The sequence below is a fragment of the Bos indicus x Bos taurus genome, chromosome 13 (genome assembly GCF_003369695.1).
Source record: "Bos indicus x Bos taurus breed Angus x Brahman F1 hybrid chromosome 13, Bos_hybrid_MaternalHap_v2.0, whole genome shotgun sequence".
Classification (NCBI taxonomy): Eukaryota; Metazoa; Chordata; class Mammalia; order Artiodactyla; family Bovidae; genus Bos; species Bos indicus x Bos taurus.
In genome coordinates, this window is record NC_040088.1 from 1,931,079 (window position 1) to 2,074,875 (window position 143,797).

A 143,797-nucleotide genomic window follows, 5' to 3' on the forward strand; every position below is an offset into this window, starting at 1 on the left:
GTGAATGATCCCATTTGGCTCCAGCAACAAGTCTATGGCGTGGGTGCTGCCAATACCCCCATTTCACAGACGGTAAAACTGAAGCACAGAAAGGGCAGGCCACCTCCTCAAGGTCGCACAGCTAGTCAGCCACTAACGCAGGATTCTTTTTCAGACTGCATGGCTCTAGAGCCTGGGTTTCTCTGCAAGACTGGGCCCTGGGTTTTGCCTTTTGCTATCTCCAGAATCAGTCCATGGTTTAATTTGGAGCAAGACGTGTGTCTTCTTTGAAACTCTGTTTCCTCCTTACCCAAGTGGGCACTTCTTCTTGTGTCGTGGGATTTTACGAAGGAGCGTATCAGGTACCGTGGGCTTCCCAGGTGGCACTGGTAGTAAAGAACCTGCCTGCCAGCGCAGGAGGCGTTAAGAGACACAGGTTCGGCCCCTGGGTCAGGGAGATCCCCTGGAGGAGGAAACGACACCCCACTCCAGCATTCCTGCCTGGAGAATCCCATGGACAGAGGAGCCTGGCGGGCTACAGTCCATGGGGTCGCAAAAAGTCAGACACGACTGAGGCAACTCAGCACACACACACACATATATCAGGTAGAGGAAAGTGACCTGAAAATGCCAAGCAAGAGTGGACACAGAACGGCAGGGTTAGATTTACTCTCAGCCCAAGCAGGACGGGGCACGCGTGACTACACCGTGATGTCTGGGTCAGTCCCCCTCTCCGGGGCAGTGATCAAAAGCATGACTGAAATTGACTCGGAGTGAGTCGGGAGAGGTCTTCGTGTAGAAAGAAGTGTCTGCCACTCTGGCCCAGGGACGCCTGGAAAAAGTGTCAGAGACTTCAGATTTCCAGTGACTCTTCAACACGGGGACCACCCCCTGTCCACATTCCAGGGAAGCAGTCTGATAAGAGGAGCTGACAGCTTCATGAGTGTGTCAATATTTGAGGAGGGGTGGAGAACGTAAAGAAAGAAGATTAGGAGGAGAAACCGGGTCATGAGATGTGACGATGAGCGCCAGCTGAAGCATGCGTGACCGGGAGCGGCTCCCGCCAGGTGGACAGTCAGAAGCAGACTCTTCCCCCAGAAGTCTGTGGACTTGCTGCCGCCTCCAGCCAGGGCCCTGAGCTTGGTTTAACGCTCTGCAGTCACCCTCTTGAGCTCACTAACCGTTTTATCATTGAACTTGTGTTGTGGCCGCAAAACAGCCTATAAGAAAAGTCAAGTCAGAGCACTGACGACATCAAATGCTGGGGAGCGCTCACAGGTGGTCGCGGGGACGGCCGCGGGGACGGAAGACGTTATGACCACTTTGGAAGACTGTCTGGCGGTTTCGTATAAAATGAAACATGCTCATACCATGTGATGCAACAGTCACACACCTTGGCATTTTCCCAAAGGAATGGAAAACTTATGTTCATACAAATACCTGCATGTGGATGTTTACAGCAGTTTTATCCATAATGGCCAAAACCTGAAAGTCGCTAAGATGTTCTTCAGAAGCTGAATGGATAAATAAACTGGCGTATCCAGACAATGGAATATTATCCAGAGCTAAAAAGAAATGAGCTAGCAAGCCATGAAAAGACATGGAGGAAACTTACATGCGTATTTCAAAGGGAAGGAAGCCCGTCTGAAAAAGGCTGCAAACTGTACGATCCAACCACGTGACGTCCTGGGAAAAGGAAAACTGTGGCGATGTTAAAAAGATGAACAACTTCCCAAGGTTTAGGGGGAAGGAAGGATGAAGAGGCGGAACACAGAAGACCTTTAGGACAGTGACCTCATCCCGTGTGACACTTCAGTGGCAGACATGTATCACTGTGCACTTGCCAAACCCGTAGAGTATATACCATCATGAGTGGACTGTAACATGGAGAGAGGGCCTGTGGACACAGCAGGGGAGGGAGAGGGTGGAGGGACTGAGAGAGTGGCCTTGACATATACGCCACCGTGTGTAAAGTAGACAGCTAGTGGGAAGCTGCTCCGTAAGGCAGGGAGCCCAGCCCGGCTCTCTGTGATGACTTAGAGGGTGGGATGGGGCTGGGTGGGAGGGAGGCTCTCCACGGAGGGGAGAGGAGATGTATGCGTAGATATATAGAGAGAGATCTGTTTATGACTGGTGCATGCTGTTGTACAGAGGAGATCAGCACAACACTGTAAAGCAATTGTCCTCTAGTTTTAAAAAATTAGTTAATTTAAAAAAAATTCTAGAAGAGAGTGAACACAGAAGATCTTTAGGACAGTGACCTTATCCTGTATGATACTATCATTATCCCATATGATACGTCAATTCATCAAAACTGTGGATTTTAAGTAATTATAATGTAGGTTCATTGACTGTAAAAAATGTCCCGTTCTGGAGTGGGCCGCTGATAGTGGGGTAGAGCGTACACGTGTGGAAGCAGCTGGTGTACAGGGAATCCCCATACCTCCCTCTCAGTTTTGCTGTGAAGCTAAAAAATAAGAGTCTTTTAAAAAACCTGATGGAAAGGGGTGGGTGTGTGAACACAGGAAGGACACGCCATCACACGTCCACTGTCTGTTGCTGCCCGTTCACGGGTCTCCATGGTGCCCACAGGCAGGAAACCCTGTGGACCCTGGTGGGCGGGTGTCTAGCAAGCCTCAAGGCGAGTAGAAGTGAAGTGTGGTACAGCTACAAGCGAGTTTGTAGGGGCACTGGCAGCCCTGAGCAGCCTCGGTTTCCACTCATAATCAGAAATGGGCTCAGAGCAGAAAGAAGGCCACGCATTCTAAGCACAGACAGCAGAAGGACCCGCGGTACCTCTTCCCCTTCATGCCTGCTCCCTGCAGGGATGGCTAAGAGGAGGAAAGATGCAGCAGCCAGTGGCTTCTTTCCCCTCAACCTGCGCTTCCTCCTCAGTCAGCTGAAGGCAGACAGTGCGGGCCCAACGCGTGAGCGCCTCGAAGCAACGTCTACAATCGAGCCAGTGTGTGTGGCACTTACTCTGTTTTAGTAAAAGAGGGAATATAAGTTGTGTGAGTTGGGGTATTCCAAGAAGGAGTTCATTGCATTTAAAACCGATATTGCATGCTAGAAAATTGAATGGTAAAACTCATGCTAATAACTGAAATTTTCAATTTTTCTTTACTTAGAATGACTTAGAATAGTAAGTAAAATATATAACACGTAGTGAGAGGCTGTGGAAGAAAGGAAAATGCTTTCTGTTTTAGAACCTCTGCATGTGTGCTTATTCGTGCTCTGCTGCTGCTGCTGCTGCTAAGTCGCTTCTCTGTGCGACCCCATAGACAGCAGCCAACCAGGCTCCCCCGTCCCTGGGATTCTCCAGGTAAGAACACTGGAGTGTGTTGCCATTTCCTTCTCCAATGCCTGAAAGTGAAAATTGAAAGTCAAGTTGCTTAGTCATGTCCGACTCTTTGCGACCCCATGGACTACAGCCTACCAGGCTCCTCCGTCCATGGGATTCCCCAGACAAGAATACTGGAGTGGCTTGACATTTCGTCCTCCAGGTGATCTCTCCAGGGACCCAGGGATGAAGCCCTAGTCTCTTGTGTCTCCTGCACCGGCAGGTGGATCCGTTACCACCGCACTATCTGGGAAGCCCTCCAGGACCTCTCCCAGCACTATTTCCTGCTTTCAGAACAAGGGTCTCTGGATTTCCCTCTTGCACGAGGTCCTGCCCATCACTGAGCAAGCCCTGCCCATGGGACCACTCCTCAGTAACACTCGGGGAGGGTCTGTGATAGACCAGACAAGCTCCCTGCCCAGACGATGTTTCTTCATGCTAAGACGCCATCCAAGGGTACCTCCTGTCACACATACTGACGGGGGAGCCGGTGCATTCAGGGAGGGCTTGCTGAGCCCTCCTCTACAGCAGGGAGAGGCCTTCCTGCTCTGCAGGGTGCTGGGCTTCAGAGACACAAAACCCAGCACACAAAAAACACAGAAGCCCCCGCAGCCAAGAGGGGCGACAGAGACTGAGGGCTGGGGAGAGCGAACCGCTGGCTCCCACTCAGCAGCTGGTCAGCCATGGGGTGAGCCTGGGGTCCGCTGTGAGCCTGGGGTCCTCTGTGAGCCTGGGGTCCGGGAGCCTGGGGTCGGCTGTGAGCCTGGGGTCCGGGAGCCTGGGGTCCTCAGTGAGCCTGTGGTCCTCTGTGAGCCTGGGGTCCAGGAGCCTGGGGTCTGCTGTGAACCTAGGGTCCGCTGTGGGCCTGGGGTCTGCTGTGGGCCTGGAGTCGTCTGTGAGCCTGGGGTCCACTGTGAGCCTGGGGTCCGGGAGCCTGGGGTCGGCTGTGAGCCTGAGGTCCGGGAGCCTGGGGTCCTCTGGGAGCCTGGGGTCCGCTGTGGGCCTGGGGTCCGCTGAGGGCCGGGGTCTACTGAGGGCCGGGGTCCGGGCGCCCAGGCCCTCTTCCTGCTGGCCGCCTGACCCCGTGCCTGTGTCTGTGTTGGCACGCTGTGCACGCCTGACGGGTGGAGTCCAGCTTATGGACCTAATTGCGGTGCATCCAGTTGTGAGTTGAGTGTTTATTTCAGCAGCACGTCTGCTCCTCACATAGGCCTTTCTCAAAGGGGCCTCTCTAGCTCCCCCTGCTTCTCCCTCCTAGCAGCCTCAGCTTTTGTTTCATAATGAGGATCCCACTCTGTGACTCTGTTTATCTTCAGTACTCTGTGTTTAATTGTAGTGAGCCTGGGCAGGGTGGGGCAGGGCCTCTAAGCACAGGCCTGTATACAGCTGGTGCTTGACAAGTATTCATGACGGTGCTGGGATGCATATATTAATGAACAAAGCCACGTAATTACTAGTTTTATTTCTCTGGAGTGTTTTCTCAAGAACACTGAACAACATAACTCACCATGTTTCCCTTTTTGCACTGGCTGTTAGGAAGCTCAAAGCCACATCTGAGCAAGTTTATAAGCCCAGACATACACTCGCCAGTGCTCTTACTCCCATTCAACGTACCCACTCTCATGTTTCTATCTTCTTTTGTTCAGTTCAGTTCAGTTCAGTTGCTCAGTTGTGTCTGACTCTTTGAGACCCCACGGACTGCAGCACGCCAGGCTTCCCTGTCCATCACCAACTCCTGGAGCTTGCTCAAACTCATGTCTATTGAGTTGGTGATGCCTTCTTTGGTTATCTTTTTAAAAAATTTAAAAATTGACTTATAACTTACATACCATACAATTCACTTGCCTTACTTGCATAATTCAGTGATTTTTGGTATATTTACAGAGTTGTGTAACTATCAGCTTAGCGTTTTGTTTTTGTTTGGCCATGTGGCCTATGGGATCTTAGTTCCTGGACCAGGGATCAAACCTGTGCCCCTTCCTTGGGAGTGTGGAGTCCTAACCACTGGACCGCCGAGGAAGTCCCTGGTTATCTTTCTGTTTATGCTCTCCTATTGTAGTGCATGTGTCTTTCCAAGATGTTGTAGTAAATATCCTTGCTGGAATTAAGTACATCGAATGGCCTGTCTTGAATTTCTAGCTTGCAGAAAAGAAGAATGCCCTTTCCAGTGCCAGGCCTTGTCTCCAGAGCAGTAAACCACCCTTATGTTACCTGCTTTCCAGTACCCACAGGCCTTTGGGAGGGATGTTTACATGACTGGAGGCTGTGGGGGGTGAGATGGTGTTTCCTCCCCCTTCCGTGGTGTCCCAGAAAGAATGAAGGTGAAAGGCAAGCAGAGCAGCAAAACCTCACAGGACGTGTTTTCCCGGCTTTCCCCAGGCCCCGTGGTCACTGGGGAAGGGAGCCAGCTGCCCGGGTCAGCCTGAGTGGACGCGGCCGGTGAGGACAGGACTCGTGGGGCCAGGCAGGCGTCAGCACAAGAGCAATCGGGGGCTCAGGTTCTCTGGGAGAGGCGAGGCCAGCCCCCGAGCCAGGAAGAGAACCTGCTCCTGCAGGGCGGTCCGGGAGAGGCGAGCTCCACCCAGGCTTGTGTTTGCCCTGCTCTGTGTATTCAGCCAGCAGGCTCCGGACGAGGAAGCAAAGGGCAAGGAGCTGGGCTCAGCTGACAGCCTGGCACTGGGCAGCACCAGCGGGACACACAGCACTCCACGCAGAAGCAGCTCCAGGAGATACCCGAGGACAGAAGACACTCCCACCGGGGGCTTGCAGGTAACTGCTTCCAGATCTTTTCAGCGTGGCCGGAGAGTTTGTTCTTTTTGTTATTTGCAGGCGATGAATTGTGGAAGCCAGAGGCCAGAGAGGGTTGAGCTTGACCCTGGCTCTGCCAGTAAGTCACTGTGTGGTGTTGGGTCTGCGAGGGCCTCAGTTTCACCATCTGTGAAATGGACCCAAAGATAGCCCTTTCTAAAAGGATACAAGGACTACATGATAATGTGGGTAGTGTTGAGTTCAAAACAGCAGGAATAACTCCTATTTGCATGGACCCATTGCGTGTCATTTCAAGTGTAAACCTTAGGGGGAGAGTCAAGTGGATGGAGGGGCATGCTGTGTGCTTGGGGGACCGCCATCAGAACTACAGTCCCCCAGTGCAGAGCCAACTTTGAGTCTGTGTCTAGGGGAAGTCTAAGGAGGTGAAGGAGACGGGGAGAAGGACTTCCCCAGGGACTTTTGTGAATCTGGCTCTTGACATAAATTCTTATTTGACATTCAAGACCTCCCCTGGAGGCACCTGCAGGATTCAGATCCCAACAGCAGACTCCGGAAATCTGCACTGCCTTCAGAAACTCCATTTACTGCCTTGAACAGCCATGGTGATGAGAGAGCAGGTGGTCTGGAGCCCGAATGATGCCCAATCCAGTCTCAATCCCACCACTGACCGGCTGGGTGCCCTGGGGTGGGTGACTTCATTCTCTGAGCTTTAGTGTCTTCATCTGTAAAACAGGAAGTTAATAGTCTCGAGATCTAAGTGACGTCCACGAGGGCTGAGGGACCAAGGCAGGGAACACCTACCGATGTGCTTAATGAGCATTAACTGTTATTTTTATTATTGTCATCATCTCCATGTGATATTAGGAAAATGAGGTTGCGGAGGGGTGGGCAGGGACTCCTAGATCTCACGGAAGGGAAGCTGTGAAACTGAGCTCCCGTCAGAGCCGACTTCAGTGAGATGAGTTGCCGGGGTCCAGCCCCGGCTGATCCAGGGTATTCGAAGCGGGGATGGCGTCGGCGACCTATTTATTTAAATATTTTATCAAAGATATAAAGAGTAATAGAATGAGGATAGCTCAGTAGGAAAATTCAGTGGAGAAAAGAGGCTGAGTAGCTTGGTTTACGCGGGAGACCAATAAAACTTCAAGACAAGAAGTTTGCACCACTTACGTAGGCCGCAGGTGTCCTTCCGTTCTCCCGAAGGAGAGGAGACACTGAGGCCTCCTCGGTCGGATCTTAGAAGCCCAGGCAAAATTAGTAAGCATGGCGGGTTCCGTGCTCCAGATGGAGACTCAACCAGAGTGAGAGAGAGAGTGACATGGGGAGACCAGTATTTTGAGAAACTGATCCCAATTCTTTATTTTCCATGGTCTACTTTTATACACTGAGATGTTATGCAAAAGTCACGCGGGGTCAGCAGTCCTGACTTTTATCAAAGTCAGGTGCTTCATACAAATGTATACAGAGGTCTTAGGGGTGTTACATCATCTTCTGGCCAGGGGGCCTGCTGACAATTTATGACCCTCTCCTTGTGACAGTGGTCAGTCAACCAGGACACTTATTTCTCCAGGGGTGATTATTCTTAAAACAGACGCCACCCAAATAAAGTTACATTCCTATAGGATGAGGGTGTAGTGGGTTTTAGTTAAGGAAAGAATTTACTTAGCCTAAGGTCTAACGTGATTAATATCAAAGGTTAATACTTATTTCTTCTATATATTCATTAATGTGTGTAAGGGCAGGGGATATGGAGATTTAGCAACAAACATTGGCTCAACAAATGAAAAACCCTTCATCAACACAATTTCTAATCAGCCCATTATACTTATACTAATAGTTTTCTAACTTTTCTAAGGAACCTGTTTTTAGAAGGTTTAAAGCATCTCGTGCCTCTCACGGTTGGGAGGCTGTGAGCAATCACATGTGGCCGGACAAGCCTGTCAGGCAGGCCAGAGAACCTTCAGAGGAGTTTGTAGGTTAAAACACTCTTATCACGCCCAGGAGTTTTTATTAACTGGAGCTCTAGGTTAACTCCTTCTCCGAAAGAGGTGGTGGGGGACAGCCCCCCGTAAAGTCAGAGGTGTAGGTGAGAGCACAAAGTAGTAAAGTAGGCAGGCTCTGGTTATGGGGGTAGATGCTCGAGGATTTCCAGGGGGACTCCTGAGGCTCGATCCCGCCTTTGCGTATGTCGAGCCTCCTTCCTCATGACCTTTGCCATGGGCGGAGTACCTCACTCTGGCCCCCAACAATGAGTGAGGCTCTGTCCTCTCCTTGGGGGCAGAATTTAAGAGACACCAAAAAACTCCATCTTTGAGATAAATTATATTTTAAAGCAATATTTTTAAATTTCTCAATGAATGTGAAAACATCCACAATGAACCAAGTAACCACACATTTTGTAAAGAACCACTCCCAGCATTAATTCTGTTTTTTTAAGATAATATATTATTGAAATGTATATATGTACTATTTAATCTTGATGGCCGAGTTTTCTGGAACCCCCTTAAATTTTTCACCAGGAGGCATCTGACCCCACTCTCATCATGCCCTGCTAGAGCTGAGCTGCCTTAGAGGCCAGGAGTGTATAGATCCTGGGGCAGGGGGGTGTGTGTGTGTGCGCATGTGCACACGCATGCTCCATCACTCAGTCCTGTCCGACTCTTTGTGACCCCATGGACTGTACCCCTCCAGGCTCCTCTGTCCATGAGATTTCCCAGGCAAGAATACTGGAGTGGGTTGCCATTTCCTTCTCCAGGGGAATCTCTCAGACCCAGGGATTGAACCTGTGTCTCCTGCGTTGGTAAGCAGATTCTTTACCAATGAGCCACCTGGGAAGCCATATAGATCCTTGCTCTGCCCCTAAATTAAAACCAAGGGAGGGCCCTGCCAACATGGATTTCAACTGAAGGAGTCCCAAATCAGGGTGGCTGTTTTTTCCCAAAGGGTTCTGAAACTCGGGAAGGGTTGTCTTTGTAGGGAAAGGCATGTGCTTCAGGAGAGAACCGGGCCTGGCTGAACCCATCCTGTCTGGCTTCTGGTGGCGACGGGGATGCACAGGGAGGTTTGGGAAAGGCCCGGGAGGGCGGGCCCGCTCCTGCAGGCCTGCCCGAGCCGCTGGCGGCTCAAACATTGGTGGAGAGTCACCGTGTCAGCAGCCTCTCCTGCTGCCCAGAGCTGGGCTGGGCAGCCTGAAGGGTCTGAATGCCTTAGTCCTGTGGAACCAGGTTCAACCTTAGCTCTGCCTCACCAGAGCTTCCTATCTGATCAGGGTTACTTTACTCTCCTTTATCCATTAAATCAGCAGATATAACTTGAGGGCACACTCGTGCAAGCAGGATAAGTGGGGTACCTGCCCCCACGGAGTTTACATTCTCAGGGTGAGGGGCTTGCATCATTAAGCCTCAGTCTCTTCATCTGTGTAATGGGGGGATAACGGGCTGCTGTAAGAGAAAACGCAAACAGTGGAAGTCAAGTGCCCGGTGCTGGGCTCCTTGCAGGGCAACGCGGGGAGGCACTCACTCTGAGGTGCCCACGGTACCTGCCCAACCTTGAAGGGGTCGCCTCCTTGCATTTTGCGCCCTGACGCCTCTCCTGCCCCACCCTACTCCTGACCCTGCCAAGCTCATAGTAAGGCTGCGGCTAATGTTACCTGCCATCACTATTAGCCTAAAGATGTTTGGGGCAACACCCGGGATAAGATACTGAGCTCCGAGGCTTCTAGGAACCGCGATGGGTAAAGGGATGCGAACACAAGAAAGCATTCCAGTAGCAGGATCTCAATTCCCAGGTCTCCTCAAACACTCAGCAGCGCTTTGATAAGGAGGCCCTCGCCCTGAACCCACACGTACCAGGGCTCTGGGCGCAGGGCTGGGGGCGCAGAGAGGAACGGCTTTCAGCCCTGTCTGCACACAGCAGCCCGCGTCACGGTGCAGGACCACGGGGCCCTGCACATCTGTTCTCGTCACTCACCTTGAGGCTGTCTTTGGAGCTGGGGGCAGAGGGCTTGTTCTGCTGGGCATGCCAGCCTGCTCCTGTTGGCACCGCCCTCAGTGGGTGGTGAGAAGGGTCGCCAGTTTACCTACGTTCCACTGCACTGATCAAAGGTGTTCCCGTTCACCCAGTGACTAACTCTGTCACCAGCGCACCCTTTGAGGACTTCCTCCTCCATCTGACAGTGGCCGCTGCAGAAACGCTCTTTCTCTAGGGCAGCTGGTACCATGTTTGGTGTTTGATCTGTTTGGAGAAGGAGGACATATCATTAACTTGTAACTCAATGAAGAGTCAGTGGTGGGAGGGGTGGGCGGGGATAAGAGGAAGGGTGTTTAAGGGAAGGAACTTGTAAGGAGTAGTAGAGACTGAAGGCACAGGAAATGAATATAGACATTTAATTGCATCATATGGTTAATATCATTGCATTGGCAACCATATTACAATATATAAATGTATCAAAGTAAAACATGTTGCGCCTTAAACTTATAAATGTTACTTGTCAAAGTCATTCAGTTAAAACCCTCTAAAATTGATTAATTGATTAAGTACATTAAAGAAGGCCCCATGAACACCAATCCCTGGAGTAAAGGAGGAGAGATGCAAAAGAAACTTCCCTGAATGGCCAATTCACTTGTGGGTCAAAACAGAGCTAGAGGGATTACAACACTAATAAGTGAAATAAACAGCAAGAACTGTTTTCTCATCCGACTGCTGCCAAGCCCTTGGGCTAAATCTTTCCAAAGATTATTGATGACTTTTCAATTTTTTATTCACTTTAGGTCTGGCTTGACTATTTATGTTTTTGATTTCTCATTGTAAAAACAGATATGCAATAAATATTTTATAGTCTATGCTGTATTACATTATATGCAAATACTTAATAAAATTTAGCATAACTTACATGGTAGAGGAGATAGTAAGAGTAAGAAAAAGTTTAGAGCATGAACTGTGGAGCCAGGCTGCTAAGGGTTAAGTCCTGATGCTCCCTCTTACTAGGTGATGATCTGTATTAGTCAACTAAGCAGTGTAACAAAAAAAACAAGCAAGCAACCCACAGACTGGGTGACTTGAACAACAGATATTTGTTTCCCCGAAACCCTAGAGGCTAATAAATCCAAGATGAAGATCCTAACTAATTCTGGTTTTGGTGGAAGTTCTTTTCCTCACTTGCAGCCCTCACACCTCTGACCTCTTGTGGGGTCCTCACGTGGTAGAGAGAGAAAACAAGCTCTTGGGTGTTTTCTCTAATAAGGCTGCTAATCCTTAGGATTAGAGCCCCACCCTTATAACTTCCTCTAGTCTGTCTCTAAATACAGTCATGCTGGGTTAGGGTTTCTACATGTGAATTTGGAGGGGAACATAATTCAGCTCATAGCCTGGTCTTAGGCAAGGAAGTCAGGCTCTCTGGACCCACGTGATGCATCCGTAAAGTGGGGACAACAAGAACACCCAGCTCAGGAGTTCCCTGCTGGCCTAGTGCTTGGGATATGTCACCATCGCTGCCGCGGCCTGGCTCAGATCCTTGGTCAGGAAACTGAAATCCTGCATGCCACGTGGACAGTTTGGCCAAAAAAAAAAAAAAGTGCTTTGAAAGGGTTGCAAACATCTTCAGACTTGCTGAGATGGCTGTGATTTGTGGACGTTGAAAGCCAGTGCCCTTCCTCTCTCTGAGAATCCGGTCCTTGGTTCTATGTACCAGGGGAGCCAGCATCTGGGGGAGTCCCTGGCCCAAAATGTCCAGGATGGCACCTCTCAGCCCTCGCCATCATGGAAGTCACCCGGAGATCCTGAAAATATTCTGATGCCCGGGCCCCAGCCAGGGGTTCCGACGGGATGGGTCTGGCGGGGCCTGGACACAGGGACTGAAATCTCCCATGAGGTTGGAATGTGTAACAGTGTGAAGACTGGCCTCAGTAACAGAGCTGGGAAATGGAGAAGTAGGGAGACTTTCTCATCTGAATGACCCCCAGCCAAAGACCTAGCCCACGTTCTCCAAATGCTAGGTCTTTGAGTCTAATTTCAAAAACAAGCCTCTCTGCCATATGGAGACTCGTGCTTAATATCAGATTAAAGAACATTCATAAGAACAAAACTATGCACACCATCAGGTCATTAAAGGGCGTTTTGATACCACCTTCAATTTTTTTTTTCCAAAATAAAAACTGAGCTCTTTCAAAGAATATGTTTTTCTTGATGGATAAAACTCATCATCTGATTTATTCTTCTCCTCTGTTGGAGACTGGAGGAAGCTTCATCACAGACAGGAATGGTCCAGTCTGGACCACCTGCACCTCAGCTTTGCCATCTGCTAAATGGGGATAAAAAGGGTTCCTGCCACACAGAGTCCCTGACACGGCTTTCAGGGTAATCGACTCATCCTGGCTTGCCTAGGACTTCCCTGGCTGTAACAGGAAAGGCCCGCCTCCCCAGAATGTCCTCATCCCCAGGACATCCTGGGGGCTGCTCTCTGTCACAGCCCCCATGCCTGTGTGCACTTGCTGAAAATACAGATCCAGGATGCCGGCCTGACCGTGAGGTGATCACGGGAATCAGAAGTGCTGCCCAGTTCTTTAGTTGCTTGTGTCAGACAACTCTGGGAGTATCAGTGATGATCAAGGTGATACTTCTAATCATGAAGAACCTTCAGGGCGCCCCTTCACCACGTGCCACACCCTGTTTGCGGCACCTTCTATGTATTAGTGCCTTGAACTCTCACAGCGACCTCTAGAGTGTGTGCCCTGATGATCCCCATTTTACAGAAGAGGAAGCTGAGGCCCCGGGAGGCCCGGTAACTTGCCGGTGTCACTCATTCAGTAGGTGGCTGAGTGGGGACTCGCACCTGGGTGTTTAGTCCCCAGAGCCCACGAGCCCACAGCCTTATTTGACAGCACTGCTCTCCACCTAGAGGTCTCAGCACTGGCACATCCCCAGTCAGCTGTGATCAACGTTACGACCTTATTAGTTGTACCGTCTTTGGGGTGGGTGTCCCTGGTGGCTCAGCCGGTAAAGAATCTGCCTGCAGTGTGGGAGACGCAGGTTCGATCCCTGGATCAGGAAGATCCCCTGGAGGAGGGCATGGCAGCCCACTCCAGTATCTTGCCTGGAGAATCCCATGGACAGAGGAGCCTGGTGGGCTACAGTCCATGGGGTCGCAAGAGTCGGACACGACTGAGCGACTGAAAACAGCAGCAACATCTTTGGGGTACAAAAGGACTTGCCGTGCTCGTGCAAACCTTGAACGAAAGGTTTAATTGCTGAACGTGAAAGCATTTCCTTTGATGTCCCCAGACATTTTGGCCTTACTGGCGGGCTGCGGCCGATGGGGTCGCGGAGTCCGACAGGACTGAGCGCATGCACCGCAGGCCCAAAGCGTTTGCTTCGGCCAATACTGACGTTGACCGATAGGTGGCAGTCACCGCCTGTTTTCGTCTCATGGAAATCGGGCCCCTTGCAAAATTTGAAAGGCAGAAGCAAGTTCACAACACATATTCTGTAACTGCTGGCGGAAACCAATGTTATCTGAGTCCAAGTTGTCCCTGCAAAAGACGTGCAAATGGATTTTCCTTCTTTCAGGCCATTTGGCCTCGACACTGCCGGAGAGGCGCCTTAAAACCTGCAACGGCTGGGATATGGAACTCAGACGCTTTCGGGTTGAAAGTTTCTGTCCTGTCTGCACACACCTCTCTCAGGGCAAAGATTTTTCATAATCTCAAACATTTTAATTGAAGTTACCTCTCAAGTTGGATTAAATGTAAATTGAATAATAGAGCTTTGAAAGTTTATAAGCCCATTAGTAAATTATTTTTACTTTTGAAAAAGCTAGATTTAGATGGAGACATCATCTACTGTGTATCCATTTTTGCAAATGGCCTTGGTCAGCTGAGGCGTTTCACCTGCGAGTTCCAGTTTTCTCATCTGTAAAACTGGAGCGATGATGCCTCTGCCTTGTGGGTTTGTTGTGAGGAGTAAATTCATTTACGGCACGTGGAGCTCTCAGGACAGTTTCCCAGCAGGTGATGAGCACTCACCAAATTTGTTGTTATTATTATATCAGGGCATCCTTGGTGGCTCAGAAGTAAAGGATCCGCCTGCCAAAGCAGAAGACACAGGTTCGATCCCTGGGTCGGGAAGATCCCCTGGAGAAGGGCATGGCACCCCACTCCAGTATCTTGCCTGGAGAATCCCAGGGACAGAGGAGCCTGGCGGGCTACAGTCCATGGGGTTACAAAGAGTCAGACATGACTGAGCGACTAACACATGACTTAGCAACTAAACTACATTATTTTTATTAATATTACTATCGTTCAAACGTAACATTATTTATTGAAGCTGTGCCAGGTGTCTCTTGCTGTGCGAAGCTTTTCTCAGGTTGCCTGAGGGGCCTGCTCTCCAGATGCGGCGCAGGCGCTTCTCGCAGCGGAGGCTCTCGGGGTGAGGGCTCCAGTCGCTGCAGCTCATGGGCCCAGGAGTTGCTGCTCCCCGGCTCTAAAGCCCACGCCGCAGCAGCGGTGGCGCACAGGCTTAACTGCTCCGAAGCACGTGGGATCTTCCTGGACCAGGGATCAGATCCGTGTCTCCTGTACCGGCAGGCGGGTTCTTTACCACTGAGCCACCAGAGAAGCCCCTACTATTACTGTCTCATCATTACTATGGTTGTTAGAGTTGTCATTATTTTTATACACGGTGGGTTCAGTTCCTGGTCAGTCTTAATTTGGGCAACACTTAATCTCTCAGCTGCTTCAATCTCATTATTTGCAAAATGAGTATATGTTACCGAGGCTGATGTTGAGCAAAACCTATAAAGTTTCTAGAAAAGGCCAGGCAGTAAATATCTTAGGCTTTGCAGCCATATGGTCTCTGTTGAAATGCCTCAACTCTGCCTCAGTACATGAAGCAGCTGTAGGTAGACTATAGATAAATGACATGGCTGTCTTCCAATAGAATTTTATTTATGGATACCACAATTTGAATTTCATATAATTCTCATGTGTCACAATCTATGATTCTTCTGATTTTTTCCCCCAACCCTTTATAAGTGTAAAACCCATTCTCAGCACACAGGCCAGCCTAAAACAGGCGGTGAACTGGATTTGTTCCCCAGCTGTCATTTGCTGACCCTGGCCTTGAATATTCAATATTATTTTCGTAGTATCCCATTTATAGATGAAGCGATGGCCTATTGGGAGTATGGATATCTTGGATTTTATAAACAGAAAATATTGCAACATAACTGGGGTCCTGTACGTTTTAGCACTGTCCAGCTTTATTACCTGTTGTAATGATCTGTGGTTAATACATAAAATCCCGATTCTGATATCTACCAGGCAGGTTCCCCCAAGAAAGCCCTTTTATGGCCCCCCAAATTTCTGATTACTCAAGTCTCCTCCCATGGAAATCCTTGGAGATGCATTGGCTGCGTTTGGCCAGGAATTAAAATCCCTGGCTGTTATTCCAAAAGCCAGCAGGCTGATGAGTCGGCAGCCAGGTCTTTGGAGAAGGGCTACGTTGGAATCACTGTGGGCGTGAAAAAGCGGCTTTCACTAGTCAGGCAGCAGAGGGACTGGAAGAGCCCCGCCTCCGGAAGAGACGTCCTCCGGGTCAAGACCTCACGCGGCCCTTCTCTGGATGTGCGTCCTGGGCGCGTTCGGGAGCCTCAGTGCCCTCCTTTCCAGGGGAAGGGAATTCTGCAGGGAACATCCCAGAGGCTGGAGCAGAGGCAGCCTGTGCAGGAATCTCCCTCTGCCGTCTTTAACCAGCTGATCTTTGGAAGGCGATTTCACCTCCTCGTGACTCAGCTTCCTCTCGGCTAGAGTGACCTGACGGTGACACCTGTTCACGCGGGCATGCAGGGCCACGCGAGACGCCGCGGGATGCGCTCTGGGAAAGCAGCGCTTGGAGCTGAGGACGTGTGAGCAGTTGTGAACTCTCGTCGTTAGTGTTGTCGTGAGGCTCTTGAAGGGCTTAGGGATAACGTGGGTTAGGGCCTAGTTCAGTGCTTCGGGGTGAGAGATTGTTACTAATAATTATTCCCTCCACTCAACTAATAAGTTATAATTTGACACCTGATCAGTGCAGACGCACTGCTGAGCTATAATGGTGGGTAACGAGAGACAGTCCCTGCCCTCTCGGTGCTTACAGCTACTGGGGACGGGGGATGGAAGTCAAGTGTTCTGTATTGCCCTCAGAGTTAAGTCTGGATCAGTTGTACTTCATTCAGAACCATCCTACCCAGTGTTGCCGCTTCCTGCCCTCTTCTGTGCCCCCGTTAATGTTCATATATAATAATAGATATGTTACCTATTACCTTCTTGTTCATAGCATTGAACCATAGGTGTTTGGATTAGCAAACACTTCTATATTGCTTACAAAGAACCATGCATTGTTCTAACCACCTTACAAGCATTAACTCATTGTGTACTTGTAGCAGCCCTGTGAGGCACAGAGAGGCTAATTAACTCATCCAAGGACACGCAGCAGCAAGGGGCAGGGAGAGCGTTCAAGCCCAGGTTGTCCTGTTCCTGGTCTGTGCTCACCACCACTGCACGTCCTGCCTTGAGCTATCAGATGTGGCCTGATGTGTGGATTTACTGTCTGTTACTGACTGTCCACCCAACAGATTTCAACTCCATGAAGTCAAAGGGGCTCATCTGTTTAATTCACAGCTGCAACCCTGGTGTCTGCTTCAGCATATGGTGCAAAGCTGGTGCTCAGCGTACATTTGGTGAATCAGTAAATGAATGAAAATATAGCCAAATAGATATATATAAATATAGATATCTATCATATATGATAGATACATATGTAACACGTAGTGCTAAGTGCCATGAAAAAATGCCTGTGCTCAAGAGGTTTTAACAGAGGACTTAATTTAGTTTGAGGATCAGAGAATATTAAAAATTAGAAGTATCATTTTAACTGTCTGCATTCTAAAATCTCCTTGATCTAATAGCTGTGACTGGCTAAGGAGGACGAAAATGATACCTATGTGGAATATGTTTTTCATGATGATAATAATCCCCCAGAAATGAAACACAGTTGAAAATTGGGACTGCATTTTAAAGAAATCTTAGGGATCTTCCCTAGTGGCTCAGTGGTAAAGAACCCGCCTGCCAATGCAGGAAACATAAGTTCCATCCCTGGTCCAGGAAGGTCCCACACGCTCCAGAGCAGCCGAGCCCGTGAGCCCCAACTACTGAGCCCGGGCCCCAGAGACAGGGAGCTGAAAGTGCCGAGCCCGTGAGCCCCAACTACTGAGCCCGGGCCCCAGAGACAGGGAGCTGAAAGTGCCGAGCCCGTGAGCCCCAACTACTGAGCCCGGGCCCCAGAGACAGGGAGCTGAAAGTGCCGAGCCCGTGAGCCCCAACTACTGAGCCCGGGCCCCAGAGACAGGGAGCTGAAAGTGCCGAGCCCGTGTGCCCCAACTACTGAGCCCGGGCCCCAGAGACAGGGAGCTGAAAGTGCCGAGCCCGTGTGCCCCAACTACTGAGCCCGGGCCCCAGAGACAGGGAGCTGAAAGTGCCGAGCCCGTGAGCCCCAACTACTGAGCCCGGGCCCCAGAGACAGGGAGCTGAAAGTGCCGAGCCCGTGAGCCCCAACTACTGAGCCCGGGCCCCAGAGACAGGGAGCTGAAAGTGCCGAGCCCGTGTGCCCCAACTACTGAGCCCGGGCCCCAGAGACAGGGAGCTGAAAGTGCCGAGCCCGTGTGCCCCAACTACTGAGCCCGGGCCCCAGAGACAGGGAGCTGAAAGTGCCGAGCCCGTGTGCCCCAACTACTGAGCCCGGGCCCCAGAGACAGGGAGCTGAAAGTGCCGAGCCCGTGTGCCCCAACTACTGAGCCCGGGCCCCAGAGACAGGGAGCTGAAAGTGCCGAGCCCGTGTGCCCCAACTACTGAGCCCGGGCCCCAGAGACAGGGAGCTGAAAGTGCCGAGCCCATGAGCCACAGCTGCCGAAGCCTGCATGCCCCAGAGCCCACGCTTTGCCCCAGAGAAGTCACTGCAGGGAGAAGCCACAACTAGAGGAAAGCCTGTGCAGCAACAGAGACCCAGCACAGCCAAAAACAAATCGATTTTGAGAAAATTTATGGGCGTATAGTGGGTTTACAATGTTGCGTTACCTCCTGCTGTACAGCCAAGTGAATCAGTTATACATACACATGTATCCACTCTTTATTAGGTTCCCAAACTCTATTCTGGAGAAGGAAATGGCAACCCACTCCAATATTCTTGCCTGGAGAATCCCATGGACAGAGGAGCCTGGCGGGCTACAGTCCATAAGGTCACAAGAGTCAGACACGACTTAGCGACTAAACCACCAAACTCTTTATTACACTTTTTTTTTTTTAGCCACGCCACACAGCTTGTGGGATCTTAGTTCCCCGACCAGGGACAGAACCTGTGCTCCCTGCAGCTCAAGTGTGGAGTTCTAACTGCTGCACCAACAGTGAAGCTCCTGCATTTGACTTTAATTCTGTTGAATTCACGAGCCCCAAATCTTCCCTCATTCCTCAAAACAGACATGAGCAATTGGTCTCCCTGCACTTGTGATAATACGCCCACAGTGACTGGGCAGGTCTCTGCATCTTAGTTTTGTATGCAGAAGTGAGGCTCCCGTTTCTCTTGGGTTTTAATTTTCTGAGTCTCTCTTTTTCTCTGTTGCAGGAACAATGGGTAACCAAATGAGTGTTCCCCAAAGAGTGGAAGACCAAGAGAATGACCCGGAAGCAGACACTCACAAGGTGGTGTTGTTACGCTCTCTGCATCGTTAGCTATTGGTCGGGAGGGTCGGGGTGACGGCAGAAGGAGGAGCCTGCCCAAGGCTCTCGGGGCGAGCGGTGCGGCGGTTGCTGCTCTCGGGGGTTGCTCAGTGGGACGCAAACCTCGAGAACCCATCGAGGAGCTGTTAAAAGTGCAGGCTCTTAGGGCCCCACTCAAGGCCCAGGGATCCAGAAATCGCAGGGAAGGGGCCCATGGAACCTGAGTCTCCGTGGTGACTGATTCCCATCCATCGGTGCACAGGTGCAAGTGGGTCTGGACCAGTGGTTCTCAACTGTGGGTGGTTCTGCCTCGCCACTGGCAGTGTCTGGAGACGTTTCTTGGTTGTCACAACTCTAGTATCCAGGAAACTTCCAAACACAAGCTTCTTTTAAACAAAACTGCTACAAAAATATAAAGTCTTCCAAAAGATGCATATTTCGTCTTTTAGCTTTTTTTCCCTCTCTACACTTATTAACATATATTACACTATTAATAGTGTTAGCAAAATAAGACAATATATGCAAAGTACTTAGCATATAATCAATATTCAGTTAATGCCAACTATGAGTGAGATCATTTATTACGAAAATGACATCGGGTAACAAATATTTTTTTTGCAATCTTTTTTTCTTTCCATGTGAGTATATATGTGTATATATGTGTAACCTTTTTAAATGTCAGCAATAAATAACAGAAGAGAAAAAAATAATTCAGCAGTGACCTAAAATTGGAAAGGGGTTGCAACAGCTCGATGAAGGGAGTGGGCATGGAGCAGAAAAGTAGCAACGGGCGACTTCCTGAATCTGAGGAGAGTGTGGCCTGGAGGCTGTGCTTGTGTGCGGGACCCTGGGGTGTGGTTAACCTCCCGGCCCGTCCTGCTCTTGTCCCCTCACCAGGCGCACCAGCGCCCCCCTTTGCCCGGGAGTCCCATCTGTACGGAGGGGTCTGTCCTGCCTGGGCTCACGGGGCTTGCTGAGAACAGGCATAGACTGTGCAAAGCTCTTGTCAACCCGGGCATCCTGTCCTTTAGATCGGGGTATTGGTTTCTCTGAGGCGTCACAGAAATCAGGGTGGTTTCTAGAAGTGGAGACTTTAATTTGTGAGGCGCCCTTGTAGCCTTGAGTTTCTTTCCTGAGTTTTTCTGATTTTTCTCATCCAAGACTTGGCTAATACTGCCACACATTCTGTTCCAGGTCACGTCTGGGGACGCGTGTGGTCAAAACGGCCTGCCGGTCATCACGTCCGCCCGCACTGTTCAACTCTACGATGAAGGTGAGTGTCCCGGCGGGCTGCTCGTCCTGAGGGTGGGGATGAGGATGGGGAAGGGCTGCTGGCCCTGCTCACGGTGAGGCAGATGCCGGGGCTGAAGCCGCGCGGAAGGCACGCGTGTCGCTCCTGGGGCTGCAAACACAGCGCCACACAGTGGACGGCTCAAGCAACAGCAGTGTATTGTCTCTGCTGGGGCTGGAAGGGAATTCAGGGCGTGGGCAAGGTCAGGATCTTCTGAGAGACCTGTGTGTGAAAAAATCTGTTCCCTGGGGACTTCCCTGGTGGTCCAGCAGTTAAGACTTCGCCTTCCAACGCAGGCGTGGCAGGTTCAATCCCTGGTCAGGGAGCTAAGACTCCCCCATGCCTCATGACCAAAAAACCAAAACAAAAAACAGAAGCAATACTGTAACAAATTCAATAAAGACTTAAAAAATTGGTCCACATCAAACAAACAAGAAATAGTCTTGAAAAAAAGGACTGTCCCCTGCCTCTGCTTTGACTCCCAGGGGCCTCAGACTCTTTGGCTTCGACACAGTCCCCCTCTTTGGTTTTCCCAGCATCTTCCTTCTATGAGCATCTGTCTCTGGGTCCAAGCCTCTCTCTTCTGTACAGACACAGGCACTTGGGGCTGTGCACAGCCCCGGCCTCTTCTTGACTTGATCCTCAGCAGAGACCCTACTTCCAAATGGGGCCGTAGGAACTGGGGTTAGGACTCCGTCATCTCAGCAATTCAACTCTTAACAGCAGTCTCTGGGGTGTGTATGATGTCTGCAAGAGTCTGAGGATTTACAGCAATAAGTGAAAACCAACAGAATAGAAACACTGGGAGGTTGGGTTCTTTGGAGTCCAACAGACCAAAGTTAAAACCCCTGCCCTGGAACTTACTGGCTGTGGGACCTGGAGTGAGCCACGTGGCTTTCTAAGCCTCAGTTTTCTCATCTGTAAAGTGGGGATAATGATACCTATCTCGTAGAATTGATGAGAGAACTCGAGGAGATCAAGCGTCTTACTTATTACCCAGCACTTAGGAATTCCAAACAGACAAGTGAAATACAGAAGACAGCGGAGGGCGGTGTTGAAACTGGACAATGTGCTTATCTATTTGATTTTATTCTGGAGTATAAGGCTATAACGGGGGAGCCTGGTGGGCTGCCGTCTATGGGGTCACACAGAGTCGGACACGACTGAAGTGACTTAGCAGCAGCAGCAGCATAAGGCTATAAGGGCTTCCCTGGTGACTCAGTGGTAAAGAATCTGCCAATGCAGGAGAGGCAGGAGATGCAGGTTTGATCCCTGGGTCAGGAAGATCCCTGGAGAAGGAAATGGCAATCCACTCCAATATTCTTGCCTGGGAAATTCTATAGACAGGAGGCTGGTAGGCTACAGTCCATAGGGTCACAAAGACTTGGACACAACTTAGCACCTAAACAACAGCAAGGCTATAAATTCCAAGCATCAAAATTGACTGAGTTCTACTATGTGAAAATTATCAGTAAATCATATGAGAGCAGGGTGTCCCAGTGGTTGAGGGTAAGAACTCTGGAATCAGACTGCTGGTTTTGCCACCTGCCAGCTGTGTGACCTTGAGCCAGTTACTTAACCTCTCTGAACCTCAGCCTCCTTGTCAATGAAGTGGGATAATAACAGTACCTAAGCATAAGTATCAGATGTAATAAAAGCACACGTTTCAGGGCACGTAGTAAGTGCCCTGTGCGTGTTGGCTGTGTGACTGTATGATGGTTACGGTCCCTGTCACTTGCACGAGAGTTTCTGGGCTTCAGTGCCCTTCCCTGCACAGTGAGGAGATGAATCACAGCACTGGTCCAGAAGCTCTAGAATTTCCCAGTGTAAGAGAAGACGCTGCTCTCTGTTTCCCCCGTCTACGCTCTGCTGCTCACAGCACATCTGACAGCAGTTATGTGGGTTTTCCATACCAAGGGGATCTGTGACACCAGCTGGGTGTCCCACAGTTCAGTTCAGTTCTGACACCGTTTACCAAGAGTTAGCATCGGCTCGCACTGCTTATGGGCTCGGTATCATAAGACTACCTCCCACTAAAGTTGCCAGTGGCAAGTGGGGAGTCCCCGGCTTACCCACAACTTCTCTCCTGCTCGGCTACAGAGCAGAGGTTCCCACGACTTCCCCCTCAGGTTCAGTCATTTGCCAGAACAGCTCACAGAGCATAGGAGAGCTGTATGCTTGCTAGATAGTTGCTGTTCAGTCACTCAGTCATGTCCAATCCTTCTGCGACCCCCTGGACTGTAGCCCCCAGGCTCCTCTGTCCATGGCATTTCCCAGGCAAAAATACTGGACTGGGTTGCCAGTCTCTTCTCCAGGGGATCTTCCTGACCCAGGGATTGCACCCATGTCTTCTGCATTGGCAGGCAGATTCTTTATGCTCAGGTACCAGGGAAGCCCCTTAGCAGGTCACCAGTTCATTCTAAGCAGATACAACTCGGCGATGACGGCCGATGGAGGAGGTGATGGGAGAGGTGATGGGAGGGACCCTGGGGTGGGGAGCGTCCATGCTTTCTCTGGACAAGCCACCCGTCCAGAACCTCCACGTGCTTATCAACCCAGAAGCAATCTGAACCCTGTCTTCACAGACGTTTGTAAAGGTTTCACTACGTAGGCATGATTGATTAGATCGCTGGCTATTGATGGTAGACCTCAATTTTCAGCTGCTCTCCCCTCCTGGAAGATTGGCCGGGGTGGTGAAGCTGAAATCCTAGCCCTCTGATCACATGTCTTGTTTCTCTGGCAACCGGGAACCCCATCCTTAGAGGGGCTTTTCCAAAATCACCTCATTAACATAAACTCAAATGTGGTTAAAAGGGGCTGGCTTGTTATCAATAACAAAGGTCATCTTCTTGACTCTTAAAGGTAAGTTTTAGGAGCTCTGTGCCAGGAACAGGGATGAAGACCAAGCATATATTTCTTATTATATGATGTCCCAGGATCTTACCTTGGTTGCTTATTAAAAGCGTAGATGCCCAGGTCCCATCTTTCCAGAATACCCTCCAGTTGAGCCCTGGGGGTCTGAACTGCTGAACGTTTTCTAGAGGGTTCAGAGGCACAGGCAGGATTGGCAACCACAGGATGAGATTAAAGTCGCAAGTCTCTTCCTGCCTTTCAACCTGTGAGTCAGATTTCTGCTCTGATGTGCGTGGAATGGACTGAATTGGCGGCAGCAGCTTTGGTGAGAGCGGCGTAAAGCTGGCGGCTGAGACGCACCCACTTGGACAGGAGCTCGTGTCGTTTTTATCATTTGCAAACTGTCGACATTCTCGACTGATCTAGAGGCCCTGACAACCTAATGTGTCCTTCAGAAGTGGTTCTTTGTCGTCTTTCCATCACTGTTGTTGCTGAGGTTATGCCCCTATTTTTAATACGGGGCACAGGGTGAGGAGAGCGTCGGAAGCAGAACATGGGAGCAGAACGGTGGAAATCGAGACGGCCCCTCGTCTTCTCCCTCTCCTTGTTTCTCCCCCTTTCCGTACTTTCCTCTCTGCTCCCAGCAATTATATATATAGTATATACATACGTAATGTGTGTATATATTACATGGAATGTGTGTGTGTATATATGTAATTGGCAGGTCTTCCTGTAAAGAGGAAAACAGGTAACGAAATACAGGGTGACAATCTGGGACAGTTTGTTGCTGTGGGTACCTACATACCGAGGGGAAAAAAAATCTCGTTTGAGTGACCCGTGCTTGGTTGTACCAGCTTATGTGCGACGCAGCCTTGCGTCAGCACCGCTGAAGGATCTGTAGCAAGTTTAAGTTAATCCTCTGAGGCCAAAACCTCCGCCTGCGTCCACTGACACTGTGCCCTCTGCAACTCTCTTTGGACTAATGATCCCTTTGAATGGGGAAAGCAGCTTATCATCCTTGAGCTGTTTTCTCCAGGTTATTTATCACTTTCAGTACAGTTTTTAGAGGGCTACACAAGTGGGATCCTGGGTGATTTTTTTTTTTTAATCCTTTGGACAGAATTCTTTGGCCATGTCTTTTGGTGCATGTTTGGTTCATTTGGTGTATGCGTGTGTGTATGCACAGAGAGAAAGTCAGGCTTCCCTGCTGGCTCAGTGGTAAAGAATCCGCTTGCCAATGCAAGAGACACAGCTTCGATCCCTGGGTCGGGAAGATCCCCTGGAGGAGGGCATGGCATCCCGCCCAGTGCTCTTCCCTGAAAAATCCCGTGGACAGAGAGCCTGGTGGGCTACAGTCCACAGGGTCACAAAGAGCTGGGCATGACTGAGTGACTGAACAAAAACAGAGAAAAGTGACTAGAAAAATAGATATATGGGCCCTTGGGTGACTGTTTTCCTTCTTTTTATCTATACTTTTCCTCTCCTTTTTTCTACTATTGAAGACGTTCACTGCCAGGCGGGAACATCTCCCATGAAGACCTACTGAGAAGCAGCGCCTGAGCACACAGCCTAGGGAGCAGGGTCCTAAACTCACGTCGTGGCTTCGCTGTGTGACCTTAGGCCAGTTGCTGAGCCTCTCTGGTCTCACATCTGTAAAATGGGAATCGTAGTAACAGTAGGACAAAGCTTTGAAGATTGTTGGGAAGCTTAAGTGAGTTGATACACCTGCAGTACTTGGAAGAGTATCTAACATGTGGTCAACATGTGAGGAAAGTTTATTTTTCTGTTTTGGATTTAATGTTAATAAAGGCCATCATTCGGGTATGAAGTTAACTGATTAGCTCATCTAGATAGCTCTTGCAAATTTAAAATATAACCTTGAAAGTTTTTCCCCCCTGCATCCCTTATACTTTTTCAGTGTTTTATTTTTTGTCTTCCGGACACACTGTGGGAGAGATCAATCAGGCACAACCCTTCTTTACAATCGATCCATGAAATTACATTCTATTTCCTTGTAGAAATAAATTTATCTTTCATAGTATTTTTTCTTGGTGAGGGTAAGAGACCAGGGATCTTGATATCAAACCAACATCTAGTAGTACAACTCATGTAGATGAGGGCTTTCTCGCCAAAGCTTAGCATTATACTTCATCTTCAAAAACAATATCTCAGAAAATCAAAATGTCTGATGTTTATTTCCATATTATATTTCTAACTTCAGTTGCCAATTTCAGATGCCGTTTGAAAGTCTTGTTTCAGGGAAGCTGGTAATGGTGCCAACGCCACGGGCAGTGTGACTTACTGCTGTGCACAACCCCATTTCTTGCACCTTTGGGTCAGAGGCTAATGTGTTTGCTCTGTCAAAAGGTGGTTGTTTAAATTCGTTTCTTCAGTTCCTCCCTTTCTTTTTCCAATACATGTTGATTTGAAATCCAGAGTAGCCGGGGAAGTACTTCCCAAAGAGCTACATGTCCATCAGGAGGGTGGCTGCATCAGTTAGAGCAGATTCACACGATGCTATACCCCTGTGCAGAGATAGGAATGAACCACCCCCGACTACAAAACTATCATGCCAGAACAGGAGGCCAGATGTCCACGTCCGAATCTCCAGGGCCTGGGAATGTCACTTCACATGTCAAAAGCAGGTTTTGTGATGGGATTAGATTAAGGATCTTGAGGTGGGGAGCTGAGCCTGGATTATTCAGGTAGACCCAATAAAAGGACCATAGGGTCCTTTTAAGAGGGGTATTACCAAATTGGTTGTAGGCAAAGAGATGTATAGTCATCATTTTGTGGACAAAGGTCCATCTAGTCAAGGCTATGGTTTTTCCAGTAGTCACATATGGATGTGAGAGTTGAACCATAAAGAAGGCTGAGTGCTGAAAAATTGCTGCTTTTGAACTGTGGTATTGGAGAAGACTCTTGAGAGTCCCTTGGACAGCAAGGAGATCCAACCCGTCCATCCTAAAGGAAATCAGTCCTGAATATTCATTGGAAGGACTGATGCTGAAGCTGAAACTCCAATAGTTTGGCCACCTGATGCAAAGAAAAGACCCCGATGCTGGGAAAGATTGAAGGCAGGAGGAGAAGGGGACGACAGAGGATGAAATGGTTGGATGTCATCACCGACTCAATGGACATGAATTAGAGCAAACTCTGGAAGACAGTGAAGGACAGAGGAGCCTGCGGTTCTTGGGGTTACAAAAAGTCAGACACGACTTAGCAACTGAGCAGCAGCATCTCCACTTAGGTCCTAGCCAGACTGAAGCCCTCTTCCTCGGTGGGGAAGGTTCTTTTTTCATTCAGATTCACACAATCAGAAAAGAAACTGATGCTGAGCCTAAAACAGCACAAGCTTTACTCAACGGCCAGAGAATGGAAAAGCGGGGACTTAGTTCGAAAATCAACTTCTCACCCTGACTTGGCCTGGGACACAATGTATATACGGAAGGTCAAGGCAAAAGGGGGGGCGCTGAGTGAAGAGAGGGAGGGGTATTCATGACTCACCTGAGCACAGGGCTATGCTACGCCCGGGGCTGGGCGAGCACCCCTTTTCAGTCCTTGTAGACAGTCTTTCAGCTGTTGCCATGGCAGTTGTCAACGGTCACAGCGCTGGTGGTTGTGATATAAGATACTTGTGTTGTTTTAAGGCACAAAAGTGGGGGTAGTTTGTTAGAATGGCAACAAGAAACTAATACGAGTGCCCTGAAGACCCGGAGGCTCGCAGACCGCGTGCTGGCTCTGTCACGCGTGCGCGCTAAGCCGCTTCCGTCCTGTCTGACTCTGTGTGACCCCGTGGACCATAGCCTGCCAGGCTCCTCTGTGCATGGGACTCTCCAGGCAAGGATACTGGAGTGGGTTGCTCTGCCCTCCTCCGAGGGATCTTCCCAACCCAGGGATGGAACCTACGTCTCTTACGTCCCCTGCATTTACAGGCACATCCTTTATCGCTTGTGCCTCCTGGGAATCCCGGCTCTGTCACTCAGTAGCTATGTAACCTTGGCTAGAAATGTGTCCTCTCAGAGACTCTCCTGGAAAGTGGAAATAATAATAACACGAGCTGTATAGAGCGACTGGCACAGGATAAGTGAAGAAATAAACACGACAGGGGAAAACCACACCAGGGTCCACAGTGACGAGTGTCCTTTACCAATGGCCTCTCCCCTGCTGCATGGCCTGACCAAGCTTTCCACCTGTGTATACACCTAAAACCTCACCAGTTTTTAGGGAAATAAAAGCACCTCGTTTTCCTCCTTCTTTGATTTCTATCAAATTTATCACAATTGTTCACCCTTTTAAGAAAGCTGTTCTCACTGCTAATGAATGGCAGAGACTAAAGCATGATTTATCTGTCAGAAAACATCATTTTTCAGAAACAGAAGACTTGTTTCTGTTTCACCTGGATAAGAAGTTTCTAAAAAAATTTGTCTTTCATTTTTGTTTGTAGTCAATTTTTTCCTAAAAAGAAAAACTGCCTAATTTTGATTTTTTTAAAAAAGAAGTAAGTGGAATAATTTTTGGACTGAAAATCCTGACTTGCATAAACGATCCGCCTGCCAATGCTGTGCCATAACGAGTGAGAAGAGAAGCCAGTCAGGATGCCTGGGCAAAGTGTGCTGGGAGACCCAACCCGAAACTCAGCCGCCTGATAGAGGGACAACCTGGGACCAGCATCGCTGGCTGGGAAGGGGCAAATAGGTCTGTGCGCTTGGCACTCACGGTCTTCCCCCAGTTGGCTGGCTTTTAAAATGTTTCCCCTACTTGGATAAAAGTTCCTGAGAACAAAACATTTCGTTTGTTGTTGCAGTAACCCCAGAGTTTAGCACAGGCTCCGAGATGCACAGAAAGCTTGCTGAGGACGGATAGATTAATGAGCCGGGACACACCAGACCAGCGGCAGTAGAGGGGCAAGAGAAGCAGCTGAAGAGCAAGTCCTAGATCCTGATGGATCCTCTGCAAGTAATGCAGCCCTAAGTGAAGGCACTTTTAGTTATGAAAAGGAGTGTGGGGGTTAGCCCTTCCAAGTGCGGTGCGGCGGCTCGCCAGCATTGTCAGATACCAGGTGCGTGTTGTAAATACGCACCGCGGCTCCAAGCTGGCCCTACCCACGCGTCCCGTCCTCGGGCGATGGGACCCAAGAGCAGGAAAGGCCACCGTGCGCCGCTGTTTTTTCTCCCTTTATTGGGAACGAAAGGAGGGTCCTCGCCGGAAGCCCATGCCCCAAGCAGGCGTCCGCTTAAACCTCACGGGCCAGCAGGAGGGCACGAGCCCACGCTAGTTGCGGGGCTTCTGGGAGGTCGGGGGCCGCTCTGGGCGAAGAGGAGGCGCGGGCCGGGCCCTGGACTGGCCTGGTGTCCGCCAGCGCGGGCTCCCAAGGACGCAGCTGGACCGCAGAGAGCAGCGCGCGTTTCCCCGGGCGCTGGCGCCTCTCCTGGGCGCCGCCCTCTCTGCCCTTCCGCGCTCCCTGGATACACCTCCTTCAGTAGACAGTCTCCTGACCCTCAGCTCTGCGCCCGCGGCCCCGCTGGACACGCCACCCACACAGACCCTGCGGCTCCAGCCCTCTGCTTCAAGCTGTTACAGACGGTTCTGAAAACGGGCCGCCAGATGGCCCAGCTCCGTGCCCCTCCTTGCGGCAGGCACGTCCTCTGTGAAATCTCATACTTCTCCACCTCTTAGCGCTTTTTCTCGTTAGAAATTCTCCTGGAGAATTTCCGTTTGATAGACGTAGCCCATCCATTTCTTCTCGTTGGCTTGAAAGTCACCTGCCTTGACTGTGAATCCTCTGTTCATCCTCAGCGTTCACGCGCCGCCCCAGAGCTGCGCTGGTTTGTTAGCACAGGGTCTTCATTTTGAAAACTGAGCTATAACTCACATACCGTATAATTCGCCCTTTTCAAGTGTATTATGCGATGTAGTCCTCTTTACTATATTCACAAGGTACTACAGCCGTCTCCTCTGTCTGATTCCACATTTCATCAAAGAAATTTCATCAAACAAATCCCTTGAGCAGTTAATCTCTACTCCCCTCCCCCACCCAGGCCACCGTGAACGTGCTCCCTGCCTTTGGATTCGCCTGCCCTGGACAGTTTATACACAGAGAGTCATACCATAGGTGGCATTTTGTATTTGGATCCTTTCACCGAGCGTACCGTTTTCAAGGTTCACCTGGGTTGGAGTGTCTTTGATTATGGTTATCTTGGTGGGTGTGAGGTGGTCACACGGTGTGGTTTTGATTGCCTTTCCCTGATGACTGAGCATAATGAACATCTTCTATCATGCTCATTGATCATTTGCATCTCCCACTCTGGAGAATACGTCGTCTTTTTTAAAGAATTTATTCATGTACTTGGCTGTGCTGGATCTTACCTGTGCCACGAGGGATCTGGGTTGCATCGTGTGGGATCCTTCCGTGCAGCCTCCGGACCCTCTAGTTGGGGCGCTCAGGCTCAGTGGTTGCAGCAGATGGGCTCAGTGGTTGTGGCACGTGGGCTCAGTGGCTCCACGTGTGTGGGATCTTAGCTCCCCAACCAGGGATCGAACCCATGGCCTCTGCATTGCAAGGTGGATTCTTTACCGCTGGGCCACCGGAGAAGCCCCTGTAGCGTCTTCCCGACCTGGCTCTTTTCCCCGCCCTTTTCCTCTGAGCCCCTTGTCTCCTATTGCTTTCTGGCTGGCTGTTCTCAGTGTCCACACGAGTACTTGCCGCTGTTCAGCAGTGTTCAGCGTGGGCTGAATTCAACCTGCTCCCACCTGCCATCTCCAGAGTTTAGCCTTCCTGTCCTGACAGCTGAGAGCATCAAGGGAACGCTGTGTGATTTTCGCTGGTAAGTCTCTTTCTTTTCGCATTTAAAGGTGTTTAATACTGTGTGCGTGATCCGCGTTCCTGCTACGTATCTTCCCTGCCACCCTTGGGGGTGAGAGACACTTACCATATTGCTGTCGGAAATGTGAATCTCTGGAGCCTCTTTTCGGGAATTAATCTGGCAGTGTCTATTTTTAAAAATTAAATGCACATTAATTTGGGTGCAGCGATTCTACATCTGTAACTCTATTCTATAGAAATAAAGCACTAGCTTAGGACCTTCGATCATAGAAGTTTTCCCCAGCACTGTTTGTAATGAACGTGGAAAAAAAATTATTTGGAAACTATCATAATGTTCATTGATCAGCCAGTGACATAAATCTCTTTTGGTATATTCATATTAAGGAATGTTTTACAGCTATTTTTAAAAGATAAGATAGATTCGGGATGTATTGATTGAGGAAGGGGAGAACTGAGGTTATCTCAGTCCATTTGGGCAGCTATCCAACCAGTCCATTCTGACGGAGATCATCCCTGGGATTTCTTTAGAAGGAATGATGCTAAAGCTGACACTCCAGTACTTTGGCCACCTCATGCGAAGAGTTGACTCATTGGAAAAGACTCTGATGCTGGGAGGGATTGTGGGCAGGAGGAGAAGGGGACAACAGAGGATGAGATAGCTGGATGGCATCACTGACTCGATGGACGTGAGTCTGAGTGAACTCCGGGAGTTGGTGATGGACAGGGAGGCCTGGCGTGCTGTGATTCATGGGGTCACAAAGAGTTGGACATGACTGAGTGACTGAACTGAACTGAACTGAACAAAAATACCAGAGACCTGGAGGCTTAAACAATACCCGTTTATTTCTCATGATTCTAGAGGCTGAGAAGTCCAAGCTCAAGGTGCCAGTGGACTCCTTGCCTGGGGAGGGACCAGGTCCTGGTTCACAGTCAGTCATCTCTTCACTGTATCCTCACATGGTGGAGGCGGGACCTCCTTTATAAGGACACTAATCCTATTGATGAGGGCTCCATCCTCATAACCTAGTTCAGTTCAGTTCAGTCACTCAGTCATGTCCGACTCTTTGCAATGCCATGAATCACAGCACGCCAGGCCTCCCTGTCCATCACCAACTCCCAGAGTTTACTCAGACTCATGTCCATCGAGTCAGTGATGCCATCCAGCCATCTCATCCTCTGTTGTCCCCTTCTCCTCCTGCCCACAATCCCTCCCAGCATCAGAGTCTTTTCCAATGAGTCAACTCTTCGCATGAGGTGGCCAAAGTACTGGAGTTTTAGCTTTAGCATCATTCCTTCCAAAGAAATCCCAGGGCTGATGTCCTTCAGAATGGACTGGTTGGATCTCTTTGCAGTCCAAGGGACTCTCAAGAGTCTTCTCCAACACCACAGTTTAAAAGCATCAATTCTTCAGCGCTCAGCCTTCTTCACAGTCCAATTCTCACATCCATACATGACCACAGGAAAAACCATAGCCTTGAGTAGACAGACCTTTGTTGGCAAAGTAATGTCTCTGCTTTTGAATATGTTATCTAGGTTGGTCATAACTTTCCTTCCAACGAGTAAGTGTCTTTTAATTTCATGGCTGCAGTCACTATCTGCAGTGATTTTGGAGCCCCAAAAAATAAAGTCTGACACTGCTTCCACTGTTTCCCCATCTATTTCCCATGAAGTGATGGGACCAGATGCCATGATCTTAGTTTTCTGAATGTTGAGCTTTAAGCCAACTTTTTCACTCTCCACTTTCACTTTCATCAAGAGGCTTTTTAGTTCCTCTTCACTTTCTGCCATAACGGTGGTGTCATCTGCATATCTGAGGTTATTGATATTTCTCCCGGCAGTCTTGATTCCAGCTTGTGGTTCTTCCAGCCCAGCATTTCTCATGATGTACTCTACATATAAGTTAAATAAGCAGGGTGACAATATACAGCCTTGACGTACTCCTTTTCCTATTTGGAACCAGTCTGTTGTTCCATGTCCAGTTCTAACTGTTGCTTCCTGACCTGCATACAGATTTCTCAAGAGGCAGGTCAGGTGGTCTGGTATTCCCATCTCTTTCAGAATTGTCCACAGTTTATTGTGATCCACACAGTCAAAGGCTTTGGCATAGTCAATAAAGCAGAAATAGATGTTTTTCTGGAACTCTCTTGCTGTTTCCATGATTCAGCGGATGTTGGCAATTTGATCTCTGGTTCCTCTGCCTTTTACTAAAACCAGCTTGAACATCTGGAAGTTCACGGTTCACGTATTGCTGAAGTCTGGCTTGGAGAATTTTGAGCCTTACTTTACTAGCATGTGAGATGAGTGCAATTGTGTGGTAGTTTGAGCATTCTTTGGCATTGCCTTTCTTTGGGATTGGAATGAAAACTGACCTTTTCCAGTCCTGTGGCCACTGCTGAGTTTTCCAACTTTGCTGGCATATTGAGTGCAGCACTTTCACAGCATCATCTTTCAGGATTTGAAACCTAATCCCCTCCCAAAAGCTCCACCTCCTAATACCATCACAGTGGAAGTTAGGATTTCAGCATATGAACTGTGGGGGACACAAACATTCAATCCATAACAATGATACATAAAAGCAATTAAAAATGATATCTAATATCAGTCTATTTTTGTAAAAACCAACAAGGACAAATACAGCCTCCTAGAACTTGTATCTGGGATGCTTGTATATATTTGTCTGAGCATGAACGACGTCTGATAAGGTACACCAGGCTGAAAGACTCGTTCTACTGCGGTGAAGGTGAGGGACAGCGGCGGGGAAAGGGAAGCACTGGGAGGCTGACCATACGGGAGGTAAGACGTGTTACGCGCGTGCTACTAGTAAATTGAGAGACAATGAAACATCTGTCTTTGAGTGACAGTATCTGCTCATGTTGGAGCAAAGACTGGTTCTGCAATAGGTAATCTTTGCATGTTCCAGACTTTTATAAGCGTATGACTGACAGGAGATGCATGCAAAGGCGGGAGGGAGGCTCCCCTGGTGGGACAGTGGTGAAGAATCCGCCTGCCAGTGCAGGAGACACGGGTTTGATCTGCGATCCAGGAATATCCCACATGCCTCGGGACGACTAAGCCCGTGCCCCGCAATTGCTCTGGAGCGCAGGCTCCGCAATGAGAGAAGCTCGGGTGCTGCAAGTAGGGAGTCGCCCCCGCTCAGCACAACTGCAGAAAAGCCCACACGGCAATGGAGACCCAACAGCCAAAAATAAACAAAAGAATAGAGGGGAGGGAAAATTCTGAGAGTCGCTGGTGCAGTCTGGCCCCTACAGCGACTAACAGAGATGGCTGGCTTCAGAGGATGCTTTCGAGAGAGAGTGTGGGGTAAGTCAGCTTTTGCCCACGTAACGCTGAACCCAGCATTTTTGTCACCAAATGTTCAGACACATCGTATTCAGCTGAGAGTTCAGAGTTCTTCCCTCCTGCCCCCCAAACCTATCCCTTTCTTTTACTTTTGCTGCACTCTTGGAGAGGACATCCTGCCCTGTTAATATGGAGATGGAAAGCATGAAATCTGATCATTCGGTGAAGGTTTCAAATCTAACATCTTCCTTCAAGCCACAAGCAGCTGACCCGTGAATCCTTATTTCAAGATCTTTAAAACAACAAACGCATTTATACAACACATAAAGCCTCGGTTGTTTGAAGTGTCATTTGACTCCCGCAGCCTGACCGCAGAGGGGTCATTTTTGCAAAACTGAGGTCTTCATCCGTCTGCCCCAGGGTCCGTGGTAATCCTTTGATATTCGACTAGAGTTCGCCTTTGAAGACTTAGTGTGCCATCATCTACTTTTCCTTCTCCTTTGGTGAGCTATTCCAACTCCCTCGGGTCCTCATCCAACAATAACCATGTGTGTGATCTTTACACGGCTCTGTGAACTCCACCATCATTTGCAATTTCCCTTTGCGATTCGTGTGCGTTGTATTTCCTCTTAGCTTTTGTCCTGACTGGTCACCGTAGTGACGCATATGACCGTGTAGGAGTGGGGAGTTGTAAGTGGACGCTTCGTTCATGAATAAAATTATGACGACAGTTTCTAGTTCCCTCTTTAACCTTCAGCCCTAGAAATGTTTGGATATTGAGTTCTTAAGAGAAAAGAATTCTAGGGACTGCCCTGGTGGCCCAGTGGCAAATAACTCGGGCTCCCAACGCAGGGCCCTGGGTTCAACCCCTGCTCGGGGAACCAGACCCACACGCTCCAACCAAGACCTGGTGCAGCCAAACGTTTTTTAAAAAGTGACTTTATTCTCAGAGCTGCAGTTTCTACGCCTGTAAAATGGGAGGGACCGTGGTACCTGGCATGGATTGCTGTAATACAGAAACAAAACATTTCTTGTCACATTCAGCATTTCCTTTACCGCCTGACATGCAGGAAGCATTCAGTGAATATCAGCTATTGTGTTTACAGCTGTATCAAGTGAAGATTGTAGCCTTGGCTCACGAAAAAGGCAAATAAAAGGTAGCCCTTACTCAGAGATTCTGAATAGTGCCATATGAGCTTGTACGTGTGTGTGTTAAATAGGTAACAGATTGCTGACGAAGCAGCTTGTCTTGACTAAGAATACTTGGTGCTTGGAAAAAGCATCCTTGAACCTTCCACAGCCCAGGTTCTCAGATTTCTGAAGATCAGTGAATTCGTATCATTGCCCTTTAAAGTGCATTTATTGGTTTGGGCTGTGCGGGGTCTTCACTGCTGCTCAGGCTTTTCCCTGGCTGCCGCCCACGGGGCTGCCGTCCAGCTGGGGTGTGTGGGCCCCCAGTGCCGCGGCTCCTCTTGTTGCGGAGCCTGGGCTGGAGGGCGCTCAGGCTTCAGTGGCCGTGGCTCCCGGGCTCCAGAGCACAGGCTCAGTAGTTGTGACAGGCGGGCTTCGTTGCCGCTCAGCATGTGGGATCTTCCTGAATCGGGGACCGAACCCATGTCTCCTCCACTGGTAGGCGGATTCTTCACCATTGAGCCACCAGGGAAGCCCATATCGTTACTCTTTTAAAGTCTTTCCAGACCCCCCAAGTGTATAGGTTAAATCATTGGAATAATTCCTTTCCTTAGGCTTCTATTTAGGAAATGACACGGTCATTAGATTAATAACATATAAATGTCACAAAACAACTAATGTTTATCCAGTACCCACCTGTGTTAAGTACCTTGTAGGAAGCATTTTGCTTAGTCCTCACAATTACCTTTTGAAGAGGACAATTATTTTCCTGTCCATTTTTTTTTTAATTGAAGAAAATTGAGGAAACATGATATAAAGGAACTTATCCAGGTCACATATTTCATTTTTAGAGTTAATCAGGTTCCTCTGATCCACAATCTAAGTACTTTTCAGTGACACTAAGGTGCCACCAGAAGTGAGTTCTGCATCACGTGTCTAGATAAAATGACTTTCTTAAGTAAGACACACACACATACACACACACACAATACAAAATGTCTTTTCTGCACTAAAGAGATCAACATTTTCGGCTCTCCTAAATAGTTGGGAGCCACCATTTGCAGTCTTACTTGATTTCTTCTTGTTTTCCTTAAACTCTTACGCATTTATTGCAGGGGAAGTAAAAGCTCTTTGCTATGTCATCTGTCTGCTTTGTGAGAAAACTTTTTATTGAAACCAGATTCCAGATGGACTTTTCCCAAGGTTTTCATAGGAATGAAAAGCTTCGTTCCGGTCACCCAGAAGGAACTTTTTATTCTTTCCATAATAATGTGAGGAAGGCGTGGAGGTCATCCCCATGTTTGCAAGACTATAAACCCTGGAACTCAAGTGGGTTTTCTTCCTAGTCGTTCACAAAGATTGTGCATGTGTAAGTTACTGTTTCAGAATATAATTTATTTGCTTTTTAATGCTTATCCAAGGTCTCAAGTGACTGTAGTATTTTTCCCCACGTGAATTTTTTCCTTCCTTTTTAGTGAGAAAGCAAAGTGTTGGTGGGTTTGTTTTGTTTTTCTGTTTGTATCTATCCAGCTCCTTATGACTCACTTTTTCTTGCATTTCATTTTCTTTCCTCTCCTTCATCCTGTATTAAATGCCTCCTAGATATATTTGAAGAGCCTGGAGACAACTTCTCAAGGAGAAGGTTGATTGCTATTAATTAACAAGTGAAATAGGAACTGACTAAGTCGCTGAAATTCTCTCCAAGTCACAGAGTATGTACTTAATTTAAAACTGGCATAAGTGGAAAAACAAAACAAAAAAACGAAGCTCTACTGGCTGTGGAATGGTAAACCAGCTTCAGGGACAGCTGGATCCAGGTGTCCAAATGCGACCACAGATCTCGTAGGGCTTTTACCTGTGTTGATTCTCAGGCAAGCGCTCTCGAATGTGATAGCCGAGGCCACCAACTCCAGATGTACCCCTTACTGGCTTGACTACTGCAGCACAAAGATCACAACTCTGTTCTGGTAGGCTCAGCAAAAATCATAAGATTTACTTTTGTTAGTCCAGCTTAGGTCATGTGGCCACCTGAGAGGTGAGCATCTTAGCAAGAGAAGTAGAAGCTGCAAGTGATGGGACTGGACACGTGCTCACCCCAGTTTGGGGGGTGGGCGGAGCTTCGTAGTTACGGGCTGCCCTGTCTAAGAAGCCCTCGGTCCCACAAGTCACCGAAACACTCAGCCCACCCTCTGATACCAGCACTTGTGGCTGGCGTCTGCTGTAGCCCTCGGTGCGTTGAAGTTCACTCTAGGTTCTTGGTGTAAGGATGGATCCTTTGTCAAAGCAATGCACTGGCACTTTTTAAAAGTCTGTCCCGGCAAAGGTTTTTTCCAAAACACTTTTTCTCCGACCAAAATGCTCTTACTTAGCACTAGCTCCTTGGGTTCCCGGCCAGAGAGTAAGGAAGACAGGCAAAAGACTCAGAGGTCCGTCCACGTTCTCGGCGTTTGAAAAGCCCTCCGTTGTTCCGACTCTTCGGCTCCCCTTTCTCGTCAGCTGTGTCCTCTTTTCCTGGCATGGGGCGTCCCCACAAGTCATTCACGTTCACTCTGACACTTGGGCTGCTTGACATGCGTACTTGGCATCCTGACACGTCCCTCCGTCACTTCCTCGTTCCCTCTCCCTCCCTCCCTCTTCCCTTCTGAGTATAATGTTTACCACAGTTATGAAGTCCAGGACCACAGAAAAATGATAAACATGAGCTGGAAGACACATCCAGTGTTCACGCAGAGTGGTGTCCCTGCACCCCGAGTTTATGGCGGCCCCTAGTGCTTGGCGGAGAAGGCAGTGGCACCCCACTCCAGTGCTCTTGCCTGGAGCATCCCATGGACGGAGGGGCCTGGTAAGCTGCAGTCCATGGGGTCGCTGGGAGTCGGACACGACTGAGTGACTTCACTTTCACTTTTTACTTTCATGCATTGGAGAAAGAGATGGCAATCCACTCCAGTGTTCTTGCCTGGAGAATCCCAGGGACGGGAAGCCTGGTGGGCTGCCGTCTATGGGGTCGCAGAGTCAGACACGACTGAAGCGACTTAGCAGCAGAAGCAGCAGCAGCAGCTAGTGCCTGGCACTGGTCCTCTGGCCGTTTCTTCTCTGCTCTCAAAGCTTGAAGAGGAGGCCACCATCTGCCTAGGAGTCCGGTGTGCACGCTCGCTCTCTGTTTCTGTCTCTCTCTCTCCTTTACTGTTTGTTCCTGACTTTAGACGCTGGGAGATACTAGAGTTTGGCAAAAATAATTGCTAAATGTATGTATCTCTCACTAGTTATAACCAATGTATGACCTAAAGAAACCTCAGTGCTCTTCTTTTTAAAAAATAACTTACTTATTTGGCTGCTCCAGGTCTTAGTTGCAATGTGTGGGGTCTTTGACCTTTGTTGGGGCACTATGTAGTTACGATGTGTGAGAATCTTTTCACTGTGGCATGCGGCATCTGGTTCCCTGACCAGGGATCGAACCCGGCCTCCCTGCCGTGGGAACATGCAGTCTTAGCCACTGGACCACCAGGGAAGTCTGTAGCTTCTCTTCTTTCTCTTTTCCTACAGATATTAAGACGAGTTGACTCCAAACTACACAATCACAGCTATCTGTCAATTATTAAGCAGCTGCTATCAAAAGGCAGGGTTCCTGATACTTTGTATGAATTTTGTCCTTGAAACATCACAACTGCTCTACATGGGAGCTTCTGTTTCTCCCATTTTACATATAAAGAAACTCAGAGATTTGCAGTGACTTGCCCAAGGTCACTCGGCTTGTGGGTAGAGAATCCTGATCTTTTAAAATACGCTTGATTGATTTTGGCTGCCCTGCATCTTTGCATGCACACTCGTGCCTCCCCTGGTTGTGGCGGGCAGGGGCTGCTGCCTCCGTGAGGGGCTCAGCCTCGCTGCCAGGGCCTTTCTTGTTGCTGAGCACGGGCTCTAGGGTGCATGGGCTTCAGTAGTTGCAGCCTGAGGGTTGCCTTGTGGCCTGTGGGATCTTCCCAGGTCAGGGGTCGAACCTGCGTCCCCCGCGCCGGCAGGTCTCCACCCCTGGACCTCCAGGGCAGCCCGAGGAGCTTGGTCTTCACCTGTGATACCCAGTTTTGCAGTGTATCTTTCTCCTGAATATCGCACTGCTTTATAACAGCGACCCAGAAAGTGAGGCGGTTCAGTGAGGTCTGTGCAGAGTTCAAAGCAGAAACGGGTGGATTCTGGGAGCAGAGCCCCTCCCTGGAGGAGGCAGAACCCATGTGCAGTCTTGTGGCTGGGGGTCTAACCCACCTGCTTGTGTAGACGCCTGCCCTTCCAGATGTCAGAATGGCAGCATCTGAGTAGTCCTTTTTAAAATCTGCCTGTATTCTCGGCAGCTGACGCTAGTGCAGGAGAGACGGAGAGCGAGTGACCTCTGGAATAAGCTGTGCTCGCTGGGCGGCCGGGAGAGGCTGCCCCAGCTTCCCTGGCTGTCACTTTTCTCCCTCAGCAGCAACGATGATGACTTATGTTTATGCTGTTCATTGAGCACTTGCTATATTCCAGGCACCACTTGATGTGCTTTGAGAATATTAACCCATGGAATCTCCGTAACAAAATTACAGGGGTAGGTTCCACTGTTTTCCTCACTTTACCAGAAAACTGAGGCAGAGAAAAGCTCAGTAACTCAGAGTCAAATAGACAGTCCAGCTTTGTGCTTCGCAAATGCATGTTTTGGCAACACCCAGAGATACTTCTGGGGTCCCCAGTCAGGGTGCTCTGGGGTGTTGGGGCATTCTGGGGTGCTCAGTGTCTCGTGGGGTGCTACCCAACACCCTGTGGGGCACAAGGTGGACCCGACAAAGAATTCTCCCGACCAAGACAGGGGGCCGAGGTCGGGAGATTGTTCCCCTAAGCCTGTGGCAGCTGGCCTGCCTCCCAGGTGAAATTGCGATGCCCTGCTTCTTGCAGGATCCCTGGGGATAAAGCTGAGAGTCGGTGTGTCCCTCAAACGGCCCCGGCAGGTGCTTTCCTGCTTGGCTTCCTCCCCCTCGCCTCGGTCGGAAGACGCCTGGACAGCTGACCTCTGCCCCGCAGAGGGGTCAGGGCCCAGTAGGGTCCCCAGCCCATCTCCCCCGCCTCTGCGTGTGAAATGCGGGGAGTCCGTCCGCGACCCTCGGATGTCCTCTCTGGGGTGAATGACCGCTGCTCATGTTTGCCTTTACAGTCGATCTGGGAATCAGCATGCAGGAGGATAATGTGGCCGCTTCTTCCCCCAAGACAATGGAGACCAGCGCGGCTGCGGAGGCCAACGGCGAGAGTCTTGGGAAGGACGCCAAACCCCAGGCACCAGCTGCTAAATCTCGTTTTTTCTTGACACTCTCTCGGCCTGTACCAGGGCGTACCGGAGACCAAGCCACGGATTCATCCAGTGGATCCGTGAGGCTTGATGTCAGCTCCGATAAAGCTCCAGGAAACAAAGACCCGAGTGAGCCCATGGCCCTTCCGGTGGCAGCTGCACCCGGGCATGGCCCGGATAAAACCCCCGGGCAGACCCCGGCCCAGGCGGAGGGCCTCCCCGCCACCCCTGGGCCGGAGCACCCTCCGTCTGAGTCCGGGGCAGCAGCCCCCGCCAAGCCCAAGGACTCCAGCTTCTTTGACAAACTCTTCAAGCTGGACAAGGGACGGGACAAAGCCCCCGTGGACCTCCCGCTGGAGGCTGAGAGCACAGAGCATCCTCACCCGGCCGCCGAAGCTCCTGGGTTATCCAAGCAGTCCGAGGATGGCCCTGCAGAGAGGGTGAGACGATCTGTTTTGCTCTTGCTGCAGGCTCGGGGTGGGGTGCCAGGGGCGCTTGTGGGGCAGGACGATCGCGCGGGTCTTGCTCTGCCATCACTGAGGGGTCCTGACGAGGTGACGAGCCGTAGGTCCCTCTAGAACAACCAGCACATTGGAGCCCGGTGCCTGCCCGTGTTTCTGTGGCAGAAACATCTGTTGCCAGAACAATAACAGCTGTGGCATCTGTTTTATGTAACAGAAAAGAGGAGGTGACTAACATACGGATGAATCCATCCTTCCATTTATCAAAGGCAGAGCTGGACAGGTTGCATTTATGATCAGTGGAGTCTGGAGGAAAGGCATGAGCAGAATAAAGACGGTTTCCAAAAGACTGAAATGTCTGCCTGTCTGAGTAGCTGGCTTCGTATGCAGTGTGTCTATGGGCTTTTTTTTGAAATGCATTGCATTTCGTACTTTTAATAGCCTGGGCTAATCTTTAACTATCTTTTGCACTAAAGTGTGTGTAAAGGGCTTTTACAGCTCCGGGCCAACCCTTTTGTGTACAAATTATTTTCCAACAAGCTGGGGTAATCCCTTTGTAAAAACAAGATTTTTTTTTTCTTTTAAGAGGCATCCAAATCAGTTGCTTTCTTTCCTGTGCAGAAAAAGGCAAGTTCTTTTGATCTTAAAAAAGAGCATTTACTTTTAACTTTGAGAGTTTGTTTGTATTGGGGACCCAGAAAAGAACTCTTTGAGTGAAGAAGGAAATAAAAGTAGATACATTGTATTTTAAGGCACTCATTCCTGTAGTTAATAGATTTTTAAGCAACAGTATTTTTCAAAATTTGGGAGTCAAGAATCTCTAGTTGAGATTAGAGCCAGGAAAAAATTAGGTGGGCTGATTATTATTACATGGTTGTCAATATAATTGTCTTAATGACAGCTAGCTTCCCTGCCAAGTTGCTAATAGTAACGCTGACTGTCGTTTATTTAGCATTTACAATGTGCCAGGCACTGTCCGGATGTTATTTTTATTCAGGAAAATAAGTATCGCATTAATCTGACACCAACAGGTGGTGTCAGGAATGATATTGTAAATACTAGACAATAGCTGAAAATTCTAGACAGAGCTGGGGAAAAGATCATAAGGTTCGTATGTTAAGGCTCATGCTATCAGCGTTCTTGTCCTTTCTGTAAATTTTTATTCCAAGAACTGCTTTTTCAATTTTCTTTCGAAAGTTAGAAAAATTGCCCTTTAAATGCCCCTTCCCTAAATGCAACAGTTCAGGAGCCTACTGAATAAACTTTCTGTTTAATTCAAAGTGAGTCTTCAAATGTATGCTGGCATCAAATCTTTGGCCTTTCCTGGTGGCTCAGATGGTAAAAGAATCTGCCTGCAGTTCAGGAGACTCAGGTTCAACCTCTGGGTTGGAAAGGTCCCCTGGAGAAGGGAATGGCTCCCACTCCAGTGTTCCTGCCTGGAGAATCCCACGGACAGAGGAGGCTGGCGGGCTACCGTCCATGGGGTCAACAGAGTCGCATATGGCAGAAGCAACTTAGCGTGCACGCACACATCAGATCCTTACTGAGTGTGACGCTACCAGACGCAGGTGAGGCACGACCACGGTGGTGGACAGCATAAGGTCGCTGGCCTCAGGGAGTCTGTGGTCGAGCGAGAGAAGAGGTACAAAAAGTCCACAGTTACGATGCAAGCACCCAGGGCTCTGGTGGGGGAGGCCAAGCATTGGGGAAGTTGTCCGGACTCAAGGAGAATCAGGCTAGGTGGCCCAGGGAAGCGTCCATCAAATATTTGCACCCGGAGCCCAGAGTCCTTGTCTTGGGTCAAGGACATCAATATTCATGAATATTTGAAAAACTACTGACTGTTTTACTTGAGCCTTGTGGCTTCCTGTTATTGGCCATGGGCTCCCCAGGCCATTCTGAGTTTTGCATGGTCACGTTTCATTTCCATGGGCGTCCAAAGCCAGCCCATTGCCCGAATTGAGAAAAGACTGCGTTATTTATGGGAAGAGAATGAAGGACTGAGTATCCCATCTCTGAATAGAAGTCTCTTGACACATCCAAACCCCCAAAGCAGTCAAGTAAACCAGTTCCGTCTCTGATAACCAACCCTTGAACATATTTAACCATAGAAACTTAAGGCAGTCAGTCCATTCCTATCCTAAAAAATGGGCAGGAAGGTTTAAGAATTGTGCTTTATCAACTCTATTTTTTTTAATTGCGCGCTCTTTGGGACAGCACCTCAGCTGGAGTGGAATGAGTTCCAAAATCAAGTTTGATCCAGGAGGTGGGGGTCTGTGTTGGCAACATGGCAGGTATTTAATATAGCCAGGCCCGTGGGTGATATTTGGAAGTTACAGTAACCTCTCAGAAGATCTAAAAATCGCCACTCATCGTCAATGTGGAATTAAGTGCATTTGTTTCCTTAGACTCAGCCACGAAATTTGCATCTGTGTTTGTTACACAGAAAATTTCCATTTTTGGTTGGTTGTATCACTGGAATTTGAAATACGGAGTGCCCGCTCTGCCTGTCTGCCTGCGTGCGTGCTCAGTCCTGTCCTTTGCGACCCCATGGACTGTAGCCCGCCAGGCTCCTCTGTCCATGGATTCTCCAGGCAAGAATGCTGGAGTGGGTTGCCATGCCCTCCTCCAGGGGATCTTCCCGACCCAGGGATCAAACCTGCACTGGCCTACGTGCTGATAAAAATGGAAAAGTTATGAAAGAGCTGCTGATGTCTCTGCTAGTCCGTTAACTTGTGGATATTCAGATACATATGTTTGCAAAGATTTTTAACAACAACAGAACAGCCTTATTATTAAGAGTTCTGACCTGCTCTCTGGCTGTACAGCCTGTATTTAGGGGGAAAAATCAATTGTCTTGGAAGTAGAATGAAAGAGGATGGCCCTCAGAAAGTAACAGGAATAAAACTTCTCAATCAATGGCTTTCTTGGTGGGAAGAGCACATTATGCATCCGCGGCCATCAATGTATCGATTCAGAATTCTGAGGGTAAATTATGCCCTGGGCTCAGCTGTCCCTCCCCGCCAGCCCACACAAACCCTTCCCCCCAGTTTCACTGCTGTGTCCCTTGCTGGATTGGAATTCCAACCACAAACCCACAGAGCTGTGAACTGGGAAAAAGATACCACCATTTCATTCTAGGGGAAACACACAAATCTTCTGTGTTTTCAGAACGACAATCTTATTTTTGTGCCTCATAAAACTACATTCAGAGCATAGCATAATTAAAACAAGGCCAGAATTCATGAACAAATGAAGCATTTACTACATAGGCCAAAGAAAAGATAAATTATATGCCTGAAAGGTTTCACTGAGCTGTGATTCAACAAACCAATGTGTTGGCAGGGGGGCATTTTTTTTTTCTCCTCTCCCCAACAATTGGACCAGAACTTTAAGATAAGCATTTAGTTAGGAACTTCATTTCCCTGAAAACTGATCACATCATGGAAACTTTTTTGGTTAAAAAAAGAAAAACACTAAATTTCTGTTGTCACTGGCAATTCCAGAGGTGTCTTTGTGTGGGGGGTAAAGGGGTGTTTTAAGTGTTAAGCCAAACACAGATGCAGATTGAAACAAGGATATTCTTTTTCTTTTAAAGTTGAAGTAAATTTTGCGATTGTTATTTAAACACCAAATTTGTGCAAGGCATCTAAATGAAAAATTATGGTCCTGGACCCTCAAAGATTGTATAATCTAGTAAGAGACACACATTTTTAAGGGAGGCTGTGATAAAGGCACTGATCCACAAATTTGTTCAGGCTACAGATATTAAGAGAGCGTCGGATATTAAGCTACAGATATTAAGAGATGCGCTGATCACCTCAGTCTCAATATGCCCCAAACTGAACTGTTCATCCACACCCCACAGCGATTACAGCAAAATGCCCACTCATTTAATCCATAGGCGTCTCGTCTCAGGTGATGGCAACTCCATCTCACAGCACCGCTCTTTAGTGGTGGGGTTGGAATGGAAGAACCAAGGTCCCCGGAGCCCTCTGTGTGGCATAAAGCAGTGAGCTAACACATACGCGTTTCCGTCAGGCGACACGGGTTTCACGTCTGCCTCTGTCACCTTTCGGCTGTGCGACCCTGGGCGAGTCACACAACTACTCTGAGCCTCAGTCTCTTCATCTGTACAATGGGGATAATAATCATATCAGGCACATTTTTACAGTTTTCACACCTATGAGAGCTAAGTCTTTGAGGTACTTGACACAGAGATATTGCATTTTGAGAAAAATAAAATTTAACTACTATCATGGTTTTTCTTCCTGTTACTTCACAATTTTAGTCTTTTTACTCTTCCCTTCCATAGTCTTCAACTAAAACTTGCAGAGATAGCACAATTGAATCCGACTTGAAAACTGCATACGCTGAGGCCTATGTCCTAATCTGGGTTGGAAAAAAAAGATGCAGAACTGGTGAAATTATTTTAGAAAGAATAGAACTACAGTGCTTATACACACGAGCCTCAGTTTCCTAGTCTGACACTTAAGGTCTCTACTAGCTCTCTTCTGTCTGTCTTCCTAACCGTATTTTCTCCTATTCCCTTAAATTCATCTGGTCAAAATTGCCAACATGTGACCTGAGCAGACACCATCTGCTCCCCAGGCCTCTCTCTGCCTTCATCTCCTTCTCTCTCTGTTTATCAGAAATTAACTTTACCTTCAAGGGCCAAATTCTCCATGAAGCTGACCAGATGTCCCCCATCCTGGGTGGTTTCTGAGGACATGAATTCCTCTAGTATTCTGGGGGTATTCTATATATTCAGTGAAATTCTGCGATAAAATCTCTTTGAAGGAATCATCTCATTGAAACATCAAAATGTCCAAGAGAATTTTAATATCTTTATCATTTTACAGATTAAGAAATCAAAACTTTAGTGAAACCAAGCCACTTACCCCAATTATGCAGCAAAAAACAATTGTCCATCTCCAAAACCCATGCTTCTCATTCTCAATGTTATATTTTTACCAATTATTGGAAACTGCAATAACACCGTGAGTATGGAAAACTGAATGATAATGAGAGGAAGTGCTGTTCAAAAATGTTAGTACATGCAAATATGGAAATTCCAAGTTAACCTCAAATCAAAAGCAAACAAACAAGAAAACCCCACCTATCTCCAACATTAGAAAGGCCAAGTAAATTATGAGGTGTGTTTTTATTTCATGCTGTTTACCTCTGGTGATAAGGTCATGACTTAAGAGAAGTATCTAACCAAAAGACTTTGTCAAAACAGAGGGAAAACTCATCTTGAATTACCAAGTTATGAAATAAGCAAGTCTTTTAGCTATGGTTGTTCAGTAGCTAAGTCATGTCCGACTCCGAACCCATGGACTGCAGCACGCCAGGCTTTCCTGTCCTTCACTATCTCACGGAGTTTTCTCAGACTCATGTCCATGGAGTCAGTGATGCCACCCGACCATCTCGTCCTCTGTTGCCCCCTTTCCCAGCATCAGGGTCTTTTCCAATGAGTTGGCTTTTTTGCATCAGGTGGCCAAAGTATTGGAACTTCAGTTTCAGCTTCAGCAGCCGTCCTTCCAATGAATATTCAGGGTTGATTTCCTTTAGGAGTCACTGGTTTAATCCTTGCTGTTCAAGGGCCTCTCAAGAGTCTTCTACAGCACCACAATTCAAATTTTAGCTATAACACAATTTTAGCTATAGCACTGTAATTTTATGAACTTTATAAATTAGCACTAAGAAACATTTGATATGAAACATTTATAGTAGCCAAGGTGATGTGTAAGTGATAGGAGCCTGAATGGATATGGAAATGAGTTCAGATTCTACCACTTACTAGCTGTTTGGTAAAGTTAAATAATAGCAGTTGCCCCAGTTTTTAATAGCTTGTTATTCCTAGGCCAGACAGTAAGCATTTGGCACACCTTATCTGCTTTGATTCTTATAACAACACCACAAGGTAGACGTTTTTGTTGCCTTTTAACAAATGAGGAAACAGGCTCAGAGAAGTCAAGTTACTGGTTCAAGGCCACACAAGTGAATTGCAGGCAGAGCTGGAATTAAGACCCAGCAGTGAGCAAAGCCTGTGCCACTCTGTCATTTCAGAACCTGTGTTTCATCCACAAGAGGAAGACACTGCCTGCCCTCGAGGCTGCTGAGAGGACAGAGGTGACATAAGCTGTCAGCAGTCAGGAGGCCAAACAGAAGGGTGGTATTTGCTAAATGGTCAGAAGCTTAGAGATAAAGAATCATGAGCTGGAGCAAACGGTCTTCCAGCATGATGGAGTTGGAGTAGTAGATAATCTAGGGTAACTTTGGCTGCAATTAAAAAAAATAAAAATAAAACTGCGGACTCAACAGTAGCTTAGTTCATGTGGAAAATGTACATTTCTTGTACAAAATAAATAAGAATTCGAGAAGTGAAGGGTTCCGTCCAGTTGAGCATCTTCATGGCCCCAGGAAGCATCTGTCTTCAGCACCCTCTGGGTATCAACTTGGTTCACAGGCTTGATCCCTTGTGGGTGTTCGTTTTCTTTCTTTGTGGTATAGTTAATGTACAATATCCTATCACTTTCAGGCATACAACGCAGTGATTCACAATTTTTAAAGGTTATACTCCATTTACAGTTGCTATAAAATACTGGTTTTGTGGTTTTAAGAAGGCTGCCATAGTTCTAAGCAGTGTGTAGAGTCATAATGTCCTACCAGATGAAAGACGAGTTTCCTAAAATTTACCCATTGGAGGAGCTGAGTCACATGTTTGGTTGGAGGTGCAAGGTGGGGGAAGGGTGGAAAGTTCCTTCAACAGAAAGCAGGCTCTGCCAGCAAAGGTGATAAGCCACAGGTAGAAAGCAGATACATTATTTTCTATCCAACATCATGTCAGAAACTCACTAAGTGGATGAGATGCTGCAGTATCTCCCGACGGTCATTTATTTAAATACACTCGTTGCACTGGCTCTTTAACTTGACTGTGACCCACAGAAAAAGATGGATGAGATGAAGAATCCACAGAAAGTGCCATTCTTACAGCAAGTAGCATGGGCTGGTATTTTCTACTCTTTCTAGCCTATTTCATTTGATAGTTTTTAATGCTAATTTTGGGCTTCCCTGGTGTCTCAGCAGTAAGGAATCCACCTGCCAATGCAGGAGATGCAGGTTCCATCCCTGGGTCAGGAAGATCCCCTGGAGGAGGGCCAGGCAACCCACTCCAGTTTTCTTTCCTGGGGAATCCGTGGACACAGGAGCCTGGCGGGCCACAGTCCATGGGGTTGCAAAGACTCAGACACAATTTAGTAATTACACAGCAACAATGCTGGTTTTGACCCACTGACCTGTGTTCCATTCCCCACATAGTCACAATCTGAAGTTGGAAGGACTCTTCTATCACCATCGTCCTTTTCACACAGGGAGACAGTGATCCTGAAGGGTGTGACTGCTCCCTATGCAACTTGGTGTCTGCAGGTGGTCCTGCCTGGCACACCTCGGCAGGCAGTAATGTTCCTTAGATGAATCTGACAAGGATAAAGACGGTACCCATCATGTTCCAATTTCTCAAAGCGTGTTAGAGGATGTTGCTGTAATCTCATGATAGCTCTGCTGAACACAACCTTCAAGAAAAATGGTTTCAAAACATTTATATGCTGTGTTGTTGTTGTATTTAGTTGCTGAGTCATGTCCGACTCTTTTGTGACTGTGATCCTCCAGGCCCTTCTGTCCTTGGGATTTCCCAGGCAAGAGTACTGGAGCCGGCTGCCATTTCCTTCTCCAACCCAGGGACTGAATCAACATCCCAGGCATTGGCAGGCAGATTCTTTACCACTGAGCCACCGAGTCCCCTGGACTGCAGGAGATCCACCAGTCCATCCTAAAGGAAATCCATCCTGACTATTCGTTGGAAGAACTGTGCTGAAGCTGAAGCTCCAATACTTTGGCCACCTGATGCAAAGAGCTAACTCATTGGAAAAGACCCTGATGCTGGGAGGGATTGGGGGCAGGAGGAGAAGGGGACCACAGAGGATGAGATGGCTGGATGGCATCACCAATGCAATGGACATGAGTTTGAGCAAGCTCCGGGAGTTGGTGATGGACAGGGAGGCCTGGTGTGCTGCAGTCCATGGGATCACAAAGAGTCAGACATGACTGAGCGACTGAACTGAACTGAGCCACTAGGGGAGCAATATGTATGCTACAGATGCTTTAACAAACTGCAGAATCATATATCTCTCCTATTTATTTGATATTTTCATTCAGTCTTTAACATGTTATGGTGCTAATCCCCATGGTTGAATATTAATTGAATTGTATTTTGCAATGAACTTGCAAACTACGTTTTGAGTTTGCTTACCCTTTGGCATTATCCAGTCTTATTCTCTTCTTCAAGGCTATCAGAGCAGCCCTGATTCGGTGAGCATTTACTAACTCAGAAGAGCCAGAGGCAACTGACTGACTAACACAGAACAGCACTCAGAGGCGTGAAACAACTTGGCTGAGATCACACGGCTGGAAAGTGGCGGATTCCGGTCTGTCAGCTACGTGGTTGACCACTGTGTACATGAGCTCAAAAAGAGGGAACATTTCGGACTTTTAGAAACATCTTATATCTTGTTTAAATTCCTGAAGCTAGCATTTCCCAAACTGATGTTCTGTAGACTCATCCGTTCAGTGGGATCAGCCTGGAAATAGAGTACCAGCATCAAACAGTTTTGGGAAATAGCAGTTGGTCTGTCCTCTCTCGAGAAGGTTCGCAGTGGACATCGGCCACTAAAGGCTCTGAGAAGTCCTCAGCAGGCACCCCTGCTCTGCTTTGTTTATCTGAGTGTTTCTCAGGCTTCAGTCTGCATAGAGCGATCATTTGTCCAGCCAGTTGGGTATATCTCCCAAGGAATGGTTCTTCTAGAAGATGCTGAGCTAGGCACATAGACCAAAGTTGAAAAATGGGCTCTCATGGGATGTATGAAGCTGCACACAGGTTTTATTTGACCTCTGTCCACGGAATTCTCCAGGCCAGAATACTGGAGTGGTAGCCCTTCTCTTCTCCAGGGGACCTTCGAGACCCAGGGATGGAACCCAGGTCTCCTGCATTGCAGGCAGATTCTTCACTGTCTGAGCCACCAGGGAAGCCCATTTGGCATATACAGTGTTTTATAATAATATTTTAGTCCATTGATAACATTTTGCAATTGACAAAGTTGACCGCAGTTTTGAAGTGTGAGATTTCAGTAGAATCCCTATTTCGCGTGTTTCTGAAAGTAGGAACGTTCCTCGGCGGTCGGGTATGCACTGTGCCTGCCCTCCGGAGGGGCGCTCCTCCAGTTTGCCCGCGCACCCGCCTCCCCCGTCGGCCCCCAGAGCGCAGCTCCTGAGCTGCTCTTTGCGCTGCTCTGTTCTCATGTCAGAGTTGGGAGTACAGAAAAAATCCCCAACAGAGACCATTTTTCATCCTTCGTAGCCTGTAAGACAATTTGAAGCAATGTAGGCTAATAATAAATCCAGCCTTAGGGTCAGTTCGTAAGCAGGTGTTGAACAGTGAATCGGAAGGATCAGTACTTTTCGTTTATTCATTCATCAAACATCTGAGTGCTTTCTTTGTGCCAGGAATGATTTTAGGATGAACAGAATGTTATACCCCGTGCGAGCTTTCATTATAGCATAAAGATCAACAATTTTGTTGTTGTTCAGTCGCTCAGTCGTATCCGACTCTTTACAACCCCATGGACCTCAGCACACCAGGCCTCCCTGTCCATCACCATCTCCCAGAGTTTACTCAGATTCATGTCCATTAAGTTAATGATGCCATCCAGCCATCTCATCCTCTGCTGCCCTCTTCTCCTTTTGCCCCCAATCTTTCCCAGCATCAGGGTCTTTTCCAGTGAGTCTCCTCTTCGCATTAGGTGGCCAAAGAATTGGAGCTTCAGCTGCAGCATCAATCCTTCCAATGAATATTCAGGGTTCATTTCCTTTAGGATTGACTGGTTTGATCTCCTTGCAGTCCAAGGGACTCTCAAGCGTCTTCTCCAGCACCAAATTCAAAAGCACCAATTCTTCGGCGCTCAGCTTTCTTTATGGTCCAACTCTCATATCTGTACATGACTACTGGAAAAACCATAGCTTTGACAGTACAGACCTTTGTTGGCAAAGTGATGTCTCTGCTTTTTATGCTGTCAAGGCTATGATCCATGAAGGAGAAGACCAATAACCAAGAAAATAAGCAGTTCCAGTGTATGAAAAGGGTCACGAATGAAATAAACAGAGTTTTGAGATAGAAAGCAGAGGAGAGAGGAAGCTGGTAATTAGGATTGGATAGAGGGTGGGGTCAGGAAAGATTCGGTCTAATGCAAAAATTCAGGAAAAAAGATGTCATTTTTCTTTTCCTGAATAAGTCCAAACAATTCTTAGAAAATATGCAGCCTAATTTTGCAGCATTCAAAACCGTTTTCTCACTTTCGGGAAGTGTTGGTTAAACAGATGACGAACTTGTTCCAGGCTATGGGTTATCTGCTTTTGTATTTTAAAGTTTTTTTTTTTTAATGTTGGATCTTTTTTCTCTCTAATAAATGTAAAATATCGTTATCAGCCTCGGGGTTGTCCATGTTGGAACTAATCACAGGACAGAAGCGCCTTCCACAGATTCTTTTTTGCCCGACATGACCTGGAATTACTCTGTGCCCACTCTTTACCCACTGTAATCGTATTTTTCAATTTTATATCATACATAGTGGACTTTATTTAAGGATATGCCAACTCCTGTGTCCTTAGGAATATCCCCAAAGTAATTACTGCTGCCAGAAAAAGAAGCAAGGAAAGAACGTTTTATTGCTTAATTCTCTACCCGCATTTCACTTGCCATCGGAAATCAAGTTGAAAAATTCACTTACCCCTCAAGTGGAGGAGTTGCTGAGAGAGAAAATGGAAAACCCTTATTTATAGGAAGAAAGTGTGAATTGCTTTCTCTGATAGATTTCTTTCCACCTTCCACCTATGACTAACATGGACAGCTGGTTTGTTTAATCTCATAAATCTAACATCTCTGCCTCGGTCAATACCGTGGGCTAACGAGGCTGTATCATGTCAAGGTGCTGTGTTACACTGCTGCTGCCAAAGGTATAAGATGAGCTATTAATAACCTGAGGTTATGTCTACAGAGTATTAAAACAGGTGGTGAGCTTGTGATTTGTAATAAAGTATATCATACGGGATAATTGGTCCAACCTGGCTTGATTCAATCAGGTTAAGCAGCTAAAATGAACAGGGTTGCCTCTTTCCTTCCAAAAAAAAAGAGAAAATGGGTCAGTGGAGCATTTTTAGATCTGTGTCATGAAGATTCTCCCACCTAGAAAACACGCCAGAAGACGATGAAAAGTCTAGATTTCAGGAGCTTCCCTGGTGGTCCAGCGGTTAAGAACCTGCCTTCCAGTACAGGGGACAGAGGCTCAGTCCCTGGTTGGGGAACTAAGATCCCACATCCGATGCTGCAGAGCAGCTAAGCCCACATGCCATCCTGGAGGGCCTGAGTACAGCAACAAAGACCCTACGAGACACGGCGAAGGTCACGTGTGCTGCAACTAAGTCCTAAATACATTTTACAAATACATAAACTTTTTAAAGTTACCAATGTGAGGTTTTTTTAATCTAGATTTTACACTTCAATATTTTTATGTTATTTTATTGCCCTCTGAAGTGTCTGGTAATTTCTTAATCAACTACTTGGCTCACTAGGAAGTTTATTTCAACTGTGGCACTCTGGCAGTACACAATTTTTAAGTCTTACGAAATTTGAAAGGACGATATGACATCTGGGAATTTATTGAGAAAATGTGTAACATTTATCCATAAGGTTTTGTGTTTTTTGAAGTCCCACATTATTTGTAAGAGAAAAGTTCAGTTCAGTCACTCAGTCATGTCCCACTCTTTGTGACCCCATGGACTGCAGCACGCCAGGCCTCCCTGTCCATCACCATCTCCCAGAGTTTACTCAAACCCATGTCTATTGAGTCAGTGATTCCATCCAACCATCTCATCCTCTGTCATCCCCTTCTCCTCTTGCCATCAATCTTTCCCAGTATCAGGGTCTTTTCCAGTGAGTCAGTATTTGGCCAATACTTGTCATGTGGCCAAAGTATTGGAGTTTCAGCTTCAGCATCAGTCCTTCCAGTGAACACCCAGGACTTTAGGATGGACTGGTTGGATCTCCTTGCAGTCCAAGGGACTCTCAAGAGTCCTCTCCAACACCACAGTTCAAAAGCATCAAAGCTCAGCTTTCTTTATAGTCCAACTCTCACATCCATACATGATCACTGGAGAAACCATAGCCTTGACAAGACAGACCTTTGTCAGCAAAGTAATGTCTCTGCTTTTTAATACGCTGTCTGGGTTGGTCTTAGTTTTGCAAGTTGGGAAGATCTAAAAGATCTAGTTAGACTTTGCACTGACTCTGGTATACCCTTACACTGGGGATCATGAACAAGATGACATAGAAATAGAATTATTGATTGTGAAGATAGCTATAACATAACATTAAATAAGAAAATCAAGTTTCAAAGTAGTGTATACTTTGTAGTGTATTTATCCCTTTAGGATAAACGTTTGCCTTGCCTGTCCACATGTACATTCATCCTTCTACCCAAAGAGGGACTTGAAATGCAAAACTGCAGATTGTTGGCAGTAGTTATTTGCTGTCATGGGATAATGGGTGCAGTTAATACTTTTATTCTGTGCTCATGTAAATTTTCTCTTTTTTATGCATGAAGCAAGCACGGAGTACTGCCTATGTATAAGGAAAATATTGCAATCTAGGTAGTTTCCCAGTTCCTCCACTAGACGGCGCTATGGAGCTTGCGCCGTCCTGAGCTGTATTAGAAACTGCAGCAGTAACCAGAGGTTTAACAGGGGTTATTTTCACTTACAGTCATTCTGGAACTGTGCAATCCAGAGGTTGCGTGGCAATTTCTTGTTCAGAAATAATACTGGCTTTTAAAACGCACAGCCAATGTGTGTTTTGGAAAGAGAAAACGCTGCGGATGGGCAGTTTTCCAAGTCCTTTCGTAACTGTATTTTACGGTTGTTCTATTTCTTTCCTTATTTTTGCCATGAGCTTAAAAGATGTGAATGCATTTCTATCCGTTGATGTGAACTGGGCGAGAATAGTGGTAAAGGGCTTCCCTGGTAGTCCGGTGGTTGAGAATCCAGAATACAGGGGACACAGGTTTGAGCCCTGGTCCAGGAAGATGGCACATGCCTCAGAGCAAGTAAGCCTGGGGGCCACAGTTACTGAAGCCCGGCCACGCTGGAGCCTGAGCTCTGCAGCAAGAGAAGCCACTGCAGTGAGAAGCCCTGCTCCACAAAACCGGAGAAAGCTTGCCCAGAGCAGCCAAAAATACACATATAAATAAATCTTAGAATAGAGGAAAAAAAGTAAAAATACAAAATAAACTCCGGGGATAGATCCTCCTTCGGTGGTTTTGAGCTTTGTAGTAAAACGAGGTGTTAAAGAAAAATTCCCAAATTACTTCAGAAATGTTAAATTTCCACTGAACATTTTTAGTAGACTTTGGTCTTGGAATCCCTTCCTGCTTATTTGATTGATTTCTTGCCCTTCTAAGAAAACTGAAGGATGCGTGTTTAGCTTTGAGTGTGCACGGATCCCATTTTTCACCGTGGGTGTGACGGTGGGCGTGTGCAGGCGGTGTGCTGCTGGAGGGAGAACAGCGAGGCCTGGGCGTTCGTCTGGAGCCCGCTGTTGCTGAGCCGGTGATGGCCTTGTGCGTCTGGGGCAGCCGCGTGGGAGAGGAAGCGGAGCTCTCCCTTTTATCCCAGACAGCATGTGGCTCGAATTTCTAACAGATGGAAGAGAGTCGGGTAATGGGTTTCTGTACCAGTCGACATTGCTTAGACAAATCTTCCCGTGTTAAGCTGCGTGTTGGACCGTGATTCTTGGTACAAAAACTCACAATGAACCCAGTGCTGCCCGATCGGTGGGGACCTCTAGATGAGGTAGATGTTCATTACAAGTAGTTCCAGGCGAGGCTTTTTTTTAGCCTTGATCATCCTGCCTTCACGTATATTCTCACTTGGACAATGCAGACCTTGCTTTGAGGGAGAAGGAACCCAGCTGACAATTTACAGTGGGAGGAAGGTGCCAGAAGCCCCATGTGGGTTTGATCATAGACAATCAAGGTATGATAAGGCAGCACGGTTTTTCAACATGACAAATTGTGGTCCGGTAACTACTGTTTCAATCTGTCTGCCCTTTGAAGCCGACTGAAAGGGAAAGAATATATATAGGCCTCTTCCGCACAGATGAAAAACACGCTGACCCCATGCACACCTGTTTGCTTAAAAAGAAGTTTCCAGGTAGTTCCTGGAGAGTGCCTGTGTTTCTGTCTGAAATTTCTGTTTGCTCAGAATGATCCGGAGGCCTGATGAAAATAGCGAAGATGTATTTGTAGTTAAGGACAAAGCTCCTACAAATAACCCAGTAGTCCAGGCACAGGCCACACGCTGGTGGCCGCGGGCCGGATCGCCGTCCCCCGCGGGCCGTTGGCTCTCTGGACGGCTTCTGTGGATCTGGCGTCAGTCGTCCCATTCTGTCGTGTTTGTTCGGTTTGTTCGTGCTGGGTCTCCGTTGCTGTGCAGCGGGGCTCCAGGACGCGCGGGCTCAGTCCTGTGGCTCCCGGCTCCGGAGCGCCGGCTCGGTAGTTGGAGCCCACGGCCTTAGCTGCTTCTCGGGTGTGGGATCTTCTCAGACCGGAGTCGAAACTGCGTCCCCTGCAGGCGCACTCTTCACCACTGAGCCAGCAGGGAAGCCACACATTTTGTTTTCATTTTAATTTTTAATACAGAATGCGATCACATGACTCAAAATACGAAATTATTAAACGGCGTACTTGTCTAGCAATTCTGCTCCCACCAGATAATCACTGTATTTTTAAATGAATCTTTCCTGAGCATATGCAAGCAGAAGACAAGCATAAACTCACGCTCCTTCTTGTTTACTCAAATGCTAATCTACTATGCACTGTGTTCTGGCCCTTGCTTTCTTTCCCCAGCTGACAGTACTGTCTTTATCTGTACAGCGTCCAAATCTGGAACACACAGTTTTCCAGTGAATGGATGTACCATGAGTTATTTACCCAGGACTTTATTAATGACGTTTGGCATGTTTCCCAGCATTTGCTATGACCTCACTGTAGTAAGTAAGCTTGTGCATTTGTTATTTCACACTTACGTGAACTCAACTCTTGAGAGCGGAGTCGCTGGTGAAGGCATGTATGCTTCTATGGTGCCCTTCACCCGCCATCCGCTTGGCTGCAGCACGCAGGGTCTGCATCACGGGGCTCGGCCTCGCTGGTTTCCGCTCAAGGAGTTTAGTTGCTCCACAGTGTTTGGGATCTCAAGTTCCCCAATCAGGGATCGACCCACATCCCCTGCATTGCAAGACGGATTCTTAACCACTGGGCCACCAGGGACTCCTTGAAAGAATATGCGTGTGTTTAAGTTTAGTTGGTAGTGCCGGAATTCCGACCCTCCCTCCGTCGGGCCTGAAGCTACTTCACTCAGTAAAACACGAGGGCGCCTGCTTCTCACCCCAGCCTCCTCACAGAACGTCTTCAAACATTCAGACTTTCTGACTTTCGACCATTCCTTTCACGACTTCTGGAGTTTCAGTCAAAGTTACAAAAGCTCTGTCAATCCAAAATTATGGAAGCGTTTCCTGAGTGCTCTACTAGTGTGTTTATCCATTTAGATTTTCCCCGGAGTAGGATTATGGCACTGGAGAAGGAACTGGCAACCCACTCCAGTATTCTTGCCTGGAGAATCCCACGGACAAAGGAGCCTGGTGGCCTCAGTCCACGGGGTCGCAAAGAGTCGAACATGACTGAGCAACTAACACACACACACAGTATTATGGTGCTGTGTTAACTTTTTAGATGGCCACCCCTGTCCCTACGTCTTCAATATAAAAAGCCCTTTAATATAAAAAACCTGTATCACACACTAAACTCGCATATGTCTTTGGTCGAAATGTGTTACATGTGGTTCTTCTGTGTGCTCAGTCGTGCCTGACTCTTTGTGACCCCATGGACTCCATCCCGCCAGGCTCCTCTGTCCGGGAGATTTCCCAGGCAAGAACACTGGAGTGGGTTGCCATTTCCTACTCCAGGGGATCTTCCCAGACCCAGGGATCGAACCTGTGTTATATGTGAATGATGACAAATGTGGGGAGAATAGCAGGGAAGAGGAACAGAGACAAGGGAAATTAAAACAGGGTAACTCTTTGTACAAAGTTGATATTTGGGTAAACCCCTGAAGGAAGGGAGGTGTGAGGCAGTGTACTTAAAAGCTTTTTGCTGCTGAAATCATTTGGGCCTAGGGTCAAATCCTAGCTTTAGTCTAAGATCAAAGGCAAGTTATTTATTCTTTTCATGAATCAATTTATTTATCAGTAAAAATGGCGTGACAAATCGTTATAAGAACTAAATGAGATCTTTTTAACTAGCTTAGCATTGGGCTTGACATATAAAGGTTGATCATTATCATTATAATGATATTACCATGGACATTTTTCCTTCTCATCCACATTCCTCAAAGAACGTATGGCTGCAGAACACCCATCACGTGGTCCACAGGTGAATCCCACATGTTACTATGACACGCTGCTTCCTTGTTCTAGGACTGTGCGGACTTTTGAGTGGTTCTTCATTCCCACTTTTTCAGCCCTCTCCGTAATGCTTGTATAAACTTTTTAGTCTTTTTAAACTTTTTGTTCATTTATTTTATTCCTGCCGCTCGGGGTCTTCACTGCTGCGTGCAGGCCTCCTCTAGTTGTGGCGAGCGGGGGCGCCTCTAGTTCTGGTTCCCGGGCTCCTCACTGCAGCGGCTTCTCTTGTCGCCGAGCGCGGGGCTCTGGCACACAGGCTCAGTGTTTGTGGCGCGTGGGGTCTTCCTGGACCAGCAGTCAAACCCGTACCTTCTGTTCAGCAGGTGGATTCTTAACCACTGGACCACCAGAGAAAGAAAGTGAAAGTCGCTCAGTCGAGTCCGCCTCTTTGCAGCCCCAGGGACTGTATAGAATTCTCCAGGCCAGAATACTGGAGTGGGTAGCCTATCCTTTTTCCAGCAGATCTTCCCAGCCCAGGAATTGAACTGGGGTCTCCTGCATTGCAGGCGGGTTCTTTACCATTGAGCTGCCTGGGAAGCCTGTCTTGCCCCCTGGATCTCAGTCGAACTGAATAACCTGCCCCTGAAGCCCTTCCCACCTGGGTTCCCACCTCATCCTTTCCTTTCATGTCCTTCCTGCCGTCTGAAACTCCTCTCCACCCCAGCCCTCCCCACCCCACGTGTCCACCCGCAGCTCAGGCTCCAGGGCCGAGGGCAGATGCTGCTCCATCTTCAACCCTTCCTCGTCCCTCTAGCTCAGCTATTCTCATCCTTGACACACACTGGAATCACCCAGAGGCTCTAAGAATGATGATGCCTGAGCCTCACCTCCAGACATTCGATCAGATTGGTTCAGGGAGTGTCTGGGTGTTAACGCTGGTGTAAAATGCTGCCCAGCGGATTCTGCACGGCAGCTAAGTGGGTTCGTGGGACTCGTGTTTCCTTGTACCCAAGTTCTTCTTCTTTGCCAGCCTTTATCCACAGTGAGACTGGAAGCACTTCGAGACAGGAACGTCTCTGGTTCAACTTTGTCAGTCTCACCAGGCTCAAGATGAGGCTCAGTAACCTAACAGTGATGACAACAGCAACAGTGTTTATTGACTGTTTGCTGTGTGCTTGATGCTTTCAAACTGTGGTTTTGGAGAACATTCTTGAGAGCCCCTTGGACTGCAGGGAGATCCAGCCAGTCCATCCTAAAGGAAATCAGTCCTGAGTGTTCATCAGGAAGACTGATGTTGAAGCTGACACTCCAATACTTTGGCCACCTGATGCCAAGAATTGACTTATTTGAGAAAACCCTGATGCTGGGAAAGATTGAGGGCAGGAGGAGAAGGGGACGACAGAGGATGAGATGGTTGGATGGCATCACCGACTCGATGGACATGCGTTTGAGCAATAGTGGAGGACAGGGGAGCCTGGCGGGTTGCGTCCGTGGGGTCACGAAGAGTCAGACACGACTTGGCAACTAAACAGCAAAACGACACTGTGTGCTACAGACGTGCTAAACCCTTTGGACGGACCATCCCACTGACACCCCAGCGACCCTCAGAGGCAGGTGCTGCTCTTTCGGCCCATGAACACTCTAGACACAGACATCAGGGAACACGAAAAGGCAGGGGTGTGAACGGAGAAGAGGGCAGAGCCTGGGCAGGCTGGCTCCAGGCGGCACTCACACCGTGGGGCTGCTCTACAGTTTGCAAGTGCTCAGGATTCCCCCACCACGTTACTGAACGAAGGTGAATGAGTGAGTAGGTGGAAATAAGCAGCTCTCTCCAAGGATCAGCTCCAGCAGCCCTGGTGGGGCACTTCATTAGATTTAGTGCTGGTATCACATCCATGCTGGCTCATCTTACACACACCTGTTTGATGATTTATGTAACTTTTTTGATTTAATATTTCATCTAAAGTTTTTCTACTCAACTGTACCCAAGCAAAACTGTTCATTGTACCAAAGAAGTATCTTTCCAAACAAACACTCCTAAAGAATAACTTCATGCATCTGTATGTGTCCATGTGTATGCACCACCTAAAATCAGATCATCGCCCACACGGGCGCACCACACGCTAAGCGCCACGGTGCTTCAGTCGTGTTCGCCTCTTTGAGACCCCATGGACTGTAGCTCGCCAGGCTCCCTGTCCATGGGTTTTCCGAGGCACGAATACTGGAGTGGGTTGCCATTACCTTTTCCAGGGGATCTTCCTGACCCAGGGATTGAACCCACATCTCCTGCATTGGCAGGTGGGTTCCTCACCACTAGCATCTGCGAAGCCACTCATCCGCTAGACACAAAATTTTCAACCATCCTCTTTATCAACCTACTTCACAACCTGGATCCGAATTACACCTTGAAATTATCAAAAAATTCAACTCATATTAGACTTCGAATATGAACAGGAAAGGGCTTCCCAGGTGGCACTAATGGTAAATAACCCCCCTGCCAATGCAGGAGATGTAAGAGACCCAGGTTCAATCCCTGGTCAGGAAGATCCCCTGGAGGAGGGCATGGCAACCCACTCTAGCATTTTTGCCTGGAGAATTCCATGGACAGAGGAGCCTGGCGGGCTACAGTCCGTGGGGTCTCAAAGAGTCGGACACGACTGAAGGGACTTAGCAGAGCACAGCACACAGCATGAACAAGAAGTTATATTAGAACCTGTTTAAAGGGACATCTCTCCCCAGGTAAAACTCCTTCTGCCTGGGATGAACTAGAAAAGCTGAGAACTTAGAGCTGTGGCTCTGATCTGAGTTGGGTTTTATGAAGTTCCAGCTCTTTCAGAGGCATTTCACAAAAAGCTCTGCTCCATTTAGAGAGAGCTCTGGAACTGAGGAAAACTCTGTGGAATACACACATTATTATTACCTTTTAAAATATTCACCAAAAAGTGTTTATATATTTTCATAGCTGTTCAAAAAAAAGCAGCCCCATTCTTTCTTTGGCCATGCCATGCAGCATGTGGGATCTTAGTTCCCCAACCGGGAATCGAACCCACGCCCCCTGTGTTGGAAGTGCTGAGTCTTAACCACTGGGCCACCAGGGAAGTTCCAAAGAAAGCCCCATTTCTGATGCAGACTCTTCTGGCTTGGTCCTTGGCACTAGGCTAACCTCTATGCCAAGTGATTCGGCATGGGGAGGTGATCTAGAAACCCAAAGAAGGGAACAGGTCCTGTGGGTGCTGTGACCCAGAGAGACTTCAGCGAAGGATGAAACTTGAGCCCAAGCCTGCAGAATGCATGGGTTGGAAGTAACCTGGCTTGGCCCAAGGTCGTGGGAGTGAAGAAAACAAAAAAGGCCGCTTTGGCAAGCATCCTGCCATCCTGGGTGGGTTAGAAGAGGACGTCCATCCCTGTGCCCCAGCTTTTCACCAACAAACTCCCAGATCCTGAAGTCGGAATTATGATTCTAAAACATCAGTGCGTTTCTTAGTTGATACAATCCACCACCATGGGGACGGTGGGAAACCGCATAGAAGGATCTCCCACAATCAGACCGGGGGAGCACAGGGCACTGGCGTCCTGCACAGCCTTTCTGCAGAGCTGGGAGAAAAGGGGTTTTGTTTGGGACGCGCCCTGCCGTGTTTGCTCGCCTCTGGCTCCGGACAGTGTCCCTCCGACTGACTGCAGATGCTGATTCTGTTGGAAGAGGGGGCGGGGAAGGAAAGAGTGACTCTCATAAGCCCCTGATTGTTCTGCATCCCCGTGGGCAGAAGAAGTATGGCTGGAATTAGTGGGTAAGGGAGAAAGAGGCGGGAAGCAAAAATATTGCTTTGAGAGTCCACATTCAACAAGTTGCAACCGTGAAAACTCTGTCTCAATCCTAGGACTTAGTTGACGGCAAGGGAAAGGCTGGACAGGAAGTCCCAACTGTGAGCTGCTCTGTCCCCGGGGACCCTGAGCAACTGGAGATTGCAAAGGAGGACGCCCAGGCAGAGAACAGTTCCATCATGAGCTTCTTTAAAACCCTGGTAAGTAATTTCAACTCCTTTTCTACTCTATTCCTAAGTCTTATTTGAGAAAGTTTTGCTAGCTCTAAGAATGACGGGCTTGAATGGCACTGCTCTAAACGGGGTGTCATCTTGGTGTAGCCGGACCCTGGAGAACAGGGAAAGGTGTTTCGTAAGGGAGTTGACTTTCAGCAAAGGAGCCTTCACTGCTGGCAACTGTGAGAAGCATGGCAGGTGACCAAACCATAGCCACGCTGTTGTTCAGCGGCGAAGTCGTGTCCAACTTACATGCGGCCCCGTGGACTGCAGGGTGCCAGGCTCCCTGTCCTTCACTGTCTCCTGGGGTTTGCTCAGATTCACCTCCGTGGAGTCAGTGATGCTATTTAGCCATCTCATCCTCGGCTGCCCCTCTCCTTTTGCTTTCAGTACACGTGAGCCATGTGGTCATGGAACTCTACCGCAGTTGGTGTCTTATGGTCATTGACTATAAAAATAATTGGAAAAAACTTCCCTGAGTTGCTGACCTGTCAAAGCGTTTTTGCCACTCAAATGGCAAATCGAACTGTAGGAGTCACTTTCTATCTTGTTCCGTCTAAAGCTCTCATCGGGTTGAGGCAGGGACCCACGTCTTCCATTGCTTGCTCATCTCTGACTCTTCAGGACCCACAGCTTGGCACGTGCCAGACACTCAGCAAAGGGCTGAGTGAGTGCATGCATAATTCAACAGAGAGCTTCAAGCATTTGGGCTATTTCCAAAGACAAAGACCAGCTTTGAAAGATAAAACAGAAAAAAATTAACAGAGTGTGCGACAAACACCAAAGGGCTGTATGTTTGTTTGGATCAGTGGGAGCCTTGCTGGAAAGTCTGGCCTTCCAGGAGACACACTTGAATGCAGTCAAGCTCTGGGTGAATGTATAAGATCTGATGCATTTCACTATAAAATATTAACTTCATTAACTTTTCTATACCTAGGCATTAACAGGATTTCTTATTATATTCCTTACCTGTAGAGTAAACTGGACTGTGTTAAAGAAAAATATGAAATAAGGACTTCCCTGGGGGCCCAGCGTTTAGGACTTGATGCTTTCACTGTGGGCCCCTGGGTTCAGTACCTGGTTGGGGAACTATGATTCTGCAGCAAGGCCAAAAAAAGAAAGGAAAGAGAGAGAGAGAGAGAAAATAAATAAATAAAATCACCCTAAAGAGCTGTGGTTTGTAACATCTGTTTTTTTCAAACTTTTAAGGTTTCGCCTCACAAAGCCGAAACTAAAAAAGATCCAGAAGACACGGTAGGTAGCCTGAAGTGTGTTTATATTTGGGTTTGTGTGTGGAACTGGATTTGGGTTTCTGTCCTCTTTGTTTTTTGAATTTTGTGTGTGTGTGTAGATACATATATACATATTTAGCAATTTAATACTGCCGTTAGGTCGTCCTTAAAATGTTCCATTTATGTTAATGGTATTTGAATGAAAATTTTGGTGGAAAACTTGAAATATGTGCCAATTGTGGCTAAATAATGTCACAAAAACCAGTTTCTTGCACAGAATTAGAACAGACTACTAATAATTATATAGCATCTTAGACTTTTTCGTCGTGTGTGGAGAGACCCAGGGAATAGAGTAAAAGCCGCTGGAAGTGAGAAAGCGGTGGGACTCAATTTAAAGCAGATGTAAGCCTCTGGGCTTTTGGTTTTCAAAACCTATGTCCTGCTTGGTTTTTCATGTCATTTGAAAAAAAAATAATCTCTACTGCCATGGCAATTGCTTGGTGGCACGAAACAGCCACGAGTTGACATTTGCCAAATGGAGGGGTTAGGATGCCCTGGAGAGCGTGCCCTTTTTCACTGTCATCCTAGAAATTCAGCTGGTTCCTCTCAAAGTACATTTTGTCTGCAACGGCGACCTTCTAGAGATGTTTTCCCTTTACACTGGACAGAGCCGGTTTTCTTCAGTAGGACACATGGTTTGAATTTCCCGGGAATCACGAGGATAACTGACCCTGGTGACAGAGAGGTGTCTTCTGTCCTCCTTTTGGTGACTGAAAGTGCTTTGAAAGCCACTGGGACCAAACAAACGGCTTGGCCAACTTGGTCCATCTGCTTCCCATATTTGAAGGGGCTGAGCTATGAAAAAGATCCTAGAATTTGTCTCAGAAGACCTGTGTTCAAGCCACAGTCCTGCTACTTGAAGGCTGTGTGATCCTAACCTGTCTGAACCCAAATTTCCACATCAGTAAAGCCGAGGCAATAAAACTTCTATCTCCCCACCCCCAGGAGTGAATGTGTGACCATGCCTGCTAAACCCAGGGAGTTCTATTCAAATGTAGGTGATCCCTATTTCCCTAATCCCTGCAGGACAGATTGAACACCAGGATTACATTTGCCTTGTATTGATTGGTTCCTCTAGAATTTTCTTTTCCATTGGAAAAAAAAAGATGTATCTGAGGCATCTACGTGCATTTTCCTATAAAGTTATTTATTTGCTACAAGGCTGCTAGGGTCAAGTTCAGTGAATGGTTGGGTCCACGGGTTTCTCTTTGGGTTCTGCATCTTGCATTGTTTGAAACAGTAAGGTGTGTGGGTGTGACATGTGGCTTTCTGAGTGACCTGGGGCCCTCCCTCTCATCAGCTGCTCCTGCCTCACCTAGAATGTGGTCCCAGCAGAAAGTACCTAGAGATAAAAATCTCATGCTTCTGCCCAGAGAGGGCTGGGTTCATTACTGAGGCAAATGGATCTCAAAAGAGGGTTTTGTGAATGTAGGTTGCTTGTGACACCCACAAACAGACTTTCCAACCTGATTCTCACGCTTGCCTCCTGGACATGTTTTCTACTGAAGTTCTTAGATTTATGCCTTTGAAACCTTTGTCCATCTTCTCATTTGGCCCTGGGCAATTTTTAGCACACTCAAAATCCCCCAGCATTTGTGACTTGAGTCAGCAATTCTGAATAATTGTAGCTGGGCTATTTTAGTCCCAATTTTGTCTCATTTTGGCTCAGAGGACTGGCTCATTCTAGAAACATCTTTTGCCTAGGAGATCTGCCCATCTAGAAGTCAGTTGAATCTTTGTGGATAATACTGTTCCCCTGAGGTTTCTAATACCAAAAAAGGGGAGATCAGTTTGAGAATGAAGGCCACTCAGTGGCAGGATTTGCCTTGAGTCCAGGATGCAAAAATAAGTTGCTTACCTTCAGGGATATATATATATATATTTTTTTTCACATGACAATAGCATGTAGATATTTAAAGCCATCCAGTAGGGACTGCATTCTCTTCTTCATTTTTAAAGTTTTTTCACCTGGTTATTTCATGACCTATAGACAAAGCTTAAAAATCTTGTCATTGTCTTTAGCAGATAGAGTTGTGCTAATCTGGGTCATTTAAATAGGTTACCGTGTTGAAAATCAACGTGTAACAAAAATAGACGGTGACAATGCTCTTTAACCATGTCTGAGAGTTTGACAGAGTGTTCACATGATTCCTTGTGATTGGAAGATGAGGGTGATGTATCAGTAGATAATTGACAACCAGGAGTACCGCACTTTAAAACAAAAGAGAAAAATGGATTTTGTTTAAAAACAAAGTTCTGAGCTGTGACTGCTGTTGCCCGAAAGGCGTCTAAGGGAGAAAGTGTCTCTGATGGACAAGCCGGGCAGAAGACATCCGAGGTCCAGGCTAAAGGCGCCAAGAAAAAGCACCTGCATAGCCCCAGGCTAGGACTCGCCTTCAGAAAATTCTTTAGGCATAAGGTCTGTATCTCGTTAAACTAGGAGGGAAAAAAACAGAACCCTGGTCTTCATTCTGTGGCTTACCTGCACATCCTGTGTCCACCCAGCTCCTCTTCAGTGAAGAAAGAGCCTTGGGTGGTGGGTCTCATTAGAGGGAAATTAAATATTATGTGAGACAATTTTCAGTGATTTTTTTTAAGTCCTCATAGTTTTAAATGTCTCAGATTACTAGTGTGGACCAGGGTTCTAAGATTCTTCTAACCCAGTGTTTCCCAAATGTTGAATGTTTGCGTACCTGCTCCATCATTTTTGAGATATATCACTATTTACTTGGGGCTTCCCTGGTGGCTCAGCTGGTAAAGAATCCACCTGCAATGTGGGAGACCTGGGTTTGATCCTTGGGTTGGGAAGATCCCCTGAAGAAGGGAATGGCTACCCACTCCAGTGTTCTAGCCTGGAGAATTCCATGGACATATAGTCTATGGGGTTGCAAAGAGTCAGACACGACTGAAAGACTTTCATATTTATTAAATATTTCTATATTGAAATTGACTTACTCCTTATTTAAGGTTATCTTGAAAAGAAACTTGACATTACATCACACTTGTAAAGCAGAATCACTTTTCATAAGAAGAAGGTACCATTATATAAGCAATAAAAAAGATATTACCTTCTAGCTACCTGGCTCATGTTAAGCTCTGAACTGTTGGCCTTTCTAGCTTTATGGAAAGGCACTTAGCCAACGGTAGAGAAATGTTAAAGATTTCTCTACCAAAACCAGACTGAGATTTCCTTCTGAATTGTCTTACAAAGATGAGAATTGAAAAAGGATGAGTATTTTCACGGTATTAATATTATTTAATATCGTATCTTGGCTCAACCCAAAGCCATCTCTCATCCCACCAATGGTCTGCTTTCTGCACTTTGGGAAACACTTTTCTAACCTCAAGATTTTATCGCCTTGTGCTCTGCTCCATCTCTTCCCTGTATTAACTAAACTTATACTGAACCCAAACGGAAGCCCAGGCACCGCAAAACAATGAATGAAGGCGGAACAAACTCTGCCTCCACGTTCTTGACAAGCAAAGACAACAGAGAAGTCAGTTTCAGAGATTTTATTCTTCTCGTGTCTAAGAAATAGCCAGTATTTGTCTAAAACCATCATCAATTAAAAGGACCCCTGACTTGGGCCAGCATGCTTCTAAAGGTGCTCGAAATGTCCACCATTCTCCACTAAGTTGAATGAACTTATTTTAAAAACATCCCCAGCTGGGTATGAGAGTCCCTGGACTGTGTATGCAAATCAAAGCTCCACAGAAAGCTCTCCTGGCTGAATCTATATTTGCATAAACAAACTATTATGGAGCCACCCTTTGATTTCCCTACAGAGTTATTTTGTTCTGCAAAGAGAGAAGGGGCGGATGAGAGATTCTGCAGTGGGGGAGGGGAAATTAAAAGGCGGTTCTACCGGATGCAGTAGACGATTTGGTAACTGCTGGTGGAAGGGGTCAGAGACTGGGGCAAAGGAGTCTAGCAGAATTCCCGAACAGGGAGCTCCTGTGAGCAGGGAGCTTTGGAAGTTTACGACGCGTATGACCGCCCACCACCGGCAGATCTGCATGTCTCATGACATTCATTTCATGCTAAGTTCCAGAGTCTCTTCCCCTCCCACAAGTGGACCACCCAAGTTCCGTATTCCCAGGGCTTCCCCAAACCTTGGTCTCGCTTCCTGCCCCTCAGGTGCCTGTGGGGAAAGGAGAGGACTCTGGGACTCCTGGGTGATGTGGAAGTGACCCTTCCTGGGGTTCTGTATAGCAGACCAAAGGTTTTGCCTTGAGTCATATTCAGTCTCTTGTTTTACGTCATTTAAGGGGACAAGTCCCAGATATTCTTTACTCTCATTTATACAGCAGTTTGGTGGGCCTCGTTGGCTTTTACCTTCCTGCCTCGGAAAGTGTTCATCTTTTCTTCAATTGATTGTTCGGTCGTCCAAAAAGATAGGAAAAAAGGGCCATTAAAACAGACCAGCCAGAGTCTATCAGTGAACCTTGGTGCCTGATTTTGGGAGTTGTGATATTCTTCCTCCTTGAGTTCGTTGTGACCCAGGACCGAAAAGGAGACCTCATCCAAGCAAATTCAAGGATAAAACATTGTCTTCTAGTTTTGCTCTAAAAGAATATAAGGGCTACCAATCCTGGTTAACTCCTAGGTTCGTTTCTTTATAGATCAATTTTCCTTCTTATAAAAAGGATTTTCTTAGTGTAAAAGAATGGAGAATCCTGGAGTTAATCAATGGAATACGTTTATTGTTATAAATAATAAGGAGGTCAGCATTTCTTTGCTGAATCTGAATCTTTTTTCTCTTGGCTTAACCACACATGATGCTTCAGCATAAAATGTTGTCACACATCCTGCAGACATTGAACGCAAAGGATGTGGATTTAGAGTGTCTTTGCTACACCCAGAAACGCTCCCTTCCCCACTCTGGTTTGCTCAGTGCCTCCTCTGTGGGTTAGACAGTAAAATATCAGCAGCTACCTCACGGGATTCATAAGCTTCTGCCACACATTCATTGTTTTTCGGTTCTTGGTACAGTGTTTACATCTTACTAACACTTCCCCTCTTCCACACCCAAATGTGAAAAGAAGATGAAAACTTACTGCGGAGGAAGGTAAGATCCTCTGATACGCAACCTCCAATTCTAATACACTAGACTTTCACGGGTAGGTTTGTCAGATAAATAACAGGTACCCAGTTCAACTCAGTTTCATATAAACGGCAACTAATTTTTTAGTATAAAAATAAGTATGTCCCAGGCAATATTTGGGACATCCTTAGGCAAAAAAATTGTCCTTTGTTGATCTGAAATTCAGATTTAACAGGACATCCTGTGGTCTCACTGTTATTTGCTAAATCTGGCAACCCTACTCAGGAGATTTTCTCCAAAAAACATGGATAGAACTTGCGTAGTCTCCACCATAACACAAACAAAGAGTATGAATTCAGTTGATGCTGGCAGAACACCATTTGGAACGCTTCTCTGGGAAGCAAGGAGGTGTGTGGGCAGGGAGAGGACGACTCATGGCAATCTGTGACTCCACAGCCTTGCACGAGGGGGTGGATGGGCAGAAACACGACACGGCAGCATCCTGCGTGGGTCTCTCCCTGTGGTCTCCATCATCAATTAATTTGGTATTTATTTAATACCCGTTTTGAGCCACACACAGGATCTAATGGGATATAGGGATGTAATGATGACAAAGACATAACAGCTCGTACCTTCACAGAGCTCATTCTGCCCAGAGAGACGCATAGTCAACAATTGCATCAATACATTAGTTATATTTCTATGCACCTCTTATGAGCTTCCCTGGTGGCTCAGTGGTAAAGAACCTGTCTACAATGCAGGAGACACGGGACTGAATGTCCAGGTTTGAGTATCACCCACCCTGGATTCAGAAGTCAACTCTGTCCCCTTATCAGTGGAATCGCAAGCACCTTGTTTAACCAGCCCGGACCAAAACTTCCCTAACTGTAATGCATGCATGCATGCTCATTGCTTAGTCACGCCCAGCTGTTGCAGCCCTATGGACTGTAGCCCCCCAGCCTCCTCTGTCCATGGAATTTCCCAGGCAAGAATATTGGAGTGGGTTGCCATTTCCTTTTCCAGGGGATCTTCCTGACTCAGGGATCGAACCTGCGTCTCCTGTGTCTCCCACATCAGCAAGCGGATTCTTTACCACTAGTGTGGACACAGTCATTCATTCCGTCCTCATCAGACCGTTGTTACAACATTCAGTGGCTTACAGTGGTGCTGGGCACTGGTGCCTTCTATCGCTGTTACATCAGAGTTAAAAGTTAGACATCTCTTTGCCCAGTTCCCTAGGACCATAGTCCCCTCTTCAAGGGGCTGAGGGAGACAGGAGGCTGAGGGGAGGAGGCAAAACCAGCCAAACCAGAGGTGTCTTGTGGGCTTAACAACTGGACCTGCCCTGGTAGAAGGCTAGAACTCCAGAACCAAGCTTCTTCTTGTAACTCCCATGCAGCTTTGACTGAGCGGGCTGAGCACCTGTGAAGGGACAGCCCTGAGCTGGTGACACAGCCTCTCAGGAGAGGAAGCAAAGCAGCAGAATTTAAATGAAAACAGTGTGGGACCCAGTGAGTAATGGAGCATTTCCTGTAATGACGTGAGCAGGACCGATGACTTACTTAAGCCAGCAACAGTGCTTGCTAAGAGATGGGAGTGAGGTCAGCCCCGCCCCCAGCCCAGATTCCTGGTCTAAAACGGACCCCTTGAGCAAATGGGGATTTTCCTGGGAGAGCAGAAGTGAAGCTGATGTTGGGGACCGCGCCCGGCCACTCCTGCTGTTCCTGCTTCTGTCCTGGCCTCTGGCGCTTGCTGAGGGCTCTGGGCATACGCCATTCCCTGGGCCAGGGGCCTCTTCCCCTCTCCCCCAGTTAACTTCTAGTTGCCCTTCAGATCACAGCACAGTCTCCTTCCTCTGTCAAGCCTTCCTGACTGTCATGGTAGATCTAGTTTAGCACCCCCTCCTTTTTCTTAGCACCAAATCCTCCGCTCTACCCTGGAGCACTTATCATAGCTGAAATTTTGCGTTTGCCTGTGGAATTATTTGTTTGGTGTCTCTGTCTCTTCATGAGAACGCGTCACCCCAGCACTCAGTATCCGTCACAGGTCATGGAAGGCAGTTGATCGCATTTTTCACAAGTAAATGCATACATCATCATACCTCCCTCCTATTTTCTGAAAAAGACAGCAAGCTAGTTGGTGGAGGGCACTTCCCCTTCAACCAGTCCTCTTTAATTTAATTGCCATTTAGAGTTAAAACAGCACCAAGTGTCCCAGACCGTTAGGAACATGCATAAATGCAGAACCGTCTGAGCCCAACCAGTTTGATCGTGCTATTGATACAAGGCAGAGGTTATTTTAAACCCCAGCATTATGCGGTTTTATACGTTTTTAAATGGAACTGGGATTATTCCAGGATCACCTGTCACAGAAGTCATTTCTATACATTGGCCCTTTAGCTCCTGATTCAAATGTAGAATCTGCTCCGTAAATGATTCCCTTTTAGTATCAAAAAAGTCAGCACAGAAGATACTGTGTCTTGCATCAGACAGTAAAGTTCAGTGATCCGTGAGCTTCCTTCAGAGAGGTAATGTGCAGTGTAGGGAGAGCGCCAGGTCGGAGAGGAGAGTCCGGGTCTGAGGCCAGGCTGTGCCCCTGGCTAGTGTCGGCGGGTCACAGACCTCAGTGTCCCCCTTCGTGAAAATTCAGGCATGGGGCTAGACGGCCTCTAAGACTCTTTCCAACATGAGAAATACTCTGAAAGGTTTGAGTGTTTCCACACTGTTTTCACTCTCAGACTTTTTTTCCCTTTTAATCAGAAAATGTAGTCAAAGATCCGACATCCCTGGGGATTTAAAGGGCTGTGTCACGAGTCCCTGGACCAAGGATCGTTAAAATGGAGACACGTAAGATGACGAGGTTAGGCCAGACGAGCCCAGTGTTAGAATTTTCCACACGGCGCTCACTTGTGTAGAGACCCAGAGAGACTGCAGGTCTCCCAGCTCCTCCCCTGCCCGGCGAGAGCCTGGGAGGAGCAGCGCAGTCGCCGAGGAGGATCGATGGCCCCGCGCTGCTCGGCCTGGCTGCTCAGAGTGCGGGGAGGAGGAGGAGGGCTGGGGAGACGAGGAGGCAGGGGGCCCAGCCTGAGTGAGCGGCGTGTGTGCTTCGTGCCAGTGTCCGTCCACTCACCCGCATCTACTTTAGACGAGGAGGCTGCGTCTACAAGTGGAGACGTGGGGCTTGTGGATGGCTCGTCAGACCCAAACCTCTGTCCCGAGTGCCTCACGCAAAGTCTAGAGATGTTAGATCTTTAGATCTCTGTAGACTGCAGATCCCCGTAGTCAGGGGTCCCTAGCCGCCAGGCCGAGGGCCGGGACCCGTCCGTGGCCTGTTAAGAACCGAGCCACACAACAGGAGGTGGGCGGCGGCGGGCGAGTGAAGCTTCACCTGTACTTACAGCGGCTCCCGTCGCACGCACAGCTGCCTGAGCTCTGCATCTTCTCAGCTCAGCAGCGGCACGAGACTCTCATGGAAGCTAGAGCCCTGCTGTGAACCGAGCCCGCGAGGGTCCAGGTGGGGTGCTCCTTGTGAGAGAGAGCCTAATGCCCGATGGCCTGAGGAGGGGCTGAGCCAGGGAGCTAAGCCAGCGGAGCAGCTGCAGATATCCACGATCCTTAACAGAGAGGTCTGGCTGTGCAGCGACCGCAACAGATCAGTTACTTGCAGACTCATATCAAAACCCTATGAGTGAGTAACAAGCGAGTTGTATAATTATTTCATCATATATTACAATATAATAACAATAGAAATGAAGCGCAGAGTAAATGTAACGCACCGGAACCATCCCGAAACCCTTCCCTCAACCCCGGTCTACGGGAAAATTGTCTTCCACGAACCAGTGCGTGGGGCCCACGAGGTTGGGAGCCACTGACTGCAGTGACCTCTCAGGCAGAGTGAGAGCAGATCGTCAGCCCTTCTCTTCTAAAGCAGATGTATTAGAACCCATCTTTGATTGCAGATTTTGGATCAGTAAGACAGTACATCTTTATCATGTTAACAAACACGAGTGTGTTGGAGATGCACGTTCAGAACACTTTTCTGCGGAGACCACAGTCTAAAGAAGACCCATGGCCTCAGCACAAACTAACATTCTAACAGCCAAGTGCCCCTTTCTGTCACCTTGAGCCCTAATGTGTTCCTTACATAAATATGATACATAATGCTTCTATATATTTTTGCAAAAGAAGTATCTGGACTTTTCCCAAGATTTTAACACAAATCCACAACCACACAGTATATTTGGAAAATATAGAAAGTTGTAAAAGGAAAACTTAACATGCATAACCTCAGCCCACATGTGTAAAGAAGAGCCCTTTCGCTTTTGAAATCCTGCGATGATTAACATTTTTTGTGACTTTTATAGGGCGAGGAAAAGTCAGCCGCCCCTTCAGCCAACCTCAAGTCAGACAAAGCCAACGTTACGCTCCAGGAGCCCCAGGGGGCCGCCAAGAATTCTACACCCACTGAAACAGCCAAGGAAAAAGGGGGCCCCAGCTCTCTGCCTCTGGGCAAACTGTTCTGGAAAAAGGTAAGTCCTAGTCTCCAGATTTGGAGAGTCCCTGGGGCCAGGATGACTTGAGAAATGGTTTCTGGTGGGCCAGCCACGGTATTCAATGATGCATGGAGTTTCTTCTTCAAGCTGACTCAACTCACCACTGAGCTGAAGACTTGTAACTCACCCCGTGAGAAAAATGCAGTGTCTGTTGTGTTGCAAGCATGTGTTTTGTGGGAAAGAAAGGAAATGAACAAGTGGAATTTTCCTTTGTGGAATTACTCTGGTTCAGGACAGAGGGCGGTGGTGTTCCATGAGTCGTCTGCTTTCTACACAGGGGGGTCCTCGGGTTCCTCCCACCCTGGCGCTGTGGACCGCCTCGGGCTGCTCTGTCCTTCCTCCCCCAGCCGCAGAGGCTCGGCGGCAGCAGCCCTGAGGCCTCGCTCTCCTGGTGGAGAACCACAGCCGTCAACCAGTTCACCACCAGGGCAGCACACAGCGCGCCATGTGAGGGGAACACGCAAACCGCTGAGTTTTCCCTGTAGAGTGAAGGTGCCGAGCGAAGAAGCAAGGTGGGCACGCTGACTGACACTGAGAGCTATTCCATGATCCTCCTGCCGAGCAAACCTCAGCTGCCACACGTGTTTAGACCTCTTGCCTGCTTTAAATGTGGCCAAAGACGAGCAAGAAGTCGGGGGAGGGGGAGTGTAAAATAGAGCTGGTAGCGCCAATTGAGCAATTCCAGTGGCACATCCGTGCGTCTTGGTGCACGGTGCCAGGAAGGCGGTGGACACAGATGCCGTGGGTGTTCGGTTTCTTCTCTTGTCCAGAATCCAGCAGGATTTCTGAAACCTTTTCCTGTTTATTTTCCATTGTACAGAAATCTCCCTTCTGGGTTCTTCCCGGAACACAAGCACTAATACTTAATGAAAACCTTGGGCAATGTCACTTGGCAGATCCATCCTAATTCTCCTTCCTCATCCATTTCTCTCTTTTTTTTCTTTAACAAAATATTTTATTAGCACTATAATGAAGGGAACAGTTTCCAAGTAAGTTACATCCGTATACTGGTGGCAAGGGATAGATTTAAGTGGCTCCTATTCAAACATTTTTACTTCAATAATCGTATGTGTTATTCAAAATGTATTAGGAAAATAAAACTAGCACATTAAATAAGCTCAAGATTTAACATATATTTTTCTCAAGGTGACGATACATGTATTTAGTTTAAAAAAGTAATCCAAGGAGGGGGCCCTCTCTGGCGCCCAGCGGTTAAGACTCTGCACTTCCAGTTGCAGGGGTGAGGGTTCAATACCTGGTCAGGGAATAAAGCTCCCACGTCCCACGGGCTGCAGCTGGGGGAAAAAAAAGTTATCCAAGGAAACAGTTATGTAGATAATGGTACTAATGCTAATAAGGAAGTCAACCCTGAATATTATTTGGAAGGACTGATGCTGAAGCTCCAATACTTTGGCCACCTGATGGGAAGAGCCAACTCTGGAAAGAAAAACCCTGATGCTGGGAAAGATTGAAGGCAGGAGGAGAAGGCGATAACAGAGGATGAGATGGTTGGATCGCATCACCGACTCGATGGACATGAGTTTGAGCAAGCTCCGGGAGATGGTGACGGACAGGGAGGCCTGGCGTGCTGCAGTCCGTGGGGTCACAGAGATGGACATGACTTAGCGACTGAACAGCTAACAGTGCTGAGTAAATAGTGGTAAACTGGGGTCCCCCCAGGAGGCTGACATGAAGACAGAGCTGATGTGTAGAATATCTCTTGGAGGAAAACCACTGTGGAGGATAAAGGGCATGGGGAGGTGTGGGAGGGGAGAGGCTACGGGGCCTGGGAGGGGCAGAGCGGCATGAGGGCCTCTGGCTGGGGGTGCTGCTGAGCGGGGCCCAAGCAGAGCTCGCACAGGGGGTCCTGCGTCAGGCTCCCAGCGCTCTGCACTCGGTCACCGCCAAGGAGCAGCGAGGGAGTGCAGAGGTCGTGGGCGCTGAAGTCGTGACCCTCAGAGGCTGCCCCACGCACAGGGAGACGGGAGCCGCTCTCGGCCACAGCTGCCACCGGTGGGGCGTTGTTCAGTAGCTCAGTCGTGTCCGACTCTTGTGACCCAGGGGACTGTAGCCCGCCAGGCTCCTCTGTCCGTGAGATTTCCCAGGGAAGAATACAGGAGTGGGATGCCATTTCCTCCTCCAGGGGATCTTCCCAGACCCAGGGATCGAACCTGCATCTCCTGCCCTGGGAGGCAGCTTCTTTACCACTGAGCCACCAGGGAAGCCCCACAGGGTACGTGCAATGTGGCTGAAACTACACAGGAGGCTGGAAATGGTGGAAGTTTGAGGAGCACTGACATACAGGTTGAAATCTGGAGTCAGATCAGACTCTGAGTCCCGGTTCACCTCCATGAGCCTCGGCTTCCTCATCTGTGAAGTGCAGACAGTAATAGTCCCGTGTCATGGAAATGAGTGAGGACTAAGGAACGTGGGTGAAACCCCTGCCCTGTGGGTCACACAGCAGCGGCCGAGGCGCCTGCGTCTCGCACACGTGCTCGGAGGGGTGCGGCGTGAGTCAGGCCACTGTGACATCTCTCTGTGCCAGCCAGTCTGGGGAAGCTTCTAAATGTAAAAACCTCCCGTGCTTTATCTTTCCTGATCATCGGCATCTATGACAGATGTGTCAGTTCCTCTTTGAAATTTCGGCTCTTCCTGTTGAAAATAGAAGTCAGGAGCACTTGGTGCTCAGGTACTCACTTATTTTAGTCTCGCTGGTTCTTTCACCAGCGTCTGCTTTATTTCTCTAGGAGGTCACACAAACAATGAAGTTAAGAGAAACTGAAAACCAGTCACCTCTAATCCTGTCTTGTCTTCTTGCATGCAGAGAAAACAGATCTGTATGGAAGTGAGGGGGAGGTTCACTCATCCCACAGCAGTTTTAATCACTCTGTTTGTGCTAAGTATTTTTTTTTAATGTGTGTGTGTGTGTGTGTGTGTGTGTGTGTGTGTGCAGGTCCTAGGCATTGAAAAAATATCAGGGAACAGATCGCTGCCCTCTAGCAGCTTCCATTCTCTTGGAGGAGCTTATTTCTTCTAGGAAGCAAAATGGCAGTCTTTGTCTTTTTTAAATTAGAATAAGATTTGGTTATAAAACCATTCTTGTAAAATTTTTGAGAGCAAAGAGAAACACTAGAAAATTCTGATATTTTCACTAACTCTAAGCTCGCTTTCTTTTAATTGAGAAGCTTTTAAATAAACAAATTTCGAAGTCTCTAAGTCTGCAATTAGGAACATCAGAAATGAAGTTTTCCCCTACAGGCTGTCAATATGAAATTATACATTATTTTGATTTATAGTCTTGATTGCGAAAGTAGTTCTTATTATAAACAACAATAACCTTTGAGAAAATTAATTTCACATTTTGTTATGCTTGCCAAAAAGATGTTTAAGCCCAGTTATGTGGACTAACTGCACCCTTTCAGAGTAATTGGGATACCATTTGCTCTGTGACCTCGCAAAAGTTACTTACTCTGTTTGGGTTTGTTTTTCCTCATTTGTTGAATGAAAAGATCAGAATAGCTGATCTTAAAAAACCTTGGGGATGGCAAGCTGGCATAACAGCCAGAATCAGAAAGATGGGGTTCTGTAACTTTAGGCAAATGATTTGGCCCCTCCGAGCGTTTATTTTCTTACCTGTAGTATACGGACCATGTCTGTCTCATGCTGTTGTTACGAGAGGCCGTCATTTACACGGAGAGCATCTGAGACGTAGTAAGTGCTCAGTGAACAGTGCTCCTCTCATTTCTTCAAGTAGGACATCGCTGGTTACAACCTAAATATCCAAGTGCAGCTTCTGGAGCCCACAGCACGTGAGGTGCTAAGGGAACGTCAGGCTCATCTGCTGCCATGGAGAGACTGAAATCCACTGGGAGGGACAGCGTATGTCTGAACACATGCACGCCTGTGTGTGTGCGTGCCTATGCGGTTGGTAAATGATGCATTTATTTGGAGTATCTTCAAAATGGCTCTTTTCCTACTTTCCTTTGGGGGAGACAAATGATGAAGTAGAAAAACAATGTGAGCTCTGAAGCCAAAGAGACACATAATCAAATCTCAGCTCTGACAGTGACTGTCTATTTGAATGTGAGCAAAGAATTTAAACCCTCTAAGCCTCACTTTCCTCAACTCTGAAAATAGGAAGTGATACCTACCTTTCATGACCTGGGAGAGGAGTCGGAAAATGGGTACAAAGTGGCTGGCATTTGAGGAGTGACAGCTTCGTTCCCAAATAGTCAAGTGTGGAGTCTGACATTAATCCGTGGAGCGCAGGTTACCAGTGCCGCGGGTGCTTAGACGAGGGAGCAGCCAGGGTCGTCAGAGTGGACTAAGAGAAGGGAAACATCCCTCTGATCACATGGCTTATTTGTCTCAGAAAGGGAATCCCGGAGTCCACTGGGATCCCTTTAGACAGCCCAGCGTGGGCACTTCCTTGGTGGTCCGGTGGCTAAGACCACACTCCCAATGCCAGGGGCAGGGGTTTGATCCCTGGTCCGGGAATTAAGATCCCGCCTGCTTGTATGGTGCAGCCACAAAATACATAAGTAAACCAGGAAAAGGCTGGCCAGGTCTGGATAACTATGGGAGCACTTGAACGACGGGCTTAAGCACTCAGACCTGATAGAAAAGGTCTTCCTTAAGATCCACGGTGAAGTCAGTGAACGCAGAGCAGCTGCCACATGATCCAGCTGGTGCTTCTGGAAGACCCGGTAGCAACAGGGTGTCTGCTGGCTGAAGGGCTGCCATGTGACAGCATTTTAAAGAAACATTCCTTTAAGAACTGCACTGCCCTTTAAAGGAGAGGTGCTCTTGTAAATCGAGTTTATATGAGAAGTACATGTGCCATTTAGATCGGTATTCTCAGCAATATAAATGTCCAAACCAGATCCTTTAGATTTCAAACTGGGTATTTGTCGTTGTTAACAAAGCTGGACAACTTTAAACTCACTAGATAATAGCCAGATGTCCAGTTGGTTGAAGAGGATTGAAGCGTTTCTGGTTTTGAGGTTTGAATGAGAATCCCATCCTCGGTGTGTGTGCTTGCCACACCTTATCGTGTTCCTCTGACTGAGGGGCTTGACAACCCTGCTGTGCCGAGATCAACCTTGCATTCTAGAATCATTCTGTCTTCTTTCCTTTTGAAGTGAGTTGTGGTGCCCTCCGATTCTCATTCCTGTCTGAATTCCCTCCCCGCACCTATTCCCAATGTGGAAGAGTTAGTCGTCTCTCCTCTTCCTCAAAGATTAGCCACCAGAGCGTACTCCCTGGCAATGGAAATGATGAATTGGAATCTGGTCCTGCTGGGTCCTCAGCTCGTGGGCTTTTGCCATGTGGGAAAGAGGAGGAGAAAAAGCAGAAGTTGTTGGATGACTTTGTCATCGTGTATTCAGCACGGAAACCATGCTGGTAACAGATATACATTAAATGTGAGCTCCGGGATGTCAGCTTTGAAGGAGAATTAGAGACACACCTCAAACTTCAAAGGGAGGCACGGTTTTAGAATAAAAGCTACAGTTTAATGGGTATTGGAACAGAGACCCATAAATTACAGGGGTCTGTGTCCGCTTTGCAAACTGACATGGAATACTAATGTAAAAAAATATATATTAGCCTGCTGCCTAACACATAGCCCAGTAATGTGGGGTTTTATTATTATCTTTGTTAGTATTACTATTTTTCTCCAGTTCTGTAGAGTTGCATCTGAGGCATGTTCACAAGATGGGGAGAAGCAGGCCGACAAAGAATGTTTATTAGAGGATGAGAACCACACGCAAGAAGCTGTCTTTGGGGCGGCGTCTGGATCTGGCCTCAGGCCTGTTTATTCACAGTTTTTATTTGCAACTTGGTCAATAAACTGTGAAGCACATTGATCAAGTTTATGAGCTGGGTGGGCTCATTAATGCAATCTAAAATATAAGCAATAAGGATCTCAAAATACTGGCACGAGGGGTGGAAGTTAGGATGTCCTGGGCTTTTTGTTTAATGCAGTTCAATGTGCCACTGTCCTGATGGGAGCAGGTCGTCACATATTTTAACAGAGCCACGCCATCCGGTTACCCGTTTCAGCGCTAGAACTTAGTATAACCCAAGAGCAGTGTTAGAAATGTCTCTTCCAAAGGGATTCAGGAACAACCATGTGTCTGGACCAGATACAAGGGAGTTTTAAAAGCAACATGATATTAATCAAGAAACGTTTTTTTAAATGTATTTTATTAAAGTTAATTTCTGCTAAACGGCAAAGTCCTTGGTGGCTCAGATGGTAAAGAATCTGCCTACAATGTGGAAGACCCAGGTTCAATCCCTGGGTCAGAAAGATCCCCTGGGGAAGGGAATGCAGCCCACCCCAGTATTCTTGCCTGGAGAATCCCATGGACCAAGGAGCCTGGTGGGCTACCGTCCGTGGGTTGCAAGGAGCTGGACGCAGCTGAGCGACTAGCATTTTCACTTTCACGTTATACATTCTGTATCATATTCTTTTCTGGTTCATCACAGGACATAGAACATAGTCCCGTGTGCTATACAGTAGGACCTCATTGCTTGTCTGGTCTCTGTGTGATCGTTTCCGTCTGCTAATCCCAAACTTCTTCTCCATCCCTCCCCACCCCTCTTCGCTCTTGGCGACCACAGATTGTCCTCTGTGTCTGTGAGTCTGTCTGTTTCACTGACAAGTTTGTTTGTGTCATATTCAGATTCCACGTGTAAGTGACGTCATGTGATGTTATCAAGTGACTCCCTCACTTGGTGTGGTCATCTCCACGTGTAAGTGACGTCACGTGATGTTTATCTTCGTCTGCCTCCCTCACTTAGTCGCTCATCTCTAGGTCCATCTATCTTGTTGCAAATGGCGGTATTTCATTGTTTTTATGACTGAGTGGCATTTCAGCGTGGATGTGTGTGTGTGTGTACTGCATCTTCTTTATCCATTCGTCTGTTGATGGACATTTAGATTTCTTCCACGTCTTGACTATTGTGAATACTGCTTCTGTGAATATAGGGTGCACGTATGCTTTTGAATTAGAATTTTGTCTGCATATATGCCCAGGAGCGGGATTCCTGGATCATACAGCAACCCTGTTTTTAGTTTTTGAGGGAGCTCCGCACTATCTGCCATAATGGCTGCGCCAGTAACCAGTGTACATTCCCATCAACCATGTAGGGGGTTCCCTAAGAAAAGCCTTAAGTAGGTCAGACAGGCTGAGATGATGCCACTTCTCCCCAGCATGTGCAAAAATCCCTTCCATTCATTGAGCGCATACTCTGTGCAAGCGCTGTGCTAGGCGCCTCACACACCTCACCGTCACACCAGCCATTTCCACACACTGAAGCACGTAAATCCGCACGCCTACTCACCCATTCAGATAGTTCTAGGACTGTAAGAAAGGTGATCATGACTCAGCTGAGGCCTCTTCTGTGCTCCTCCTGGTGATCACTCACTAACCGCACCACTGCCCCCAGAGCCACCAAGGAGAAGGTCCACGCCAACTGACCCGATGCTTTGCTGATGTCCTCGGAGCCTGCCGCCGCCCCCCTGCCACTCGAGAGGCGGTGGAGAAAACTCTCTGTGTGAAGCTCAGCTCCGGGAGCAGCTGCTCAGGGAAGAGAGACCCTTGGCACCCATGCAGCCTGCTTCTCCCCAGGGCACACCCAGCTCGAGGGCAGCTGAGCTGGGTTGGGTAAGGGGCTCTCCAACCACCGGCGTCCGCCCCAAAACTACTTCTGCAGGATGCTGGCTCCCCCAGAGTCCTTACTTCCACAGATGAGTTCTCTTCCCATTTCTGAAAATTTTTATTTCTGCTCCTCCCGTACCCCCTGACTTCTAGAAAAGACTGCACACACCTGAACCCTCATTGCAACATGGTTCGAGTTGTTCTTACCGCCCTACATGCACCTCGCGGCATCTCCTTCACCCGCGGAAAGGAAGGTCCCGACATCTGCACTGGGAGGAGCTGCCCTGTGGCCGGACCCCAGCCCGCAGACGCAGATGAGTCTCAGGCCTGCCTCGGGCATGACTCTCCCTTCACAGGCTTTATTGTGTGTTTCCTCAGAACAACCGTCTAATCACCCACTTTTGGTGTGTGAACTGAGGTTCAGAGAGACGTGGTTGACTTGCCCGAGGCTGCACAGCTGCAGCAGTGAATTTGAACCTGACCCCACCGTCCAAGACGCTCAGGACTTGGATTCTGAGCAGGTTGCCGTACGTGTGTCAAACCCTAAAGGGCAACAAGACCCTCGTGTCTCATTACCCGATTTGGGGTCCTTCTAACCGGATATTTCAACTTTCCCCATCTTGAAGGTTATGCCCGTAAGCCAGTGTGCAAATGGAGAGTGCAAGATGGTTTTGAATGGCTCCAGGAGACAACTCTAAACATTTAATCCATCATGGGATGCAAAGTTATCTTCTTTCCATTCTACTCCATTTCCTCTGGTGACATTAATTATAAGATCTCTTCTTGGTATTAAGAAGCATTTTTTAACTGCGTTTACACTTGATGATCTCTCTTTTTAACAAAGACTTAAAAATAATTAGAATTTGATGAGCACCGTTACACATTGCAGTGGTTTTAATACGTTCTTCTGGTTACGGGGAGGACGTTCATATGATGTTCATGTTAAGCTGTTTTCTTTTTAAATACATTTGTTTAAATGAAAAGATAGTCAACTTAAAGAAAAATATCAAGTAAATATAGATGGTACACGGACAGGTCAAGAATTGTGAAAACAGTATGCAGATTACTTTGAGAAATGGTCCACTGGACTAATTTCCAACATAAGGAGTGTTTTCCTGGGTAGTATAGCTTTAAAGTAGGAGACAGCCATATCTTTAGGAACAGACGATACTTACAACGCCAACTCCCGAAACATTAGCAGGATCGGGAGGAGCGGAGCCGTGATGAAGATGACGAAAGCCTCGCTGTCTGGAGGCGTCCCTTCGCATCTCAGCCTCACCTGCACCCAGCTTTCAGCTTCCTCTGGAAAACAGTGAGCCGTCAACGGCCAAGAACTTTCCCAACACAGGAACCCAGCGCACAAACCAGTCTCCTTCCAGCCCCCCGCGCAGCAGAGAGCGCCTGGAAAGCCAGCAGGGCTGTTCTCACGTGGTGGGAGGGTTTTTTCAGCTCAGTGTGCACAGTATGTTGACTCTTGAAACTTTTTTGGGTCAGCTTTAAGGCAGTCTGCTTAAAATATCATATAATTCTTTGCCTTTCCATAGGATTAAACAGTACCCGAGTGGTCTCGGGAAGAAGGGGTGTGGTTCCAAGACAGCTACACTACTTGCAATTGCTTCTGAATGTTCTATGATTTTCCAACAATCAGAAGCTTCCAGAAAACCCACAATCCATTTTAGGGATATTTTTCTGTGCTCAGGTAAGCTTCAGTGTGAGAAGAAGATAAGTAGAAATTAGTGGTCAAATCTGAAGATCTCATCTAGAGAGAAAGCTCTGGTAGAAGAGAAGCTCACACAGTTACCAAAAAATGTCTGATCCTTCAAATCATCATGACAGGGGGAAAAACTGGCTTCTGGAACCATTTCCATCATTTTCTAGTTTTATCATCTAAACAAGTGACTCCAGCTCTCTGTACTTTGTTTCTTGCTGTGTAAGTGAAGATCAGCATACTGACCGCTTGGGACTGCTTTAAGTCAGATGATGTTTACAAAGCGCCAGATAAAGAGGATATGTTTGTAAATGTCAGGTCCCTTCTCTCTTGCACGCTGCATGTTTTCTAGGTAAAAATAAAGGCAGGGCTTGGGACAAAATCGACATAGATGGGGCTTCCTTGATGGCTCAGTGGTAAAGAATCCTCCTGCCAGTGCAGGAGACACGGGTTCAATCCCTGAAGATCTCACATGCCTCGGAGCAACTAAGCCCGTGCGTCACAACTGTTGAGCCTGTGATCTAGAGCCCAGGAGCCAAGCCTCTGAGCCCACGTCCCACAGCTGCTGAAGCTCACGATCCGCAACAAGAGAAGCCACCGCAGTGAGAAGTCCTGGCCCCGCAACTCGAGAGCAGCCCCTGCTCGCCACGACTGGAGAGAAGCTGGGGGCAGCAACAGAGACCCAGCAAAGGCAAAGAGAAATAAATAAATAAACACCGACATAGAAAGAGTTCTTGCCCTGGCGTCCAAGAGAAGAGATGCAAGGGTCTATGAACACCCTGGAGTTATTTGTAAAATATTTTGTTCAAGCTTACTTTTCTGGGAAGAGAATCCAGCTCTGACAAGTGAGTCTCGCAGTGGCCTGTAACCACCACCCGCCCACCTCAATGCGTCAGAACAACTGCAAGAAGTATGCAAAGACGAACTCTCAGGTTGGAGCTTGTCAAACCGATAGGATGATTGTGACATTGACCTTGGAGAGAATTTGGTAATACCTCTCCTATCTGGGGCAGGACTGAGATGCTAGAATTACTGCAGGGATTAACAGGGTTTGAAGCTCAATATGTTGGACCCCAGCCCTCTGGCCTTCCATAGAAATATTTTAACCAGATTGTTCTTTGGCGCAATGACCTTGGCCCACATCGAAGGCTGGTAAGAAGCAGCTTCAGATGCTGGCCACCGCCTGACCATCAGGATAAGGCTGAGGACCCTGCTAATGACATCAGTGCCTGCTTCCTCTCAGAGAATCATGGGATGGATTGCTCTGGACATATTACCAGAATTTTCCGGAGCAGCTCATGCATCTTACCCAACAGTGACTATCTCGTGTGACAGATCGTAGGTCCCTCTTTTCAACAGCTACCAGGAACTGTCAAGGCACGCGTGTTATTAAAACTGGCCCTCAGCCAAGGCCGCCGTTTGTGTTTTCTGTAGCATCCCCTCGTCACTCCATTTGTAGTCAGGCTGCGTCTGTATGTTTATTGTTCCTTCATTGCATTTTAAAATACATCCTTTAATTTACGCTGTTTATATTTGTATTAGCCTCGTTTGAGTTCTTCTTGGAACAAGGTGTGCACAAGCAGTACCCAAAAATGGCACCAGAAAGCCGTTGGCCCTGTTTGGTAACATCCTAACTCTTGCTTTTGTTTTTATCTTCCCTTTAGTCAGTTAAAGAGGATTCAGTCCCCACAGGTGCAGAGGAGAATGTAAGTTACACACGAAATGACAGAATCATTCCATGTTCACATCTGGCATGAGGGACCCCTGGGCACGTCAGCTCTGGGGTTGTGGGTTCTCGCTTGCTCCAAGTGTGATTCATCCGCTGTAGACTCTTTCACCCTTTCACGTGATTAGTGACTATGGGGGAATGACTTTGGATCAATAGTTGTAATGCCCATTGAATCAATGCAGATAAAATGCAGAATCAGAGCACGCATTTAGCATTTGTTACCATTTAGGGGCTGAAAGAGTCTACTCAAGCCAAGAACATCTTGCTCCTTCCTTAAGGGACATGATACTGCACCCTCTGCTTCCTTTTACTTGGATTGCTCTTTCGCTTTTATTTCCATGGCAACCTAGATTCTCTACTAACCGTGGGTGGTACCCAGGACAGGTACCCAGGCATCAGAGCATACTGCTGCACTAGATGCTGTGAGACATTCTCTCGGGCAGGAGAGCTGACTCCATGGGTCTACACTTGACAGACATAAGTTGAGCCTCACTCTCTTTGGGGGCTTTAATTTCCAAGAGTGATGGTCAAGACTTTCAAGACAGTGCATTCATGTCTAAGAAGATGGCTCCGTGTAAGCCATCACACAAATGTATCATTCCAAAACATGTTTCAGGGAGATGAACAAATTGGCCTCGGGAGTGTCAGACCCAAAGCAGCAGCTGTCTGCTCTAAAAGAAGTGCAGTCTTTGGAAAAAATGTTAAAAGTGGGCTCACAACTCCTTAAGATAGAAACTGATTGTTACCATTTTGCCAAAGCAAAATATGTTTGGCTCTTCCGAGATGTCTCTTGTTTGCTTGCCATGGATGGGGCTTGTGTTTTCACTTTTATTTAATTGCTGGAACTGAGCAGAAGTCGGAAATCCAAATATGTCCAGAAATGTTGTCTGTGGTGTGGAGTGAAAATTGGAATGGCTGTGTCGTAATTCTTGCTGGGAGAGAGCGCTTTGGAATCTGCTTTGTCCTGTTGTTGCTTCTTTCTCTTTCCTCCCTCCCTCCTTCCTGTCTTCCTTCTTCCTTCCTTCTCTCTCCCTCTCTTCCCCTTCTCCCTCCCCCTTTTTGGAGCCAAACTTACTAGCCTGTAAACCTCAGGACTCTTGTAACTCCAGAAAATTCTCATGAGTATTACTGGCTATTTTCTAAAGAATCTAACTCTCCATTTCAGCACCCTACAAGGGGGAACTCTTTGAGTCTTCTTCCCAGGAACTTTAAATTTAAAAGCTGCATGTTAAATCCAAAGCATCTGTTAGCTTCCAAGTTCCATGTTTTTTGAAGTGGAACGTCTTTTTGTATGCCTGTGTGTAGGAATCCTGAGGAATCCCGTGTCTCTTGCAGCTTGCATATGCAAGTGCAGAGCAGATCTCTAACTGGCAAATATAAAGCATCTTATTTTCTACTGTGAAATTTAGAACACAAAAATAACATGAATTAGAGTTAAATGATTGATACCAAAAGATAACACAAAATCAGATCGAGATGCAAGCGAACGCAAAATATTTTGTCAAGAAAATAAAGAAGCATTTTAAAATGCTTTAAATTGCTTAGCCCTACCCGTAATGTTCTCATTGTAAGATTCCACATTTCATCTCCTAATTGACAACTAGTTGAAAAGAATACGGTAAGTGCGTTGTGATCTTGGCCCCATCACCCCAGGCTGTGCCACCTTTCGGACCTCAGTTTCCTCATCTCTTAAATGGCCGTAATAATATGACTTACCGCTTGTAAGAATCCTTATTCTTGTGAGAATTACATGAATAATGCCTGAAACACAAAAGAACTCAGTAATTCAGGGGTTGGCAAACTGCAGTTCACGGGCCAAATCTAGCCCATCACCTGTGTTTGTGTGACCCACAGGCTAAGAAAGAATGGGTCTTACATTTTGAATGGTTGGGAAAAAAAATCAAAAGAAGAATAATATTTTGTGATATATGAAGATTATACAAAATTCAAATTTCAGCATTTATAGATAAAGTTTTATTAGAACACAGACACCTTCCTTCCTTTGCCCAGTCTATGGCTGCTGCCGTGAGGGCAGAGTGGAGTCAGCTCAGGGCCTTTTGCAGGAAGTCTACCGCCCCCTGCAGGAACGTCAGTGCACATGCGGTGTAACACCAGGAAGTGGGCGCTTCCCAGGGATCAGGGTTTCTACTTCCTCGGGAAATTACACACCTCCCAGCTGACTCAGTGTCTACATGGAGTGAAGATGTATGAAAAACAATTAATCAGTTTAATTTCCTTCTCCTGAGCAAAAGAGGTGGTGGTAGTCAAAGCAATGGACTGTACTCTAAACTTTCAGAACGGGACAAATAGGTGTCGTTAACCACGTTACAAGAGCCCTTTCACTCGCAACTTCTTATGGCTAAAATGTGGTTGAATTTACTTTAAAAAAATATCTCTACCATGAGTTCCCCAAACTGACCTATCAACCAGCCCAAATCAAAGAGCAGAGTGATTTCAAATTTTTTCATGAAAAGAAAAGTAAGGTTTTTTAAACCAATGAACTCTTTTCATAGAATAAACCTCTGGTTCTATCAGGGGCAAGTTTTTATTTATCCCAATTACAGAGAATATTGAATCCTTTCATTATAATCTGAAAACATCTGGAACACTGGTTAACCTGAAGTCGTGTTCTAACTCATGAGGGGAGAAGAGCTTTCCTTCCCAAGAAGCTCTGCCATCAGGGGAACAGGTAGTTCGGTTGTTTTTCTTAGTGAGGAAGTTGTCAGTTGCAAGTGAGAGAACACCCAGCTCTACCTGGAGAAAAAGAAAGTGAAATCTGTTGGCCCTCACGCTCTCCCTTGGCTTAGCCTTCTGGCCTGGCTACTTTCTCAGATTTTCAACAGCACGTCAGTCAGTGCAGAATAAAGGAGAGACCCGTCCAGCAGCAACCCTACATGGCCTGGAATTTGTTCTTTTTCATTGACTTAAATGGGTTTGCATGCTTTATTAGTCAGCATCGGCCGGGTTGTATTGCAGTAACAACCAAGCCCCAGCCCCAGGGGTTTTCAGTAGCAAAAATCCTTTTCCCCCCTTCACTTATGCTGTGTATCAGCTGTGAGTTGGGTATAAAGGTAAAATCACTACAATATCTTTGCAGTCAAGTAACAGGTTATAAATGACAGGTTATAAATCAAATCAGAAAGAATCTAAAAAAAGTCTAAAATAAAAATTGTCAATATTATCATGGCATAGGTGAAGTTTAAGTGGAGGAAACCTATTTTGCTATAAATCACTTTCTGAAACTCATAGCTCTAGTAAAAACTATATAAACCAAATTTCAAGAGTAAATATGGTATAATATTAGAGGCAAAAGTGAAGTGTTTTGCTGAAATGTGTATTGTCGGTGTGAACTGCACTAGCCATCTTCCTGCAACATATAACATGCCCTACTGAAACCAAGGGCCTCCCTGGTAGCTCAGTGGTGAAGAATCCACCTGCCAATGCAGATGATGAGGGTTCAGTCCCTGGTCTGGGAAGATCCGGTGCAGAAGGAAATGGCAACCCACACCAGTATGCCTGCCTGGACATGACCCTATGGACAGAGAAGCCTGGTGAGCTACAGACTATGGGGTTGCAAAACATTGGACATGACTTAGCAACTGAAAGACAGTTGAAATCAAGCAAAAGAGATTTAATTCTAAAATAGAGTGCAAATCTGGGTTTCACTATGCCCATCACACCCAGTTAAAATGTTCAGAGGCAGTCATATATTCTGAATAAGGAATAGCATTTTTTCCAAAGCTCTGGCCTGGAAAGAAATCAGAAAACTATCCAAATAAAAATCAAATTCTCATGTCTGTATATGTAAATAAGATCCTCACTTAGCTCAAATCCTTCTAGATTTCCACACTGGATGTTAATGGATCTTTTTTTTCCCCTTGGCTGCTGCAAGCCAACTTCTTGGCCTGACTTCAAAGCTAATGAGAGTCTCCAGAAGTCTCTTTTTTCCCTATTGAAACAGTTGTGTTTCAAAGAATGGACTGTGGGCTAGGATTTATAAGGTGACACCTCTTGACATTTGGAAAGGCCCAGCAAGAAACCATTGCCACTCAAAGTTGATTTACAAAGTTATTGCCATATGGTCATTTTATCATATGAGTAATTGCCCTCTTGTCCCTACACCACACACACACACACACACACACACACACACACACAGGTAACTTGCTGGTTCAACCACACAAAAATTCTAAACCCAGACAGTGAGTTAGTCTCTGTTCATTACCTACCTAACGGCCATTTCTCATTCCTGCACCCTTTTCCCCTTGATCTTAGGTAAGCTTGGTCACTACCACAGCCCCAAGTATTTGGTTGTGATTTGTCTAAACCAAATCCCATTTTCTTCAGCAATAATTAATCTAGGGATAAGAATGTGACCTACGTTTGGCCAATGAGATGTACTCTGAGTTAGAGGATCAAAATACAGAAATTCACTTGGAGAAAATTTTTGGTTGTGACCTTCCTTCCTTCTTAGGACATTGGGTTTAGGATGTGATACCTGAGGCTGTGGCAGCTACTTTATGCCCATAAGGTAGCAAATAAAAGGGTGGAAAGCCAAGAATGGCAGAGTCGGAGGGTAGCAAGAGCCCGGGTTCTTAGAAACTTTGTGGAGCCACCAAGCCAACCCCATAACGTCCTGTTCCATACTGTTATTTGTTAAGACAGTATTAGATATTTGGTTACTGGTAAACAGCTCCATCCTCATTGAAATGGCTAATTACCTGTTGGTATGTCATTCGCTCATTCAGATGCTTCATCTGTAGACTAGACTGAGCTTGCTTGAGTAACTCAGTAGTCCTTTACTGAGGTAACATATTAAAAATACCTTGCGCATCTGACATAATAAGACATAGTTGTTGATATCTTTCCTAAACAGTGGAGTCGTGCATGGTGGGCGATGCCAGATAATTCATGCCCACACTCTCAAAGTGACAACCACTGGTATTAACTGAATGCTTCCTGTGTGTCAGGCACAGTTCTAAGAACTTTAAATATGTTGCCTGATGTAATTCTCAAAACAACTTTCTGATGTGTCATACTATCCCCATCAAGAAATGAGAAAACCAAGGTGCAGGGACGTTGAGTGGGGACCTTGGCTTAGAGCCCCTGGGAGGGGCAGAGTCTGGATTTAGGCCCAGGCTGGCTGGCGCTGGACGCCGCACTCACAGTCACTGTAGCAGACTGCCAACTCTTCGGCTGGAATTTATTTTACAGAAATGAAATTGAATTAAGTCAGTCCCGGATGTAGAAATCCAGGACCACACTTGACTGCCAATCCAGTCTCTTAGTTGGCCCTAGTCAATGCCTGGTTTCCTAAAGACAGGCCTGGGTCAAAGTTCAGCATCCCAGCAGCAGAAACCTCATTACAAACATGCTTTGTTGGCCAGTGCAGTACTTTCAGCCTCTTCACATCTTTGGATGGGACAACTTACTTTCGTTTGCCACAGTCCTCTCCTTTTTGTCTTAGGCCTGGTCAGTCCATGCTGACGCCACCTACCTTGCATCCTGGGACTTTTGACTTTATAATTCCCCAACCTAGATCTTAGATTACGAAGAGGAAATGCTGGAACTCGTCAATACCCTAAGAAACGGAAGGTGGGGAGAGAGTGCTATGATTTAATTGCCGTATTTTAGGATGTGTGTATGTTGGTTTGTTGATGGATGCCTTCTTGCTTCAACTGACAGTATAGAATGAAGGGTCCTTCTCAATTCAGATCATTTGGGTTATTTACCAACCAGTGATATTTTCTGCATGAAGAAAGGAAAATATTTTCTCCACAATCATGCTGTGTTTCTGGAAATGACTCTGTTCCCCTCCCCTCAACTCTAACAGCAAGAAAAGAATTTGGAGGAGGCTAGGGGTCTGGTACCAGCCAAAACAAATGCAGAGATGCCATTGACTCTAGAGACTTCTCTCTGAGGCAGAGATGGCAAGCGTTTGTGGAAATGGCCAGATAGTGAATGTTTCAGATTTTGCTGGCTACATAGGGTTTCTGTTGCCAATTTTTCCATCTTTTTAAACAATTTTTCCAACCCTTTAAAAATGTAGAATCTATTCTTAGCTCAGGGGCCATCCCCAAGCAGACTCTGGAAAGAATTTGGTAGAAGTTTGCCAACCCCTGCCTGCGGAAACAAAAAGGAAGCTATAAAACTCTCTCCAGGCCAGATGTCCTGTTGCCAGGACAAATGCAAACACAAAAGCCGCCCCAGGTGTAGCGAGCACAGCGCAGAGCGAGTGAGGCGATGCAGACAGACAGGTCTGGAGTCGGGGCTCAGGTGAGTTGTCTAAGGGCAGGGCTCCTGTCTCAGCCCCGCGTCAGCCAACCGCTCAGACAGCTCACTGGGGACCGTGCGGGGCTTAGCGTGCCTTTGCCGAGTTCTCCCTGCTTCTGAGAGCAGGGACTCCAGTGAAGCAACAGGAGCAAGTGGCTCGTCTGAGGAGGAGTGGGAAGTGGTACTGAGAAGTCGAGGCCATGGAAGAGAGGGCTTCCCGCCATCCTTTCCGCGAGGCGGGGGTTTCTCTCCGCGGTGGGGAGCTAGGCTGTGCGGTGGGGACCGTCCTGCCACCGTCTCAGCTTCGGACTCTCAAGCCAGTGGTGACGCCCGATTTTCCCGTAAGCCGAGTGTGACTCTCCTCTACGGGAGCCCAAATCTAATAGGGTCTAATAGCGTCTAATAGAGTGAAAAGGTACCGAATGCGCGGTGACGCGCCTTTCCTAAAAGGGCGTCCTCAGCCGGAGCGTGTGGCTTCACCGGGCAGGACGTTTGCCTCTTCTGAATCCGTCTTTGGAGAGCACGTGGTGTGGCGGGTACTTCCTGACGACGTGCCCGTGTAGAAAGGGCTGCAGGCTGCAAACTGCAGCAACCATGTGGGTGCGGGGACAGCCAGGACCCACTGTATAAAGCATGTCTGGGGATGGTTTTTTTTCCCCACTGTCTTATCACCTGGCCGAACAATCCAGGTGGTGTGTGAGTCACCAGTAGAGGCTGTAAAGTCTGAAGAAGTAGAGTCAGCCTTACAAACAGTGGATCTCGGCGAAGAAGGAGAGCGCACACCCGATCCCGCAGAAGAAGCACCCAGGAGAGAAGAACGCAGAGCCCCGAGGCCCTCCCTGATGGCGCTCCTCAGACAGATGGTAAGCTCTGCTTCCGGTTCAGGGCGGCTGAGATGCCCGTGCCAGCTTCTGAGACCCAAGAGCCCAAGGCAGGTGGTCAGCCAGGGCTCTAGGTAGCATGGAAGGAATACCAACTAAACACCAAAAATCCCTTTCATCCTGCTGATTCAATCACAGAGAATGTCTCCTCGTTGTTTATTTTCCTTAACCCTTCAGTTCAGTTCAGTTCGGTCGCTCAGTCACGTCCAACTCTTTGCAACCCCATGAATCGCAGCACGCCAGGCCTCCCTGTCCATCACCAACTCCCGGAGTTCACTCAGACTCACGTCCATCGAGTCAGTGATGCCATCCAGTAACCCTTAACCCCTGCTAACTTCCTTCTCAACAAAGGAAGAGGTCGCCTAGGCTCCTGAGCCGTGGCAGCCAACAGTAACCACCTGGAAATTGTGTTATTTAGTTTTAATTTTATTTATTTTTAAAAGTTTCCTTCTGTTTTTGGCAAGCAGTTCTGCTTTCCTCGTTATGGTAATAATATGCAGTTTCCTTTGAAAATACGCTTCCTTCCATAAAGAACATAAGGCGTTTTTAAAGGATTGAGTAATAAATGGTTCAATTTATATTTTGATGTTGGAAAACTTTTGAAGGGGATGTGTGGGTGACACAAATTTGGGCAAAGCCTGTTTAAAGACAATTCCAGACAGGATATGATGTGAAAGGAAATGACAATTTCCTAATAGCGTGTGTAATTTAGCTGGTGAATTTGCCCTTCTTAACTTCTATAGCATTGAAAGAATGTGGGCAGACATCTTTGGGTGTCTATGAAGAGTTATGTATATTAAATATTTAAACATCCGGGAACTTAAATAATATAATGCAATCAAACCCCAATCGTTTGGAATACAAAACAAAAGACAAAAATATGTAAAAGGTCATTGGTTTAATTCTCTTTTAATGAAAAGCAAGAATTTCATTATAGTGTGCCTTTATTTCCAGGAGTATTTGGGAATTTAATCCTTTGAGAAAACAACTCTAATTTCACAAGCTCAACCTGTTAAGGAATTCTTTCTAGTCCACAAAACAAAACAGAACAAAACGCTTGCCAGTGGGAGATGAGGCATATTAAAAATCACTGTCAGAGATTGTTGATGGGAATCATTTTCTTTTATTGCTGAATCCTCATGGAGTAAGAAGCGGTGGGCAGTCTGCATGACCGGGACCCCATCCATCTTCCTGGCCAGTCATTCTGCAGTTTGGCACTGAAAACAGGCCTCGAGATTTGAGATTTTTAAATCAATTTTTACGTCAGGAAGGAAAAGAACATTTGGCCTCTCTCTGGCAACCCATCTGAATTACAAATGGGATCCCCAAATAACTCATCACAACGCTGAGGGTGATCCAGCTTTCTCATTTCTGGATGGAGCTGAGAGATACAAAAAAAAAGAAAAGGCAAACAGAATGACTTTGTCTTCCAAATAATTGACATGAGACTTCTTCCTTTAAAAGAGAGAAAGATATGAGCGACTCCAGATAAAGCATGGAAAGGCCTCTCAACCACCCACTGCATCCATTCCAAACACATCCTTGAATTCAAGTGAGGTCCCCTGTTTAAACTCATCCTCCAGAGTCATCCACTGGGTGATGTTTGGGGATGTTTTACAGCAGTAGAAACTGTAAGTCTGAACTGTTAGGCCAACAAATTGGAAATAAGAGTCCCTTAGAATCGATTTTCTGCAGGATACGGATGAGGTAGAAAAGGACATAATTTCCCCCAAGTAACCCGCAGTCAATTCATAGCATCAGGTCTCATAGTGTCCATTACTCTTATTTCCTCTTTCCCATTAAAAAGGTTAGACCTGGAATTTGAATATTAGTGCTTCCTATTAATGTTCAAACCCCTACGCTTCCATGATGGTTGGGGTTTCCCCTAAAATTCCAGATATCCTAATTATTCATTGACATTACTGAATTATCCTGATTATACTGAATATATATAAACATGCTGACTTATCATTACATAGAAATATACTAAATTATCATTACATTATCATGTTCTGATGAACCTTTGCTCTACTGATGGACGTTTGGTTTGTTTCCGACTTTCTGCATTTCATTTACTCACTTACTCAACAAATATCACTAAGCTCCCACTATGTTGCAGGCAGCAGAGATGAACGATGAACATAAACAGATGTGGTCCCCGTCCTCATGGAGAACAAAACCTAGCAAAGAAAACAGATTTGTTTTGAAGTCTATGCCACATTCAGTGAGCACACACCATGTATCTTCGACTCACAACCTCAGCTGCTTCACCAAACTGCATGAACCTCTTTATAACCTATTTTCTGCACAGATGTTAATATCCCCATGGAGTACACTCCTGCAAGATGGCAATTAGCAATTAATTTCAGGAAGCACTTCCAGTTAACATTTCATGGCTTCCAAACAAAGTCTTTGGATTTTTGTAGGAAAAATAAAAATCTTGTCTAAGAGCTTGAAGATAGACAGCATCTAGCCCATCACTATGGGATTTTTCTTTTTTCTTTTTTGAGTATGTGCTTAAGCATTATAATTGAATAAGTAAATATTTTAAACTGACTTCAGATATTTTTAGCAGAATATAGTTTTTAATATTAATTGACTTTAGTAATGAGCCAATATTGTAATGAGCCAATATTATAAAATATACAGTATTGTAAAGTTTTACAATATTGTATATTGTAAAACAGTATATTTTTATTTAGTAATGAGCCAATATTGTAAATTTAATTTAATCATCCCTTTAATTACAAATAAATAAATTTTTAAAAATAATTGACTTTAATAGAAGAGAAAACTCAATTGCAAATACATCACCCTCATTTTGTAATCAGGGTTTCAATTCATCTGACCATTGATTTTCTACTTTCTAGTCTTCACTTCCCTTAAATTTCTTTCAGATAGCGTATTTTACTATCTCATGGCAAAGTACCTCTTGGCTGAATTTTTTTTTTAATAAATGCATTGCCCAGTTGATTTCTAAAGAGATCTTTTTTCCCAGAAATTATTCTTTCATAAAAATCATTTTTCAAATAATTATATTTCCAGGAAAAGAAAGCAGAGTCATATAAGTCCTAGGATCACATTGACCACGTGTAGATGTAGCACTTTACAAACATCCCATGGGCTCCTGCAGACTTTGGAAACAATTACGAGGAATGGCTAAGACATCTGTCCACCCTAAACAGAAAGCGATACCTACGTGTATTCCTTCAACGGTGTGTCAGAAATTGGCTGTTTGAAGCGCTCATGTCTTTTTACAAAGTGAGTGGGTAGAGACCTGTATTCGGGTACCCACAAACCAGGTGGGCAGATGAAAGCAGAAAGGTGACCTGTATTCGGGTACCCACAAACCAGGTGGGCAGATGAAAGCAGAAAGGTGGATGGAGGCATAAAGGCGTAGATTTTCACTCTGTCAATATTAATAACACCTTACTCTTGAGAAGTGCTTTCTCCTGCAAACTGTTGCACAGCGCTTCCTTTAATCCTCCTCCTGTCTCTTTCTTTGGACCGTTGATTTTGTAAGAAACTCTTTGTTGGAATAACCATCTCAGGCTTAGATAAGAAAGACTCTTAAACTTTAATACTGGGAAAATTAAATGCCCAATGAGACAGCCATGAAATCAGAGGGGTTTTGTTAATTGCATCAATCTAATAAGTCCAAGAAAACCTGCTGACAGGGACTGTCTCATGGAAAAAAAGAGACTTGTTTGTAAGGTTAACTCTTAAACAAAACACAGGAGTCTTTTAGCCAAAGTTTTTAATCTTGGATTCCTCCCGAGTATTAAAATATGAATACTAAGTTGTTCTTTAAGGAAAGGCTTTTTAAAGTAGCATTTGTTTGGGGCAATTCCTGGCTTCACCAGAGACTTGGCATTCCTTCCCACCCTGAAAGGGGACTCTACAGTCATTTGGCGGGTCTCAGCTATTAATAGTAATAATAATAGCTACCGTTTGTTTATCGCATGCAAATTACGTGGCCAGTCCTGTGCCGCGCACAGCGCGTGCATCAACTCGTTTATAACCCAAAGTCCCCGCCCGCAAACCCTCTTACTGCCCCACTGTGCAAATGCGGGTATTGAAGACTCGGCGTTTAAGCGACCTGCCCAAGGTCACGGAGTTGCGACCAGCAGAGGCAGAACGCACACTCAGGCTTTCGTTGCTTCTAAAGCTCACCCTGGCACTCGCGTGTTAGTGATGCTTCCTGTGCTTCTGGGAGCTGTTTAATTTAAAAGCAGATAGAACAGCCAAAGGTCCACTTTTGTGATTTTCTTATTCATGTTCTCTGTGGAAACATCATGTTTATGTGTTGGGCTTACCTGAAATGACACTTACCTGAAAATACGACCAAGCAAAAGATAGGAGAATTAATCCATGACTTTCGTAAAGCTTGGACACAAGTTTTCTGAATGTACTTGCCACTAAAATAAGATTTATGTTGGCTGTTTCATTTTGTCTGAATTGTCCAATTCCGTTTCAAGTGAGCCTCTTGGTAAAACACAAAGGTTGGACTCAAAACCTTTGTTTATCCTGGAGCTTTCTAGCAGATCCAGTTCCTGGAATCTGTTGTAATGAGGCTGATTTAATAAACAATCAGGCTATTGTACTCGCTAAAATAAAATGTCATCCCAATTCTTCTTTTAAATATCAACTTCAGTTGAAGTAGATCTCTATCAAAATACATTTGCATTCCTTTCAAAGAGATGGGAACTGACCACCAAACATTTCCACTAGGATTTTGAATAAGTGATGTATATTGGAGATGCTTCAAACATTCTTTGGGAATGAAGCTATAAGCATGCATGGCACAATGAAAGACATTTAAAAAGTGATTTTATTAACATGCAAGGCTTGGTTGCGAATCCAAGCCCTGAGATGCTTCGTCTTTGATTCCCATGAATAAAAATAAACTCTGTAAAGAAAGTTGCTCAATAATATCACACTGGGAAATCTCCGAAATTACTTAATAGTCTTCAGACTGTTCTTTAAAGTACTAAATAGTCTCTGAAAGGATTTTTTCATCTCTTTAAACACCAAGTCTGTTATTTTTGACAGCTGGGGGAAAAATAAGCTGCTGTGGTTATAGTCCTTTGAGTACAAAGCCCAACAGGAACTATTTTAATTTATCACTGAAAGAGGGCTCTGCAGAGAGGAAAGAGAAGGGGTGGAAAGAATGTGAGAGAGAGGGAGAGAGGAAAGAAGAAGGGAGGGAGGAGGGAGCAGGGAAGTAACTGTCAGTACCTGCTGATGTTGAAGAGACAGCAGACAGACTTAACAAGACTCTGTCTAAACTCGCGTACCGTCACCTTTCCACCAGTGCAGCTTGGTAGCTCAGTCGATGAAGGAGACCCCGGTTTGATCCTTGGGTTGGGAAGACCCTCTGGAGAAGGAAATGGCAACCCACTCCAGTACTCTTGCCTGGGAAATCCCATGGACAGGTCAAAAGGGTCCAATACGACCTAGCAACTCAACTACTAAACTATTCCTCAAAACGAACGCAGAGAATAATCATGAAAAAGCGCAAGGCAGTCTCCTTTACTTTTTGTAAAGACTTTGAACTTCTTTGCAGTGATTTCCCTGGCATCCTGAGGGTCTCTTTTCAAGATTGTAGCCTAGATCCACTACTGCCCAGGGAATCTGCAGATTCAATCCAAGCCGCCCTCCCCCAACTCCCACCAAAGGCTAGCAACAGACGGAAGAGAGAAGAAGGCAGATCTCAGTCTTAAAGTGGCAGGTACCCAGCACTAGCAAATTGGAACAATTAAATTTAGGGAAGTTAAAAATCTCTGTCCGAGGGGGATGTAACATGACTCCTAATGTCCATTCGGCTTTTCCTTACAAAATCACTTTGGTTGGTTTCTGCCTTTCAGCATTCCCTAACGGCCAGCTCATGAGGGCAGGGCCCTGTGTTCTAAAGGACACTATAGAGCGTGTTTGAGTAGGAGAGTCAGTGACAACACAGCCCGAATTTTAGAGGCCCCAGGAACCCCAAAGAGGTCAAACTTTTAGGTGAGACCTGAAGGAGCTGGTTGTAGGGAACAAAATAATAACCAAGAACCCTTTTCCCTGCTAACTGTTCTCAAGAAGACGGGCCTTGTAGAGCAATGCAGGAAGCCTAGAGGGAGGAGAGAGCCAGTTTCCACCTGAACGGGTCTAACCTGCAGAGAACAGATCCTCGTTTGCCTTTGGGCTGGACAGCTCTCAGGAGAGGCTAAAGCGGCTGGCGCCAGTATCACGCTGGTAGAGCCTCTAGCTTAGATTGTCAGTGTAAGGAGCCAAAGCTGTGACTTCAACCCCATTCAGCACGTCCTGATGCCACTGGCCACGGCAGGGGTGCTAAGCATCGGAAAAGAGAATGTTCAACATAACCCATCTCTCTACAAGGGGCAAAACGGACTACAACAAAACACCCACCACCTAAATGCTACCAGCGGTTTACTCTTCACTTACTAACTCATACATTCTGTGTGTTCTCTGATGTCCTGGTTCCAACATCAGTATTTTCATCATCACTGATTTACCCCAGAATAACATAATCTCAGGATTTAAGACCTTTATTGTTGTTTTTGGAAACCAACACTTGAATTTAGCCAGACTCTGGTTACAGACTGCATGGAAATTCTGTCTCATGAGCAGCGCGTTTCTCATTGGTCTTCCATTTATCTTGGCCTTGCACCTCAGCAGTGAATGACTGAGGTCATCCATTTCAGAACTTTCCTTGCATTTTCCCTGTTGCTGTGCTTCTGGTCGCTGAAAGGCCATTGTCTGTTTGTTATTTTAGTCAGTGAAAGGGGATGGAGGGATCACCCACTCTGAAGAAATAAATGAGAAAGACTCCAGCTACCAAGTAAGTGATCTGTAACCTCGGTTCGGTGGTGGGTTTAGCTGCTATGTTCTTGGTTCTTTCGAGCCTCATGTCCAGTCAGTTCTCAACCACAGCCAACACATCTGACATCTCTAGGTCGGGCACCTACTGTATACCAGGCACCGTCTTGGACTTGGAAGACGCAATAAATGTTCATTACTGTGTTTATCAGCATGAGCTACCGTACGGTACCATAGAGAGGAGAGAAAATGAGTGTTTTGATTTTTCTTCTTACAAAGACACTATTCCTACTAGTTGAGGGCCCCATCTTTATGACATTAATTAGCCTTAAGTCTTTACTCCAAATACTCTCAAGGACAAGCTGGCTTTCCTCAGCTATTTCTTATTGTAAAGTCTCACACACGCTCTTCCCTCTCTGCACATGGATAATTCCTCCTCGTCCTTCACATCTTGGCTTAAACGTCACCTCCTCAAAAACCTGTTCCCTTCCCACCCATCGTCTCTGCACCCCGTTCTTTTACTCCATGGCTTTCCACCCATCGTCTCTGCACCCCATTCTTTTACTTCATGGCACTCATCACACGTTGCAGGAAGTCATCTGTCCGCTAGTCATCTGTCTCCCTTCCCCTTCCCACCCCTGTCTGGGGCACTTGTGGAGCAAGGAAGGGACCAGGGACCTGTTCTATTTTTTTTTTTTATCACACTGCATGGTGCCTGGTACACAGTAGCAGCTACTTCTGGAATAGATGAGTGGAAGACGTGGGGTCATGCGGGCTGTTTCTATCATTTTCTCTATCCTGGAGAAACAGTTATGTTTGTATAACTGTACATATCCTTTTTTTCCCCAATGGGAATCATTTCATGCTCAACATCCTATTTTATAATCTGTACTCTTTCTTAACTTAGAAATATACCTCCAAAAAAATGTCATCAATATTCTTCTTCTAATTTTGGTGATACAGAGACATGGTTAAGTGTATGGGCTGCAGGCTTCAGACTGCCTGGGTTTGAATCCTGGCTCAGCTGTTTTTTGGTTGTGTGACTAAAGGCAAGTTACCAATCCCTCCAGGCCTCAGTTTCCTCATCTGTATAATGGGGCTAGGAAACGCACTGCTTTATAGGGCTGTCATATTTGGATGGACCTATACGAGTGGAGCACGTAGAACATTCCTGGTGGAGAGGAGTCACTGGATTGTAGTTGCTGTAATATCTTACAGAAGAACCTGAACGAATGTTTGGCCAACCCAATTCTTCCTTACTCCACACACTTTCACACTGGTTAGGACTTCAGCTTATAAAGTCACACCCTCTGCTGCTGTTTCATTACTATTATGGCTTCTGACGATAAATTACTACCCTGTAATGTTGTTCATACACAAACACACATTCTAGCAATTACTAAATAATTTATTATTTATACTTCCATAATAGTTGGTTTCTCTTACACATTTCAACATGTAATATATTGCCTTTTACAGCATTCACATTGTTTTTATCTTTCTTTTTTAACTGACTACTATACCCACCCTTCCTCCAAACCTATATTCTAGACCCCTTTGGAACTAAAAATCCCAAAGGGTACTGTCTTGGAAACATGATAAACTTCTGTTGTTCACTATGGAATATTTACATGTGTTTGTACATTTTGTCTGGAATCTGACAGTGAATCAGTTATGCCCATCATTTTGATTCTACAATCTGACTGTAGTCACTGGAGATCTGAACGAGCTGGAAATGTCATTCTATTTACACTCATCTAGGAATGTTTCGAGAGTTCTGTTTTCCAGGGTCTTGGATACAGACATGAGAAGATTTGTGTGTAGTATTGGGAGATGACAAATGTTTAGTTTAATTTTAGGAGGAGGGGTAGACAGTCTCTGCTCCTTTTAGATTCTCCCTCTCTGAGGTATAAAAGCCTTAACTGATGCTTCCACAAAGAGAAAGCACAAGGAATTCCCAGCCTGGCTTGGCTTCCAGTGTCTGAATCAAATGGGACCTTCTGATGATCTTGTCCTCCAGCTTCCTGCCAATGTCCCTGGGTTCTAGGAGGGGACACACTCAGATGATTCAGATGTGAATAAGTTTTGTTATAAATTTTCAGAATGTATAGGGTCAAACCCGAAGCAAAGATTCTAAATCTTCTGCATTTCATGACAAAGCAATCATACACTGTTCAGACTCTTAGCTCATTTTGAAGGAAAGGACTCAGCCATGTATTGTTTCCAAATTTAGCTTCTAAGCTATTTTTTTTTAATTAAGCTAATAGGGATGGCGTAACCATGTGGTAAATAGACATGACCCACTGAAGGCTCCTTTCTTAAAAAAAAAAAAAAAAAAAACACAGTGTCAAAGGAGAGCTGTTTGTGGGGACTCCCCACTTCACACCTGAGTGATGAGCTAAGGGAAATGTTTTGGAAACATTGGGAAGGCCAGTTGCTGGCCATTCATTCCAGACTTACCATGTGTCAGGCGAGGTGCTGGATATAGAGCGATGGAAGAAACTCAGAGGGATCTTATCCTCTAGAGCTTCCCTTCCATCAGAGGGAGTCAGAACACTTCCACATGAGCAAAGAAATCCCAAACATAAAGAAAACTCAGCAGTGTTCCCCAAGAAGGGGGTCAGGCTTCCTCAGACTCTCTCAGCTGGGGCTGCGTCTCCAAGGAGCACAGCTAAGCTGAGACCTGATGGAAAAGACGCGGCCCCTGAAGCCCTGAGACACCCTGAGCAGCAGCGTAGCCAGGAGGAGGCTCCGCTTTCAGAGTCAGCTTCTGCAAGGGAGAAAAGCCCCCGGTGGCTGTAGCAGAATGAACAGGGCCAGGACGAGGCCAGTGAGGCACAGGGGCACCCGATCCAGCAAGTATTCCCTGAGCACCTCCTCTGTACCTGGCACTGGGACCTCCCATCCCTCAAAGCCACCAATGAGTGTTAAGCCAGGAGGACCAATTCGTCCCAGTTTGCCCAGGACTTTCCTGGTGTGGGGGCTTCCCAGGTGGAGCTAGCGGTAAAGAATCCACCTGCAACGAAGGAGACTCAAGAGACATGGGTTCGATCCCTGAGTCGGGAAGTTTCCCTGGAGGAGGAAATGGCAACCCACTCCAGTATTCCTGCCTGCAGAATCCCACGGACGGAGGAGCCCAGCGGGCTACAGTCCATGCGGTCGCAGAGTCGGACACAACCGAGCACACTTAACTTCCTGGTTTTAAAGCTGTAAGTTCCATGTCCTGGAACACCCTCACGCCCAGAGAGGCCAAGACAGTTGCCCCCTTTGTGTTCGGCACCCAGGCACCACGTCCTCCGTGGGCTTTCCATCACCAGCTGCTGCAGTCCTCACAGCGTCATGAGGTACGATTCCGTTGCTCTATTGTTACTCCTATCCAGAAGAGGAAGCTGAGAGGTCACACCGTTTATTCCCGGTCACTCAGCAAGGATGTGATGAACCAGAGCCACGCCATGTTCTGTTGACTCCAGACACAGAGCTCTCAGTTACTCGCTGTGTCTTAAAATCCTCTGTGAGGCAAAGCCAGTTAACGGGGTGTGGGAACATGGGTGGCAGGGTTGCTGGTTTCTGCCTTTCTGCAGAGCAGCGTGCTGGGGGTGTCTGCCTCCTTGTAAGGCGAGTGTCTGCTCTGGGTGCCTGTCATACTTGACATCTGAGCATCTGCTACAACTTAGGCAGCTGGGATCCGACAGAAACGCTCAGGAGGTGTGCTGGTACAGCAGCTGCTTGGGGAGCCCTGGATGCCTGAGGCTTTGCTCCGAGGAATCCCTTCCTCCAGGGTGCTGCAGTCTGGGGAAGGCTTCAGGACCTGGAAATTTTTCTCTGTCTTCTTGTTCATGTCTAAGAGGTGTGTTTGATCGATCCACTGATGTGAAATGATTACTCTCTACCTTCTGAATCAAAACTCCCACATTGCCGTAGAAGCTCTGTGACCCAAGTTTTATGAGTCACAAGTTGTGAATGTGGACCCAGTGGGCCAAATGCAGCCGCAGCAATAATTGCGCTGTGGTTGTTTGCTGTCAACAGGGCTTTAAAGCTTCTGCTGTCAGTATTTTTAAATAAACATATTTTGCATTTACTGTAATTCGAGTTCAAGTTTCCACTGAAAAACAACAGAAGATCTGACAGTGCCGAGCTATAATCTAATCATATCTTTGGTGGATCTGAGCAGCTGTTGCCCTTTTAAACAAGGCATCTGACCTTCAGCTCACCACAGTCTCCCCTGCTCCGATCTGTCTCCCCAACATCTAGGCCAGCATTGCTTGAACTGTTTTTCTTACACTAGAGAAATATTTCTTTGGCCTTAGGTGGCTTTTCAGTTCAGTTCACTCGCTCAGTTGTGTCCGACTCTTTGCGACCCCAAGAGCTGCAGCACGCCAGGCCTCCCTGTCCATCACCAACTCCCGGAGCTTGCTCAAACTCATGTCCATTGAGTCGGTGATGCCATCCAGCCATCTCATCCTGTGTCGTCCCCTTCCCCTCCTGCCGTCAATCTTTCCCAGTATCAGAGTCTTTTCCAATGAGTCAGCTCTTCGAATCAGGTGGCCAAAGTATTGGAGTTTTAGCTTCAACATCAGTCCTTCCAATGAACACCCAGGACTGATCTCCTTTAGGATGGACTGGTTGGATCTCCTTGCAGTCCAAGGGACTCTCAAGAGTCTTCTCCAACACCACAGTTTAAAAGCATCAATTCTTCAGCACTCAGCTTTCTTTACAGTCCAACTCTCACATCCATACATGACCACAGGAAAAACCATAGCCTTGACTAGACGGACCTTTGTTGGCAAAGTAATGTCTCTGCTTTTTAATATGCTGTCTAGGTTGGTCATAACTTTCCTTCCAAGGAGTAAGCGTCTTTTAATTTCATGGCTGCAGTCACCATCTGCAGTGATTTTGGAGCCCCAAAAAATAAAGTCAGCCTTTTACAAGTGGGGAGATAAGGTCAGCACTGATTATCCCAACCCTTAGCCTCTTTCACATTTTTATTTTATCTGTATGGCCCCCAGTGTCATTTCAGTTCAAGTGAACTGTGGGGAAAAGGCTTTGACCTCCTAACAGATTTTTGGTCATCTGTAATTTACCTAGAATTTTGGATTTTGCAGCCTCAGTCCTCCAAACCATAGGAACCAAGTAGGATTGCGAACATTGCGTTTTACCATGAAAATATGTCCATTCAAAACTATAAATAAAACAATTGCCTTCTTTTACTACTGTTTTATGAAGTGGCAGTGTCACACCAGAGATTAAGGGAGACAATCATGTAGAGAAGAGGAGGCGTACCCAAGGAAAGGCACACGTGGTGCAAGTGGGAGAAAGCCTCTCACAGCCGGCTCATGCGAAAAGGGGGCTTCAGGAACAGCTAGATCGGGGCATATGCGATGGCAGCGCTACGTGGGGTCTTTCTCCCTTTCTCGCTCTTCAGCTCTCATCTCTGCTTTTCCTCTGTGTCCCCGGGTTTCTTTTTCAAGCAGATTTTTTTCCTAGAAGTGTTGACGGTTCCTGAAGCTCCAGGCTTTTATCTTCACAGCTTCCGGCTCAAAGGAAAGGGAACAGACCTCTCTCTCGCTTGTTTTGGCAAAGCTTTGAGATCAGCTCAGGTTTAGCTGTGTTTGGCCAGTCCGAACCAATCCCAGCAGCTCCGTCATACACAATGCTCTGGTTGGCCAGGTCTGAGTCACGTGTCCTTGTCCAAGGATGAAATTAGGTGTGAAAACCACAGGGAATAAACCAGAGGGAAGAGTGGTTCTCCAAGGAAAACCCAGCTTGTAGTTCTAGAAGGAGTAAAAAATGCTTGCCAGGGAAGCATTCATCAGTGAATGAATGATCAGATTGGTAAATAAATGTCCCCTCTGTGATTTCATACCATGAAAGTATTTACACATCTTTTCTTATTTTTTTCCATCTCATCCAGGACTCACAAGTACACAGACACCATCCAACCTTTGAACATCTCTGTCTGAACGTATTTATTCACCTGCTCCTGAGTGTTGTCTTGCCGCCACTAAAAATGCACTTTGTTTGAACTTGCTCTAGACCTCGGACCCCACGGAGAAGGTGGTCGCTCCGCCACAGCCGGAAGCGGCAGCTGCAGCTGCAGGCCAGAAAGGCAAAGAGGGCCCGTCCAAGGACAAAAAGGCAGCCGCGGAGACCAACAAGCAGAAGGGCAACAGGCAGGAAGCCAAAGAGCCGGCCCTGGGCGTGGAGCCGGCTGCCGCGGAGGCGAACTCGCTGCCGAACGGGGACAAGCCCCAGAAGAGACCCGAGAAGCGGCGGCAGTCCCTCGGGGGCTTCTTCAAGGGCCTGGTGGGTAGTCGGGGCGCCTCCCCTCTCGGGGGTTTTGGGCCCCGGCTGTGGGTCCCGCCTCCAAAGGCGACCAGCTGGCTGGCCACCAGGTGGCCAGACCTTTGCCAGACAAACCCTGAGCGCCTGCTGGGGGCCAGGGGCAGAGAGCCCGGTGCGTGCAGGTGCGTGAGATGCTGGCGCAGGGCGGAAAACAGGAGCTCCGTTTCGGGCCGTGGGCAGCTCAGCCAGCTGTGCGGGCTGCGCAGAGTACTGGCCCGCTCCCACGTGAGCGCGAAAGCTATTCCAGCTGTTCAGCCAGGAAACGCTGGACCCTTGCTTATAGCCTTCCTGGGCTGGTTTGCTGCTACAGTGCAGAAATGGCCAAAGAGGGGCCGCAGCAGAAGAGACAGTCAGGCAGCACGCTTCTCGGACCGCCTTGGAGCGCTGATGGCGCTTTGGCACCGTGATGCCCGCAGAGATGGTGAGCGGTGGGTAGACACTAAGTCTTGTTCACGCCACCGAGCCCTTTGTCTGAGGCCAGGCTTCCTTGCATTCGTCACCTCTTTAATGATGGCAACATCCCTTTGGGGTAGAAACGCTTCTTCCTTAATCCCTCCATCTTCCTGTTGTCACGAGACTCCAACAGTGGTGAAGAAGGGAGGGCTTTCCTGCCACTTTGCAAGGATCCAGTCCAGCCCCGAGGGCTTCCAGGCTGGGCACTTTTCCCCGGGGGTTGCCTGACCCCTCTCCTGAGAGGGCAATGCTAGCAGCAGGCCCGTCACCAGTCAGGGAACCATTGCCACCTCGTCACCTACGGAAAAGGAGCCTCCAGCTGCCCTCGGCCCCTCCCAGCCCAGCCTCCCTCCCCAGAAGCTACAGCGCCAGCCGCTCCCCACGTGACCTTTGCCCTCCTGGTGGCGGCCTTCATTCTGGCCCCTCTCTCATCCTTCTTTACCTGCTCGGATTCAGATAGAAAGCAGCCTGCTTGGTGTTACATGAGAACTTTGCAGAGATACGTTTTGTAAGCAAAGTAAACAGCCAGTACGGTTAGAAAGTGAACAGAGGGTTGATGGAAATTAGATCTACCTGGGGACGGTTTTCTACACCACCCCCACATCCCCAGGTACTGTTCTTAGCACATCATAAGCCAGGACTCGCCTTGTCTTAGAACAGCTCTCTGAGATACATGTCATCACCTTCGTTGAGATAAATGTCATCCCCTTTATTCTAAAGATGAGGAAACTGAAGCACAGAGAGTTCAGTCATTTGTCCAAGATTTCACAAAGCTAGAAAGGAATATACACAGGCATGGAGTTCGGGCAGCTCACCGGAGACCATTCTCTTACCCACCACCCACGAATACGGCGTATTTATTTAGGACAGCACCTGGCATAAAATGCTAAGTAACTGGTGATTGCTATTGTTGACATGACAGATCTTCACGTTCTTTTGTTATTTCCTCCAGGGACCGAAGCGGATGTTGGATGCTCAAGTGCAAACAGACCCCGTGTCCATCGGACCAGCGGGCAAATCCAAGTAAACAAATCTTCACGGCTCCCATCAGGTTCCGCCACCGAGATGTCTCCTCCCGACTCTGTTTCCCCCCAAACCCTCTCCATCTGTATATTTTTTCTTCTGATGGCCATCCCATGAAAGTCTGTCTCCGAATTAAGCCTGAGCTGTTGTATATTGAGGTGTATTATTTACGTCTCTGGTCCAGTCTTCCCTGGTAAATAACTAAAAAGATGGCTTAGCAGGTTAACTAGCCAGGTCTGAAGATGGGTCCCAAGCAGGTTTGGGGAGGGGCAGAGAGGACTGCATTCTGGTTAAGTTATGAAAAATGGCGAGGGGCAAGTAAGTTGCAGAAGGGAAAAGACTGCTGGAAGGAATTAAGCTTTGTAGTCAAGGCGTGCTCATCCTCTCGGCTTGAAGAGGAGAGGTGAAAATCCGTTTGTTTAAGTTCACGTTTCAAGGAGGGAGACCGTGGGCTGTGTGTTGTTGGGAGGTTGCCAATTTTCTGGAATGGAATGTGTGGGGAATGACAAAGGAATGAATAAGAGTTGTTTTTCTAATAGGGTCCTTGAACGTTATGGACGAGAGGGAAAAGATTGACTGGAGAGGACTTGACATGATTTGGAAAAACAGTTGCTTTTTGAGGCTCAGCGACAAGGGCGAGGATTAGAACTTCAAAAAAAAAAAGAAAACCCAAACCAAACCAAATAAAATACGTTGCGAGTTTACTTTTGCAACACTAGGGGGCGCCAAGGTCTCCGTTTTCCTCCTGCATCCGTGTCCCTAACAAAGATTTGGTCTCTGCAATCTTACATTATTAATGTTTCTCAGATGGCTGAGGGGCTTGCTTCATCTGTTCTGTCTGACACTTATCTCAAGTCTGTCTGTAATTTCCTAATGTTCTCAGGATGTGCTCTGATAAAACCCTCCCATAACCCCAGTTAATAATAAAAATTTACAGAAGATTATTCAAATACCTGAGTTTTTTTTAATACTTGTACAGAGGAGTACATAGGACCATGGTGTATTAAAATGTAGTTCAAAACCTAGCCATATGATTGACTGATATCATGTATACTGTATCTTTTTCTGATTTAATAAAAAAAAATACGTTGACATCTGAACGATCTTTTAATGTTCAGCTTTTAAAGCAGGTCTCGTCTCTCTGTCTGAGATGGCTTTATCTTCCATGTCAGAAAATCGATGCTTCCCCGTCTTATTTCCTCTCCCAGATCTTCCTCGATTTCCTCATACGTGGGCATGTGCACACAGATGTGTACACGTGTATATTTGCACATATGCATGTGCACACACAGATGTGTAACATATACACACTGCCTCTGGCCACACTGACAGAGCAGAGCCTGACACAGAGACTCAGTGCAGGTGCGAGCCTGAAGGCAGGCTCCCAGAGGAAAGGGAGGAAGAGGAAGACAGCGCAGGGTCTGGTCTCAGCTGGAGCGGAGTTTCGTTGGGTCTCCCAGGGGGCCCTGGAGTGTGACTCGTACCACAAAGTTGGTTCTACTGCAGGCAAGGAGGCTGGCCTCTGTCCCCTTGTTGGAGAGCCATGGACCACCCTGGGAGGTGCTGGGCCAGGCACGCTCCTACAGTTGAGCTGAGAAGCTGGGATCCCTCGGGCTGGAGGTTAAGAGTCAGTCGGAGTGCCCACAAGTGACACATACAGCAGGTGTGTATTTACACGCACAGATGCACACACACACTCAGGGACGTGTTTCCATATTTATATTCCGTATTTACACCCACAGATGCACACACACACTCAGGGACGTGTTTCCATACAGGGATAGACGGACGCACGCACACGTTCAGTCTTACACAGGCAAACGGACACGCGTGACGGACCCACGGGCCCCGCGGCTCTGACAAGGCCACTGTGTGTACAGTCCACTGCACTGTGGCTAGAAATAGCATCAACACCTGCTCCTGAGAAGTCCGTACCTTAGGCAAAGAAAACTTTGGCTTGAGCAGAAAGGCTTTTGGAAAATGTGTTCAGGACAAAAATATTTCCCCAAAAAAAGTTTGGGAGGCCCTTGGCTCCTAGGACCCGCCGGCTACCAGCTTGGACCGGCTGCGCCTGAGAGCCCAGCTCCCAGAAAAGACCAGAGGCTTTTTCCTTGGGGTGGGTTTGGCTTCTCCAGCCCTCCCGCCTGAACCTGGAGATTCCTCTGTCTGTGACTCACCCAGCGGAGAATGACCTCATGCTGCTTCATGTCTGCATGCTTAACTCGGCCCAAATCAGGGGAAAAAACCCTCTGGGGAAGACCTCAGTGGGGGATGACTTTCCCTCCATCATCCCCATCACAGCACACGGGATGATTCAAGGCAAACAGGCAGCCGGTCACTGCTTTGTCTCTAAACACTGCGGGGGTTGCCTGGTATGACCTTTGAGCTCTGGCCATGCCAGTCTGTTGAGAAAGGTGGCAGTGTTATTTGCAAGTTTCACCTCACTGCACACAGGGGCTTTTTGCCCTGATGAGAAATGTCTCCAGGGCGAGACTGACTCACTAACGCCAAAGGAGCCCTCCCACCCTGGGAAAAAAGTTTCAAACTTTTAAAAAGAAGTTATCTGCTGAGAATCTTGCTGCAGAGCATGCCAACAGTTTCCGTAACTGGTTTCCCATCCTCCTGGCCAAAAAAAGAAAGCCATCTTTGAATGAAATTGCTTGTTCTGTTTCTAAGAAAACTTAAGCCAGAGAGGACTCTAAAAATTATTGGGGAGATTCTAAAGCCAGTTGTAACCTGAAAAGCAAGTTAAAATTCCATTTTTTTAGTTTGGTGGGGTTTGTTTGGTTTTAATTGGAGAGCCCATTCCTGACACATTTGCAATAAATACTAATTTCCATGCTTCCTGTTGGGTTAGGGGTGAAAAGAGTGGCCACTCCCCAAGTGAGTGGGGAAAGCTCCGGGGACACAGATTCACAGAGGGGCTGAAGTTCTTAAAAGGGCAGCGCCCAGGAATGCCCTTGGGATACCAAAACCACCCACAGTAAAATGTTAAGAACACCCCAAAATAGAAAGAAATTAACACCTGGGGGAGGGGCCACAGGTGCCTTTTTGAAGCTGACATGCTCGTTAACTTATTATTTATTTTCAGGGGTACATGGACGTGTCTTCTCCTGTGTCAAGGCGTGGCCTTTCCAAGACTTGGGCTGTTGAGCTGAACTGGCCACCATCAGGGAAAACCACCACCACCACCAACAGGGAAATGCTGCTTGCCAGCTCCAGCCAACGGCGACCTCCGGACTGATATCCGTAAAAGAATTCATTCAAACCACAGTTGTTCTCAGCAGCCCCTGAGGTCTCTCATGAATTCATGCTGGGGAGAGAGGCACATGCCACCCAAGGAAAATGCGAAAAAGGGAAGGAAAAGAGAAAGAGACCGAAGTCCTTGTGGTTTTGTTGCGCCCCCTGCCCTTTAAACAAATCATCAGGGATTTGCACACACGCGCACACACACACACACGCACACACACACACTCTCTCTCTAACTGCATTGCTGTTGTTTGTGTGCAAACAGATGCACTGGGGTCCCATTTAATGAGACTCCAACAGGTTCGAATCTGCGCCTTGCTGGCTGCTTCTCAAAGTGCCTGGAAGAGAGCAGGCCTGATGAGCAGCATTTCTTTTGTCAAAGAATCCCAAACTGATCTTAAGCCTTACAAACCAGAATCAGCTCCCCACGCTGCCTGAAAGAGGAGGAAAGGAAGGTGATTGCCAGTATTAACTCACCCAAGTTGCAAATGCAGGGAATGGGCTTTGCAGAAATCTAAAATGATCCTTACCAGCTTTTAACTATCCTCTCAAGCCCTCTCTCGGCCTTTTATTAATAAAAAGGCAGTTCGCACGGTGAGTAGAATTTAGCTCCTCTCTGGTCTAGACCTTGTTCATTCTATCAGTGGAAATCAAGTGACACCAGCCATCCCCCACCCCAATCCCGGAAATTACAGGCTCCATTAGGAAGAAAAGGAATTTACAGAGCAGCAAATTCTGTAAATTTGTAATTCAGATCTCTAGCACTGGCCTGAAAGCCTGTCAGAATCCAGTCCTTGGCATAAATTGGTTTTCAGAGGAGCTTAACTCTTTTGTTTCCCTCTCTTGGAAAGCCACTCACTGGAGCCTCTTCACCCCCTGGCCCTTAAACTAGCCATTGCCAGTACCTGGATAGCAAATCAGGGCGATTTTATGAAAGTAAGGCTAACAGTTGGGCTTCCCTGGTGGCTCAAATGGCAAAGAATCAGCCTGAGATGCAGGAGACCTGAGTTCCATCCCTGGGTTGAGAAGATCCCCTGGAGAAGGGAAATGGCAACCCACTGCAGCATTCTTGCCTGGAGAATCCCATGGACAGAGGGGCCTGGCGGGCCATGGTCCATGGGGGCACAACTGAGCAGCTAACACTTTCACTTTTACCAAAGGCACATTGTCACACTTTACGGTTTGCAGGCTGCTTTTTTACTAAGTTATCTAAGTTAAAGCCGTGTGCCCTAACTGGACTTAACAGCATCCTCTGTTGTATTTCACTATGAGAGGGAATGGTGTGCACTCTATGGCTTCCTCCCCTTCCGAAGGTGCGCTCCTTAACAAAATGGCCCCCAGCAGGATCTGGCCATGATTGCATGCGATTTCTTCTCCTTGAAGGTTTTCTATTTAAATCTGGCCACAGGAGGGAGTTCCAAGACCTGGATCCCAGATCTCTAGCCTGGCCCTTTTCTCTGACCGCTGACCAGGAGGTTGGGCTGAAGCAACTCTTAAGAGTGCGTTTGTTGGGTAACTCCTAGAAAGTGGTTAAGTTTCACGATGAGAACTAGGGTAGGAGGGCCAGCCTGCTGAGTCCGTTGCTCCCTGTGATTCTCAGTCCCCCGAACAAAGGGAAGGTTGGTTATTGGTTGGTTTTTCCATTTTTATCAGCTCAGACTTAGAAGAAGCTTGAGAAGGGTAGTGTGATTGTAAACGGTTAAGTTGGTGTCACTGCCAAGCGTGGAAGTCACCCTCACACCCAACGAGAGGAGACGGCAAGTGACTTACCCTGTCAGTTTCCTCCCTGAACAGGAGAGTAAAAACAGTGCATAACTCGTGGAGCTGCTGTGAGCATGCACTGCGATGCAGCAAGGCAAACCCTTTGTGCAATGGCTGCTACATTAGAAACAAAAAAACCAGTAGCGGAGGGCTGTTAGAGCACAGGGAATGTTAGCACCAAGTCCCTGAAAACTCGTCCTCAAGTTGGCTAGTTATAACGACAACAGCAGTAGGGATGTTTATCATTCTGTGTGATAGGTGTTTTGTTACAACCTGGCTCTGATCTTCTGGGACTCAGCTCTGCCATGTCCCAAATGAGTTGACTTCAGCAGTGCGAGACAAGGGAAGTACAGGATCAGCGTCATCAGTTTTGATTCACCATTTCCGTGAAAACTGATGTTGAGAAGGTGACTATGATGATGCAGTAAGCAATAAAGCAACTGTGGATATCAGGATTTTTAAAGTTAGCCATTCCCCAAGCCGGCCAGGCCCCTTCAAGCTCCTGATGGGACTTGAGCAATTATGACGCCTGCCCTGCAGACCGGGGTCGTTAGACTGTGAGCCCGTCAACATCAGGCACCTTCTTGTCTCATTCACTGCTCTATCATCAGTGAACAATACCTGGGCACAGTAAATACCAAATAAATAGCGCCTGCATGCGTAAGTTGACAGCTAAGTATTTTAAAGCCATGTCCATTGGAGAGAGGGTTGCCTTATGCTCTGGCTTGACTTTAACTCCAAGTGTTGGATCACTCTCATCAGTCTCCCCTCCTCAGGTGCCCAGCTGAGTGGTCCTCAAAGTGTGGTTCCATAACAATCAGCCGCAGCTGAGAACCAATTAGAAATGCAAATTGTCCAGCCCCCTCCAGACCCAGGGTGGAGCCTCCCACCCTGTGCTCTCACAAGCCCTCCAGGTGGTTCTGATGCAGGGAAAATTAAAAACCACTGGTCAAGGTTGAGCTCTAACTTCACTGAGTGTCAACCAAAAAAAGACCAGTTCTGAACATGCAAAGATAATCACAGCTAACCTTGGAATTTACTATACAGGTCAGGTATTGTGCTTCACAAGAAGTCCCTTGTTTACTGCCCATTTTACAGGTGAGGAAAACAAGGTTTAGAGAGGAGAAGCAACTTAGCCTGCGGACACACAGGTCAGAGCCAAGGTTGCAACCCAACCAAGCTCTTCTTAAAGGCGTATTTTTGCGTCTGTGAGAGATACAGACAGACACAAAGATACCTGGAATATCAGTAACGCAGGGCACGGTGGTGCTCAGAGGAAGACTCTGCCTCAGGACTAACGGGGACGGAGCTTGGCCGTTTCAGGAGGTGACGGCTGAACTCACTAACTGGAATATCAGTAACGCAGGGCACGGTGGTGCTCAGAGGAAGACTCTGCCTCAGGACTAACGGGGACGGAGCTTGGCCGTTTCAGGACGTGACGGCTGAACTCACTAACTGGAATATCAGTAACGCAGGGCACGGTGGTGCTCAGAGGAAGACTCTGCCTCAGGACTAACGGGGACGGAGCTTGGCCGATTCAGGAGGTGACGGCTGAACTCACTCATAAAGAATGGCCAAAGGGGCTCCCAACAGAACGGAAGTGCACAAGGCCAGCGTTTACAGAGGGAGTGGCAAGTAGGTCAGCATGGCTGGAGTGAGGCTGTGGGGAAGACAGATGGTGAAGGCTGGAGAGGAGGCAAGACCACATCCGCAGGGACACGCGGAAAGGAGCCCGCAGTGAGAAGCTTAAACCTTCTCCTGTGGGCAGCAAGGAGCCAGGGAAGAGCTCTGAGCTGGAGGGTTACAGAATCGGATGTGTACTTTGGTTGCAGGTGGATCTAATGCAAACTCAATTCAACTAATATTCCCTGGATCCCTTGAGTGACCTCAACTACCAGACACCATGAAGTGTCATCATTTTACTTTAAACCTCTTCACAGAGTATAAGAAATACTCAGACAAGACCTCTGAATGGCTTTGGTCCTTGAAAGGATGCTTGAATGCTTATTTCCAAGTGTCATATATGTGAGTTTGGAATTTAGCCCCATCGTCCAGCTGATTACCCACATCTATGACCTTAGGCTGTGAGATCTTTAGTTACTTTACCCTAGCTTGCTTCTCTGTAGAATGCAAATAATCGGGGAACTTAGACTTGATGAGAAGAGTAATAAGACAACCATTCGTAGCTTGTTAGTATAGTGTGTTAGTTGCTCAGTTAGGTCCGACTCTCTGCGGCTCCGCTGACCGTAGTTCACCAAGCTCCTCTGTCCTTGGGATTCTCCAGGCAAGAATACTGGAGTGGGTTGCCATTTCCCTCTCCAGGGGATCTTCCTGACCCAGGAATGGAGCCCAGATCTCCTGCATTGCAGTCAGATTCTTTACTGTCTGAGCCACCAGGGAGATGAGACAACACATTCGTAGCTTGTCAGTAGAGTGCCTGGCAAATAAGCGCTCAGAAAGCACACTGATGAGGATGCCCAGGACACCTGCCTGAGGCAGAAGGCATGTCTTCTCTTTCAAGGGCTCCAAGTCCACCCAGTCCTTAGGACACCCTTAAGCTGCGTCCTTGTCTCTCCCTGTTCTGGTAACCTGATTGTCTGGCTCATCCAAGAAAAGAGAAAGAAGGGAGAGAAAACATGTTGATTTTCCCTGGTGTCCGTTCCATTCGAAAGTAAAGTAGAATTGAGGGGAGGGGACTCAGGTCTCCCTTTAATCTTCCTTGGTTGTATCTGCTTATTAGCCATGTTGCCATAGTAGCAGATGCTGTGGACGCCCCATTGGTCCTCAGCCCAGCTCTGAGTTCACCCACAGCCCTGATAACGTTCACGTCCATGGTCCCTCCATTATTTGCTTTTCTTCTTGATGGCTTCCTCCATGGGCTGTGGGAACTTGTTCAGTGCACATGCAGGATTCCTGGAAATGCCTGAAAGTTCACGTTTCCAGGGGCACCCTCAACCAAGGAGAGATGGAAGATGACACATAAATAGGTCAGCTTCTCCATATTTGGGGGGTCTTCTACATGTTTCCACAGAGGTCCCCAGCAAGAGCCCACAGTAGTAACACACTCATAAGTACACCCTCCCTCGTTCGTGCTCCCTGGGACCCATTCCCAAATAAACGACTTGCACGCAACCTCTCGTCTCGGGGTCTGTATCTAAGCACAAACATCTGTGTCTCCCTTAGGCTTTCGTCAGGGGATCTAGCTTTGCGCCAAGTAGTTTAACAGAAAGGGGGTTAATACGGCACTGGTTTCAAAGGTGCTGGAAGAGCTGACAAGGCAACCATGTGACAAGGAGACCACGCAGAGATGAGACCCAGAAGGAAGCCACAGCTACTATTAGGGCCAGACAGATAACAGGGGGAGGTTTGGTTACCAGACCAGGGAACCTGTGGTCCTGTGGGAAACGGAGAGCCCTGTTGGGGGAGGGGAGGACTGCCTGAGGGCGGCTGGGTGGGAGGGGGAGGGGATGGGGTGGGGGGGGAGGGGATGGGGTGGGGGGGGAGGGGGTGGGGGGGGAGGGGGTGGGGGGGTGGGGGAGGGGGTGGGGGGTGGGAGAGGGGGTGGAGCCTGCGAGGGGGAGGAGAGGGGCGGGAGAGCGTGGGAGGGGAGAGCAGGTTCGGAGGGCTGCTCTGCAGAGCCGCCGCTTTTGTGCTGATGGGAGGAAAAACTGTCTTGGTGCCAGGGCCTCCCACTGGCTGACCTGAGCGAGAAGCCACTTGGTTCTGTGGATCCTGGGAAAGGTAGTTTGAAGGCAAGCCTGGAAGGAGGACGTAAGAGCGAACAGGCAAATGCCCAGCGCAACCTGAGGTCCTGCTTTGAGAGAGAGAAAAAAAACCACCACCACCAGGGCGCGGCTTTGGCTAGGGCCCCACCCTCTCCCTGGATCTACATACGTGAACATGTATGTTGCGGTCCCTGTGACAGCCCGGCCCCCTTCGTCACCTTCAGGAGTCGACGTTAAGGATGCAGGCTCTGGGTCCAAAGGCCGGGTTGGAATGCAAAGGCACTTCCCTCCCCGCCTCGCTTCCCGCGCGTAGAGCGGGGCTGGCGGTGGAGGCCCCTCGCGGGTTGCGCGGGCTTTAAGGAGACACCCTCCCTGCAGATGCGCCTGGCGCGTCGTAAGGGCCTGATAAAGGTTCACACTTAGCAGCACACTGTGAGTTTGAACTGGCGTTTGGGTATTTGGACACCCATTAAAATTCCTGCTCGAACTTGTTTCTTCTTCCCTTTACCACTCCAGCCCCCAGCTTTAAGTCTAGAATCCGAGACTCTGCCTCCAGTCTCGACTGCGCCGCCATTAAACGACAAAAACAAAACACCGAAAAACGTTTCCACTTTCACAGAAGTCCTGCCAGGACCGGGGAAGGAGCAGCCCTTCCCCACCCCTCTTGGCTCCCAACCCTCCCTCGCAGCCCCCGCCCCTCCCTCTCTCGGCCACTTGTTCACAAGTAGCTTAGCAGTTTTGAGGATACAAAAACAGGAAATTGTGCACCAGTCCTGACTAAAGCTAAAAACGCTTGAGCAAACCCTTCATCGCACTGATTTCTTCAGCTCTCAGAAAACGAGGGCCTTGAAAAAATCAGGCCCCCTGGCCGAGATCTCTGGATTTGCTTAATCATTTCCTTTGCAAATGTGTAACTTCTTTAGCCACGAAGAAGAGATGGTGAGAAAGAGGGAGGCGGGAGGTGAAATGTTTGAAGTCAACCACAAGACAAGACAGGAAATTCTGGAATGGGGGTGGTGGTGGTGACGTTTCTTTCATTCCTCGGTGCCACAGCAGTCTCCGAGAGCAACTCTGGAAAAATGACCAGAATAGGAGATTTTTATTTTTTTGCTGTTGACTCTGACTCAGAGGGAAATGCGGGCATCTTCATTCAGGGGATGAATGGAGATCATCAGAGCCAAGAAGACGCTGGGTTGTCCCCATCTGCCCTTTATTTGGAGTTTCCCAGGTGGCTTGGTTGTAAAGAATTTGCCTGCCCATGCAGGAGACTTGAGACGTGGATTTGACCTCTGAGTCAGGAAGATCTCCTGGAGGAGGAAGTGGCAACTCCAGTATTGCCTGGGAAATCTCATGGACAGAGGAGCCTGGCGGGCTACAGTCCATAGAGTCTCAAAGACTAGGACATGCCTGAGCACACGTGCACGACCCTTCATGTGATCCAAGCAGCAGACACTTGTTGAGAGCCTATTCTATCCTTGTCATTTACAGATATGAGGAGGAAGAACAATTTTAACTCTACACTCTTGCTAATATAGCTGTGATGTATATAAAGCAGAAACCCCCGCATCTAGAAGGAGAAATAAATTCACAGTCGTAGTTGTAAGTTTCACCTTCCTTCTGTTAGTAACTAAAAAACAAGCCAACAAAGGCAAGTTAGTAGCAATTAAAAAAAATGGCCAGCACTCTTTATACACTTGGTTTAATCAGTTTATAGAACAAAGCAATCAATAACGGCAAAATATATATTCTTTTTAAAGTACACATGGAATATTTACCAAAATTGACATGTGCTGGCCTATTGAGTAGGTCTCAGATTTAGAAGGAGGGGTGGGCAGGGTTTGCTGTTGGATTGGATGTGAAGATCAGAGAAAGGCTGGAGTCAGGGCTAACATGGAAGGATCGGCGTTCTGAAGTCAAGAATGACTGGTTCACGCATAATTAGCATTTTGGAAAGATAGGAGTGTGTGTGTGTGTAGCACTCATAAGATAGGAGTATATGTGTGAATCAAGGTGGGAATGAACCTGTGTCCACCTGAACATGAAGCAATTATTCAAACTTGGTTTCTGGAATATTCCCAGAGTGAAACAAGCCCCTGGTTTTATCACTGTCTTCTCAGTTTAAGTATTTGCTTGTCTTGTGGACTGAGTAGGCATTATCTGTTTCAGTTTGGAATGGTGGACACAAAGAAATAACTCTTTACAAGTTCCATGGTGTTGACAAACACTTCTGAAAAAAATGAAGTGGGTGACCCAATTCCTGGCCTCCTTTATCAAAGAGGGATTGGTTTATTCATTGACCAATTGAGTATCAGTTGTGAGTCTGGGTCTGGGAGAGTGGTAAGAAAAGCAGAGGCCACTCCAGGATGGCTGGGGAGGCAGCCGCTTGCAAGGCCAGATATCCAGGAACTCTCACGTGCCCAGTTGTGTTCCAGCCCCTTGTGGATAGGTTTGAAGTAGTCATCAAGGACACTCTGGGACTCGGTTCTCCTATGAACCATCTCTGAGACATTGGGCTTACATAAAACATCTTCTCTCAGTCTCTTCACTGTAAAATGGCAGTGATGTCACTGATAATACCATCACTGTAGAAGTACCAGATCAAATTCACAGCCTGCTCAGGGCAGTGCCTGAGACTAAGTTAGCACAAAATCAGCGTTTTCAACTCTTATCATTATGCTGCTTCAAATATTTTTATCCTTTTAAAAAAAATACTGAAATCAAATATGCTTTAAAGATCCCCTGTGTTGCACAATATTTCCTTATAGCTCACTCTGTTCGTAGTGGTTTGGAACTCTTACTCCCCACGCCTGGACGGCCCTCTGCCCTTCCCTCTCCCTGCTGGCAGTCACTGCTTTGTCCTCTGTTTCTCTGAGTCTGTTTCTTTTTTGCTAGAGTCACTAGTTTATTTCTAGATCCAAATATAGGTGGTGGTGTGTATATATGTGTATATATACAAATATACCCTATGCACCATATATATTTGTCCTTCTCTGTCTGGCTTATTTCATTTAGCATAATGCTCTCTAAATCCATCCATGTTGTTGCAGATGACAAAACTTCACGCTTTATCCTGGCTGAGTAGTATTTCATTGTGTATATTTATATCCTGCATCTTCTTTATCCACCTCTTTTGGACACTTAGGTTGCTTCTGTATCTTGGCATTTGTAAATCATGCTTGTAATTATAAATCTTGCACTGGGACTCATCTATCTTTTCAAACTAGTGTGTGTGTGTGTGTTTCAGATATACACCCAGGAGTGGGATTGCTGGTAACTCTACTTTTACTTTTTTGGGAAACTTCCATGCGCTTTCCATAGTGGCTACACCAATTTACGTTTCCATTCCCACCACCGGTGTATGAGGGCTCCCTTTTCCCCATATCCTTGCCAACGTTTGTTAATTCTGTTCTTTTTGATAACAGACATTCTGACAGGTAGGGGGTGATCTCTCATTGTGGTTTTGAGTCGCATTTTCTCAGATGATTAGTGAGCGTTTTTTCATGTGCCTCTTAGCCATGTGCATGTCTTCTTTAGAAAAATGTCTACTCAGGCCTTCTGCCCACTTTTAATATGGTTGTTTTCTTATGTTGAGTCACATGAGCCATTTATATATATTTTGGATATTAACCCCTTATCAATCATATCATTTGCAAATATTTTTTTCCCATTCAGGAAAAGTAGGTTGTCTTTTTGTTTTGTTGATGGTTTCCCTTGCTGTGCAAACTTCTAAGTTTAATAAGGCACCATTTGAAATCATATATGTTTCAATATTATGGGAGAATAAAGACAAAGAACCCATGATAATCCCATCTTCCTGACTCAGCCTTATTTTTACATACTCCCTTCAGATTTTTTTATATAGATTATTTCATAGTTATGAAAGTACCTTGCAAACAGCAGGTGATTAATAAAATGCATATTGACTGCCTGACTATCCAGTTCAATGCAAACTATTTTGTATTATGCTTTGTTCATGTGGCCAAGTCACTTCAGTTGTGTCCAACTCTTTGTGACCCTGTGGACTGTAGCCCACGAGGCTCCTCTGTCCATGGGATTTATCCAGGCAAGAATACTGGAGTGGGTTGTCATTCCCTTCTCCAGGGAGTCTTCCCAACCCAGGGATTGAACTCACCTCTCTTATGTCTCCTGCATTGGCAGACAGCTTCTCTAACGGGGAAGCCCACTGGGGAAGCCCATGCTTTGTACACGTAAGCTCTATGATATGATGTGATGTTATAATCATCGCGTGTACATTCCACTTATGTTTTTTCATAAGATGCGTGGCTCTAAGCTCTATGGCGCTAGGACTTCTCATGTCAGTGTGCAAGCTTGGCTGAGCCACTTTTCTTTGCTGTACTGTCGTGCGTAGAATTACTACAGATCACTCTGCTTTGAACTCCACCACAGTGAGTCGTTCTATATATTGTGTTTTGCCTTTTTTGTAAATTTCCTAAAATGATCATAGACTATGGAATTAAACATCCCAAGCTAAACCTTCAAGCTAGCTGAACAGGAAGCCCCAAAAGATTAAGCCAAAATGGGACTCCTTCTATAAGATCAGGTTGTAATAAAATGAACTGCACAAGATGATTAAAGCATGTGTGATCCTATTTTCGTTTTGAGGTATTCGCTTTTCACTCTTTCAGAAAACATTGAAAACCCACAACTCCCTCCGCACAGATCAATAAAAGATATGAGTGTTTTGATGTATTTGTAAACAAAAGCAGCAGTACTTCCACTTTAAGCAGACACGTGTTTTTTTAAAAATGCTCATCAGACATCTGGTTAACCCAAAGGCTGGCTTTAAAAGGCTGCAGAGCGAGATTCTCGGCTATATAGTACGTTTCCTGAAGCAGAAGCCCCCTCAAATCTTAGGGTGTGTTGGGTGGGTGAATTTCTCTCTTGTTGCGCTGGTGGAACAGAGAGGAAGGAGCAATGACAGCAGTCTGCTTAAGTGAAGGCACTTCCCTAGCGATCAGAGACAGCCAGCTGCACTCGACGTCCGCTTGTCTCAGCAGTGACGGGTGACGGGTGATGGGTGAAGGCGAGTCTGGTGTCCTCGGGGCCTGCAACCGGGGGCATGGAAAGCACCTTTGTCAGGGGCTACCTTGTGACTGAAGGTATGTTAGCAACTAACTGAGCAAGGCAGGATCCAGTCCCTGATTCCAGAGTCCCTGGGCCCCACTATGTAACAGTACTCTCTCTCCAGATTGGTTGTTCTCCTGTTCTGGTTGACTCCAAAGTTCACTGGAAATGGAAAGAATGCAAGAGGGGAGGCCAAGGAGAAGGCTCCTGCTGTGACTTCTTGGGAGAAGATGGTAGCTGAGACTAGCGTCATTGCTGAAGAGGTGGTGAGAAGTGGCTTATTCAAAGGACTTATTTGAATAAAACATAACGGGATAATATCATCTATGTGGACGCCAGTCATATACCCATAAGAGGGCTCAAGCTCACTGCCTAGCAGGTGTTAGTCACTTAGTCGTGTCTGACTGTTTGCGACCCCATGGTCTGTAGCCCTCCAGACTACTCTGTCCATGGAATTTTCCAGACAAGAATACTGGAGTGGGTTGCCATTCCCTCCTCCAGGAGTTCTTCCCAGCCCAGGAATCAAATTCAGGCCTCCCACATTGCCTGAGGATTCTTTACCGCCTGAGCCATCAGGGAAGCCATCCTAGCAAGTAACAGTGCTCAGTAAATTGGTTCATTGGCTGGAGCCAACCTGGCTACCAACAACGGACGCCAACCTGGAACTGGGAGGTTTCACTTTTCACAAGAAAATCTGCAGGTCACCAAGAGTATCTTTCTCCCCAAACCATCCTTTCTTATTTCATCCCATGAATGACGGCCCTAAGGTAGGGTGAGAAGAAAACAGGTAATCCGAGAATAAAAATCTACAGTCCATAGGGTTGCACATGTCCACTCTCTGTATTTTATCCTATTTCATCTTCAAAGGAACCCAATGTGGTGGTGATCTTCTCACCATTTTGCACAGGAGTAAACAAAAGTACAAAGAAGTTGCAGAATTTGTTGGAAGCCGCAGAACGGTTAGGTTAAAAAAAAAAACACGCAAAGATTGCACACAGGTTTGCTTGATTCCAAAGTTTACAGGCTTAACCATGAGGTTGTTTTGCTTCCTGCCATGTTGGTGGGAAGAAGTGGGATTCTGCAGGAGGGAGAGAACTGTGTTCTGCTCCATCATGTTCATACGTATCCTGCATGTTCCAGAAGGATTCCAGGGTCTGTCCAAGGAGACAAGGACCAGATCTCTGCTGCCAGCCTGTGGCTCCAGCCCACTCAAGTTCCGTGTTTTCTCTTATAAATATAAGAACTCACAACAGCCCCCTGGGATGGGAGGGGCAGAGGGCTTGACGCTTGTCATCCAGCACTGGGGAAGTTGCTCATTTTAGGTCGTTTTTAACCGTGTGAATGCCCGACATTTGACATTTGGGCAAAAGTGGGGGAAAGTCCCCCAAAGGCTGCTTGGGACCTGCCTGTCTGCTTCTTCGCCAAACAGGAATCCTCCCTTGGCTGTCGTCCCTCAGAGATGATTTTCCAACGACGGTTTTTAAAAACAGTTCTTTTGGGGAATTAAAAAAGCAGTCCTGTTTTCAATAGAAAATTGTCGTTTCAACAGAAATGCATGAAAAATAAAATCACCAATTTCCCCATCACCCAGGGAAAAACACTGTTGCCAAATGAAAGCTTCCTTCTTTTTTCCCCTCATGCAGATAGACTTATTTTTGTAAACTGCAACTGGACTCAACTGCACATAAAGTTTTGTGGCAAGCATTTTTAAAATCAAACATTGGATTACTAGCATTTCTGCATGTTTTCCAATTTAAAAACTTGGAAAATGTGATTTTTAATAACCACATAAGAACCTACCCCACAGACTCTTATACGAACATACTTAACCATCTCTCCGCTGGCAGACCTTCCTTTGTTTCCTATTTCAAGCAACATTTTCTCCCCAGGAGTGTGTTGCCTTTATACAGATATTCTGGTCTATCCTACCAATCAATTTAATTTCCTATCAAAATCTTTCTAGACTTCTCTACATCAGAAGAGTTGGGATGCTGGTCATAGGAGTGATGTTGAATGAGAAGCAAACCCCATGTGAAAGGAAATCAAAATACCATTTTATTGAGGTTTTCAGTCACCCCCGTTAAAAGCCAACCAACAAAGAACTTTCATCTCCCCCACCCACCGCCCCCACCAGGCCTTTGGGTAGCCTTAACACAGCTCTTTCCCTTTGCTTTGATTTCTGCCCCTTAAACATTTACCCCTCAAGATCCTGTCATCTCTTTGCGACTCCCCGATACAACAGTCCTTGCAAAATGCCAGATGCATCTTCCTCCACTTTCATTTAATTTCTCACTACACAAGAGATCCAGAAAGGCATTTTCCCAGTTAAAATAATTAACAATTTAAATATAGATCCCCTGGTGACCACTTATCCCTCATCTTGGAAACTTTCTCCTTCAACAAAGGTATCCAGTGTTGCGAATGCTGAGGGAAGGGTAGGGGCACCTTTGGGTCCTCCACCTGCGCCCGCAGAGACTGAGAGAATGCGCGAGAGGAAGAGAGAAGAGGCCGGGTGTGGCTTTGTGTGGAAGTGTTTTAGTGTGTCTTATCTTTCTGAGTGTTTCTTGTGTCTCCACAGCTCAGATACACCATGGACCAGAGTTTATTTACCTGTAACTCTGCTGATGGACATTATTAGCTGGCTTCTGGTTCCTTATCATCACAAACAAGGAGGTGACAGAGAACACTCCTGAGTCTATCCGTCTGGGCACTAGAGCGCGACTTTGCCCCTCTAGGGGAAATACCGAGAACGCGGCCTCCAGGCCACTTGGTTGTCGTGGCTGTTCAGTTGCTAACAGGCGTCCAGCTCTTTGCGACCCCGAGAATGGCAGCACGCCAGGCTCCTCTGTCCTCCACTAACTCCCGGAGTTGCTCGAATTCCTGTCCACTGAGTCAGTGATGCTGTCTAACTATCCCATCCTCTGTTGCCCCTTCTCCTTTTTCCTTCAGTCTTTCCCAGCATCAGGGTCTTTTTCCATAAGTTGACTCTTCGCATCAGGTGGCCAAAGTACTGGAGCTTCAGCTTCAGCATCAGTCCTTCCAATGAATATTCAGGGTTGATTTCCTTTAGGATGGACTGGTTAAAACCAGTCGATCCAGACCACTGGGTGAGTCCTTCTTCCCGTTTATGTTCACACACGTTGACTAACACCTCTCCCAAGGTGGCAGCAGCAACCAACACGAGCATGTGTCTACATCAGTCCTTCTACACGGAGTTCTTCAGTAACATCGTGCGGCAATACCACCCCTTCTACTGCTGTTTCAAAACCTGAAATATAGTTGATTTACAGTATTGTGTTAGTTTCAGGTTTATAGCTAAGTGATTCAGTTATATATTTTTTCAGATGATTTCCTATTACAGTTATCGCCAGATACTGAATATAGTTCCCTGAACTATACAGTAAATCCTTATGTATTTTTACTTCCATAAAAATAACTAGTTAAGGAAACAGTCACTTGTCTCTCTTACGTACAGTAGTTTGTGTCTGTTAACCCCATACTCCTAATTTACCCCTCCACCCCTGCCTTTCCCTCTGGTAACCGTAAGTTTGTTTTCTATGTCTGTGAGTCTGCTTTGAATGCAGATTCATTTGTATTATGTTTTAGATTCCACATATCAGTGATATCATATAGTATTTGTCTTTCTCTGTCTGACTTCCTTCACTTAGTATGATATTCTTTAGGTCCACCTAATCATGAGAAACGCTGGACTGGAAGAAACACAAGCTGGAATCAAGATTGCCGGGAGAAATATCAATAACCTCAGATATGCAGATGACAATACCCTTATGGCAGAAAGTGAAGAGGAACTCAAAAGCCTCTTGATGAAAGTGAAAGTGGAGAGTGAAAAAGTTGGCTTAAAGCTCAACATTTAGAAAACGAAGATCATGGCATCCGGTCCCACCACTTCATGGGAAACAGATGGGGAAACAGTGGAAACAGTGTCAGACTTTATTTTTTGGGGCTCCAAAATCACTGCAGATGGCGACTGCAGCCATGAAATTAAAAGATGCTTACTTCTTGGAAGGAAAGTTATGTCCAACCTAGATAGATATTCAAAAGCAGAGACATTACTTTGCCAACAAAGGTCCGTCTAGTCCAGGCTATGGTTTTTCCAGTGGTCATGTATGGATGTGAGAGTTGGACTGTGAAGAAGGCTGAGCCCCGAAGAATTGATGCTTTTGAAGACCAGAACCTAAAAACCACTCACACACTGTGACTGTTTTAGTTACTTAACCAGCGTAGACACACTCTATTCACAGACGTCTTCCCTCTGGCTCAATAAATCTCTCCTCAAATCACTAATGAAGTTGAACTTCCTCTAGACGGTGTGCTTCAGGCTTAAGAAACTCCTACGGAAGCTAGTTCTCAGGAGGACCCCATTCAGGTCAGGTCCTAACGGAAGGAGACAGAGGGGCTGACAGACAAGCCACAGCGACTTCACGTAGAGCCCCAGGAGCACGTCCTGAAGCCCGTCACAGGGCAAGAATGCAGCCACCTTCAGGGAGACACACACACACGCTCGTCTTAACTAACTGCTTTTCTTCCTTGATTTAAGTATTAACAGTAGGCATGAGCCTTGTCTTGATATGTGGGACTTATAAATGCCATTCATAAAGACAATCAGTATTACTTTTGCAAAACTAGATAAAAAGGTTTTTTTAATTTGTTTTAAGATGCTTTGAAGTGGTGAAGCCTACTCAATGCCTATCCATATTATTCTGTTAATAATATTCTTATTAACAGAATATCAACTTTAATGGGAAGGGAGGCTTTAAAAACTTCAGCTTTAAAAACTACATTTCCCAGCTTCCTTATCAAGTAGACCTGGCCTTTTAACACTTCATTTGTGCTGGCCAATGAAAGCTCAATTGGTAAAGAATCCGCCTGCTATGCAGGAGACCTGAGTTTGATTCCTAGGCCGGGAAGATCTGCTGGAGAAGGGATAGGCTACCCACTTGGGCTTCCCCTGTAGCTCAGCTGGTAAAGAATCCACCTGCAATGCAGGAAACCTGGGTTCGATCCCTGGGTTGGGAAGATCCCCTGGAGAAAGGGAAGGCTACCCACTGCAGTAGCCTTCAGGCTGGTTTTAGAAAAGGCAGAGGAACCAGAGATCAAATTGCCAACATCCACTGGATCATGGAAAAAGCAAGAGAGTTCCAGAAAAACATCTATTTCTGCTTTATTGACTATGCCAAAGCCTTTGACTGTGTGCATCACAGTAAACTGTGGACAATTCTTCAAGAGACGGGAATACCAGACCACCTGATCTGCCTCTTGAGAAATTTGTATGCAGGTCAGGAAGCAACAGTTAGAACTGGACATGGAACAACAGACTGGTTCCAAATAGGAAAAGGAGTACATCAAGGCTGTATATTGTCACCCTGCTTATTTAACTTCTATGCAGAGTCCATCATGAGAAACGCTGGACTGGAAGAAACACAAGCTGGAATCAAGATTGCCAGGACAAATATCAATAACCTCAGATATGCAGATGACACCACCCTTATGGCAGAAAGTGAAGAGGAACTCAAAAGCCTCTTGATGAAAGTGAAAGAGGAGAGTGAAAAAGTTGGCTTAAAACTCAACATTCAGAAAACTAAGATCATGGCATCCGGTCCCACCACTTCATGGGAAACAGATAGGGAAACAGTGGAAACAGTGTCAGACTTTATTTTTCTGGGCTCCAAAATCACTGCAAATGGTGACTGCAGCCATGAAATTAAAAGATGCTTACTCCTTGGAAGGAAAGTTATGACCAACCTAGATAGCATATTCAAAAGCAGAGACATTACTTTGCCAACAAAGGTCCGTCTAGTCCAGGCTATGGTTTTTCCTGTGGTCATGTATGGATGTGAGAGTTGGACTGTGAAGAAGGCTGAGCACCGAAGAATTGATGCTTTTGAACTGTGGTGTTGGAGAAGACTCTTGAGAGTCCCTTGGACTGCAAGGAGATCCAACCAGTCCATTCTGAAGGAGATCAGCCCTGGGATTTCTTTGGAAGGAATGATGCTAAAGCTGAAACTCCAGTACTTTGGCCACCTCATGCGAAGAGTTGACTCATTGGAAAAGACTCTAATGCTGGGAGGGATTGGGGGCAGGAGGAGAAGGGGACGACAGAGGATGAGATGGCTGGATGGCATCGCTGACTCGATGGACGTGAGTCTGAGTGAACTCTGGGAGTTGGTTATGGACAGGGAGGCCTGGCGTGCTGTGGTTCATGGGGTCTCAAAGAGTCAGACACGACTGAGCGACTGATCTGATCTGATCTGATCTGACCCACTGCAGTATTCTGGCCTGGAGAATTCCTCCATGGGATCACAAAGAATCGGACACAACTGAGCCACTTTCACTTTCACTTTTCACTTGCAATGAAATGTCAGAAGTCATTGGGTATACTTCCTAAAAAGTTCCTTAAAGTTGGGGGATGGGATAGGGAGGAGCGGTCAAGTCTCAGCTGATCTCTTTTCCATTCTCCTTTTCTGCCACCTGAAAAACTATGTGACTAGGAGAATAAGACCCAAATTTTGCCTCTGAATTTCTTACTAAATGGAAAAAATAAACCTTATTTAAGCTGTTGATATTTGGGTTTTCTTCGATAGGTAGGTAAACTATATTCTGGGGCTTCCCTGGTGGCTTAGACGGTAAAGAATCTGCCTGCAATGTGGGAGACCTGGGTTCGATCCCTGGGTCAGGAAGATCCCCTGGAGAAGGGAATGGCAACCCACTCCAATATTCTTGCCTGGAGAATTCCATGGAGAGAGGAGCCTGGTGGGCTACAGTCCATGGGGTTTCAAAATGTCAAACACAACTGAGTGACATGCAAAGATACTTTGAAGGGAGGAAATAAAGGGAGGAGTAAAACATTTCTCCCTCTTTCTAGTCCACCAAAAGTCACCAGAAGGGGCTAATAAAGGAATAGCTGAAATAATATTACTGTATTCATAGTATTTTAAAAATTTAGAAAAGACAGAGGAATCAGAAATCAAACTGCCAACATTCATTGGATGACAGAAAATGCAAGAGAATTCCAGAAAAACATCTACTTCTGATTTATTGACTACACTGAAGCCTTGACTATGTGGATCACAACAAACCGGAAAATTCGTAGATGTGGCAATACCACACCACCTTACCTATATCCTGAGAAACCTGTATGCAGGTCAAGAAGCAACAGGCAGAACCGGACATGGAACAAGGGACTGGTTCAAAATTGGGAGAGAAGTCCATTGAGGCTGTACATTGTCACCCCGCTTTGCTGTTGTTCAGGTGCTAAGTTGGGTCTGACTCTGTGACCCCATGGACTGCAGCACGCCAGGCTTCCCATTAACTTATATGCAGAGGACATCATGAGAAATACCTGGCTGGATGAATCACAAGCTGGAATCAAGATTGCTGGGAGAAATATCAACAACCTCAGACATGCAGATGATTTCTAAGTGGCAGAAAGCAAAGAGAAACTAGAGAGCTTCTTGATGAGGGTGAAAGAGGAGAGAAAACAAGTTGGCTTAAAACTCAAAATTAAAAAACTTAAGATCGTCTGGTCCCATCATGTGTGCATGAGTGTTAAGTCACTTCAGTCGTGTCTGACGCTTTGCAACCCTATGGACTGTAGCCCACCAGGCTCCTCTGTCCATGGAATTCTCCATGCAAGAGTACTGGAGTGGGGTGTCATGTTCTCCTCCTGAGGAATCTTTCCAACCCAGGGACTGAAATCACGTCTCTTTTGTCTCCTGCATTGGCAGGAGGGTTCTTTACCACTAGCACCACCTGGGAAGCCCCAGATCCCATCACTTTATGGCAAATAGATGGGAAAGTGGACACAGTGACAGATTTTATTTTCTTGGGCCCCCAAATCACTGCAGATGGTGACTGCAGCCATGAAATTAAAAGGTGCTGCTCCTTGGAAGGAAAGCTATGACAAACCTGCTGCTGCTGCTGCTGCTGAGTCGCTTCAGTCATGTCCGACTCTGTGCGACCCCACAGACGGCAGCCCACCAGGCTCCCCGTCCCCGGGATTCTCCAGGCAAGAACACTGGAGTGGGTCGCCATTTCCTTCTCCAATGCAGGAAAGTGGAAAGTGAAAGGGAAGTCACTCAGTCGTGTCCGACTCTTCTCGACCCCATGGACTGCAGCCCACCAGGCCCTTCCGTCCATGGGATTTTCCAGGCTAGAGTACTGGAGTGGGGTGCCATTGCCTTCTCCTAGACAGTGAATTAAAAAGCAGAGACATCCCTTTGCCAATAAAAGTCGGTATAGATAGTCAAAGCTATGGTTTTTTCCAGTAGTCATGTACGGATGTGAGAGTTGGACCATAAAGAAAGCTGAGAGCCGAACAATTGATGCCTTTGAACTATGGTGCTGGAGAAGACTCTTGAGAGTCCCTTGGACAGCAGGGAGATCAAACCAGTCAATCTTAAAGGAAATGAACCCTGAATATTCATTGGAAGGACTGATGCTGAAGCTGAAACTCCAATACTTTGGCCACCTAATGCAAAGAACTGACTCATTGGAAAAGACCCTGAAACTGGGAACGATTGAGGGCAGGAGGAGAAGGGGATGACAGAGGATGAGATGGCTGGATGGCATCACTAACTCAAAGAACAGGACTTTGAGCAAACTGGGAGACAATGAAGGATAGGGAAGCCTGGCTTGCTGCAGTCCATGGGGTCGCAAAGAGCTGGACACAACTTAGTGATTAAACAACTGAACAATGTCCTGTTTCAACATTTTGTCTTTTTGGCCACAAATGCAATCCAATGTGAAATTTAGCAACCACGCATATAATAAATGGTGACATGAAGAAATGACCATCTGAAATATCTAAACCCAAATCTTTATTTCCATTTTGGCCGAAAGCAAGATGTTCCTTTCAGTGGTAAGAGGCTGTCCACCTCCCACTTCACCGGCTGTGTGACTCAGTTTTACTGCACTCCCAATGACATTCTGGATTTTTCTGTAATCTCCTTTCCTTAATAAATTCAAGATAGACCCACACATTGCAAACAGCTTATAATAGTGTTACTGTTTCTGGACTAAATCAGGGATGCAGCCCTGGCCAGTAGCTATGTCCATGGATAACTGAATAATTGCTTCAATTCCCTGCTTGTTTCTGAGAGAGTATCAGCCTGGCCTCTGGGCATGGCTGATCATTACTCATTGTCAAACTGAGAGTTTCAATGCTCAATGTGACTGTGTGCGCTATATCTGCTTTCTCCCTGGCAGATTATTTAAATACCATCGAGTTGAAGTCAAGTTGTCCCAGAGCGCACTGAATCTTGGCCCCAGAGGTCCCCATAGGAGCCCTTCCTTGAAAAGCTTCTTTTGCTATATTGTAATCTGTTTCTCAGTGAATATGTGATGATCGGATGCTTTCAGCCTGATTCTTTTTTCCTGCCTCATGTCCCCTGGGGATCCCGCTGCCTCCTTATAAAGGCCATGTGTATCTTATCTCTTCCAATGCAGTTGCTAAAACCAGAAAGCAGCCTGGAAAACATTTCCCTAAACTGTACTGTTTTTCCTCATTTCTTTCTGACACCTCCAGATAACTTGTTAGCATACTGTCTTTTTCTATCGAGCCTTGCCCCAGTGGGTGTTTGGGGACTGAATGACATCACCTAGGAATTTATAATTAGAAACAACAATGTTGCTTTCCAAATCTGTAACACCAGGAGACAACTGGAGAGATTTTAAAAGCTGTTGGTGAAACCTCAAAGGTAAAAGGTCTTTTCTGATCACATGGACACTCTGCCAGCTTTTAGGACACTACCAGGAAAGTGTTGGAACAGGCAGCAACCCTTCCAAGTGCTGATGGTAGTGCCATATGCCAAGGCGGACTCTCAAGACCTGGGGTTAGCCTTGGACACTGCACAGGAAATGTCACTGAGATCTCGGCTCTCCCAGGCGAAGCTGTTTCTCCAAGTTCCTGGAAGTCTCTGAGAAGTGTTCTGAGTTTATGCCACTGCAGACATGGGGCACAGTGACTTGATTACTGAGCTTTTATTTGTTCAGCCAATTCTTATTATGCTAAGTCACTTCAGTCATGTCTGACTCTTTGTGATCCCATGAACTGTAGCCCACCAGGCTCCTCTGTCCATGGGATTTATCCAGGCAAGAATACTGGAGTGGGTTGCCGTGCTCTCCTCCAGGGGATCTTCCCAACCCAGGGATCGAACCTGCATCGCTTATGCCTCCTGCATTGGGAGGCAGCGCCACCTATTAATTCAACCAGTTCTTACAGAGAGCCTGTCTTACAAGTCTTGTGCCGAGGACTTGGCTGCTGTCACCAGGGTCTGGTCTTTGGCTACGAGTAGCATGACCAGAGCTCTGCTGTCTAGTATGGTAGCCACTGGTGGGGGTGGTGTAGCTGCCAAGTCATGTCTGACTCTTATGGCTCCATGGACTGTAGCCCACCAGGCTCCTCTGTCCATGGATTTCCCAGGCAAGAATACTGGAGTGGATTGCCATTTCCTTCATCCAGGGGATCTTAATGACCCAGGGACAGAACCTGGGCCTCCTGCATTGGCAGGCGGATTCTTCACCGGCTGAGCTCCCAGGAAAACCATTAGGCACTGTGAGTGTGTGCTAAGTCACTTTAGTCATGTCCAACTCTTTTCGACCCTATGGACTGTAGCCTTCCAGGCTCCTCTGTCCAAGAGATTCTCCAGGCAAGAATATTGGAGTGGGTTGCCATGCCTTCCTCCAGGAGATCTTCCCAACCTAGGGATTGAACTTGTGTCTCCCATGTCTCCTGCATTGGGAGATGGGTTCTTTACCATAGCACCACCACTAGGCACGTGCAACCATGTTTAAGTTTAAATAACTTTCCCTGGCAGTCCAGTGGTTAAGACTCCCCCTTCTACTACCGGGGGCCCCTGGTAGGATCCCTGGTGGGGGAACTAAGGTCCTGTATGCCCTGAAGTGGGGCTAAAAAGTAAATAAATAAATTTAAATTAACAAAAACTGAAGGACAAAGTAATCTCCTAGGTTACATCTGCCACACTTCAAATGGTCAATAGCCACGTAGGGCTGGTGTTACCCTATTGGACAGCACAGATCTAGAACATTTTTATCATCGTGGAAAGTTGTTTTTGGACACTGCTGAGCTAAAGAGTCTGCCTTGCCTGGCACACTCCAGAATTACTTGTACTGATGTGTTGTAATCATTAACAGCACCTCTTTTACTCTCAAAGTGTCAATACTAATTTATGAATGGACAGGAAATTGGCCACCATCTCCTTGAAGCCCCCGCCCCCGCCAGCCTGGCGCAGCCACAGTCTTTGCCAGGCCGTCCCTGAGACCCCAAACCCTTCTCTTTGATGAACAAGTTGGCAGTGTCCCGCAAGACCCCTGCCTTCTCCCAGTTTCTCTGGCACCTGTGAAATTCAACATTTATTGACAGGAAGAAAAAAAAATCCCAGTAAAGAAATTTCAGTTCTCTCAAAGTGAATGATTTACTTGTAAAGCAGTTTCAGTTTTGGTTTTTAGTTCCCCTTGCAGAAAGAACTCAGCTTGACTCCCTTTGCCCTGAAGGGTGGGACCGGTCACACAAGAAGGTGAGGGGTGGGGAGGCCCCGCTCATCGCGCACAGGCCCCGCCTCTATCTCGGGGGACCGAGGCCCATGTCCCGCCTTTAACTCGGGGACTGACGCCAAGGCCCCGCCCACTGGGCCCAGGCCCCGCCTCTATTTCCGGGACTTCAGCGCTCAGGCTCCGCCTCTATCTCGGGGAGAGAGGCGCCCAGGCCCCGCCCGTCGCGTCCAGGCCCCGCCTCCATCTCGGGACCGGCGCCCGGGCCCCGCCCCCAGCCTCCCCCACTCCCCGCCCATCCCGCCCAGGCCCCGCCCTCAGCCCCCTCCACTCCCCGCCTCGGCCCCGCCAGTCCCGCCCAGCAGAGGGCACCTGCGTTTCCTCTTCTCCGTAAAGGCTACACAAGCGTGAGGGACACTCTTCCTTTCAGTGCGACTTCTTTGTGAGCAGCAGTCCGAGGCCCCAGATAGCACAGGTCGCTCTGAGGACACGGCGTCCGAGCGTGGAGACGAGAGCCGCGGGGCGCGGGGGGCGTGCGGGGAGCCGCACCCCCGCGGCGCGCAGCGCCTCAGCCTCCGGGGCCCGCGAGCGGACACCATTTTGCAGAACTGAGGAGGGAGGCCCGAGCCCTGCTCCCTGCGTCCGCGCCGCCGAGCGAGCCGGCCTGGGACCAACGGGCCGCCCCCGGGAGCTCTCCCCCAACGCCGGGTCCGCTCTTTGGAGGCGCCCTTAGCCCAGCCTTGGTCTCACACACCTGCCGGGGACCAAAATGGTGGGGACGCCAGGGGCGGCTGCAGGGACCAGGGCCGGGCAGTGCTTAGCGGCCCTCCCAGACCGCCCGCCTACAGCGCAGCATCTACCTGTCCGTCCAGCATCTCTCAGCCTTTCTCTACCCCCCACCTCTCCCCCATCTCTCCCCTTGCCCCCTCATCTCTCGCCTCGCCCCCCATCTCTCTCTTCCTCATTCTTCCGGCACATTCTCTGCAGGAGTCTTCCCCTCCCCACCACGGACGGGGACTGAAATCCCAGCTGATTCGAGGTCTGCTCTGGGACCCCTCAAGGCTACCAATTCATTACTGAGCATAGTTTATGATTTGTTTTTCTGTATCTAAGAGAAAGATGCTGAGGAAAGTTTGTGTTTGGCTTATTTTTGCCTCTTCTGGTGCCCTGAACATATTTATGAGGTTAAAAAACTCCTGTCCAAATGGATGTCCACTACTCTTTGTAAAATTCCCGGAAACATTTTGGAAGGGGTTTCTTGGTGGCAAACCCCTAGGACCAGTTTGTTATTTCTATTGGGAAAAAGACAAGCCTGCGGCTGGACTCCTGGGCTCTTGTAACAGCCAGTGATTGGTCGGCTGTATCCTCAGTTTCCTTCTCTATAGTATCTGCCCCTTCTGTAAGGAATAAGCAAGACAGTGCAGGTAAAGGGCTTCAGAAGGCACGTGGCATGGATTCAGTAAATACTAGCGAGTACTGGTTTATCCTTTCTTTGCCACGAGCTCCCTCCAGGACTCAGGAGCTTGGCTTCTGAGCATACATGCTTGATGGAGGAAGCTTTGCATTATCTGAACCAAGCAGTTGTGCAGGAGGGTTTGGCTCTACCAACTCCACAAATGCATTCTTGAATTTTATTAGCCCACCCCTGCTACACTGGAGAGGAAGCTGGAGTCCAGGGAGGCTGGGTGATCGTGACATCCCACAGCCACAGGCCAGAGGACCAGCGTTTGAACGTCCCTCCTCTAAGGCCTTTCTACATCTGATTACTTTTCACCTTAGGTCAAATTATCAGGTCCTTATGGCTGAGATTTGTCTTGCCTGCTTCTTGAACCTGAACTCAAACTGACTTAAGCAAAGTAGGAATTTATTGGCTCATAAACTGTGGTGTTGGAGAAGACTCTTGAGAGTCCCTTGGACTGCAAGGAGATCCAACCAGTCCATTCTGAAGGAGATCAGCCCTGGGATTTCTTTGGAAGGACTGATGCTAAAGCTGAAACTCCAGTACTTTGGCCACCTCATGCGAAGAGTTGACTCATTGGAAAAGACTCTGATGCTGGGAGGGATTGGGGGCAGGAGGAGAAGGGGACGACAGAGGATGAGATGGCTGGATGGCATCACTGACTTGATGGACGTGAGTCTGAGTGAACTCCGGGAGTTGGTGATGGACAGGGAGGCCTGGCGTGCTGTGATTCATGGGGTCTCGAAGAGTCGGACATGACTGAGCAACTGAACCGATAGTTAAAAAAATCTAGGAGTTCACGCATGGCTGGATCCAGGACCGGGGCTCAAACTATTATCCACCAAGTTCATCTCTTTCTCTGCTTTACTTTATGTTGGCTTCACTCTTAGACAGGTCCCCTTTCTGTAGTAGTCCCTGGTAACTTCACAGTAACATTCTCTTAGTTTTAAGCCCTAGTGGAGTTAAAGCACCTTTTTGCCAATGATTCCAACGAAAGTCTTAACTCAGGTCTTATCTGACCAACTTAGACCATTCATGAACAGATCAAGTGGCCAAACCTAGGAAATAATGTCCATCCATTAAGTCAGGATTCAGGGTCAGCCCCCCAAAACAATAGGATGGAAAAACTAGAGATCTTTTCAAGAAAATGAGAGATACCAAGGGAACATTTCATGCAAGGATGGGCTCAATAAAGGACAGAAATGGAATGGACCTAACAGAAGCAAAAGATATTAAGAAGAGGTGGCAAGAATACACAAAAGAACTATGCAAAAAAGATCTCCATGACCCAGATAACCACGATGCTGTGATCGCTTACCTAGAGCCAGACATCCTAGAGACTGAAGTCAAGTGGGCCTCAGGAAGCATCACTATGAACAAAACTAGTGGAGGTGATGGAATTCCAGGTAAGCTATTTCAAGTCCTAAAAGATGATGCTGTGAAAGTGCTGCACTCAATATGCCAGCAAATTTGGAAAACAGCAGTGGCCACAGGACTGAAAAAGGTCGGATTTTACTCCAAACCCAAAGAAGGGCAGTGCTAAATAATGTTCAAATTACTGCACAATTGCACTCATCCCACATGCTAGTAAAGTAATGCTCAAAATTCTCCAAGCCAGGCTTCAACACTATGTGAACCAAGAACTTCCAGACTTTCAAGCTGGATTTAGAAAAGGCAGAGGAACCAGAGATCAAGTTGCCAACATCTATTGGATCACAGAAAAAGTAAGAGAGTTCCAGAAAAACATCTACTGCTTTATTGACTATGCAAAAACCTTTGACTGTGTGGATCACAATAAACTGTGGAAAATTCTTCAAGAGACAGGAATACCAGACTACCTGACCTGCCTCCTGAGAAATCTGTATGCAGGTCAGGAAGCAACAGTTAGAACTGGACATGGAACAATGGACTGATTCCAAATTGGGAAAGGAGTATGTCAAGGCTGTATATTGTCACCCTGCTTATTTAATTTCTGTGCAGAGTACATCATGTGAAATGTCGGGCTGAATGAAGCACAAGCTGGAATCAAGATTACCAAGAGAAATAGCTATAACCTCAAATACGCAGATGACACCAACCTTATGGCAGAAAGTGAAGAGGAGTTAAAGAGCCTCTTGATGAAAGTGAAAGAGGAGAGTGAAAAAGCGGGCTTAAAATTCATTCAAAAAACTAAGATCATAGCATCTGATCCCATCACTTCATGGCAAATAGATGGGGAAACAGTGGAAATAGTGAGACACTATTTTTGGGGGCTCCAAGATCACTGTGAATAGTGACTGAAGCCATGAAATTAAAAGATGCTTGCTCCCTGAAAGAAAAGTTATGACCAACCTAGATAGCATATTGAAAAGCAGAGACATTACTTTGCCTATAAAGGTCCGTCTAGTCAAGGCTATGGTTTTCCCAGTGGTCATGTATGGATGTGAGAGTTGGACTATAAAGAAAGCTGAGTGCCAAAGAATTGATGCTTTTGAATTGTGGTGTTGGAGAAGACTCTTTAGAGTCCCTTGGACTGCAAGGAGATCCAACCAGTCCATCCTAAAGGAGATCAGTCCTGGGTGTTCATTGGAAGGACTGATGCTGAAGCTGAAACTCCAATACTTTGGCCACCTGATGTGTAGAACTGCCTCATTGGAAAAGACCTTGTTGCTGGGAAAGATTGAGGGCAGGAGGAGAAGGGGATGACAGAGGATGAGGTGGTTGGATGCCATCACCAACCAACAGACATGAGTTTGAGCAAACTCCAGGAGATGGTGAAAGACGGGGAAGGAAGCCTGGCATGCTGCAGTCCATGAAGTCTCAAAGAGTCAGACGTGACCGAGCGACTAAACAACGATAACCCCGAAACGACGTGAGCTGCCAGTGGTGGCGGTATTGGCCAAAGGAGAACCAGGGGGCTTTTTCCCATAGAAGGAAGGTGGATGCTCTGTAAACAAAATCTGTGGCTGCTGTGACACACAGTAGGTGCTCAATATACTTCAGCTATTAAAGGGAGCCCTTGACCAAAAGTTAGAGACCTTTGGGGATTATTGAAGCTCCAGAATCATACCGTTAAGCTGGTGGTTCTTTATCTTAAAATTCTTCCATCCATGAACCACACTTTTAGAACTTCTGATTCAGTTGATTGGAGTGGGGGTGTGCCCAGCACTGGGTGTTAAACGCACCCAGGAGAACTTAATGTATGGGGCTGAAAACTGCTGCTTTAAGCTAATCCATATGCTTGGCTGGTGCCCACAAAGCTCATAACCATGGCACCACCTCCTTGGTTTAAGACCCAAGGAATTGTTATATAATTTTATATATATAAGTAATGATTATATGTGACTCTTCAATGCAGAATTTGAAAATACCTTCACATTATTTCTTCCAATGCCCCATCTGCTGAAACAGGACTTTGGTGGCAGCTAAAAAAATGCAAAGTGGATCACGACTTGGGTGTGTGAGTGTGTGTGTGAGTGTGTGAATGTGTGAGTGTGTGTGTGTGTCCTTTGTGATTTTACAAAGCCTTGCTTTGGGTGGTTAAATCAGCAACACAGATAGGAACTTAACAAATGCTGAGTCATCCGCCTCTTTGTTATTTCAACTTGCTTCCCCTCTCCCCTACCTCATGTAAACACCGGATGAAAAGTTGTGGGTATTTGACATCACCAAGACAGATGGGTGGACGTCCTCTGTCTCCAGGGACAGTATCCTGAGAAGGATACAGTGTCCTCTCCGTGCCTCACTGCAGCCAAGAATGCACAACTTACACCTAATTGGACAATCACAATCAGAGGAACATTCTGTTACAGTGGGGCAGAGGGCAGGGGAAGGACTGCGGTCTTCAAAAATGCTAATCTCACAAAAGACAAAGAGAAGCTGCGGAAATGTTCCAGGTCCAAGGAAGCTAAACAAACGTGACAAGTAAGTGCACACCCTGGCCCTAGACAGCAGCCTGTGCTGGGGGGGATGTCAAAAGGAACAGGATAAGGCTGACTGATCAAAACTGGAATCTGGATGGTAAGGTAAACTGTTACATCAGGGTAAATGTATTGAGTTTTGAAATCTATTGTGGCTACGTAAGAGAGAATCCCCATTCTTAGCAAATGTATACATGGAGTATTTGAGAGTCAAGGGCCATGATGAGTGTAACAGTCACGAATGGCTTAGGAAGAAATTGTGTGTGTATGTGTGTGTGGAGAGAGACCAAACAAGCAAATAGAGTAAAATGTTAATAATGTGAATAGGTAAATACATAAAGGGAAAAAGGTAATCTACATTATTTCTCTATTTGCAACTTGGTGAATAAATTTAAATTATTTTCAAATTAAAGGTAGTTTAAAAGCTGGAGACAGAGAAAAACTATAAAAATAAACAGCATTCATTTAGTTGAAATGTGGAAATACACTTCATGACTCATGAAGATTAAGAATTCCAAACACACGCACACACGAACACACACACGCACACCCCATATATCAAAGCTCACACCTCGTACTAATAAAATGAAGCGTCCCTGTGTGCACCCATGATAATTCGATAGTCAAAATGTGAGGTTCCTTCCTAAACATTTTCATAAACTCCTAGATTATGGGGTTTACCGGAAGCTGCCAGATGGTACAGCCACACCCCAACGGTTTCTCAGGACTTGAAATTTCTGAAATACAGACTCTTGAAAGTCCCTTGGACTGCAAGGAGATCCAACCAGTCCATTCTAAAGATCAGCCCTGGGTGTTCTTTGGAAGGAATGATGCTAAAGCTGAAACTCCAGTACTTTGGTCATCTCATGTGAAGAGTTGACTCATTGGAAAAGACTCTGATGCTGGGAAGGATTGGGGGCAGGAGGAGAAGGGGACAACAGAGGATGAGATGGCTGGATGGCATCACTGACTCAATGGACGTGAGTCTGAGTGAACTCCGGGAGTTGGTGATGGACAGGGAGGCCTGGTGTGCTGCGATTCATGGGGTTGCAAAGAGTCAGACACGACTGAGCGACTGAACTGAACTGAAGTTACACTGAATGACATACAGAAATACTCCTTCTATTTAAAGCTCCCCAATGGTATTCACTGCCCTACAGAGTAAAATCCAAACTCTTAACCTCTGGCTCATGAAGCCCTACGGGCTTCCCAGGTGGCGCTAGCAGAAAGAATCCTCCTCCCAATGCAGGAGACGAGAGAGACGTGGATTTGATCCTGGGAAGAGGGAACGGCACCTGACCCCAGTGTTCTTGCCTGGAGAATCCCATGGACAGAGGAGCCTGGTGGGCTACAGCCCACAGGGAAGCAAAAAGTCGGACACGACTGCAGCAGCTTAGTGCACACACACAGGCACCTACACCTACACCTATAGGTATCTTGTCTTTATTTTTTTGGTGGTACCACTCAGCTTCCAGAATCTTAGTTCCCCAACCAGGGATGAAACACAGGCCCCCACCAGTGGAAATGTGGAGTCTTAACCACTGAATCACCCGGGTCTGAATCCCTGGTCTCTTTTATTTGTCAGGCTTCATCTCAAAGACTCCCCCATATTAACCTGATTTCTAGAACGTGCTGAGGGCTTTCTGACCTCAGGGCCATTGCATCCGCTGTTCCTGTTCCTAGAAAACTCATATCCAGTTCTTCACAGAACAGCATCCATCTTCTAAGACCATTTCAGTCTCAACTCAGCTGTCGCCCAGCTCTCTCTATTTACCATGGAAATGACCACTAAGTGGGTTGACTTTAAAATCCTTACAAACATACTAGAGAAAACTCACCCAAACATTCCCCACTCTGCTCAGTCTCTGGGCACTTCTTTTCTCTTCTGCCCCAAAGAGACCGTGTTAAATGACTCAACCCCTCACTTCTTTGGGGTTATCACCTCCTCAGAGAGTTCTTCCATCACTGTTCTTTCCTTTGCTTTATGTTTTTCTCTATTTGAAATATTTATGATTTATTTAATTGGAGTATAATTGCTTTACAGTGTTGTGTTAATTTCTGCTGGGCAACAACATGAATCAGCTCTAGGTACACATATCTGCTCCCTCTTGAGCCTCCCTTCCGTTATTCCGCCGATCCCACCCCTCCGCGTCATCACAGAGCACAGAGCCGAGCTCCCTGTGTTATAGAGCAGCGTCCCACTAGCTGTCTAGTTATCATGAACTGAAGTGAAAGTGAAAGCTGCTCAGTCCTGTCCGACTCAGTCCGTGGACTTCTCCAGGCCAGAATCTTGGAGTGGGCAGCCTTTCCCTTCTCCAGGGGATCTTCCCGACCCAGGGATCGAACCTGGGCCTCCTGCGCTGCAGACGGATTATGATAGTGTTCATGTCAGTCCTGCTCTTTCAATTCCTCCCGCCCTCTTCTCCCCTCGCCCACCATGTGCACAAGTTAATCCTGCTTTATTTTTCTTCATAGCATTTATTACTGTCTGACCACACACACAGCGTATATATCTGACAAATATAATCTACATATTTTTCTGCTTATCAGTACAACTTGCCAACCCCAAGCCTCCAATGGACTGTAAACTCCACGAGGGCAGAAAGTTTGTGTGTTTTTTATCACCACTAAATCCCAGGAGCTAAAGCAAGCCTGGTATAATGGTCACTCTAAAATTTTTCTTGAATAAATCGGTGAACAAACGAGCAGGACTGGATACAGAGCTGGCACTCCATAAGTGAATGTAGAAAAAAAAAAGTAGGAAAAAAAATAAGTGAATGTAGAAAAGAAGAAGAAAAGTGGAAGAGTCCAAGTGCCTGAATTCAAGACTTAATATTAAAGCTACAGTAACCAAGACAAGATTTTTATTGATGTAAGAAGAGATTTGTAGGTTAATGGAACATCCAGAGAAATGCCCACAAAAATATGGTCAGTTGATTTATAAAAAGGCATCAACTTAATTTAATGGAGAGGTGATAGGCTTTTTGACGAACAATGCTATTGGATATCCACATGAAAATAACAATGAACCTTGACCTTTCCTCAGAGTATACATGAAAAATTAGTTTAAAATGGACCAAAGAGCTAATGGACCTAAACATGAGAGAGAAATTTATAAAACTTTTAGGAGAAAAGTCTTTACAACCTTCAGTTCAGTTCAGTTCAGTCGCTCAGTCATGTCCGACTCTTTGCGACCCCATGAATCGCAGCACGCCAGGCCTCCCTATCCATCACCAACTCCCGGAGTTTACCCAGACTCACGTCCATCGAGTCGGTGATGCCATCCAGCCATCTCATCTTCTGTCCTCCCCTTCTCCTCTTGCCCCCAATCCCTCCCAGCATCAGAGTCTTTTCCAATCAGTCAACTCTTCGCATGAGGTGGCCAAAGTACTGGAGTTTCAGCTTTAGCATCCTTCCTTCCAAAGAAATCCCAGGGCTGATCTCCTTCAGAATGGACTGGTTGGATCTCCTTGCAGTCCAAGGGACTCTCAAGAGTCTTCTCCAACACCACAGTTCAAAAGCATCAATTCTTCGGTGCTCAGCCTTCTTCACAGTCCAACTCTCACATCCATACATGATCACAGGAAAAACCATAGCCTTGACTAGACGAACCTTTGTTGCCAAAGTAATGTCTCTGCTTTTGAATATGCTATGTAGATTGGTCATAACTTTCCTTCCAAGGAGTAAGCGTCTTTTAATTTGGCAAATATTCCTTGAGGTACAAAATCTTTCATATAAAAGAAAAAAATTGATAAATTAATCATCATAAAAATTAAAAACTTGATCTTCAAAAGACCCTATTCAGTTCAGTTCAGTCACTCAGTCGTGTCCTACTCTTTGTGACCCCATGAACCACAGCACGCCAGGCCTCCCTGTCCATCACCAACTCCCAGAGTCCACCCAAACCCATGTCCATTGAGTCAGTGATGCCATCCAGCCATTTCATCCTCTGTCGTCCCCTTCTCCTGCCCTCAATCTTTCCCAGAATCAGGGTCTTTTCCAATGAGTCAGCTCTCTGCATCAGGTAGCCAAAGTATTGGAGTTTCAGCTTCAGCATCATTCCTTCCAAAGAAATCCCAGGGCTGATCTCCTTCAGAATGGACTGGTTGGATCTCCTTGCAGTCCAAGGGACTCTCAAGAGTCTTCTCCAACACCACAGTTCAAAAGCATCAATTCTTTGGCACTCAGCTTTCTTTATAGTCCAACTCTCACATCCATATATGACCACCGGAAAAACCACAGCCTTGACCAGTCGGACCTTTGTTGGCAAAGTAATGTCTCTGCTTTTGAATATGCTGTCTAGGTTGGTCATAACTTTCCTTCCAAGGAGTAAGCGTCTTTTAATTTCATGGCTGCAATCACCATCCACAGTGATTTTGGAGCCCAGAAAAATAAAGTCTGACACTGTTTCCACTGTTTCCCCATCTATCTGCCATGAAGTGATGGCACCAGATGCCATGATCTTCGTTTTCTGAATGTTGAGCTTTAAGCCAACTTTTTCACTCTCCTCTTTCACTTTCATAAACAGGCTCTTAAGTTCTTCTTCACTTTCTGCCATAAGGGTGGTATCATCTGCATATCTGAGGTTATTGATATTTTTCCCAGCAATCTCGATTCCAGCTTGTGCTTCCTCCAGCCCAGTGTTTCTCATGATGTACTCTGCATATAAGTTAAATAAGCAGGGTGACAATATACAGCCTTGACGAACTCCTTTTCCTGTTTGGAACCAGTGTGTTGTTCCATGTCCAGTTCTAACTGTTGCTTCCTGACCTGCATACAGGTTTGTCAAGAGGCAGGTTAGGTGGTGTGGTATGCCCATCTCTTTCAGAATTTTCCACAGTTTATTGTGATGCACACAAAGGCTTTGGCATAAAGCAGAAAAAGACCCTTTAAGAAAATGAAAAACAAGCCACACGTGGGGAAAATATTTGCAAAACATATATCTGAGGAAAGACTTGAATCTAGAACACATAAAGAATGCCTGTATTCTAGATATAGGAGTAGTAAGAAGACATTTTTTCCCCAATGGGAAAAATGTTTAAGCAGACGCTTCACCAAAGAAGGAATAACAACATCAAAGAAACACATGTACAGATACTAAGCATCATTCGTCATTGGGAAATACACATTGAAACCACAATGCACATTACCACACACCTGCTATAATGGTTAAAAGTTAAAGATTGATAATCCAGTGGCCGGCAAAGATGCAGAGCAGTTGGACATTCCCTACAGGGCCGATAGGAATGCAAAATGGTGCGGCCACATCGTCTAATGGTTTACTGATTCTTTAAAGTGAAACGTACTCTTAGCTTGGGACCAAAAGTTAAAGATTGATAATCCAGTGGCCGGCAAAGATGCAGAGCAGTTGGACGTTCCCTACAGGGCCGATAGGAATGCAAAATGGTGCGGCCACATCGTCTAATGGTTTACTGATTCTTTAAAGTGAAACGTACTCTTAGCTTGGGACCCAGCAATCCCACTCCAAGGTGTTACCAAGGAGAAATAAAATCATGCGTCTATACAAAAACGTGTGCTCAATCTTTCATAGCCGTTCTCTTTATAATAGCCCCGAAGTGGAAATAACCCAGTGTCCATTTACTGATGAGTGAATAAACAAATCGTCGTACCTCCCTATAATGGAATATTACACAGCAGAGTAAGGGGAGGGATTACTAATACACTCAAGAACAAGGGTGAATCTCAAAAACGTGTTCAGTGAAAGTATGTAATTCGTTTATGTGAAATTCTAGGGCAGGCAAAGCTTTGGAAACAGAAAGCAGATCAGTGCTGGCTAAAGGCTGTAGTGGTGATTGGAGGGTCGTATGTCTTGGTCAGAATTCAAATCAATGATTAACACAGGTGCATTGCATTCTGTGTATGATGCCCCAGTAAAACACAAGCATGCTGGATGAAGAAAGCAACGTATTACTATCAAGTGTGATATTTCTTCACTTTCCACCTCCAGAAAGTGCCAGCCTCAGCAGCCACTGCTTGTCTGCGTCCACATTCTTGTGGAGCTGCTGGGTCACCATAACCTCCTCTGGTGTTGCCAGAGGACAGATAATAACGATGACTAATGTTCCCGTGGTGAGCCAGGCGCTGAGGCTGGCCTCCTCATCCATAAAATGGGATCGTTGCAGTGCCTGCCCCATCGGCTTGTTTGGAGGAAGGTGAGAGGAAGTCATCGTATTAAGTATGACTTGGTTGATGCTCAGCAAATATTAGCAAGCACCATACAAATTATAGGCTGGGCACATATTAATATTAATGTGCCCGGTCCTGGACTTAAGCTCTTTGGAGACATGATTCCATTTCACCCTCACAGGGCAGGGCTTCTTCTGAGTTTCCTCTTACAGATCAGACGGAAGATCAGAGCAGAGAGGGGATAAAAGTTTACACAGCTGATAAGTGATCAGAGTTGGGATTCAAATCCAGACCTGCCTGACGGCACGCTCAGAAGTGCTGCAGGAATCCAGTTCTGATCATCGCTGCTCTCCTTCTCTTCTTTAGCTTCTGTTCTTGACTCACCAAGGAGTCCTGTATCATTAGATCCTCCAATGACCCCTCTGGCCACTGAGTCCTCTGCCCACCTCTGTGGCACATCCTTTCTTAGTGTCTTGCTAAAAGAACATCAAATTAGCTGGGAAGCAGTGGTCATTCAAAGAGCCTTCCCGGACCTCTCTCCATGTCCTTTCACTGCTGTGTTTCGTCATCGCATTTACCCTCTCAGTATAGTGTCAGTTTTGCATAGTATCTTTTTTGCAGGCTGTCAACACACACACACACACACACACACACACACACACACACACTTCCTGATCCTTATCACCCACCCCGCTGGCAAAGGCTGAATCTGTGTGGAATGTTGTTTTTTTTTTTTTCTCCTGCCCCTAGTACTTAGATTCTTCACAAGAAACTGGTGTAATCATAAAACTTTAGAAGGAACTTGTAAGGCCCTCATCCAGTGCTTTTTCATAGATGGGGAAATCCAGAGAGGTTAAATGACTTCCCCAAGACCACACAGCTGGTTGGAACAAAGCCACAGAGCAAGCGTTGGGTTCCTCTGGGCTCCCATCGAGTGGCGGTTCTGCTGCTCCTCCCTGCTCTCACCTCCAGGCCTAAGAAGGCAAGAGGCACAAGACACAACTGAGTCATTCTTAATCTCAGTTTTTAAAATTATTTTAATAATTTGAAAACTATGAGAGTGAGATGGAGGGCTGGAGCGAGGTGTCTAAGGGACATTTGAACACCACCACCTGTGCCCCATCCAGAGACCATGCTGGCTGTAGTTCATTCTGAGATATGGTGTCTTACAAACCCTGCAATGCTGTACACAACGCAACGTCACTGTGGTGGACAGTAATTAGTGTGTTTGTTACTAATACTAATACATAATTAGTATTCAAGTTCTTATTTCATTCACTGTAGACATTGAAAATATTCCCTAATTTTTGGTGGCCTTTGTCAGTTCTTCATTTTTATTTCTTGAGATGCTGGAAGTCTCATCAAACAGGCACAGGCTGGGCCTCTCCCAGACTCTCTGTGGTCCCAAGTCCCATACCTCTTTAGTGTCCACATTCTTCAAGATAGATTCCCATCAAACTCACTCCTGGGGGGCACACAGCTCTCTGGAAGGCTTCAAAAGACAGACAGTCTTCTCAGGCACAAGCTCTAACAGGAGGTGATGGTTATGCAACTGGCTTACACAATTTCCCTTTTGCATCTCTAGACATCTCAGCCTCGTCCCTGGTTGTGCGCTGTGGATGACTTGGCGTGAAGCATTATCTTTACAAGAAAAACAAGGCCTGTTCCCCTGGTGACGAAACCAGCACTCCCTCAGTGGGCAGCTGTGGGAAGTGGGTGCCGGTTATGCTCAGGCCTCGAGATTACAAGGCAACATCCCACATGTCAGAGCATTACGTAGAGGCCCACTGGGGATAGATATTTGGGAGTGTGTGTGTGTCATAAACTCAAAATCTGGGTGAAGAGCCAGCCCAAAGTGGCAGAAAGAATGATTAGCCAACCAGTGACTCAAAGGGTGAGTGTGTATTTCTGGGATGAAAACTGATTGTTTAAGAAATTCTTTGTAGTCATCACAGATATCAGTGTTTGACAGCACTGACTGGTCCCAACTTACGCCAAAAATGACTGTCAGTAGCAGTCAGAATACCATTCCGTTTCCCCTTGAACAAACTATGGCTGAAGCAGCCCAATTTCTTAGAATGAAAGTCTGTCCTTAGCACTTAATTCTTGTGGATTTCCTCTGTTGCAGAATTTGGTTACTAACCAAGATAAGCATTTACCTCTCCATTTGGAGTTCAGATCAGATGGAGGAGGGTGTAATAGCAAGACCACTGCAGCCGCAAGCAACAGCAGCATCTGTCAATCTGCTTTAGGAATAAAAAGGAATTCATTGTTGTCGTCACTGACACATCCAGATTGACTTCTGACTTCGGGCACAGCTGGGTCCAGGCATCCGGTGTAGTCAGCAGGCGCACGCCATTCTGCATTTCTCGGCTCTCTTTTCCTCTATGTTGTTGTCATCTTCAGGTAGACTCCTTCCATTGGACTGGACAGTGGTCATCTCTAGCTTCAGGCCTAAACGATCCTCATGGCTGGCGAGTCCAAAGTAAACACATGTGAACACACACCTGTCCTAAGACCTCTAACAAAAGTCCCAGGTGCGAATCTGACTGAC

General features: G+C 47.0%; 1 protein-coding gene and 1 long non-coding RNA gene across 15 annotated transcripts; one reads left to right on the forward strand and one right to left on the reverse strand.

The window, feature by feature from the left end:
- Nucleotides 1-5,990: 5,990 nt before the first annotated feature.
- On the forward strand, nucleotides 5,991-105,489 carry BCAS1 (breast carcinoma amplified sequence 1). Of its 14 annotated transcripts, none has more exons than XM_027558223.1 (13): nucleotides 5,999-6,088; nucleotides 18,737-18,813; nucleotides 20,026-20,104; nucleotides 39,409-39,980; nucleotides 60,447-60,590; nucleotides 61,815-61,859; nucleotides 64,182-64,316; nucleotides 71,306-71,470; nucleotides 82,531-82,572; nucleotides 89,558-89,731; nucleotides 96,528-96,593; nucleotides 102,605-102,874; nucleotides 104,319-105,489. In XM_027558223.1, the coding sequence occupies exons 2-13, from the start codon at nucleotides 18,742-18,744 to the stop codon at nucleotides 104,391-104,393; spliced, it is 1,839 nt and encodes a 612-aa protein (XP_027414024.1). In that variant the 5' UTR covers nucleotides 5,999-6,088; nucleotides 18,737-18,741; the 3' UTR covers nucleotides 104,394-105,489. The 14 variants fall into 14 exon arrangements, with proteins under 14 accessions (XP_027414028.1, XP_027414032.1, XP_027414031.1 ...); XM_027558224.1 differs by lacking the exon at nucleotides 5,999-6,088 and adding an exon at nucleotides 15,720-15,986; XM_027558227.1 differs by lacking the exon at nucleotides 64,182-64,316 and having other exon boundaries at nucleotides 5,991-6,088.
- On the reverse strand, nucleotides 90,633-96,521 carry LOC113902883. Its single transcript, XR_003513931.1, has 3 exons — nucleotides 94,082-96,521; nucleotides 91,834-91,929; nucleotides 90,633-91,204 (listed from the first exon to the last, which is right to left on the reverse strand). It is a non-coding gene; the product is annotated as an uncharacterized LOC113902883 (long non-coding RNA).
- Nucleotides 105,490-143,797: the final 38,308 nt, after the last annotated feature.

What these genes read in the sequence shown, in the direction of transcription:
- BCAS1 (XM_027558223.1), top strand. Translation starts at nt 18,742, where the DNA reads ATGGGTAACCAAATGAGTGTTCCCCAAAGAGTGGAAGACCAAGAGAAT. An exon ending in TGTTCAACTCTACGATGAAG is followed by an intron (nt 20,105 to 39,408) that starts GTGAGTGTCCCG and finishes TTGCCTTTACAG; the next exon opens with TCGATCTGGGAATCAGCATG. An exon ending in CCACAGGTGCAGAGGAGAAT is followed by an intron (nt 82,573 to 89,557) that starts GTAAGTTACACA and finishes CGAACAATCCAG; the next exon opens with GTGGTGTGTGAGTCACCAGT.